General features: G+C 37.4%; 6 protein-coding genes across 13 annotated transcripts in view; 3 read left to right on the top strand and 3 right to left on the bottom strand.

Moving 5' to 3' along the window:
• Nucleotides 1-6,225, bottom strand: part of kif22 (kinesin family member 22) — an 8,758-nt gene extending 2,533 nt beyond the window's left edge. Inside the window, exons 1-8 of one of the 2 annotated variants that reach the window (XM_027031945.2) lie at nucleotides 5,872-6,225; nucleotides 5,414-5,606; nucleotides 4,945-5,072; nucleotides 3,753-3,907; nucleotides 2,003-2,212; nucleotides 1,154-1,674; nucleotides 680-800; nucleotides 317-518 (exon numbers count right to left, since the gene is read on the bottom strand). In XM_027031945.2, coding sequence (XP_026887746.2) covers nucleotides 317-518; nucleotides 680-800; nucleotides 1,154-1,674; nucleotides 2,003-2,212; nucleotides 3,753-3,907; nucleotides 4,945-5,072; nucleotides 5,414-5,604 — 1,528 coding nt within the window. In that variant the 5' untranslated portion in view covers nucleotides 5,605-5,606; nucleotides 5,872-6,225. The remainder of the gene's footprint in view (nucleotides 1-316; nucleotides 519-679; nucleotides 801-1,153; nucleotides 1,675-2,002; nucleotides 2,213-3,752; nucleotides 3,908-4,944; nucleotides 5,073-5,413; nucleotides 5,607-5,871) is intronic. The other variant, XM_027031946.2, reaches the window with a different exon arrangement.
• Nucleotides 6,226-11,149: 4,924 nt separating this feature from the next.
• Nucleotides 11,150-13,941, top strand: lsm5 (LSM5 homolog, U6 small nuclear RNA and mRNA degradation associated). Its single transcript, XM_027031939.2, has 5 exons — nucleotides 11,150-11,234; nucleotides 11,765-11,860; nucleotides 11,987-12,014; nucleotides 12,105-12,177; nucleotides 13,408-13,941. Exons 1-5 carry the CDS (start codon nucleotides 11,189-11,191, stop codon nucleotides 13,438-13,440), a joined length of 276 nt encoding a protein of 91 aa, XP_026887740.1. The 5' UTR covers nucleotides 11,150-11,188; the 3' UTR covers nucleotides 13,441-13,941.
• On the bottom strand, nucleotides 13,887-26,168 carry psme2 (proteasome activator subunit 2). Its single transcript, XM_027031938.2, has 11 exons — nucleotides 26,027-26,168; nucleotides 23,655-23,687; nucleotides 23,471-23,533; nucleotides 19,919-20,005; nucleotides 19,755-19,800; nucleotides 17,828-17,925; nucleotides 16,281-16,349; nucleotides 15,359-15,426; nucleotides 15,175-15,229; nucleotides 14,976-15,062; nucleotides 13,887-14,107 (listed from the first exon to the last, which is right to left on the bottom strand). The coding sequence occupies exons 1-11, from the start codon at nucleotides 26,063-26,065 to the stop codon at nucleotides 14,027-14,029; spliced, it is 726 nt and encodes a 241-aa protein (XP_026887739.2). The 5' UTR covers nucleotides 26,066-26,168; the 3' UTR covers nucleotides 13,887-14,026.
• A 166-nt stretch (nucleotides 26,169-26,334) lies between these two features.
• On the top strand, nucleotides 26,335-51,233 carry LOC113591443 (E3 ubiquitin-protein ligase RNF31). Of its 2 annotated transcripts, none has more exons than XM_027031937.2 (20): nucleotides 26,335-26,558; nucleotides 27,000-27,234; nucleotides 27,405-27,551; nucleotides 31,213-31,368; nucleotides 32,141-32,206; nucleotides 32,326-32,400; nucleotides 32,538-32,768; nucleotides 33,207-33,509; nucleotides 33,661-33,846; nucleotides 33,957-34,163; nucleotides 34,430-34,603; nucleotides 35,673-35,771; nucleotides 35,870-35,959; nucleotides 36,213-36,327; nucleotides 40,294-40,406; nucleotides 46,086-46,199; nucleotides 46,283-46,328; nucleotides 47,611-47,698; nucleotides 49,100-49,265; nucleotides 50,090-51,233. In XM_027031937.2, the coding sequence occupies exons 2-20, from the start codon at nucleotides 27,040-27,042 to the stop codon at nucleotides 50,135-50,137; spliced, it is 2,619 nt and encodes an 872-aa protein (XP_026887738.2). In that variant the 5' UTR covers nucleotides 26,335-26,558; nucleotides 27,000-27,039; the 3' UTR covers nucleotides 50,138-51,233. The 2 variants fall into 2 exon arrangements, with proteins under 2 accessions (XP_026887738.2, XP_026887737.2); XM_027031936.2 differs by having other exon boundaries at nucleotides 47,608-47,698.
• A 2,281-nt stretch (nucleotides 51,234-53,514) lies between these two features.
• On the top strand, nucleotides 53,515-79,940 carry irf9 (interferon regulatory factor 9). 6 transcript variants are annotated; one of them, XR_003412190.2, is made up of 12 exons: nucleotides 53,518-53,655; nucleotides 54,507-54,581; nucleotides 55,151-55,226; nucleotides 56,938-56,994; nucleotides 57,706-57,828; nucleotides 58,055-58,235; nucleotides 61,432-61,574; nucleotides 61,815-61,899; nucleotides 71,493-71,555; nucleotides 71,681-72,056; nucleotides 78,309-78,421; nucleotides 79,046-79,133. XR_003412190.2 is itself a non-coding variant. In XM_027031940.2 (12 exons), the coding sequence occupies exons 2-12, from the start codon at nucleotides 54,577-54,579 to the stop codon at nucleotides 79,196-79,198; spliced, it is 1,380 nt and encodes a 459-aa protein (XP_026887741.2). In that variant the 5' UTR covers nucleotides 53,519-53,655; nucleotides 54,507-54,576; the 3' UTR covers nucleotides 79,199-79,940. The 6 variants fall into 6 exon arrangements, 5 of the variants coding, with proteins under 5 accessions (XP_026887745.2, XP_026887741.2, XP_026887743.2 ...); XM_027031940.2 differs by having other exon boundaries at nucleotides 53,519-53,655; nucleotides 71,681-72,061; nucleotides 79,046-79,940; XM_027031942.2 differs by having other exon boundaries at nucleotides 53,519-53,655; nucleotides 55,116-55,226; nucleotides 71,681-72,061; nucleotides 79,046-79,940.
• Nucleotides 79,941-91,032: 11,092 nt separating this feature from the next.
• Nucleotides 91,033-106,062, bottom strand: emc9 (ER membrane protein complex subunit 9). The gene is made up of 6 exons (XM_027031948.2): nucleotides 105,899-106,062; nucleotides 99,327-99,523; nucleotides 96,619-96,695; nucleotides 95,271-95,340; nucleotides 92,398-92,492; nucleotides 91,033-92,267 (listed from the first exon to the last, which is right to left on the bottom strand). Exons 2-6 carry the CDS (start codon nucleotides 99,519-99,521, stop codon nucleotides 92,087-92,089), a joined length of 618 nt encoding a protein of 205 aa, XP_026887749.1. The 5' UTR covers nucleotides 99,522-99,523; nucleotides 105,899-106,062; the 3' UTR covers nucleotides 91,033-92,086.
• Between the last annotated feature and the right edge of the window lie 1,438 nt (nucleotides 106,063-107,500).

Here is a 107,500-nt window from a genome sequence, read left to right as displayed (position 1 = left end):
GGGTTCTGAGATGACCTTGCCTTGTTCTGACCTCTGTATTTGCTTGCACAACTATCGCCATTCCAATAGTTGTGCTTGTCTACTGTATCACTCATTTACCCACTGCAATGCCTAACTGAACACTAACCAATGTTAGAAATGCTGGTCTTCACACAAGTTACAGGTCCTATGACTTGGTAGAGTATACAATGTATGTGAACATGGTAAACTTAAAACTGGCAGACTGACTAGTCATTATTAACTGAGGTAGCGTTAAGCTTTTATAAATATCTTAAATGGATTTGTGTACATTACTTGATACCATTGCTCATCTTACCCTGTAATGGGTTGACAACTGCCTGTTGTTTCCTGGGCTTGGCTACAGTGGACTGTTTCTTGTGGAGTGCAGGTATATCTGTCTTAAAGAGTGTCGCACTCCTGCTTGGGCCCTCTTTTTCTTCCATCACACCACTATGATCTCCCGTCACTTTGAGCATGTCTGCCTTTTCCTCCAGCTCCTTCTGCTTCTCTTTCAGTTTCTGTACAGACCAAGAATAAGACATTTGGGGGAGGACAAAAAATATTAAATGTGAGGTGCTACTGGAGACCTGAAATTGCTTAAAACGCGGGACCTATGGTCTTCGTAAAGAAGATTGGAACGATCAAAGCGTGTACTCCACAAAATTTTGCATTCGCGCACCTGAATCTCTTGGCGGGACTGGGCGACTGTTTTGAGCAAGTTGAGCCGTTCTCTCTCTGGGGAGCCTAATATCATTTTCTCCAAAGCAAGAAGCCTGTCCAACACCGATGAATCCACTGGGCTAAAAGAGATGCTCATTTAGATTTAAAAGTCAATGACAAGTGCATAATTCTAATGCCTTATGCAATAAAAGAAACCCTGAAAATATAGTTACATCCTGATGGGCATTTCTGCAAATAGTACCTCAAAAGCTGCTTTTTTAGCTCACAGATTCCCAGTACAAAAGATTTCAAACAAAATGTCCTCCCCTTTATTGACCCATGAGATACTTAAAAAACCTCTGGTTTTTGTTATGAGGACCTGTCGTTCTAAGCACCAGCTACCAAATCATGGCCTACCTCACAAGGCCAAGACCTGTTATAGCGCTAGGAAAAGAATACACTGAATGAGCAGTTAGTTCCTCGGGGAACTGACCTTTGTGGGTGTGTGGGTGGTGGCTGCTCCAGCCTCCTGCAGCCCTTTAGCCTTTTATTCCGTGGCTCTCCAGATCCCTCTGCTTCCAGCTCCTCGCTGGTCCTCTTCCTTGCAACTGGATGTTGACTGTTTGTGGAGTCCAACATCGTCTCTCGGACAAATGGACGATTGACAACGTGCTTTGACTTGGCAGCAAAGTTGAGAGCAGTGAACGTGTCAAAGTAATACTTGTACTCAGGGGCAATGTTTGTGATCATGACTGAATGGGCCGAGCCACCCAGCGAATCCTGAAGCAACCGAGTGAGCTTGCTGTCCCTGTAAGGAACTCGGCCCCCAGTCCCAGCATTCAAGCAGTCCACAACCTTGCTGAGTGTGAAGAGGGACAGGTTGATGGCACCACTTTCTTTGAGTCTAATGCCTTGGTTGCCTGTACGTCGGTTGTCCTCTGAACCAGCAAGGTCCACCAAGTAGAGCTTCCCTGTCTGCTGTCGGTTGGGAGGAACACGCTGAGATTTCACAACCTGAGAGGAAGAGCAAAGCAAATGCAGGTTATGTTCATGGGACACTTTAAAAGTGTCACTAAAAACTCTTATAGAAGACAAAAAAAAAAAAAAAAAAAAAGCAAAAAAGCTAATTAGCTACAAACTTGCATTGTTTATTTTCAGGAAATATTTGCCTTTATTGTCTTCTGTCCAATTTTCTGCAGTAGACAAGGAGTCATTTTGTTACAGGAAGATATTTGAGATCAGCACAAGGTGCAGCACAAAAGCGCTTTAATCCGAGACCTTTCAAAGGGTGCTTTAAGTAAAAAGTAGTGACATGGGTAGTGGGGCAGGCAGCCAGTGGTACCTTGATCAGAAGAACTGCATGACTTCGACTAGAACGTTGATTGAGTTTGGTGGAGGCTGTAGTGCGGTTTAGACTGGCTGGAACAAAGTGAGTGTGGAAATCGGAGAAGGATGAGAGGGAGGTGTGAGTCAAGCCTGGGATGATTATGTTTTTGTCTTTATCTTCACGGATTGGCAGATCTTGAGAGTTTGGAGACAAGAGGTCCAGAACCTGCAGTAGGAGAATAGACTTTCAAATAATGTTTTAACTTTGACATGTAACATTGACAGCTCATAATATACACAAGATGTTGAAACGATTAAATGACTGTATATAAGCAAAACAAGACTAGTATGTGTCAAAGACCCAGGGAACATATTCTAAACACTAAAAATGTTTATAATACTGACATATTAAATGTTTAGCAAGGGTTTTAAAAACAAAAACAATGGCAAACATCAAGCTAACTCATTAGTCCTAAATAAGAAACACTGAATGACCTAATGTTCTAGTCAGCACGCCTAATTGACAAGCTCCAGCAGCTGAGCTTTACCTGAGTGGTGTAGCAGGTAGTCACTGACAAGGAGGGAGAATGGAAGTAACATGTATGAACCTACTGGTAAGGATACATATTCAAATAATTCTGAGGTTCTGCAAAAGATAATCCTTGTTCACAGATGCTGATGGTAGGTTGATATTTTCAGTATTACCTAATTCAGTATAACCTAATTATGAATAAAGCACATATTTATCCCCAAATTCTTTAAATTTGAGAGGGTCACCGATTAGCTTTGATGCAACATCTGCAATAAGTTAGTATGACGATAATTTTTTTTAGCATATTCTCTTGCAGCTAAAATACCAGCACTGTGCCATTCCATGTTGAAATAGATCCAAGCCACACCACCTAGGGTGTTCTTAAGATGAAAATAGTACAACTTAAAAGATATGGTTTTAGTATTTGAGGTTTGTCAGGTAACTATAAACAGGTAAGTAGTTTTAAACAGCTACATCAGTTCAATGGTTCAAATAACACATTAAACAGTCAATAAATGTTAACAATCTTCTCCAAAAGTTTTACTTTCTTGAAAGTGACTAACAGTGTGAGAGCAACTTGACCAAAGCGTACTGTGGATATATTGTCGATTTTCCCTTCTGGAGGGGAAGACATTCTGTGCAAGCTATGACATGGATTATAAAGTATGCTGACATTTTTACCATTTCCTTCATCTTACAAGAGTAAAAGTATAAAAAATAATGGAATGGCATGTGAAACAAATATGGTTATTGTTTAAACAAACCTTAAGTAGCCACAGTTTACTTTGATGACAACTTTGCATGTTATTGTTGACCACTGAACAAGCTTCATGGGGCACCTATGATGTTTTAAAGAAATTAAAGCTATTTCTTGAGGGGGTGTTTAAAATTAATTAATTTTTTATTGTTTTGTTCTTTGTTTTATGTAAATATACATTTTAAAACTCAATTCATATATAGGTTATCAACTTTCACCATTAAAATTTGTTTTAAAAATAAATTTAGGCATAAACCACTAGGTTATAGGGCCTTTAAGACCATGAAAACCTAACATTCAGTTAGGTGTGTCCAAACCTCTGACTGGCACAGCATGCAAAATGACTTTTATAAAACATATTTAGCACCATCGTTAACATTATGCCAAATACACCAAAGATTACTGGTCTTTTACTACATTGTACACAATTATTTATCAAAATAATTATCCTACTGTTCTGCATTTCGATGACCTTACCTTTTCGTTGTAGATTTCTAGATAGGACATGCCGACAGAGAACCCCCATTCACCCTGGTCTTTCTCTTGGGTGCGCACCAGATGGAATACCTCGCGAACAGCCCTAGGGATCACTCCTGGCTGCTCTTGGCTACCCAGCATGGTATGGGTCTTTCCTAAAGAGAAGAGATGGGGAAAAAATTTAGCAAAAAAAAAAAAAAAAAAAAAAAGGAGGGTCTTATTTGGTTTCTTAAGTTTAAACTGTGTGTGTTAGAACCACAAGCAATTTCTGCTTATTTTTGAAAAAAAGAATGAATTTAAAGTCCATTAACAACATGATTTTAACTTAACTCTGATGTAGCCTCAAAATCATTTAAGATATGTTCGTATTTCTGGAGGGGAAGACATTCTGTGCAAGATATAGCATGGCTTATAGAATAAAGTATGTTGTCTGCCACTAGAATAGCTTTTTCCAAGACGGACAATATTAGAGCTGGTAGAGAACACAAACAAACAAAGAAAATGAAAACACGATTAAAGGTTGAGGGAGGGAAAAAAAAAAAATCAGAATGCAAGGATACATTTATATGGTTGAAAAAGTAAGCAGACAAAGGCCAACAGAATTCAAATTCACTCACATGGGAAGCATAATGGCAGTGTGTGTGTGTGTGGCAAGTAGAGGGAATTGCCTTGAAATTACTGGACATGATAATAAACCACAGCCAATGTTAGTATGTTCTAATAGAATTGCTTACATACATACACAAAAAGGGACAAATGTACATTGCATAATTAACCTGCAGCATCACAATTTTCACAGCATTGTTCCTTTTTTGGTAGAGAATGGGACATTATACAGAATGGTTAATGCATATACTGTACATGTTACAAAAGAACGCAACAACCCTCCAAAGCACACTGACACTTCAATGGCCAATATTTTAATTAATCTACAGAAGCCAGAAGTAAGCAGTATCTCCATATACTGGGCATACGTTTCTGCAAAAACACACTACGTTTATGTAAAGTGACAATATGCATGTTCCAAAAAGATGTGTTGCTCATTCTGCTTCCAAAACCAAATTAAAACAGGAAGACAGGCTGCTCATCTGAAATTATTAAATGTTGTCCTAATTATCCTAATAAAAAAGCCCCCAAAAACTACAGAAATGTGCAGAACTCCTGCTTTGCAGAAAAAAAGGCTGCATCATACCAGCTCCAGTTGGTCCGTAGGCGAAGACACTGGCATTTTGACCATTAAGGATGTGGGAGACAATGGGCTTCACTGATGACAAAAAAACTTCCTGCTGAGTGGTTTTCTCTCCGTGAAAAGCATCAAACCTACACCAGAAAATAGAAAAGGCATAAGGAATGCGAAATACAAACTATATACTCTTCAGGAAAAATAATCTAGTTTAACTACATGAACACTAACAGATGGTAATGAGCAGTAAAAATAAAACAAAAAAAATATGGTGTATAATAATGAATAACTTAAATTTGTTTTCTCTGTACTTGCCCAAGCAGGCACAATAATGGCCATTTGGTTTTGTTGCAGGGAGAAATTGTATATCAGCACCAGCTACCAAATCATGGTCTACCACGCAAAGACCAAGACCTGTTAAGATGCTTTACGTTTTAGCAGTGGAAATTAGGAAGAAAAAAACCCATGAACGACTAACTGATATTGCAGAGTCTCAGTGGCGTTCCTCCAGTTGACGATCTCTAAAGTCTGCGGTCCCAGTCCTCTGACACATGGACCTTCGCCTTTCTCGTCCTGCTTATCCATGTAGGGTCGGAGCCGCACCGCAACCCGAACCCTTGAAGTCCGTTTAGATCCAGCGGCATCATTCACAGCAACACGATGGGCCATTTCTGACAAGATGGTGAGAAATACAGTTAATATAGCCACCTTGTAACTACTTATAAGAGTGTGTTGGATTATCTTGAAATAAAGCCATCCTAGAATCTGAATCAATAAATTAGATAAAACAGCCAAGTTAGGGTAGAAGATGGCTGTATAGATCATTACCTAGCTAACTGTTAGCTAGCTAAAATAGCTAACCGGCGTGGTCGACACAGGTTAGTTAGCTGGTTCGCAGCTAAAAAGCCATGTTTCGATGTGTTTATAATTAGATACCTTGTGAACTGTACAATTAGACAGACAGCTCTACGTTTCCCACTGTACTCTCAGTTCTTCGCCCTCCTTCACTGCTCTGTTGAGTGGAGATGCTCGTATTCTAGCTAACGTTAGCGAACTTGAGCTGCTCTACTTAGACTTTAACTTACCGACCGAGTACTCTGAAAGAGCTGTCCGACTGTACACTCTCAATCTTATTAGATTTCAACTCTATTATATTTTTGGAGGGTTGTGTCTCTATTGACGTACTATAGAAATATTGTTTAGAACTTCTCAGCTACGGCGCACAAACCTCGCGCGTTAGCTAATAGCTAGGCTTTTTTTTCTTTCCAAAAAGCTATTTTCAAACTAAGTATCCGCCCACTTCTAAAGAAACGCCCAATCAGCTACAGGTACGTCTTATACCTTTTTCATCTTATTATTTTTATGGCGGTTCATAAACCAAATACTGCATTGCGCCACCATCTGGACGGAGCGTTCTCTGACTCATTCTCGATAATTGACAGCGTAGAGCAGCACACTCAACATTTCGCTTAGGTCACACAAGATGGGGAGATCCTGGCATGTTGTAAAAAAGCTCCTAATGAGATGCTGTGCAACATGCAAGAAAAATTGTGTACCATTAACAATCGTACTTTTAGAGTCCAATAGGACCTGCACTGCCTGACAATTCACAAGGACATGGGACTTCATTTATCAACATGTGTACTACTAAATCTGTATCTATATCTAAATCTAAATCTAATAATAACCACCACTACACATAATGTAGGAGTTTTACCAGCAACGAAACAGAGATACTGTTGCATGAAGTAGAGAAAAACCTAGGCCAAACATGTTATTTTGCACTTTAAACTTTTTTAAAAGTTGTTTGTATTATAAAGATAACGATATACAGTGCTCTCCAAAATTATTGTCATGTTCAAATGACACAATTAAGCCTCAGCAAAATCAGAAAATAAAAACACTCTACTGTAATACTATTGACAAAAACTGAAAATACTTGCACATTTTTTAGGATTTTTTAATCACACCTAGGACCAATTCCATTTTTTATTTCTACCACTCCCCTTGTTTTAGTGTCCTATTGCCCCTTAGAACTGATGCTGCATTCACGACAACTGGGAACCTGGATTTTTAAATTTGAAACCACGCAACTTCAAGCGTCTGAAGTTGTAAATATGAACACACAGGAAAGTGGTGCTTGCATCCAGAGTCTGGAGGGAGCTGCTGTGAAAGCTGAACATCACGGTCAGCCTTACATCTGAATACTACCCCCAGGCCAATGGACAGGTGGAAAGAATTAATCAAGAACTGCGTAAGTTCTTATGTTTATATAGTTATCAACACCCAGAGACCTGGAGTACCTTTCTCCCGTGGGCAGAATATCCTCAAAATTCGCTATGCCATTCTGGCACGAGGATGATACCATTTGAGTGTGTTTTACGGTATCAGCCGGCACTTTATCCATGGAATGCGCCCACATCCGACCAGCCGGTTTGAGAGGAGGTACATCAGAACCTACGCAAAGCAATCACTAACTATAAAAGCAAAGCGGATGGGAGGCACGGGGAGACACCGCAATATGAGTCAGGACAACAGGTACGGGTTTCCACGAAAGACGGCTGGGCAGGCCCCTCGGGAAAGCTGGAGGCAAAATATGAGCGCCCATACACCATACTAGAGTGGGTTAATGATGTCACGTATCGTGTGGGTTTACCAGGAAACAGTAAGGCATCTCGGGCTTTCCACATGTCCGCTTTGAAACCGGTGGTGGAAGGTCGCCTCGCAGAGGAGGGTCGCCGCCTGGGTCCTCCACCTCCCCCCATCGACATTGATGGAGGGCTGGCGTACAGGGTGAGGGCACTGCTAGATTTGTGTCGGAGGGGGAAGAGACATTAGAGCGTGGTTGCTCACCCACTAGGCTGTCAGTGTCATTGTATAGCAATGGGTCCAAAATGGGGCTGCCATTGACTGATCAGAAATAACGTTTTTTGGGGGTTTTTTTATGTGTTACAACTCATTCTAGATTGGGGAGTCCGTAACATTGAAACCTGAGGTGATAACGGCGAACAGATGAAGTGAATAACAAGTGGATTACAAAGTGTTGGAATAAACATACAACTATACAGGGAATCGATACAACGTCAGGGGGGACAAAGGCCAACAAAACACTCTAAGAAAAAGAACAAGACAGCTATCTATACTCCACCAAAAGGAAATACACAGCCTACACTCACTCCCTATCACCAAAGAAAACGGAGACAGAACGCATTGCCCTCCCGCAAACAACCTGGCAGCCCCTCCTTACAACACCGTGATTCACTGACACTATGCCTATGTATATTATCAACACCCAGAGAGATATTCATATAACAGACTACACTGGAGAAAATGCATTTTGTGGGTTTCTTTAATTTTTGTTAGGTGATTTGAGAAATTTCCAACAATGCCTTGCAACACACACCATTTGGAGTGTGCCTCTTAAAAATCTCCGTTTGGAGGTCCCTAACATTCATCCTACCTCTTTATCTCAACAAAAATTAACACATCAGACACCTAGGCATGAATACACAAAACACAGGGATAAGGTCAAGGGGTGAAATGGGTTTGAGCCTTACTGGCACTCCTGTATTTAGTAATCTGTGCCTGGCCTTTGTCAAGATGACAGCACTAAAGCATCAATGTCTTCTCTTATAATGTTTATGAAGTGGAAGAACATAGTAGAAGAGATCTGAGACTAGTCCTCTGTAGAGAATCTGTATACATCATGCAAAGTCCTAGGACCTCATCTGTTGACTCTTCAGCTCATTTGATAGGTTTTCAAAAGGGTTTAGGGCAGGGGACTAGATTGGCCTAGTGAGATCTTGATTCTGTGATAATGGAACCACTTTTGAGTGTATTTGGAGATATGCATTGTATCATTGTGCTGCTAAAAGTTGTAACTATGACCCAGTTTTAACTTGGTGGCAGATGCAGTCAGATTAATTTTTTAATGTTCTAGTACTTGAATTAGTCCATGATGCTGTGTATCCTGACATCATTCCCAGGGCTACATGTGTGTCATCTTCCAGGCAGAATTATGACAGCTCCTATGGCAAACGTCTTAATTACTACTCTTACAGTGGTGTTGGGCATTTTCAAGCATGTAGTTATTTTATAGTATACATAATTTATGAATAATATTTCATTTTTCGTGTATGCCTTATTTAATTTCTATCTCTTTTTTCCAAATGATGATTTATGGATATCTTAGGAATTTGGCCTGTGTGCCATATTTATATACCAATGAAAGAGGAAGTCATAGATAACCACTTAACGACTCAGGAGATGCACATATTGTAACGGCCCGAGTACCGTAGGGCGAGGGGCAGGATGCGCAGACGCCTTTGACATGGACAGATATTAACACAGAACAAAAACAACGTTGGTACTCACACATGACATTAAAGGTGAACATTTACAAACATGTAACAAGCGTAAACCTAGACAACCATTTACAAAGACCGACAGCACTGTACTCCACGACATGGGTTTATATACACACAGACGCAATGCTAACCCGATGCAGGTGTGCAGGCATGGTCCCAACTAAACAGAGACCCTCCCACTGCACGTGACGGGCCAAACCATGAGCGTTCTGTGACAAATATATATATGTGTGTGTGTGTGTGTGTGTTTATTTATTTATTTATTTATTTTGCATGATAATAAATTAGAGGGTTTGATATATTAAATATTCAGCATATTTAAAAAATCCAAAACACAGTTATGATAAAACACCCCAAAACATATATACTGGCTCATCAGTCTTAGTTAAGAACAGTATGGGCATGGTAATAATGTTCCAATAAGCTCACTTAATTGACAGTCATAGACTTGCTGTCTGCTATGCATTCAAGCACTGTACTTTTTGACAGTTATTAGTGTGACGGTTATTACTGTTGATGCTGCTCATGTAAATATCTTGTACTGTATATACCTCATATATGTATATAGATACATCTCTGTCTTGTAATTTTATTCAAGGAAACACATTATTGTACCTCCCTGTTTTATTTATTTTTTCTATTTATTTATTTATCCTTGGTTTTGACTACTTTGTCTGTTCTTGTGCAATATGTATGCTACTGTGACACTGCAATTTCCTTTGGGAGCAGTAAAGTGTTATCTTAAGCAGAGATTAATATAATGGTGCAAGCAGAGAGAATTGAGGGTAATACAACCATACATGTACAGACCTCATTATGAACATTATATATTAAATAATATTGAGTAATTCTGAAGTTCAGACACTACATAAACCTCTTTCATGGGTGCTGATGGAGTAGTAGGCTTTTGTTTTCTATCGCTAAGGGAAACTAGGTTTAGGGTCTCCACACCTGAGACCCCATTGCCCTGAACAATTTTAGGCTTTCTCTAGTTCAACACACCTGATGAAGACAAGACCTTCATGAAATCAAGTATGGTGGGAAGGAAAAATCTGACACTGTACAGAGTAGGTGTGGAGAGAAGGGCTCAGTAATGGTGTTGAATACTCCCGCTTTAATATATCATATCCAAATGATACAAAGCTACCTTTTGGAATAAGATTACCTGATATTAATTGAACACAAATGTTGACCCCATTATGGTGAAGAGGCCAAAACAATAAAGGTCTTGCTGACAGTTATTGACTGTCATGAAATTACCCTTATAGTGACCATAAAGACAACCACCATTTTTTTTTTTTTTTGTACAAGATCTTCAAACTATATTTAACATAACTTATGAGGGAATACAATGTGTTGTACATACTGATTCAAGTTGTTGGAGTTGTGCTTAATGTAGTTCCTTTTGAAATGTATAAGCCACAATTTAATTTAATTAAATTTATTACTTTCAGAAATTAGATGTCTCTAATTTTGCTTTTTATCCCTATATTTGGGGGATGCAATTTTCAGTTTGTCAGTCACTCTAATTATATATAATGAATATCACTATATATAGATCTTATTGACACATGTAGTCACATCTTAGAAGATAATTTCCCAAGCCTTATTCATTTATATTATATAGTTTGTTGTTTTTGTAGTAATATTAAATAAAATTGTTAAACTGCGTTGTGTTGTTTGTGTTTTGTATAATATAATAATATAATAGATTAGGAAACAATTCCCCAAGCCTTGTTCCCATATATTCCTCCCCCCCCCCCTCTCTCTCTCTCTCTCTGAAAAAAATATTATTTTCATCCGGAACTTTTATATTGAAATGTTGATAAACTTGACTGCGAGTCAAACCCTCTTTTGAGGATACTTTCGCATAGCTTGTTTGCAAAATGGCGGCAACGCAGGCTTCAAATCCTTCGCAATTGCTACCACTTGGTATAAAATATATTTATAAAATGGTAGTACTGTAGCCAACTTAGCGGCTTTGGTAGCTGGCTAGCTAGATGATGTACTCTCATATTTCGTGTTATCGTTTTAAATTCGGGGTGTTTACATTCTGTTTATAACAGTCGGAGGAAGACGCTGATGCACCGTTGAGCTAGTGAAAGCCAGTGCATTGAGACCTATTTCATATTTCTTTATTCGAGTAGTCCTAGTTACTTAGCTAGGTTAGTTACCTGCTGTTAAACGTAAGGTTGTGTTGCACGTTTTAAAACCCAAAATAGCTAGTTGGCTTGCTAATAACCCTGATCAGCCGTTTCTATCTTATCTAGCTAATCTAATGCTAGCTATCGAGCTCCATTCTTGCGGCAACTCTGTTAGTGTTAAACCTGTGGCTCTCATTAACTTAACTTAAAATCTAGGTTATTGCTCTCATTAACTTAATTTTTACTCTCATTACCTTAAACGGCAGCTCAGTTGTACCTGCAGGTTGTTCATATTTAATACTCTGCTGTTATTTGCAGAACTGGTGGACAAATGCATTGGCTCCCGAATTCACATCGTTATGAAAAATGACAAAGAAATAGTGGGTACCTTATTGGGGTTTGATGATTTTGTCAGTATCCTTTTGAATATTTTTTCTCCTTTTTCATTCTCTCGGATTTGTTATAGTCCTTTCTTGAAAAGCATTAATGTACCAGATAGACTGGAATCCTTACTGTACCTACCTTGACCTATTTAATCAGACATGGTACTTGAAGATGTTACAGAGTTGTAAGTAGTTGTCCATCTCTTTACCATTTTTGTTATTGAACTACAATTGTGTGGCATTGTTTTAAATATCAGATTTTTGTCTTTATCCAGCGAGATTACACCAGAGGGCAGAAGGATAACAAAACTGGATCAAATTTTACTCAATGGCAACAATATCACAATGGTAAGTATTGGAGTAGAAATCATCCATTCCTGGATCCCGGATCATTTTCTAGCTTTTCTCACTAGTCAGATAAATGTGGTACATGCATTCCTGTTTTAATTTGTGTATATATTTTAGTATACTCAGTAATGTGCCATGATGAAATACTTAATTGGTTTAAATTAATTAAAAGTTGTGCAGGAGAATGATATAATGTAATTTGGAAGCGATGACATTCCTTTAAATCTTCAGTTACATTGGCATTTGATGTCTGAGAAGGAGATTAAAAAAGAAATTGTAGTCGAATTTCTAAGTGGCAGCCATGGTAAATAGAAATAAAAAATAAAGGTGGACAGTGCATGACCTTTTTCTTGACTTGAATCCCCATTTTATGTGTTTGTATGTATGTATGTGTGTGTATGTTAGAGTAACTTGAGTGATTGGGGTTCAGTCAGTAGCAGTTAAAGTAAACTCTCGGTAGTTAAAATAAGATTTTGCCCCCCCCAAAAAAAATTCAGATTGGCATTGTTCTCATAAGATTTTTACAGTAGGTTTAGGTGCTTAATTAATGTCTGCAGCAAAAATTAAAGGTGTTAATGGGGGAAAAGCAACTGCAGGACAACTGCAAGATATTAAATTTTCAGCATGCTCGTTGGTGACCATATGCACAAACATAACTTAGACTGAATCCATGAAGTAGTTCAAAAGTCAAAAAAGGTTTCATACATCTTTTTGTAATGGACAATTGTTCACTAATCAAATGTGGTAGATACCTTATTACTCCTTTAAGAGAATCACAATATGGAAGTAAATAAGATTTAAAATTAGCATGTTCTTGTGAAATCAGCTGATTTAATTTCAAAACAATTAACAAATATGTTTAATTGGATACTATTCTATCTTGGAAAAAATGCCTGACATTTTCACATGAATTTTGAATGAATACATTGAATGGAACAAAAAGTGTAATGTGATTCTACATTTCGTCATGTCTTAATGATTGCTGAAACACTGGTAATATCACAGACATATTAAACAATGAAATTCAAAGGTAGAGTTATAGCTTTTTTTCAGATGAACAAAATGTATTTTCCATTTGCTTCCTCATCTGGTGAAATAGCATTTATTTTAATGTACTATTGTAACAATTGTGCTATTAATTTGTTAGTGCTTGCTTAATATTCAGTTGCCTTAAATGGTACATGTATTAAATTTGTGTGTTCATGCAAATTGTTGACTCGTTTAACCTAGTTAATCCCAGGAGGAGAAGGACCGGAAGTATGAGAAGATTTGGCTCATCTTTAATCTTTTCATTTTGACAGCTTTCTTTTTCAATGTACCTACTGATTATAAAAATATTGTAGGAATTGTTTTGAGTTACTGTAGTTTTTAGTTTATAATTAGTTTTTATTATATTTTTCATAACAGTCAAAATCCTCTGAAAAGTGTTAGTGAGGCTGGTAAATAATTATTATTATTTTTTTTGGTTATAAATGACAGGAAATAAATTATGCATGGACCACTCTGTCATGTAACATGCAGATTTAATTTGTAGCTATGGTCAAGAAAGTGTTTTTCTTTATCATAGTCTTAGAATATCTATTATATCGTTCTGAATGAACTCAAGTGCCGCATCAGTGAATGAATGAATTGTTGAATTTCCAGATTTTTGTTTACCTTCACTATAACAGCAACAGTGTAATTTGATAGCAGTAAAGAACAGGCCGATGTATTGTATCAAGTTTGATTTATTGTTTGATACCAAATAAAGTTGCAGTAAATACAGCTATTGGTCAGAATGATTAGTTCAGTACAAATCTGTCCAGTGACTAAACACAACCACAGAAACTTCAACACTTTGTTTTTGTTGTCAATACATAGAGGGCTTTTCCTCTCCCTTAGGATTGGTGACTTTCTCCAGGTTCTTGCTGATGATGTCATACAACTCTGCCTGTATATTGGTACAAAATTAGTATTTGCTGTGAACAGGAATATTTTCTAAAAAAAAAATCTCTTCTGATGGTCGCTTTAAAACTTATGACAAAAAGATTAGTCATAAGTTAATACCACATTCTTTTGCATTTGTATAGATTACCATGGGCAATAATGTTTCCATGTATTTAGAAAATAATTTAAAAACCTGTTGATAAGACACTGACACGTATAACAGAATCCCAAGTACTTTTAAGCAACTTTACAATAATGGATCAAAACATTAAAAAGATATTCTGGTTCCTTTTTTTTTCTTTCTAATAATTAGAACAAATTAATTAGTCCAAATTCTAAAAGTGCTTTCCTGTAACACAGGATTACTACACTACAATACCTGGTTTAACGTAACTAGGCTCACTGAAGATTCTGAGACAGGTACTGAAATATTTTCTCAGTTTCCACAATTTCCAAATTTGAGGACAAAGCTTACATTTATGATCAGGTGGAACACATGTTTATAGTAGGCTCACAATCACAAATGAAAACAAATTCTTAATATAAAAAGTCTATTGAAGATAATCTAAAACTTAATTTACAAATAGCTTTGACTGAAGAGTTTAAGAAATTATTTAAATATACATGTTTAGTTTGTGTTTTTTTCTTCCTCCAATAATTGCCTTTATATTTACAACATTAAGAATGTCAATAAGTTTTCTATAAAGGGAAGTGTCGAAAGCACTTCACATGAATTAGACCATATGCCACATATTGAGTAAATGGAGATTAGGTTAAAAATGCCGGAATATTCCTTTGAATATTATGTTCCTTAAGTGAAGACTAACTCATTATAACTCATGATACTTAAGTTGTTACACATATTTACTCACATAAAAACCACGAATGTCCAGTACAATCACTCTGATCTCACAGTAGGTAGCTTCATCCTTCTCATGAACTAGTGAGCGGTAATCCATCTGTAGTAAAATAAATAGTACAGTTAAGATCTTATAATTCTTTGCCTTAAAATGATAACAAAATTCATGTCCTCGTGTAAAGTTTACAAATTTAGAAAGTTAATTCTCTTACGACATGCATTTCTTTGGAGGCTTTAGCAACTGCATCACCCCTCTCTGTGAAATACCTAGGGACAGACCAAACCGAATGTAAATTAGATGGAAAAGAAATGCACCTTAAGATAAGCAAGCATCTTATTTTTAAGTTAATCATAGATAATGCTGTGTTTATAAAAAGCTTCATATGAGTGTTGTACTTGTTAATGTTGTTTTGAAAGCCCTCCACTTTTGTCTTCACTGCAGCAATTCTCTCAATTATTTTTTCCTGAAACAAAGGTATGTACAAATAAATAAAGCAAAACTTAGTAAGATCATACAGCTATACTTTGCATAAAGGGAAATGGATTAACACTAGACCTACTGATCTTTATGAAAATGTCTTTCAAAATTTGTCTTATCAGTCTAGTGCTTGTATTCTGGAAACAATTAATGGTAACAATTCTTTTCAGAATCTAGTCTTAAAATTCTGCCTTTTATAAGTTTTATATTCAAAACCAACTGAGAATTGCCAATGTATTACAAACACTACACATGTATAAAGGCCATTTTCAATACAGCAGTGACAATTATATGCTTTCAAAATAATGTGTCCATTACCATGGAACTACCATGCAGTTTACCATGCAAACAGTGCATACTTGTGTAGTGTATTTAGGGATTTAGCAAAGTAGCACAAATACTCATAATCACAAGTGTGCGGTATGAACGTTGCCTTTATTTGGATAGCCAGCAGTTTCCTGAATTTGGTCCTCATATAAAATCTCATGTTAAATGCATAACCTCTACTGCTACCCATAAGGAAACATAATTCCTGTTTTTTTGTTGTTGTTGTTGCAGCTGCACAACAGCATATATTTTTTCAGTTAGATGCACCTGTACAAGTGGATCCTACATTAGTATGCTTAGATTTTTAGATTTTGAAGCTAGCAGTCTGGTGGCACTCCATGATGTAACATGTAGTCTTAAAAGATTTTAAAGAAAATTTAGAATACAACTGGTCCAGATCTTTGCTGTGTTGTCATTTTAGCCATTGAGATTTTCTGTGGCCTCTGGGAGATGGTGGCACTTGGACTGGTCTATGTAAACATCAGCAAAGATCAGAATATTTTGGTAGTTTACCTGGATTGCAACTCCAAAGTCATTTCCATCTTCTATTTTGGGAATTAGATGTGAAATCCAGCAGGAAACCTGTACAACAGAAAAGGAAAATAAAGGCTGTATTAATTGCTACAGAATTATTTGTCTGTCATTCTTGAAAAGAAACATTAATAGTTTGTAGGAACTTGTGATTAATTATTTATTGCACCAACACCATAATCAAAGATGCTTTGACTACCTGTCACGATTGGCCCTTGCTAGCGTCCTGTTTCATGTCTTTGTTTTGTTTTGGTTCGGTTCGATTCCTTAGTTTCATCTTCTCTGTTGCTGTTCCAGTCCTTGTTTCATTAGTTATCACCTATTCCTTGTTAGCTCTCATCAGTCTGTGTATAAATACCTTGTGTTTTCTTGTCTGTGTTGGCTGGTTATTGTGATTCCTAGCCTCTGGTTGTAATCAATGCCTTGTTTTTGTTGCCTGTTCATGTTATCCAAGCCTTGTTTGTTATCGCTAGTGTTAGTTGTTGGTTTTTATTGTTGCTTGTCTTATTGTTATAGCCTGTTTCCCCTTTTTGTCATTGTGTGTTTTGTTTATTTTTGTTTATTATGTATTCTTGAACTCTTCTCATTGGTTCTTAGACCCTGTACTGATTAACGACTCTGATTGTGGATTTGCCTTTAATAAATTTCACTCTTTTCAGCATGGGTCTGCCTCCCTTTAGCACACAGGTATCGATAGCCTACATTTTAGATTAATGTAGGATAACAATATTCATCTAAAAGCAAATAGAGGATTACAGCTACATAGAATTCCTTTCAACTTACATACTGAAAGCAATTTCCCCAAGAGCTGACTCCTTTACAAGCTCCCATTATAAGGCCTAAAACCACAGTTCAAAGTGAGACAAACTCGATCATCTGTGTAATTTCCAATCATGTATTTATCTTAATTAAATTAAGATCAAGAGGTCAAGTGAAAATCCCACAGATATAAAGGATCCTTTGTGTTCTTTACCTTCAATAACTGGTTTTGCACTTGGAATGGCAAATAGACAACAATCTATTCCAGCACTGCTGTCTAGTTTCAGATTGCATACAGAAATGGACTATATTTACATCTTCACCTCTGTAAGCAGCTCAGCGTGCTAGATATAATATAAGCAGAATTATGGAAAGAAGCTCTGTGTGCTCAGAGGACACATTTTCACATTTCAGCCATTAGTTCCATAGTGCTAAATAAAGATTGCCTCATATTTTAGGGGCTGGGATGGCAGGCAGGGTGGCAGTTATGGTATTAAGCTTCACTGAGGGTAGCAGCTTCCACTTCATGCAAGCTTGTAGTTCTCCTACAGGTACATGCTAAGGACTTGTGTGAGCTTGCGTGAGTGTTTAAATTTTACCAGAACTTTTCATTTGCATAACTGCATGATGTTGCATCTACACGGATGTTTGTGTAGGGTTGTGCACACCCCTACTATGTTTTCTTAGTGGTAAATCATATAAAAATGTACTGAAGTTGTAACACCTATTATGATAGTGGTTATAGCTCAAACACAAGTTATATCACTTACTGCAATGCAGGTTTCTTTGAGACTTGTAATCTCTGGCTTTACAATATCCAGTAACTTCATAATTTTTCCATTCCCCTTGATAAATCCACATTTGGGAGCTTTGAGGAGAAAAGATGAGGAAAATCGTTAAAAGAAGTTTAATCTGACATCTGCATAGAGGGAATGCAAAAGAATAGCAGCAATACTACAGATTTCCATGGTAGTCCATAGGTATGTAGGCAAAATTCGAAATATTCCCAAAGTGTCAATGGAAATAGGGATTAGCTATACTGTTCTATCATCAGTTTTATGTGTTTTGAGTGCTCGCTGCTTACATAGTGAGACCTTGTTTGTATGTATACGCTATATATGTATTAAATATGCATGTCATGGTGCAGCAGGCACCCAGCCTGAGACACACCCACACACCCACACACTCACTCTGCACCTGCCCTGCTGCCAGTGAACACAAGCACCTATACCTTGTATTTTGTCTCCCCTATTTAAAGCCCACAGATACTCTCCCCTAGTGCTCTGCATTGCAGTACAGAATCTGGAAACTGTCCCAATTTCACTCGCATTGCCACACCATGGACCTTTACTTCCAGTGTGTTTGATTAGCTTATTTCCCATTGTTTATTACCCAGCTCGTTGCTGTGCTAATTTGATCCTTTGTTTCAAGTAGAATGAAGGCTCTCTGTATTCACACTTATATCTCAATCCCTCCCTGTCACCGTCACAGTGTGATTATAATAAAGTAAAATTTAGAATACAATTCTTTACTAGAATTCTTGCTACATTGTTTATGTTTTAAGGGAATATTAAAAAATAAATAATGTGCATCCTACATCTTGAGACATCATGGTCTAAAAAGTCAAAAAGTTATATGTCCTCATAAGAGGTATAATATGTCCTCATAGGTTTGTCTTAAGACATACCAAGACATGGTGATAGGTATGACTTTTAATGTGTGGGTGCTTTCATGGTTTTACCCAACTGGTGTTCCTAAGGTGACAGAGTCATGTACTTTTTGTTTTGGATTTTGTTCTTGTTTCTGTCCTGTGTTGCCTCTGCTCAAGGTGTTTCCTAGTTTTTTGAGTGTCCAGGGTTTTCTTAGTTCCTAGTTTCACCTAGGTATCTATCCACCAGGAACTTTAGCCAGATGTGTATAAAGGTTCTAATAAAACATGTTCCCCAATGCATTTGTGTCCTCCCTCACACTGCGCAGTGTTACAGGTGGTGTTCATGTTAAAACCTACATATTCATCTCTTTTGCAGAAATAGTGACAAAATCCTGACCCTTGCTCAAGACTAAGGCTGGCAAATTGAGAAATAAAGTCTATAGACCAATATTTACATTTTTGCAATACTGTGAATTACCCTATATGTGTATCCAGCAGTAATCATAAGAGTGAACATACTATAGTTCTAATGGTTATAAACCCAACCCACAAGTAAAAAAAAAAATTGCAGTAAAAGAAAAGATATTTGGGCAGTGAACACTGTTGGGATACATGGGGTGGGGGCATGGGGTGGGGTGGGGATGCTGATAAAGTACATGAGGATCAGAAAGAGGAAGGTGCTAGTTAACGCAGGTATGGAGTGGCGACGGTATTCAGGAGCATGAAGATGGTAGTAAGGGACATGAGGATAGGGCTGAGGGACATGGAGATGGTGGTGAGGGACATGGAGATAGTAATGAGGGACATAGAGGTGGTGGTGAGGAACATTAAGATAGGGCTGAGGGACATGGAGATGGTGGTGAGGGACATAGAGATGCTGAGGGACATGGAGATGGTGGTGAGGGACATAGAGGTGGTGGTGAGGAACATGAAGATAGGGCTGAGGGACATGGAGGCGGTGCTGAGGGAAAGGGTGGGGTGTGAACAGAATTATATCCTTGTGTGTCTCTCTAGTCTAGAAAATAATTTGGGAAATGCTGACACACGTTTCTTTTTCTTCTCCTCTTCTTCATTTTTATCTGTTTCCATTTCCTGTGTGGAAAAATGCATACCAACATTAGCCATTTATAACATTAGACATGTTATAAATGTTTTTCATCCAAAGTACAGTAAATTAAATTCTAATAAATAATGATAAGGGTATGCCAACCTCATCCTCAGGTGCAGGAGGATCAGGAATAGGAATGTCTAGTGGAGCATGGAGTGAAGAGAGGTCAGAAATGCAAAACTCCTCCTCCTAATAATAAAAAAGAGAACAAGAATGATAGACAGGTTATATATTAAACCAACAGTACTTTATGCATATTCTAGCACACATTACTTTCTGCTTTCTTATGTCTGTCTCAATAAAACAGAAATTATTGCCTCATCACTGTAGAAAAGAAAGCCATTTGCTGTATTATGTAATGTAATTATAATGTTTTGTCAATATATTACCACATGTAGACTTATATTATATGACAAGCCATTTGTCTGTACCTTTGTGAACTAGTTTGGGCAAACAAAGTGTTAATTAATTTTCCAAAGGGAACAACTTTGTGCTCTCACCTCATTGGAAGTTTGAAGTGTTGTACTCATTTTTAGTGGACATTTTAAACACATTTACCTCAATTGCTGTACATTTAGAAATAAATAAATAGGGGGAATAAGACTTTGGGGCTATGTGCCCACAGAGAAATCTATGTTGAGAACACATTTAAAAAAGGTTTTCGTAATTGCAACTTTATTTCTCACAATTGATCAGGGTTGTTGCTAAGGCTTTTTTATATTTGGCTCTCCAGCTCCAATGGGTTGAGCCTAGCCACAAGATGTTTCTCCACCTAACAACTGCCTGGGAATCGCAATCACTCTGCAATTTCTTCAGGAAATGCACTTTTCTAGTTTATATTTGTTATTTTTGTTAAACTCTACAATGAATATTGACACCTTTTTCCTGGTAAACTTTATGGAAATTGAGCTAAATGTAAAAAAATTCAACTAAAAATGAGTACTAAGCTTTTCACTTTTGGCATCCCATAAGTTCCTGTCTATCTGTAAATACAGATCAATGCTAACCAGTCACTGCACTCTCCTCCAAATGTGTTTACCTGTTCTACAATTATGTCAGTGCAAAAATATATGATTGATAATGTGGTAGGGATTGTTTCTGGGAACCAACTACCACTACCATTAAAATGAAAATCAACACACTAAAGGGTTTGGCCTAAATACACATGGAAAAACATGACTGAATTAATCCTAATGTAAACTCACTGACCACTTTACTAGCAATACCATACTAATCATGGGGTAAGCAAAGCAAAACAAAAACCAGAGGCAGCCAAACTAAACAGACAGAAAAACAACAGAAATAACAAAAACAAACAAAAAAAAAAAAAACAGGGACAGCTAAACATAAACCAAAGCTAACAGAACAAGTGAACAAGTAAATTAACAAGAAGAAATGAGACAGACAAGGAAAAACAGGAAGGATTAGAACAAACCAGATGGACAGGACAAGAAGAACCAGATCAAACAGGAAAAACAAAAAGTGATAACATGCCACACCATACAGAACAGATAGAGCAGAAAGAATGACTAGAACAGACCAAAAGAAAAATCAGGGTTTAAGACAAGAGGCTACTAAGGCCTAAATGAGGGACAAGTCAAAGAAATAAGAAACGGGAAAGGAAACCATGGATACAAAACACGGCAAAACACAGAATTAGACAAGTAACCATGGAGATGTCTAAAAGTGTTCTGAATTCATGTGGCGGCTCATATTAGTTGCTCTTCAGCCAGAGTCTTCTGTTACTTTGGCCACAGGGGAGGCTGTGGCCCTAACAATAAAGGCTTAAACAATAGTTTGGGCTTTAAGAGAACAAAGAGGAATTGCTTTGGGGTAGGTGGTAGAAACACATCAATGTCAACAGGTATACCCCAACATGGGCCTAGAAAGCAGAGCCACATTGCATACCTCTTAAAAGGCTCACCCACCACTGGGATGGGCTTAAGTGTCTGTAGGGTTCTGGTATGACCTGATAAGCATTCAGTAAAGCTGACTTAACCACTTTAAAATCCAAGTGCACACTTCTTAGGCTCTACCTACCTACTTGCATTACAACGGCAAGGCCAAGCCCCCTTGGTGCATTGTAGTGTGTATGCAATGCATTTGAATACTGGAAAATATGTATCTACCTTGTTTTCCCTGAAAATCGTAACCAAGACTGTGTTTTCTACTGTTAAATCCAGGAGGTGCCCCGACACTTACAAATGAAGACTGCTGTGCATATGGGCTGATGACTGGGCAGGCCAGTGAAATACACTGAACTCAATACGTTCATGCAACTAGTTTGAGATGAACAGTGCTTTGTGACATAATGCATTATATTGGTAAAACTGTGTCCATAAACTGATGCACATAGATAGCAACAATAGGATGTGGATTTCAAACTGTTCTTGAATTGTATTGGAGGCCCAATGTATGCCAAAAATCATTACTCACACTATCACACTACAACCACCATCCTGCATTGGACTTGTAAGGTTGGTCCATGGATTTGTGGTGTTATGCTAAATTCTCACAGTACTATTCAGTGCTCATTGTGGTACTCACTGCTATGCAGTATGGGCACCTCTTCGTTTTACTCCTTGGTGTACTGGGACTTTTTCTTAATTGCTGGAACTTCTCACAAGCACCCTATACTCTTTCCTGTTCTATCTATATCAGGATCTGGATGATTCATGATGACCCCATATAAACTGCATTAATGCCCCCAGGGGGCACTATGTGACATCCACCTGTTACCATTCTCTCTACAAGTGTAATAGATGAGAAAAATTAAAATGTTAACAATAATGTCAGTAAAAATGAATGGACTGTTGGTCAAAGGATCAAATGATGTATTTTTGCACACACACACACACACACACACATACACACACACACACACACACACACACACGCACACACACACACACACACACACACACACACACATAAAACAGTACACACATGCATGATATTTACATCATACAGATATAGCATTATGGAATGGTTCTATATTATTATATAATCAAATGATTAAATAGTTGACACTTCAGGTAAATAGGTTTGTTACAAAAATCAGCGATATCTCCAAGAATGTTTTATTCACTGTAAAAATTCAAAATGGAATACTGCTACCAGCCAATACACAGGCCAACATTTGCAGAAGGGGAGTACTGGCATTTTTTTCCAGTTCAAGCATTAGTATCAACTACATGTTGCAGTAGAAGCTGAATTAATTAGACTAGGCAGTGTTTTTCCAGTCTCTTTAGTTTCAGTATGTCAATTTCTGCTACAGCCCATTTCCCCCATTCTAATATTTGAAGTGAACATTAATTAAAGCTTTTGATCCATGTCTGCATGATTTAATGGTCTGCTGCTGTTTTATGATTGGCCGATGAACATGCAAATATGTTCCTAATAAAGTGGCCAATGAGTGTATGTGACTGGGTGTTTGTGTTATGATGACTGAAATTAACTTGGTTGGGATAGTTGATTGGCAACACCAGCTGTCAGTAATGAATATTGATTTTTTTTTAAACTAGTATTTTTAAACACATGGTACTTCTGTAAATTTTTCCATTCCAGTTTAAACCACAGAATGTCAAATTATGTATTGTATGACCTTATACAGTATATTGTACTCTATAATGCTCAATTAATTATGGTGTTTACCTGAAGAAGATTATCCAGCTGAGAGATCTTCATTGGAATGTGATTAGAGAAAAGGTCCTCAGCCTAGATAAACAGCAACCGCTAGTGAAACAGTTTACTTTTTGAAGTGACTGTAACATCAAGTTTAATGTATTATCACAAAAATATACATAGTTAAATTGACCATATTTTCTGAATAGCATACCTTTTGATATAGAGTCTGGTGGAAGTTATCAACCTAGAGAGAAGAAGAACTCAAGTCAAGAGATCTGTTTTGCAATTTCTCATTTTCTTTTGATTTCATAGTTATAATGGACATGGAAATGTAAATACCTAAAATGGCCTCGAAGGAATTACTACTTATATATTTCATAATACTTTGATATTTAAGTACATTTTGCAGTAATATAATTAGCAGATTTTTGGATAAATATTTTTCACTGAGCAGTATTACATAAGACTCTATTTTTTGTGACATAAAGTCTTTGTTCATGAGGCCATTAGGGCATGTCCAAAAACTTCTGCTATTTTTAGGAAAATGTGCAAAAATGCTGACTGATGTTAAATATAACAAAGACAATGTATAAATTATTGAATATCTTCTCTTACTAACAGACACCATTTCATTATCATCAAAAATCCCAAATCTTCCTTTGCTTCAGTTACTCATGAGGTTTCCCAGGACTCTGCTGATGGTAATTAACATTCTTCTTCTTTGTTCATATCATCCAGCATCATGGCCTTGCCTTTCACAGCTTTCACACTTCTACATCAGTATGACTATATACAAAGTATTAGTATTAGTATTATCTTGCAACTGTGATATAAATCACTGGATGAACAATAGCCCACAAAAAGAAGCAATGTCCTTCTAACTGGTCTGAAAATTTTAATATGCAGACATTCAGACATTTAAATTTGACATTGACAGGGTTATTATTAAGACATGCAAAACAGTTTGTAATCTTTGCATTTGATATATAACTTCACATATTACACATAAAAATCACATATTAACTCTTTTACCTCTGGCCCATACTCTAAGCTAAGGATGCAGAAACTCTAGCCCATATTTTATTGCCTACCATTTTCGTTACTGCAATGCACTTTACTGATCTCTGTGCTAAAAGACTCTCCAGTCTGCAACACATTTAAAGCTTGGCTACTGAAGTCCTGCCCATTTCACAGCCACTGTTTAGATGCAGCAGTTCAGCACTCCACCAGTGTTTTCAGCTCATGAACTGGGCTGCTGAGAGGGTTCTGTTCCCAGTCAGAATATAAGTTGTTATAAGTTTATATTTTTTGTTGTGTACTGAGTGGCATGACAAGTCAGTTTTGAAGCAAGTAAAATGAGTTTTTAAATGTTTAAATACATTTTTAAAAATCTGTTGTACAGACTGGGCATCTGGACAGTTGTGAGCACTAAAGTACTGGGGGGTTTGTTTGTTTTTATAGAGAATGGTTCACCTACAATATTTTAGTACCATTGTATCATCAGCATATAGCTGTTAACTCCTGAGATCACTGGAGAATCCACATTTGCAGCACTTTAAAAACTGGTAAAGAACTTTGTATGTAGAATTTTAATATTTTGAATGTATTCAGGATTTGTGGTCAAGTTGTCTAGGACCAAGGACATGTACAAGACAGGGCTAAAGTTACTCAAGCAACAGCACGTTTGTACTATTTTGATTTGATTTTTCTTTCTTTTTTTTTTTGCTGTTGTGGCTGCATAAATACAGTTATTCCACTATTACTAAAGTTGGACTATTTTAAATCGCCATATCATCCAAACTTATATTACTTTTTGAAAATGAAATATGAAAGTAGCGTTAGCTTCTTTCAAGCCTGTGACATGAGCTGCTATCTTCTAGTTTTTAATTAACTATTTTATATTTGTAAATTAGAGTGTGAATTCAGTCGTCTACTGCATAGTTTTGATCAATTTACTTATATTTCTAAACTATAGATGTTTATAAATTAGGTTAAGAATGAACTGTTCAATTTTAAGAATGCTTGTTTTTGTCGCGGTTCAAATCGAAAGTGAAACCAATTACAACAGCGCAAGATCATTAACAATCTGCAAGTCACCGTGGAAAGACAGTTAATAAGACCAAAATCTATCATTCCACAATAGCAATAACAATATTTTTCGTGTGCTTGTTAGTTTATTGTGTTTTGCAACAGTTGTGCTTGTTGCTTTATTTTGTTTTTGTAAAAAGTAATTCAAAGTTAAGGTAACTGTCATTGTGTATTTTGACTATTACTAAATGCTGTCGTATCGTGTTGCGCCCGCTGTAGGCCTAGTCTACATTAGGACATAGCTCCTTTAAATTCGTGTACTAGCTAATATCTTTGTAGTTTAATATTGATCTTTTGGATGTAACAGTATACGTAGTTGTGGCATAGTTTTATTTTACCGACCCGCATTGTTTCAAATCTTTAAAAATGTGCATGGGAACTATTTACTACCCATGACGTTTTCTTTTTTTCTGTCGCGGTTCAGTCGAGTCGTTGAACATGCCTGCACTCTAATGTGTAAAAAATAAGTTGGTAAAGCTTAAATGTAGTGCTTACCTTTACGGCGTTCTCTACGCTTATCTTGAATTTCGACATTTTAGCTGCTTATCGCAAAAATAAATAAATAAAAAATTATAGTAATAATTCCAAAGCAAAGCAAAAGAAGTGCAGGTCACAGAAGCATATGATAGTCTTCCAGTTGTGAGAAACACTTTCGTTCTGTTCAGTAACTGAATAACTAGCTACTCCTCCCATTTTGAAGTCATTTAAGGCTTTTATTAAGGGGATCAAAAACGAACATAACCTTCAGTTAGTTTTTTTTCACTTTCAACTTAATTAAGTATTTGGTGTAAATCTAATATGCTGTTGCCGTTTATTTTGAGAAAAAAAATTGCATTTATTTGGCAATGTAAAATATCAAACGTTCACGTTCAAACTACGCCCACCTTAAATAAAAGCATCGAAAACAAACGTATCGAAACCAACCAACTTCCTCAGACAAGATTGCGATAGCTTTGTAAATCCTGGTCTGCTTCTGTACTGTACAGAATTTGCCTTTTTAATCACTTATCACTGCTGTCAGCGTGAGGTAAAATGTCGAAAATGTGTTTCTAGTCTAAATATTTAGACAGTTGAGGTTTTAGATTAGCTGCAAAACCGATCGAACAGAACGAAACAGAAATGCGACATTAGGAATGTTACTTAGGGTTCAAACTCCGTTTCTTAACTTAGATAAAGTGAAGTAAACTAGTTAAACTGTTTTAATGCAGGGTCTTGATTTGGCCTTAATTCGTCATTTGTCTTTAAGATATTGCTTGTGGAGCTAACATTTTCTAGCCAGTGTACAGCCGTTTAATAGCCTATTGACTTTATCCTTAACATGCATTATTTTTTAAATAATACTGTAATAATAATAATAATTATTATATATATATATATATATATATATATATATATATATATATATATATATATATATATATATATATATATATATATATATATATATGCTTATATCACATATATGCAGATCAATCTAAGAGTGCGAGCAGAATAAGTCTCCACAGCCGATGTCTTCACTTGCTCAGTTTGAGGAGTTGAAGGCAAGAGCGGAGTCATGTCTAGCAACGTCAGGTTCTGTCCAGAAGGTGAGGCCCTTCATCACTGCTATGGCAGAGACAGCCGTTCCAGTGTCTACCAGATACCAGCACATTCCTGCAGAAAACATAATAAAGGAAAACATTGCTGGGAAGAACCAAAAAGAAGTAAGGGATGCTGGATGTCTATAGATAATAGTCACACATGAGAATTGTACATGATTTTGTTTAATATTTTGTGGCATATGTCTTGTGAATCAAACTGTCTATGTTCAATATATATTCACATCTACTCTTTAACTCTTCTAACATTCAGATGTTTCTCTCTTCACTCTGAGGTTGTTGAGTCCCTGACCCAACTAATTAAAGCTCTAAACATTCTGGTGAAATATGGCTGTAATTTAACCAACCCCAACAGGCCCCAATATTGGCGCACAGTCAAATACAACAACCCAGTCTTTAAGACTGTAGTGGATATCATAAAGGTATGTTATTTTTACATTTACTGACTAAATAATATCAGTTGATATTACAATTGTTAGTGGGTAAATGTTATGATAGGCTTCCTTAGTGGCCCCTGTGCCTCCTGTGGTCTTCCCAGTGAATTTTTATTTAAATAATACTTTTTTTTAACAACAGACATTGGGTCCTCCTGTCATCATTTTTGCAATTTTACATTCAATTTCTAATATGTCTGTCATAAATTCAGTTTGTACAACTGTGTCAGATTCAGCAAAAATTCTAATATTCATCATTTCCCTGAGAGGATCAATAAAGTCTTGTCTTATCTTAAAAAGATCATATATGGCAAAGTGGCCTGCCTGATTTGTATAAAAGTGGAATTTATAAATATGCCATTTATGGGTAAAAATAGTAAGTTTCCTGTTTTCTGAGATCAGTAAATGAAAACATCAGTAGTGGAAGTAGGAACTAATAAAGCCAATGAATTTGAAAACAAAAGTTACTCAAGTTGTTCACAGTTAAGATCTAAAACCTTGGGAGGAGCCAGACTCCAAAGGAAATCTATTCTCTTTGAACAACATTGGATGCCAGTATTTATAAATAAACAAGTCATTATAAAAGTCATTATAAATTGTTGCATGTTTATAGATACCATTAGTGCATGTAGGGAGTCCAGCATGTCTAGCTATGGCAGTTTAGATAAAACAAAGAACCATAAGGCAGCAAAGGCATTAGGGCTCACTGAGACATCAGCAAACCAGAAAACCACCATCAAAATACTCGAGTGTTTCTGTATCCTTAAACCTCAAGTTCTGTGACTTTCTCAAACCAAGGGCCTAACCAAATGCATACATTTTAAGATTAGATTTAAGGATTAAGACTATGCATGAGTGTTGCACATTTCTTATCTGGAAGTCTTTGATTTAATTGTTTTTTTTTTTTTACTTATATGGTTGCACAAATATAATATAACCTAACAATATTTCTAATATAATTTTGCTGTAGGATAGTTGATGATTTTAATGAACACATAGAAATAGTGAAATTAATTTGTAGTTTCTGCCTAGTTAAATGTCAGCTAGCTTTTAAAGATAGCAGGCTGAATTACACTCATATTATTTTATTTCTTTGCATTTCACATAATCAAATTTTTATGACAATCAATTTTACAAGACATTTTTACTAAACTCACTATTAGTTCAATTAAAATAGTGATACTTCTTAAGCTAATCCTCTCCCAAGCTAAATCTGTAGTGCTGACATATTACTTACCTCCAATGTTGTGGATAATAAGATACATAGTAACAAATTACATAAATTACTTTCCCCTGTAATGACATAGTGCATTAGAATTTAAATGATTGTAAATAGACTACTGTTTTAATTAGATGTTTAATACATGTTACTTGTGTCTTTCTGAGTAAATAATAACAAATACTTACAATATAAATTCTAATGTGCATGCCTGCACTTGCAGTATGCAATTTGTGAGTACAGGCATATTTGAAAAAAAATTATAGGAAAATGGGAGGGAAATGTAAAATAATAATATTACAGTGAAATGAATGTGCCAATCTAAACAACTTTCCACTCAGTGGAGAAAGCATGAAATCATATCATATGTTACAAACTTTAATATAAGCACAAATCTTATGTGATTTTTTTATTGTTACTTACTAAAATACCTGTAATGAGATGTGATGAGGAAGTGCGATGTTGAGGCCAAAAATAAATAAATAAATAAATAAATGTATTTATTCAAAACAAAAACAAAAACAAAACATGAAGAAAAGGACAAAGCAGACTTGACCAAATCAACATAGCAAATAGCAAAACTGGAAACACTTGCAAAGAATATAACATATGCAACATACAGGGTCAAGAACCAAAAAAATACAACAGCAGTACAGGGCTTTAAATACATCTAATAACAAGGACAACAACTAGTTACAGGTGTGACACATGACCAATCAATAAGATAGGAGACTCACATACATATATAAACACACACACACACACACACACACACACACACACACACACACACACACACACACATATGTAAATCAAACACACGGGGGAGTCTAGGAAAAGGGGGCCATGCCATGACAATACCAAAGGTAATCTCATTACAGAGAAGTGATTCATTGCTTGGATCAAGAATTTTTTGAGTGTGTATCTCAGCACTTTCCACCTCAGTTAAATTCCAAGTTAAGACTGAGTGGATATGATCTGAATGTATATATGATCTGTTTCATGACACAAGCACTGGGGAAGAAAAGAGCAGTATTCAGGCACAAGTGACAAAACGTAGACCATTTAATAATAACAGAAACACAAATTACATTACGACCCTATTACCTGCACCTTTCAACAGCTCAAAATCTAGGTCCAAAAATTGCACAACATTAAAAAAAATCATTAACTTCCCTAAAACAAATCACTCTTCCTTCAACTCCTTATCACAAAAACAGAAATGCAACAACAAAGCAAAAAGAACATGGCACCCACCCCTACAACTCCAAACAATAAGAAAAAAACAATACTCATTTCAGGCAATCAAATAACTATATGTCTCTCAGTGGTCCTTTTGACACTGGCTGTAACAAATCAATGCTACTAATGGAGAAGCATTTCATGCAACTACTTGAGGTCCTGTGCCTCTAAAGCCTCTAAGGATTGAATACACTTCAGAGGCTCTAACTAAGAACCTAGCTGAACAGCAAGTACTAACTCATAAGGCCCTATTCAAAGAACCTGGGACAGAAAAAGAGGACAGTAAACATCAATATACCAATCTCAAAAAGTCTACCACAGGCAGTAATTGTACCAAAACAGAGCCTTACAGAGCAGAGTCTACCGTGGCACATGTTGGGTTTACTGAGCATGACACCAAGGGAGCCTACAGATTTGCGACACAGATATTTAACAGGAAGTTAATTATCCCTCTAGCCAATCAGGGTGTCCATTGTGGTGACGATATCATCTCACCAGCTCACTGGTTCTTGGTGCGCCCTCATGTGGGTAACCTGAAAAACAAATTCTAACACCACCACACAAAGAAACTCATAAAAAAAACCTAAAAAAAAAAACCTAAAAAAAAAAAAAATCCCAAGGACGTAACAACACACACAAAAAAACGAGTAATATTTACACACAGAACAACCAGGGAAGATACAGCGAATGAGCCGGCACAAGCAAAGTTTAACAGTGAGGTGTGGCCACAAAGGAGGGTAACAAACACAAACACGTGGTGGTATGGCAAACACATCCCAGGCCAGTGGGGCACAGCAGGGCCCAGAGGCCAAGGGAGTTGAGGCAAGTCAGGAGCCACAGGAGAAGGAGATTTCCAATGTCTTGCAGCATTGCTTTCTAACATCAAATCCAGTGCATTTAGTATTATACATATAGCCCCATTCCCCCAAAAATTACGATTATTAATCAAATCATGTAAGTACACTTGTCATCAATAAATATTTTTAACAAGAAGCTATGATAAATTGGTGCAACAGATGTTGTATTATGTAGTTTTATTCATTTCAAGAGGAACAATAGATTACAAGATAGATAACACAGTCCAAATGTACATGAAACCAAGACATAAAAATGACCATCAAGTTTTGGTCTCCAGAGAACATAATTCAGTACAGCCTCACCATTATTAATTTATTTCTTTTACCACAGGGTGGCAGAAATGTGTTGTGTCTCTATGGTTACACAAATAAGATGCCAGATGGCTTGAACTTTCCTGATGATGTCACCAGTCCTGATGTCCAAAAAGTCGCAGAAGTAGCCACAGAGGTCATGACACTGTCTGCTGAGCTTGATTTATTCACCAAGGTGAACAATTACCATGTGCTTAGTTAATTTATGTTAACTGCTTCTTGTTCATGAATGGGTGAAGAATGATTCCTGTTTCACTTTTTTGGTTTCAAAAGATCACCCAAATGAAAGAACATATGAAAAGCATTATCAGAGTAAACAAATATGGTTATTGTATTCCTATTTCAAAAATATGTGCGTTTTTATTCACCCATCATTAGAATAATGACTATCATGTCACAGGTATGATCTATTTTGAATCATATTCATTTCATTTCATTGCGTGGGGTTTACAAAATATTTTATGGTTTTATATATTCCACCAAAAATAATGTCAAACTATGTGCTTATTTAACTATAGTAGAAAAAATCTGATTATAGTAACAACAATAATCATTATCATCATAAAAAGTCATTATCCTCATGTAAATAGTAAAAATAGCAATTGCATAGTCATACAATAAATACATTCAGAATGCTCTTAAGCATTATATTAGCATTTCCTTTGCATATGTACCAATGTACATATGGTGCTGAATAAAATGATATGGTGATCACAGATTGTTTACTACAGTCTGTGATTAATTCAGTGAATCTGTCTTTACATGTCCAAACTATGACTGAAGTCTTGTACATTTGTAACACCAAGTGATCAGACTAAACCAACCTTAATCGGCCTCAAGGTTGCATTTCATCTCTGCATGCTGTATAAATGCCTTCTCCTGACAAATGTTTTTTACACCATCTGCTCTGTGAAACAATGTCTAAATAATATGATTTATTAATGTAGGGCAAACATTCCCATCCAGAGTTTTTTGAGAAGAATATACCATTGCATCGACAAGCTCAAGAAAAGGTTTCTGTTTTATTATAATTTTCCATTAAGAACCATTAAGAACTGTACATATTTTTAACCTGCTAAAATTATGACATGTAAATACATTTGCCATTATATTATTTCCTGTTGCTTCTTAGGATGATCAAGAGGTTATATCCGATGCTAAAGTTATCCAAGTTCCTGTCCCTAAACCTAGGGCATGTAATACACATGTGAGTGCAGCAAAACCACACTTGTCTGGCTCTGTTGCCCCCAGACCCTCTTGTACTCTTTCTGCATGACTGTTTAGTTGGATCCTTGCTCATCACTGTGTTTCTCTTTTTTCCTCATTTTGTTTTTGCTCTTGTAGTGGCAATGCCAGAAATGTACCTTTATTAATTTGAAACATGGTTCAATATGTGAGATGTGTGATATGCATCAAGAAGATCCAGTTACCAAGAATATTAATCTTTGCAATCCCCTTCCAAGCAAAGATGATGTTATGTCTATTACTAAGTCTCAGGCTTCATTCAAAATCTTGGACATAAAAAAACAGGACACTTTCCGGAAAGAGGGGCTAAAACTTCTCCATCATCTCAAAGTAGGTAGAGACATCTTGATCTGTATTTGATTGAGTCACAGAACCTTTTAAGTTGTGCTCCCTTTCCTGGCCTATGGCACACTGGTTCAACCTTGATTGATCTGTAAACTGATATTACTTTTTACTTTTCTACTATTTACTTTCCTTTTCATGTTCTTCAATCCTTCATTGTTTAACAAGACACAAGATACTGTTTCAAGCCAGGACTGCTTAATTGGCCATGTCACTGGACATCCTAATTAAAATTCAATATCATGTAAATCTATGAAAGCTATGATTTGATGTCACATGTACTTCAGATCCTCTTCTGTCAGTTCAGTTTGCTGGAGCATTACACATTTTCATAGGGATTTCTTAAAAATAAAATAAAAACATGCACACAACCAACCAACCCCCCCAGGCGCATTACTATTTCCATTTGCTTTTCCCTGAATTCAGGAAGGAGAAAAAAAAGGTTTTGGCCCAGAGGAAGTGTATGCTGCCCTACAGGCTTCTGGAGGCAGCGGAGTGTGGGATTGGCTACATTCTGAACTGCCACACGTTTTAGAAGAGATCTGTGCCATGGCAGCCTCAGTCCAACTGCACCGCAAAACCCAATGTTCCAGGATACAGGCTGGGTCAGGGGAGCATCATAATACAGAGATTCTATTGTCAAAAGCTGAGGCCAAACAGGCTTGGATTACCTCAGAGGGCAATACTCAGAAAGCTGTTCTGCAGCTGCTTAGTGATAGAGCAGCCAAGGTAAGCAAATAAAGACAAATTAAATGTTTCACCTTCCTTTTTTATATATATTTAGATATCATCCCATGTCAGTGATGTAATGTCAGGGATAATAACAACTGCTAAATTTAAATGTAATAATCTCTGTGTTGTGTGTGTTTTGTGTGTGTAGCTTCATGTGCTTATGTCAATGGGCTTTGTGGACAGACTGGCATGTGAAAAGGCCTTATTTATAAGTGCAGGTGATTTGGGTGGTGCTCTGTCCCATCTACAACGCCCTCTACTACAGCCTTTACATAATAATATCTGGAAAGAACAAACGAATATCCACTTTGACATCAATCACGATGACAAAGAGGTGTGTGGCAGGGGTATAAGATCTTGGTGCGCATGAAGTAAACCCATATTAATGTCTCTGGCATTGTAATTCTTTCTTTCTTCATTAACCCATCTCTCTCTCTTTCCTAGTGGCTATGCTGTAGACTCTTAGGGCTGTATAATTTGCCCAGCTGGGGTCGGTGTCTGCTTGCCCTATCCTTGCTACAGCAACCTGATGTTGAGTATTCACTAGAAGATGTGGTCCAGTGTGTGAGAGAACACCATGATAAAGACTTCATCAACCGTATTCTCAAGAAGGAGTGTAAAATATGCTTTGGCAGCTTTCCCCAGAGAAAGGTGGGAGTTGACATTCCTTAGGATTCTGTTAGAAAGCAAATGTAAAATAATTAACACTTAACACCTTTAACACAGTTAATATTTAATCTAAGGTTGTTTTTTTTTCTTCTATTCATATTTCATTATCTGCTATAAAATAGTTTTAAACCCTAACCCGGCTATAAATGTTTTAACCCTTCTGCACCTATAATTTTATCTATATCCCTATATCCTATAGTAACAATATATAACGGTTTTCTTTTTATCTCTTATAAAAATATACACAGATGCACTCTTTGACCGCATGCCAGTGCTCCATGTGTACTGAATGCTTTAAACAGCACTTTACAGTAGTACTGAGAGACAAGCACATCAGAGACATGGTCTGTCCTGTGTGTGAAGAGCCAGACATCAATGACCCTGAAACCTTTCTAACTTATGTCTCTACATTGGATGTGCAGGTAAGCAATAGTAAAATATAGTAAACACTATAGTTTCACTTACCATGGCAGTGATATCTGTTGGAATTGCTTAAAACCTTGAGACAATTCAAAATTTTCAGTCATCTTACATGTATGTTCTTTCTATTATAGAAATTGTAAAATAGTTTATGGTTTAAGACAGAAAACACTTTGAAAGTATACATTCACATTGTGGATGCCAACAGCTAGGCTACAGACTTTAAATTTATAGTGATAAATATACCATTAATATAGGCGTTCCTGATAAAGTATAAAGTATATGCAGGTGAAAGGTAGATGATTCTAATAAAGTTGTACAAAATGTTGTTTATGTACCTTATAGTTCACTTCACATTTCTCTTTGCAGTTATTGCAAGTAACATAATTTATCAAATAAAGCTCAGGAAAAGCAGAGGAACTGAGTGCAACATTCATAAATGAAAATATTTACTTCCAGTTCTTACAGAAATTTGCTCATATCATATTTCCACATTTAGACAAGGTGGCCTCACATATAGCCATAGTCAGTCTCCAGCACCAAGGCAATCAGACACCTCCAGCCTGTCAGTCACCAGCCCTTCTACCAATTAGCTCAATCATTCACTTCCATGTTCCCAATCACCCACTTACTGATCATTACATACACGTGCACCTTGTTTAATTTCCTTTATTTAAGCCTACAGGGTTGTCTCGTTTATGCTTTGCATAGGCAATCTCAATGCTGAGACCATGTCTGGACATGTATGAAATGCATTTGTTAACATGATGGCTCTGTTAATTGGGCATAGCTTACCCTCAAGTGGTAGCTGATGAAGTCACAATTTAGTTAGATTATTAAGTTTATTTTGCAACTGCCAAAATCAAGTTTAAAAACAGGCTGAAATTGTACAGTGCAAGCCTTGCTTTAATTTCGCTCAATATTTAGAATCAGGCACACATTTAAATAACGAGGTGAGAACTGTAAATAAAGATCACCATTAAATGAGAGTTTAAATTCTAAAATGGATTTAGTATAAAGGTTCTACAAAAGTGCTATTTTGGGTTACTATGTCATTGTGTGCTTTTCTAGTTAAGGGTGTATCTGGAGCCTGAAACATATGAGCTGTTTGGTAAAAAGCTCATGGAACATGCTGTAATGAAGGATCCAAAGTTCCTGTGGTGTTGTCATGTGAGTTTCCTTTAACTCAAATTACGTAGTATTCAATCAAAACATTATTTTAAGTACTAACACCAGTACTTCACTATATCCTGCCCTCCACTCTGCAGTGTACCAATGGCTTCATCAATGACAAAGACCAGCTCAAAGTTACTTGCCAAAATTGTCAGCAAAGCTTTTGTTCCAAATGCAAAAAGCCTGTGAGTAAATACCTTATCTAGTTTATTTATATATATATATATATATATATATATATATATATATATATATATATATATATATATATATATATATATATATAATATTAGTTCTAGTTCTTCATTTAAAACAAACTATTGTACAGCTTTTTCTGTGTACTTATTTTCTTTATTTGCCATCTGTCTGTGAACCATGCAAATTACTTCATACTTTTTTATACATTTTAATTTTAAACTTTAATTTTTTTATTTACAGTGGGAAGATCAACATGAAGGTATATCATGTAATGATTTTCAGGCCTGGAAAAGAGAAAATGATTCAGACTATCAAAAACAAGGCCTAGCTGGATTTCTGCATGACAATGGCATTAGTGAGTAAATCATACTATAAATACAAATCCCATTTTAAACTTTAACTATTTTTATGAGAGATAGAGGATCTGCTGTGGGAGCAGAAATTAATTACAGGCCATAGCACAATAATGCTCAGACTGGGAAGAACTAATGTAATGTTTTATATTGATTTTTATTTATAGATAATTGCATAATTCATTTTCATGACAATTGAAAAATGACAATTGTTTCCACTTAAGTGGTGGAAAGGCTAATGTTAGCTAGAAAGAGCACATCTCTAATGAACCAAACTAATTAGCTTCCAAGTTTTGTCTTGTTGATTGCACTATAAATTGGAAATTCACCTGATATAGGAATTAACAAAGATGCATCTTATATTGTTGATTTATGACAACACAGGCTGTTTTTGTAATTGTTATATAGGCAGGAAAGTAAAATTAATTTCATTATTCCTGTACTATGTTCAAGATCTCCACTTGCAGAGGCAGCAAAGCAGTGTCACAACATTATGAATGCACCATGTTTCACAGTAGCATGCCTTTTTACATTTACATTTATGGCATTTTCTTTTTCTTTGTGGGTTTCATTTCATAATTTATGAATATAACACGACAGCTCTATTTTTATTTCGTCTGTCCATTGTGGTTTTTCTATGCAAGTTTTGGAAAGGTTGTCCCCTATAATGCCTTTGTTTAAGCAGTGGGGTCCTCCTTGGCCCATAGAGACCTTCTTCGTTCAGTGTGTGGGGTATAGTACAGGTTGAAACATTCATTCCAGACATCTCCAGCTCAATCTGAAGTTGTTTGGAACTTGTATATGCGTTCTTTTCCACACTTTGAACCAACTTCACCAGGTTCTGCCATCAATTTTCCTATTTGCATCACATCTTGGAATGTTCTTGTCTGTCCCATGAGTAGCAACCTTCTTGATAACAGCTGAACTAGGGATGAAGTAGGGATGCCAAGGTCTGGTACCCTTTAGACCATTTGTGCATTTGTGATATTAGTATATCTGGCCTACTCAGACAGCTATCTTGGCTTTGCCATTGTGAACAAGGAACAGGAAATAAAATGCACCTTTCTAAGCATCAAAGCCACCATTCATAGGTTAATTAAAATTATGTGAGCACTGACAAAGCAGAGGACAGGTTAGTCTAATTTCTGATTAATCACAGGTTGATGTAATTTTGTCCATTGTTTTAAAATGAAAGTTGCCACTCATGTCCTGGCATTGTTTTCATTTATGATCCTTTTTGTCAGTTTTGTGATGAGTTTATCAGGGATGATTCTGAGCTGTAGTGTATGGACAGCATTCACATATGTGTTTTTCCTGTCCAAGTGAGTGAGGGCAGTATGTGTTGTTAGGGCATTGGCATCGTCTGGAAATCTGTTTGGGTGGTATGCAAATTGGGAGGAATGAGGGTCCATGGTGTCTGGTCAAAGCTCACATCTGTTCCACATTTCTAGTCATTCAAAGCACTTCATGGCTGTTGAGGTCAGTGCAACAGGGAGATAATCATTTAGGCAGGTGACAGGTGTTTTCTTTGGAACTGGAATGATTGTGGCTCTCCTAGAGCATGTGGGGATCACTGACAGTTTTAGGGAAATGGTAAAGATGTCAGTGAAAACTTCAGCCAGCTGGTTGGCATGTGCTCCAAGTACCTGACTGCGGATGCTATCCGCACCAGGTGCCTTATGTGTGTTGAGTATCTGACCACCTCAGACCCATGAATGGTTAGGATGCATCTCAGCTGTGTTGGTGCCAGCTGTGTCACAAAATATCCACCAGTCTGTGGTTTCAAAACAGTCCTGAAGTGTGAAGTTGATCTCCTTGCTCCATTAATAGACTGATCGGAGAACTGTTTTTCCTGTTTGAGTCTTTGTCTGTATGCAGGCAGGAGAAGAATGTAGGTGTGATCAGATTTTCCATAAGCAGTGCAAGGGGTGGGGTTTATAGCAACAAAATTTCACTGTAACACATACCCCGCCACCTCTGCTCTTTCCGGAGTCCAGTGTTCTGCCCTGGACAGTGGATAGAGAAGCCAGCGTATGTGTATGGTCACGACCCCAAGATACAAGTCTATTCTCACTTTATCTGAGATGGCACCACCTTGTCTAAAGTTATACAAAATTAATTCTGAATATGCTCTGTTACACAGTCAAGTCCTTCTGGACCTACAGGTAAATAAGTTATCAATAAACACAGCTTTAGGTTTAGGCCCCACCACATTGAGTGATTCCCAAAGAAACAAGAATTGTTTCAAAATTCATTTTAAGAAAATCTTGAGTATTGAAAATACCAACAATTATTGCCTTGTAAAAATCACCAACAATAATTACCTACATTGATATTGCTATGTGATGGTACACCTGATTAAAATTGCTTTTGTCAAGCATTTAAAGTACCTTTAGGAAAAGTCTGTTTGTATATATTATGCCAATCCCATCACTAAAAAAAAAAAGTGAAATCTTGCATTACATTGAGAACAGAAGCTCCTCAGGATTAATAAACTCCAAATGTAACTCCAAAGAAATGCCATGGTTGTAAAAATAAATAAATAAATAAAAAAGTAAAGATCTTTAATTGGTATGTCAAAAGTTTTTTTGACATCATCCCCTTGCCATATCCCAACCACCTGTCTTGCACACAGCTCTTGCCTCTTTCTGGACCAGTTGTCGCCAGTCCTTACCCTTGGCCTCATCATAGTGGATGAGGTTGGAATGCTACCCAGACCTGCTTGGTCAGAAACCAGTGTTCCAACTAGTGCCCTGAGGCATGCTTGGTTCACTGTGTTGTACTCTCCATCTTCTTGATATGATTTCAATTTCAACCTGTGAACTCTTGGGGTCCCCAGACTCTCTATAGTAAAACACCTCTCTCATATATGATCATGGGTGACCATGAACTCTTTTGTCAGTATGCAGATGGGAAGTTGCAGCTTGTTCTTGTTTCTAAATAGAGGCTTTGTGGCAAACTTAGCCACCTGTGCAGGTGAAGACTTACCCTCCTCTGGAGGTCCTCCACTGTGCACCAAGGCAATTTCAAATGCCATGCAAGTTAAATCCACACTAGTGCTACATTTAGCAAACTTGGCATCTTGCATTGCCTTCCAAATAGGTTCTTTGATGTTGAAGTAGTTAGTGGAAATTGTCATTTGCCTAGATTGCAGTCTACACAGCACTCCTGGAGCTGAGAGGGTTAAGGACCTTGTTCAGGGAACCAACAGTGGCTGCAGACAGGATTCAAACCCACAACCTTCCAATAGAGAGCAAAAACTCCTACTCACTAGGCTACCACTGCCAAGTGATAAGATCACTAGTAAAGATGAATATTTCTTAAAGATCCTCCACCCAAATCCTTAGGTTTGAACAGTGAGAATCTTGTTTTCATTGCTCAATGTTGCCAACGTCAATAATGTAAGTCAGGATGTTATAAATATCCATTTTCACAAGTTATTGCTCCATAAGATGTATTGCCATCACTAAAACAGAAGACTTACATCAACTTTGTTTAGAACATCTACATTAACTACTCATTATTTATAAGGCCTTAAAGTTGCCATTATCTTAATGATATTTTAAAAATTCATTGATTTATTCAAACATGCAATCATTTAGTTTAACTTGAAATGATTTTACTTGCCTTTAAAAATATTTTTGTGAAAGCATAAGAATTTTATGAATCAAACATCTGAAATATTTAATGGTCAAGGTTTTGCTGGATGATTAGTTCTTGTAGTAATTGTTTTTTTATACAATGTCAATTTTAGCTTGTATTCATATTTTTATTTTTATTTTTCATCATGATCACAACTCTATAGTGAGCAAAGCTCTTGTCTTAATTGCTACAGTAATTGTTAAATTAAATGGAGCAAATAAAATGGAGCAAAACTATATATTAAATCATGAAATTGAACCCAAAAAGAATTTCCAACTGACTTTTAGAACCTTTTCTACCCGCCCCCCGCCTTCTATTTTTTTCAGATTGTCCTAACTGTAAGTTTCAGTATGCCCTGGCAAAAGGAGGTTGTATGCACTTCACTTGCAGCCAATGTAGATATGAGTTCTGCTGTGGCTGCAACAACCCTTTCCACAAGGTAGGAATGTGAATTATTTCAAACTATACAAGAAGTGTATTTTTCTGTATATGGTGAAAAAGTGCATTAAAAATACTACTACAAAACTTTCCTGAAGTACAGTGCCCTCCAAAAATATTGAAACCCCTGGTAAACAAGATCAAAACAGGATGTAAAAAGCATGCTTTATAACTTATTCCTTATTACTTATTTTTAATATATTAACCAGAATATAGTGACCATAAATATAACTAAATCTAAAAATCTTGTAACACGGGGAGGCTTGGCAGGATGCAAAAGAGGAGCTGTGATACATACAACAACATTTATTTAGAGACACGGAAGACAACATAGCACTAAGGCTATCATGGGATCAAACACTGACAACGTTCATGTTTACACAAAGGATTTATATACACATACATTAACAACACAACGAGGAGCATTAGCATGGCACTGCCTATCAACAAATTCTATGACATGGAGAAAGCCATGTCAAAACAAAGAAGTATTTATCTCAGTAAGAGAGAATGATGCCTAACACTATCTTCTGATGTTCAGTGCTTACCATTCAGCAAATAAGGTAGACTATGTAATTAGCTAAGTTTTATATAATTAATGCCAAGAAATGTAGCATTTGTTTTTCTAAAATCCATTAAATCTCTCATTTTTGAGAAATCCAATCGAGTGTCAGTGATGACACAGTACTAGGTTTGTTTTATTTTGTTTACAGGTTCCTGACTTAAGCTCATCATAGAGGTGAATGTTTAATTTTTGATGTCCCATGTTTATGAATCCCCTGTAATAGAAAGACATGATTTGTTTTCTTTTGTTAAGCTGACTGAGCAAGGGGAGATGGCTTGTTGTGCCGTGGTCAGTGCCCACGAAGACCGCACCTTAGAAGATGCTGTGCTACTTGTGTCAGACCAAGGGAAGCAGCTCCTGTGAGCTGATGTTAGCGGTAAAAGAGTTGGCCCTTCGGCAACCAGCTGTGAGCAAGCCAACTGACAGTAAACTACAAGCCCAACTCCATTTCACTGATGATGGTAGACCTATATGGTTGAAGTGTCAGAAGGAGGGGCACAAAGCGAAAAACTGTCCCTCAGTATGTAAAATAAAAGGATGGGATAGCTCTGGTGCTCAGGAAAGTGAGATGCCCCAGGTGGCTGTGAACCGGGCCATTCAAAGGCAAAACATAGATTCCCATGACACTAACCCTAGTCACAGTAAGATATTAGAGTGAGCAGTGGGGACTTGTCCCATAGTGGAAGTCAAAATCGGGGGTGTTACTGCCTCATGTTTACTGGATACTGGCAGTCAAGTAAGCACCCTGAGGGAGGAGTTTTTTCATCAGCAATTGGGTGGGGAAACAGGAGATATGTTGTCAACTGCAGGATGGCTCAGGTTAACAGCCGCTAATGGATTAGATATCCCCTACTTAGGATATTTAGAGTTGGAAGTAGAGGCAATGGGAATGAAGATCCCTGATTGTGGGTTTCTAGTGGTAAAGAATCCCCAGAATCAGCAGACAGCTGTACCCTGCATTTTAAGCATAAACTTCATAGGTCGTTGCTGTCAGTTAGTTCAGGCTGAGTTCGATCGCACTTTAGATATGACGGTAGATTCTGACTGGAGAAACATGTTTCAATAGATACACACATAGAGTTGACAGGACAGTCATAGCTCGAATAGCAGGCAAAGAGTTAATACACATCCCTGCAGCCTCAGTGGCTACAGTTATGATCACCTAGGTCACCAAGAGAAGGACTGTGGATGCTAGAGCCAGGTAGTTACCGGGCAGGATAGTGGTCATGCAATCACTAGTGAGGGCTCAAAGACAGGCAGTACCAGTGCAGGTAGTTAATCTCTTGTTTGAGGCAGTGTGGTTGAGGCCCTGAACTCGGATAGGAGTCCCTGTTACAGAGAGTGAACCCAGAACAGCATTATGAAGTAAAGTTTCAGCAGATCACTTCAAACACAGAACAAGTATCTGTGGACCTGAAGGAGGCACAGACGCAGTGTAATTTGTCATGTGTAATGAGTAAACTAGATGTAGGGGGTACAGTGGAACAACAAGCTGAGTTAAGAGCATTACTGGACAAATATGCTGACATTTTTGTCATGGGAGATGACAATCTAGGGTATACAGAGACAGTGAAACATGAGATTAAGATGGTGGATGACGTGCCGGTGAACCTCCCGTACCATAGAATTCCACCTACCCAGTATAAAGAGATCAAGGATCATATCTCTGTTATTGAGAAAAGGGGTTATTAAAGACAGCTCTAGCTCCTATGTCTTGCCTGTAGTGGTGGTACGGAAGGCGTATGGCAGTTTTCGCTTGTGTGTCGATTACTGCAAGTTGAATCAGAAAACCAAAAGAGATGCGTTTCCTCTGCCACGAATAGATGACAGTTTTGATGCTTTGTGTGGAGCGAGATTTTTCTCCACTATTGATCTTGCTAGTGGTTATCATCAGGTGGCCGTTGAAGAAAGGGATCGGCATAAAAATGCATTCACCACTCCTTTTGGTTTATATGAACATGTACGTATGCCTGTGAGTTTGCAATGGGCCAGCAACATTTCAGTGGTTGATGCAGGTGACCATGACTGACTTAATTTTCCAAATAATGCTCGTGTATTTGGATGATATTTTGGTATTTTCCAGGACATTTCCAGAGTATTTGGAGAGGTTAGACAGTGTTTAGATGGCTGTAGGAAACAGGGCTTAAAGTGAAAATGAAGAAATGTCATTTTCTCCAGGATAAGGTGATCTTTTTAGGACCTCAGATTTCAGCTGAAGGCATAGCAACAGACCCAGGAAATGTGTCTGCTGTTGAGCAATGGCCAGTGACCTAGATGCTGAAAGCACTGCAATCATTTTTGGGGCTCTGCAGCTATTACAGGAAATTTGTCAAACGGTTTTCACAGATTGCAGGTCCCCTACATTATTTAGTAGGTTGTCTGAAAATGGTCACACAGTAGTATAAAATGGGGTTGTCTGAAAATGGGCCCCTCATCCAGAGTGAATGAGCTGATGGTAAGCCTGAGTGTCAGGTTTCATTTGATCATTTGCACCTGTGCTCGGATTTGCTGATTTTACGAGTCCGTTTATAGTCAAGACTGATACGAGTAGTCAGGGCTTTGGAGCTGTCTTGTATCCACAGCAAGATGGAGTGAGAAAGGTGGTAGCTTATGCGAGTCGGAGGTTAAGAAATGCTGAGAAAAAGATAAGTACTACAGCAGTATGCAGTTGGAACTCCTTGATTTGAAATGGGCCATAACAGAGAAATGTAGGAGTTATCTGCTGGGCACTACATCCTTGGTGGTTACGAACAATAACCCGCTATGTCATCTAAACCCGCTTTGTCATCAGTACCGTTCAGGCAGGGGAGACCGAGATTGATCCAGAGGATAGTGAATATGACAACTGCATGGCTATTTGCAATTTAATGAGTAGAGGGACTACTCTCGACCCAGAATTGGATATGGTTGGGATAGAGAGGTGTGAAGTTAAACAGATGCTGGTGAGGGTAGCGAGCTGCCGAGATGTAAGTACAGCTCAGGGCAACACGCCCACCTTACCTGGGTATGCCAAGAATGAGTTTTCTAACAACAGGATCCAGTGCTGAGTGTGTTCAGAACCTGGTGGAAAAGGGGAAGGAAGCTTATGGGCCGAAAGAGGCAAGGACTGTCTAAACCGGTATGGTCGTGGCTGAAGCATTGGGACAAATTAGGGAGCGTGAGGGTTTACTGTACCAAGTAGTGGAGGATGTGAGGCATGGGGAGTGTCTATAGTTCATAGTGCCTGACTGTTTGAAGACACAACTCTTTGAGAGTGTGCATGACTATATGGGTCATCAGGGTATAGAGAGAACACTGAAACTACTACACTGTAGGTGTTTTTGGGTAGGGATGTATGAAGAGGTTGAGCGGTGGGTAAAGAAATGCCAACATTGTGTTTTAACCAAAATGCCTCATCCCAAAATACATCCACCCATGCAGTCTTTTCTAGCTACCAGACCACTGGAGGTAGTAGCTGTAGATTTTACCCAACTCAAACCAGCATCTGAGGTGAGAAAGAGTGTCTTAGTGATTACGGGTGTTTTCACTAAGTTCACATGGGCTTTTGCGACCCGAGATCAAAAGCTGACATGACTGCAAAAATTATACTAAAAGAGTGGTTCATGTGGTATGGAGTACCCGAGAGATTATACTCTGACCAAGGCCGGAATTTTGAAAGCGAGGTCAAGGGCTAAGAGAAGTCTCATGATGCTGTATCACCCAACTGAGAATGCCCAATGTGAGCGATTTAACAGGACGTTACATGAGCTTTTGTATACTCTTCCTCCAGAGAAGAAACGTAGATGGCCAGGGTATTTACCAGAATTGGCCTTTGCATATAATGTGATTCCACATGCGACTACAGGGTATTCTCCGTATTTCTTGCTGTTCGGAATGGATCCTCATCTTCCGACTGATGCATTGTTAGGAAGAGATGCAGTTGTGGTGCCTAATCATGAGCGAGCCAAAGCTTATTCTGAACAGAAAGCAGCTGAACGCACAGCCGTTCAGAGGAACAAAGTGTACTGCCCCTCCATTGATGTAGGCCAGTGTGTATATATGAGGAATCGTCTTCCAGGCAGGAACAAAATCCAGGATGCCTGGCAGGCTATTCCTTATCATGTAGTGGACGTGCAGGGGATGATGTACACAGTGGAACCAGTGGAGGGAGGACCGATAAAGAGAATTAATCAGGTGGATATACGTCCTTGCACTCATTTCTCTACTTCTGCCCCTCAGAGGGGAAAGCGAGAGCAAGTGGTGAAAACTGTTGCTGTACATGAATTGCAGGTTGAATTGGAGAACCTTGAGGAAGGGGTGATGTTGGTAGGCACAATTTCGCCAGCCATGAGTCGTCATATGGATCAGATTGGCTCACAGGATCCTAATCTGGATGTGCCAGTGAGGATGTTTTCTGTAGCGGATAAAGCAGATACAGGAGAAGTGACTGCTGACTTTAGTCTAGAGCAGTGTCTTACTCAAAATTTAGTCTTACTCAAAATCCCAGTCAGTGGGATCTGTCGGAATAAAGACCTGAAAATGTTCGTAAGCCATCAGTGTGGTTTCTTTCCCCAGTGACTGCATATCACCCCATATTTGTATCCAAGTTAAACAAAGTCAATTTACGTCAGTTAGACTGCACTCATTTCAAGGGTTGCCACAAATTGTGCCATACACAGATTTGAGAAAAGACTCAGTTTTTTCCTTCAATTATTCAAATAAAGGTTATATTTTTGTTAATATTTGAATGAACCCTCAAAAGCATAATTATTTTTACAGCCCATTTTGCTTATGTTTACCAGGGGTGCCAATATTTGTGGAGGACATTGTATACACGTGTGTACACACACACACACACACGATACATAAGAGATATTCTTGAGGGTATTTGAGAGCTGTTGAGGCCTATACTGGAAATTTGGCCTACAGATTGAACCTATTATGGACCCCTTCATGTTTCATTAGGTGTAGTTTCTGAGGCTCAAATGCATTTGTTTCAAGAGTCCAATGAGCAGGATGAAGGCCATTACCCTTATTGATTCAACTCACTGAAAATAAATGCTCTAAATAAAAATAATATAATATTATCAGTGGAAAAGCCTTTTACTAATAATTGTCATTTCCTTTGCTTTTTAGAGAGGATGTATGTATGCTCAATGCACAGTGACAGGACTACATGCCCACCATCCTCGTGACTGCCTTTTCTACCTACGAGACTGGACCCCAGCTAGGTTACAGGCTTTGCTACAGGTACAAAAGAGAAGGCAGATGTTGTGTCAAAGCGAAAATGCAATTCATGTTGCTATACCATTCACAAATGTTCTTCTTTGTAGATGGGTGGGGTGAAGTTCAACATAGACCCTGATGGGACAACGATGGGTATGGTCAAACCTGGCATGATATTCTGTCCTATTTTCTCACCATTTACATTTGTTACATAGTATGTTTAAGTCTTATATGTTCCACATAAGCATTTGAAGAATAATACATAAGCATAATAAGCGTTTGATATCACTCTGTGGCTGCTGGTAATTTTTCATTAAGATATTAGTATGATTCTGTATATAGTAGATGAAGGTATAAGTTGTTGACATACCCAGATATGTATATCTGTAAAAGGTACGTTTATGGACAACAGAGTATCTTGGTGAGCAGATGCCTAATGAGCAAGTCAAGGCAAGGCTCTATGAGTTCTCCATGACAAAACTTTAACCTTATGAAATACATGAAATGGGCAACATAAAACACAAATCACATAAAAAGGACTTTGAATTCACTGAATTACTCTTGTAGTTCTATATTACAATCTCATTTGCAAAAATGAGGAGACCAATCAATGTCACAACCATACTTTTTTTTACTTAAAGGTGTAGTGAATAAAATTCAGAAGCGAGGACTTAGCTTGAAAATTCAAATGATTACAACTAGCAGGCCCCTCTCACTCCCTTTCTACTGCACTCCTTCCCTGCTTGCAAAGTCCCTCTCCACAAAGAAGGCTGCTGTGCACATTGTGAAATGTCAACAAACTGGCCAATAGACAAGCAGAAATTAATCTGTACATGAATGTCTTGGTGGTTAGCATGTTTGCCTCTTAGCACTAGGGACTTGGGTTTGAGTCCCTTTGTGGGTGGACTTTCCATGTTCTCTCTGTGTGGGTTTCCTCAGAGGTCTCTGGTTTTCTCCCAAAGTCTAAAAACATGGAGGTTAGGTTGATTGGATACTCTAAATTCTCCTTTATGAATGTGACCTGTGTGTGTGCATGTATGTCCAGTGATGGTTGGTGCTCTGTCCTTGTCTTGACCTCCTCCCCTTCCCCAGCACCTGGTGTAATCCCCCATGGGACTGTGGTTTCTGATTGAGAAATGTGCTACACTGTGTTATTATCTTTGTGGGGTTTTTTTAATCAGATAAAAAAAACATCAAGCATGCTAGCATGCTTGTTTAATCTCGGGCTGGATTGATTGTTTTGACTCAGATGTGCTGGATTCATGTAAATGCTATGAGGAGGACAAGGTGGAACTAGAAAGGCCTGATTTTTTTTCACAGATTATCTGTCTCATATACTATTGTGTGGACATAGTAACATAGTAAATATGGCAAAAAGTAATTTTTATAGGAGTTACGTACTGCTGTTTTAATTCACGTGTTTGTCACACAGAAGGATGTGGAGTGATGGAGCAGAAAGATGGAGCACAGTTTGATGCACCATGTGGAATTCAAACACAGGAAGGCCATGCTGGACTTTGCGAGTGAGTGACCTTGTATTTAGTCATACTTCTTATATTTACTCATACTCCCATTCGCCATTTAGCTGTACTGAAACCAAAGATAGCCAATTCATTAAATTGCTAAAGAGTTGGCAGTTTTGGGGGGGGCTTTCTGCAGACACACACATTGGTATTAAATAGAAAATACTACTATATTTCTAACTTTGCATAACAGAACCGATTTTGACACCATTATACAAAGCAATGAATAACATGAATGGCCATTGCATTATTTTATATCCAAAAGCTGGAGTAAAAATGCCCTGGTACTCATTATGCATGCTATAGTTTTATTAGTGACATCTAAACCCATAGTCATGGGTCAAACTGCAGTTCTTTTCTTAATAAATTTAGTAGCTTTGGCACCATGGACTTGGATATAAGGTAACCTTGCCTTGGCAACTCATTAGCGGTACAAAACAACCTTACATGTAAGCCAAACCTTACATTTGGCTGCCTTGCAAGTTTGTAGGTTATTGTGCCAGAAGGACCATATAAAACAGCAAGTAAAACAATATGAAATTTATGAAGCACTTAAATTAGACTTCAAATGACTTAAGTAAAATTAATAAAACAATGATGATAAGAAGATTGCATGAAGTGAAATATGATAAAGAAGCATAAAACTAAAAACACCCAGAAGTGAAATATGATAAGTAGTATAAAACTAAACATCCTCAGGCTGTTATATCAAGAATGGGACAGATTGAAACTGCATTGACTTTATATTTTCATTTTATGTCTCAACAATTTAATAAATAAATAAAGGTGCAAACCAATTAAAGAGAGACATGACAATCAAAAAATAAAGTTTTTAAACAGGAAAAGAAAGCAATGCACACTGTTGTTGTTCCCAGAGGACTTAATGACATTATACTTAGAGAAGTTCTAACAGATTGTTTTAGACTCAACAAAGACTGTACTGGGTAAAGAACTGAGCTGGAATTCTCTTTTCCATTGCCTTGCCTCAAGCCTTGTCCCAAATGTTCAGTGCCATTTACGATTTGGATTAGGTGTGAGGGGATCTGGGAGAGAGCACAAATATGGACTATCTGGTTGGTATCTGATAAATTTAGGAGAGGTCTATGTTTTACAAGAGAGATTAAGTCTGTCCTAACTTTAGAGGCTCTGTGGTGTCAATCAACTCAATTGTCTATTGATGTTATATGATAAAATTGCACAACCAATCACATTGGCTTTGGTGCTGACTCAAATTCTATTAGCCAGTTAAGCCCCACCATTCTTTTCATGATGGAATGTGCGAACACCCGATCACACCAGTACAGAATTGTGTATTCCATTAAAAACATTAGCTATATTTAAAAAGATGGACACTAGGTTATAACAACAATGCTCAACATAAACATGCTTTGTACTTTACAGCAAACATTACAGAGAATATCTTGTAAGCCTCATCAATGCCCACTTGCTTGACCCTGCTGACTTCTTTGAAGAGGGTGAATTAATTAGTGCCTGCAAAAGACACAAAGTATACCATGATCGAGGGGAAGAAGAAAATGATGAGACATATCACACCAGACTACGGCAGGTGAGTGAACAACTCTTATCTACATATTAACTTATCTATATAAGTGAATTGTCATATTTCGTTGTTTAGATAACAGCTGATGAGACCCTGTCATTTAAAGACAAATGTAGATATAGGTGCATGTCAGTGTAGAGCACTTTTGGATTTGCTACTGACCTTTTTATACTGTTCATTGATGGCTCTGCTTGAATGAGGGATGATTATTCATGAATGCAAGAAAAGAGCAGCATACAGTGACATTCATTTATAAGCCATGTTTGCAGCAAAGACTAAAAACATGAGGGGATCACACAAGTTTTGGGTACATAAAGAAAACAGGAAGCATCCAAATCTAAGGAGCAAGACAAATGATAACAGTAGAATTTAAACAATGACCATTGACAGTCTAGAAAACACAGGATCTATATATACAAGTTGATAGGTAAAAGGAAAAAGGGTTCAACAGATCAAGGCCAGGGAAAAACTGAAACAGGAGCCAGAACTAGGAATAAAACCAAAACAAGTAAGCACATGGTAAGGTGTTGCCATGGGAACCACATCGCCAGAGGAGGGACAACCGCGATATCATGGCTAATACACATTTACTTTAATGTAAATGAGAGTTTTGAGAATTTTTTTAGGCAGTGATGTGATCTGTAAAATTTGAAAAATGGCTAGCAGAGTTTTGAGATATTCAAAAATATTCACTATTAATAAAGTGATAGACACTATGGTTCACATCATAGCTAAATGCTTGTAATTTTGGTCTATTTCTAGTGTTATAGGTGTAACTATGTCTGATATGTTTTTCTTTAATAATCTGTTTTCATGTTATACTTTTGCAGAAACTGAAGGAGATACCCCTTGGTGATAAGGTCCCACGAAAGATTTAATAGAAAGGAGAAGTTGTGAGCGTTTAGTTATATTTAAAGATGAACATATACATACATAATGTTTTAGCCACCTATTGAGCTTATGTAGCTGGTTTAGCTTGCCAAAGGTTACCAAAGAATATGTGAAGATGCGGTACAGCCAGAAACAACTAGGCAATTTATATAAAATGTATAGAAAATTATACTACTTTATTCTTTTTCTCCACTAGTAACTTAGTTCATTCATACAATGACACTCTTCACTTGATTGCACCTGAAATTTTTAAATGATTACCATCCCAGTAATCCTTCTGTCTATTATGCATCCCTTTTGCATTAATAGCAAACGTACAAGTATTGTCCTTAAAATGAAATCATCTACTTGTGAATTAGATGCAGTCTTTATTACTTTTTTAAAGAAGATTTTACTTTAAGTTTTCAATGAGGTTTTAGCCACTGTGATCAGTCTTCTTTCTGAAGGTATCTATGATTAGAACTCCAATTAAGAAAGCAGATTCAGATCCAGCTGTTTATCATTTTAGGCCCATATCCAGCCTACCGTTTTTAAGTAACATCTTGGTAGAAACTTGTTATTCAACTAAATTTTTGATTTCAGATAATGTCTTTGGAAAATCTGGTGCTCATTTTAATCACAACACTGAGCTTGCCCTGTTCAGAGATTTTAAATTTTCTGCTGCTGAGTGCTAGTTCTGATAATACTTATATTCTTGTTCTTCTTGACCTGAGTGCAGCTTTTGATACTGTAGATCATGACCTTATTCTGCATTGACTTAAACACTAAGTCTCTCAGCACCAGCATGAAGCTGCTTCAGGTCATACCTCAGATAGCTTTATGGAAAGATATCAAAACATTGACATTAAATATGGAACTCCAAGAGGATCCATTTTAGCATTTTTTGCTCTTCTTTCTCTGTGACACCTCGTTACATAATTCAAAAGCATTAAATCTATTTTCATAGTTATGCTGTTGACACACAATTTTATATACTAGTGTTACTGTGTATTCAGGAGCCACTTAACAAACTGAACATATACTTGAATGAAATATCTGACTGGACGTAACAGACCTTTTTACATCTAGGCAAAGATGAATGAAATAAACAGAATGCTTATTGAACATGTTGAATTCTCTATCTTTATTGTATCAGTGTATCATCAATTCTGATGTTTTTGTTACTCATATTAACGTCTGCAGAGTTGCATTTTATCATATGAGGAACATTGCAAAGGCTTCCACATTTCTAAAATAAATGAAAACTGCCTGTGAGGTAGTCCTATGTGAGTAAGTCATAAAATGCATATCCTTCAACACCAGAGGTCCAGTTCAGATTTGACGGCATTTTGCAGTTCACAGTTTGGATATCACAGTTTGATATGAAGTTGGCACAACTGGAAAAAAAAAAAACCATCAACTCCCCAAATGCATAAGTCTAAGGTTCTTTTAATTTATTTTGAACAGACAGTGGTGCAAGTTACAATTTGTTCCACCTCATATCATATAATTCCCCCTGAAGCAGTTGGTACAGCTTTTAGCGTATTAAGCAGTAAAATGTAAACAGTGATGTATATTCTCACATAAGTCATGTTTATGTGTAAGACTGATTAAAAGAAAAGGTAATAAGTTACAATCAGCTATAAAATGAAAAGCATCTATTATGTTATTAAATACAAATTAAATAGATAATAATTAATTTGTTCTCTTTAGGGTATATCTCTGCATTTAAAGCTTCAGATCAAGCTGATGAAATGGAAATGCTTTGGTAATGCTTTTGACCCTGTCTTCTTTTGTATCTAAATGCTGCTGAAAAGCAGTAGGGGAACTTATGGGACTTCTAGGGAGTATTCCACAAAGCAGGATTGCTCATCTTCGCCAGATAAATTTAGCTCAAAACCAAGACTGTCCAATTTCTATTGCATATTTAACTATCTTAATATTTACTAGTTAAACATTGACCTTAACTGGCTAAATAGAAATCCTATTTTATGAAATCCCCCATTTGGTTTGTTTGGGGTGGGGTTGGTCTTGATTTGTTGGTTACTATATCCTAGTATACTGGGTAACAATGCGGCCTCTCTCATGTGAGACTGTCCAGTCAAATGCATCATGCTTTACCAATATGAATTCTTGGGCAAGACCCCTATCATACATTTGCCTACCACTGTGTAACTGAAACTGGAAGTTGCTCTGGATAAGAGTGCCTGCCAAATGTGTAAATGTAAATGATTTGCATATCTGAGTGATGCTATTGAATATGTGTTAGCATGTTTGTGTTTCTGCACACATACCCAACAAAGCTGACATACTGTCCTCATCCACCACTCTGTTCACTGGGAACCTGAAATTTTCCAACACAGCTGATTTGAAAGAAGTTGGTGGTTCTTCTAGCTCCTGTGTGTAATTTGCATTCACTATAGTGTTACTTATTCAGTAAGATGCCGATGTACTTGAGTTAAGCTTGGCATAGCAAGTGCTATGATAATGGATTATAGTTTAAGGTTTCAGGTTGAACTCGCACTTGTGAAATTTGATCCTGAAATTAGCAGGCATGTTGCTGTTCTAAAGGACATAGTTACCATTCTTGGTGATACAACTTCAGGTACTTATTCAGATTAATTGATGTATGTGCTTTAACTCACTTTGACATCACTGGATGTGGCCAGAGGTGCAACAAGCCTGTAAGTTTTAATATTGACAGCAGTGTGGCTTTGTACTCTAAAAAAAGACTAAGCATTATGTTTAATGTAGTGAAAAAGGTTTGCACAATTTGTATACACAGTAATACTGTTTCAATTCAAAAGTACACATAAAAATAAATAAATAAACCTTTAAATGGCAAAATAAAAATGTAAAAGTGTTAGCATGGACATAACCTTTATATAATGAGGTATATATTTAATTACATAAATATGTATGACATTTAAGAAAGCAGAAAAATGCTGTATAAATTATACAGTAATTGTGATGTACAAAAAAAGAAATAAATGTAATTTGACATTATTGGCATAATATTTAAAATAATAGTTGATTTATACAGATAATGTCTATAATTATGGGTATTTTCAAATACAATTTAAAAAACAGAAAACTACTGTAAAATTTAGAGATATTTTCAGTAAAATCAGGATTTGTTTTACAGTGAAGAAGAGAAATGTAGTACTGCAGATTCATTTTCTCCAGTGATATACATTTTCATTTGCATAAATAATTCCAAAAAAAAACAATTGATAGAAAAGAGCATATAGGAAGTTTGAATTTTTTCTGTCCTTTCCTGTGTCTTAATGTTTAATGGCATTCTATGGTTCTTCTATGCAGGCAACACAAGTCTTTGTTGCCACCTAGTGGTCACCTAGTGGTTTGACAGACGTGCCTGAAGTGTCACATGATTTCTGGGAAAAGGAGCGAGTTTCTGTCTTCGTTGATGACGGGGCAGAAGGTTTCAGTGGAGCAGCAACATAACATTTTTTGTAGAAAAGTGAGAATTATTTTGCGCTAAGAAGAACAACAGCAACAACAGAAGGTAAGCCTTTTTTTATTTTTTTTTAGAAATGTTTGTCAGTGACTTTTAACACGTTATAGATTATCTGAAAGTGGTTGGTTTCAGTTAATTTCTTAATAGCACTAAACAGTTCAGAGTGTAGCAAGGATCATGTTATCTGTTCTATATTAGAAAAGACAGGTAAACAAAAGACAGGTAGCTAGCAGTCTTAATGTTCGATTTTCTTCTGCATGATCGTATAACATTAATATTAGGAAGTAGTCCTTTTACCGATCATCAGTGCATAAAAGCTGACACTACTAGCTAGCTAGCTAGTATGATGATAATGTTTAGCGTTTGCCAACTAGCTTTGATTTGTTTATGAATTTTCGGCCTTTCACACAAGATTAATGTTCTCGATTTTAACGATTGGTATTACGCCACATCTTTTACCATTTTAACCTGGTGCCTGTAGAGAGCGCTGTTGTTGTTTTAAAGCGTTTGTGTGAAATGCCTGAGCTGACAGTGAGTTGGAGTTGTTATCTGGATAACCGCGATAAGAAAAAACTGAAATGGCATATTTTACGAGGGTTTTGTATGTCACACTAACCAGTCTGTTTAACTAAGAAATAGGGAGCCTCATATAGCTCCGTTAACTCCGTAGGCCCATCAATCACTGATTTAATTAGTAGTATTAATATTAGTATTAATTTATTTAGTATTTCAGTTGTGCTCACGTCATAGAGATTTTGCATTAATTCAAGCAAATACCATGCCAGCCTGTTCACCCTGATCATAATATGATTATTTCAATTAGTTTAAACTGACTAATTGTGTTGAAACATTGAGACATTGCCAGTTAATGCTTTAAATTCTGCTTTCTTTTATATCAGTTTTTAAACTCTTAGATTTGGATCTTGTATATCTTAATATTTGCATCAAAGGCTTACCACCTGAAAAGGAATGAGGTTTGTGATTTTTTTAATTGCAAGTATAAAATATAGTTTCTTTATGAGTAAACTGTTGATCATGAATCTTGTAAACATATAGATCTGTGTATGGGAAACTGGTGTGACATCTGAAATAACACTGCCACTTTAGAAGCAGTTCTGCAAATCTGACAAGAACTTTGAAACTGTAATAAGTTTTATATTTGGCCGAAAAACAAGAAAGTTATTTCTTATTGGAGTTATTGGAGAAAGTTATTTCTTAAGTCTTCAGAAATCAAAAATTCCTAAATCAAGCATCATTTTTTTTTACCAGTCATTTTTTTGACTGACAACAGGTACTGTTTTAGTTAGACATTCAGTCCATTTTAGAATCCAAAGTACAGTATGAATCTCCTCTTATAATGATATCCCTCTATGTGGCAAGAATGAACAAAATATATATATATTTAAAAAATGAATCCCTGTTGGGACTATAAATATTAACCATTTAAAGAAGTTATTAAAACAAACCCCCCTGCTGCTTGATTCTCATTTAATTGTAATTATACACAGGATAAGAAGTCAAATATCCTTTGTCATACCATTAGAGCTTCACATAGGGCCCAACCCATTCACTTCATACAAGCAACCACAACATCACAAGCACTTCACACGGGTTATGAGGTAGGCACCTCTCTTTGTGTCTTGATGAATTAAGCCCACGACACCTCCATAACTCAACAGTGAGGTCTGGCATTCCAGACCCACCCCCACCAAGCTCGCAATTAACCAAGCTACACCTATTTAAACATAAACCTCGCTGGTAAGTGCATGCTCAATGTCCATATGGGCTTTAGGCACTCCATGTAGCCAGTCACTTCCTAATTTGTAAAATCCATATTGGCCTCCTCAGCGCCTGAGGCTGTGCTCAGCCCTGCTAGCACCGTTAATGTGTACTCAGTGCTGCCAGTTGCACATTGATTTTACCTACTACACCACCAAGCAGTCCCCGCACCACTGATCCATATTGGCCTCCCTGGTGACTAAGACCACACCCAGCCCCACTGGCACCATTAATGCATGCTTAGTGCCTCCAGTTCCATCTGGATCTACCACATTATACAATGACAAGGCACAGCAGCCCACTGACCTACCCATTTACCTAAAACACTAAACACATAAACACTTCAGCCATTCCGCCTTCATAGTGCATTTTCCCAGATAATATATGTCTTCTTATCCATAACCACTGATTAACTCTTTCAGCTACTTCTGATGACTCCTTCACAGCTACCCTTAGTTTATGGACTCTAAAACTAAACTGCACAAGTAAAGATGTGGCAGACCTAGCTAGAAATCCCCTAAAACCTATCTATACCGGAAGTGATTGGCTGTGTGGAGGCAGCGCAGTTGTTTGTTATTGGCATAGCAATTTCCAGTCTCATGCTTCACCCCATCTACCGATACTTATAGTTTGTACTTTCTGTCCAGTATGTTGCCCCTCATACACAAACCTAACAGCTTTATTAATGTCACTGCTAGACAAACTGGTGACAAACCGATAACCATTTATTATCTTATTATTATTGAATAAACATGCTAATACATAGAGCACTTGATTGTCTCCAATCCAAACTTAACATACCAATATTAAAATATACTTCAACACATAATTTACAGCTCGGATCTTCACATACCCACTGTCCAAGGTTAAGTCACTCCAAGCAAAAATGTAATGTGACTCACATCCATTGCCCACAACTTTATTACTCTGAAAAGGGATTTATTTGTCAATTAAGATGGCTGCTTCTCTAGCATGAGTAAAATGTGCTGTAAAGATCTGGCCTTGCTAGTCCTCACTAGATTTTAATGTTCTAAAAGCCTCTTACATTCTATAATGATAGCTTAAACCTGAAAATGAAAACTATTTTAAAAAAGATCATTACTAACAGTAAAGACCAATTTCAAATTTACAAAAAAAAAACAGCACACAAATCAGCCAAAACACAATGAAAAAGAGACATTGAAATATTGTTTATATTTTAAATAATCAAAAAGTCAATTAAAATCTGTGCTGCAATTTTAGCAATCTTATTTTGACACATTTTAAATAAAAAGTAGTGTTAAATATCTTTATTTGATAGTAGTAGAGTGAAAAGGTCCCCCAAATGTACATAATTTAATCAATTATGTTGGAAAAAGTATTTAAATGCCATAAATCCTGTCCATCATTAAGCATGATAAGCATGAGAAAGTTCTCTTGGTAGTGTTAGTGCTAATATAACACTTTTTTCTTTTTTTTCTAATTCTCAAAACCATAGCCCACAATATCTACATCTGAATAGGTCTGCACAGGCTGTCAAATGAAAATGATTCTTCATTTGGTTTTTTTCAGATGGCATCAGTTAAAATTCGGTCTACACGCCGATTGCGGTCATGGTTGGTTGAGCAGGTGAGTATGACTGAATGTTTGTGTGAGAGAGAGCTATTTATCCATTATTTGTGTCCTGTTAGAAGACCATTAAATATATCATTATTCATTCTTTTTCAGATGTGTTTATTAAGAGTAGATTATAAAAAATATAATTTAATAGTCATAGATTGTTGTTTTAATTTATACTCTCTATTTCATTGCTTGTCAAAACTCCACCCTTAGCATCGTTAACCAAAAAATTACTTTAGATTTAATAAGGGAATATGCTGTCACTACCTTACCAGTGGCTTTTCTAATAAAGGTAACAGAGTTATGTACTATTAGCCAAGTAATAGCTCCAAGAAATCTATTTGACTAACCAATAGACCAAAGTCTTTTTTTATGCATTTTTCTGGTGTGGACTTATATTCATAAAATGTTTGTTCAAAATTTTTCTTTTGAGATAAGGTGAACACACAGCTTTGTCATAATTTGACCTTAAGTATCTATTGAGCCTATCTCCAGTGTTGTTATAATTATTTACATGACTGGGTAGTATATCTAACTAGTTTCTTGAATCCTGTAAATGTGATCACCAGCACTGATATAACCGAACATAAAATATCTCACAAGCCGATCCAATATGTTTTCTTCATACAGGTTTGTGATACCTTAACATACTAGTAAATGTAGGTTTATAATATGAGTAACACTGCTAACATTTCATTTTTTCTTACTGTGCTTGTGTAGGTAAGCAGTGGAAAATATCCTGGACTTGTATGGGACAACCCTGAGAAGACCATGTTTCGAATACCTTGGAAGCATGCTGGAAAACAAGACTTCCGAAGTGAGGAGGATGCTGCTATTTTTAAGGTCTCAGGTTGTTTTCACTTTGTGCTGTTTCCAACCTTGCACTAGATACATCACCGCTTTAACAGCAATAGATGTCATGAAATTTTTTTGTTACTTGGAATTCCTCCATAAATACTTAATTATTCTTAAAAGCACAAAGTAGATCTTATCGAATTCTAACGAACACATAGAGATGGTACTGTATTAAGATTTGTTATACTGGAATTTGAACCCTTCTCACTAACAGGCCTGGGCGGAGTTTAAGGGGAAGCTGTCAGAAAAGGGGCAGTCTGACCCTGCTTCCTGGAAGACTCGTCTCCGCTGTGCCTTAAATAAAAGTCCTGAGTTCAGTGAAGTCACAGAAAGGTCGCAGCTAGACATCTCAGAACCTTATAAGGTGTATCGTCTTGTACCACTTGATGAGCAAGGTAAGAGGTTACACCGATGGCCTTTGAAAACATATAAGGTTTGAGTGCTATGCATAACAGTTTGCAGTGACTAATAGTAACCATGCCATGGCCACAACACATTTACTAAAGCAGCACACTTGGATAAAGCAAAAGAAAAGTAGGAAGCTGTGGTAATTGTTATTCCCTCTGTACTTATTCTGTATGCACATTACCTGATCAATAGGATATGGCAATAGATTTTAACATATACACATTTAGAAACAGTGGCTATACATTTAGTTCTCACTGCTGAAGGAACCAATGTAACAGCAATATGCATAGTACCATCAGTGAAATGGGTGGAAGCATTAGTAATATTTTTTCATATTTATATCATTCCCCCTTTCTGAGGTAAAACAGCAATGTTAAAAGTTGGAATTCAAATGAACAGTTACTACTACTATTATTATTATTATTATAAGTTGTACTGACTGCTTGCAACAGTCGTCGCTGAACCATCTATGTTGTCCGCCAACATGGGCAATAGTGTCCATTCAAACCATACTCAAAACCAGCCCAATTGTGAGAATGTATCATGGATTTTTGAGTGTACTCAAATTTAACAATTTTAACTATAATACATACTACATACTATATATACCACATACTATATATTCAAAAACTAGTTTATATTAGTAAATAGTATGCAGTCGGGATGCACCCTCAGTCTTTGTGAAGTGTAAATGCAATTCGTAACAATCACCCAAAAGGTAGACCTTCTTCTACACTACCAACAAAATTGCTGGGCAATTTTATGATGATTTTTTTTCAATTCAAATTCATGTTAACATTAATGTTATTCAAATTAACATGGTTTTCAAAGTGTGATTACTTAGATTTTTTTTACTATCATGAAAACATAGCAATTCATAGAAAAAAAATATCATAGTAAAGAAATGTGGAAATGTCACTTTAGTAATATAGTAGCAGATGTGCAGAGTGACTTTTTTTTAGAGCAAATCCAGTCCCATTAACCTTAATATAGTCTGTAGTCAGATAAAAAGTAGACAAAGACAAGTAGCCATAAAACACAGTAAAAGAAAGTAAAATGCAGAGATACAAAGCAAAATACAGAGATAATTACAAGAATGACTGACAACACAAGACAGGAAGATGGGATGTAAGTAGATAGATTAGGGGGAAAGAGATACAAATGGCGAAGGTCAGAGATGGATACTAAAATAAAGCAAAAACAAAGCCGCATGGGAACTGCAGTGCTAAAGGGGGAAACTGTGACAAGTATGGACTTAAAAGTCAGATATGGAATAAGTTCATGTAAAGATTAAGGTATGTCAAATCTCTTGCAACCAAAAGTAGTAGCACAATACATTTGTTCCAGCTCATAGGCTACAACATAAACAAAAATACCAGCTGCCCTCCCAACACCCCACACTTTTGCTAAAAGAGCTATTAGTTGCTTCACTTTTAGGTCTGTCCTATGTGACATTTTAAAGAAATTACTAATATACTGGCATATTGTGACAATGGAACTGATGGCATTAGAAACTAGTGCAGTTATGGAGACTGTTCTCCATATATACAAGAACAGCAATGTACAATAAACATAGGAAAGAGAAATGCAAAACTAAACAGCTGGCAGTAATAGCTCTTAGTGTGGCAACATGAAACGGACATCTACATCTTAGGTGAAGTGAAGGAGAGCAGAGCGCAGAACTGGAGTTGGGCACCTGTGGGCTTTATAAAGGGGCGAGAACACAAGAGAACAAATAAGGCACAGATGCAGGGGATCAATAATTGGGTGATTTGGAGCAGAGCAGTATGTGTGTGTCAGTGTAAGTCAGTGGGTGTGTCTATATGGGTGCTGAGCGCACTGTGACACATTTCTTATCAGAAAAAATACTGACAAATGTATTCTTGAATTTATATAGCTAAATTTCAAATGTTTTATATTACTTTTATACTACAACAATTTAGTTGTACTTGATATTTTTTCAGTATCATTCAGTATTGCTCAATTCATAGGCAAAGTTACAGGGGGAATATTGACCTAATGCTAATATAACAGGTGAATTTTAGCCTGATCTCTTGCTGGTCAAACAAGCTCTGTTGTGCATGTGTCTCCTGAAACAGTAGCAGAACCACCAACTATTTGACGTTTTTTTTCTGCCCACAAAAAGATTTGTACTACATTTTCATTTTCATACTACGTTTGTCCTTTGCTGAATATGATGTTTGGATTCGGCTCCACCCCTAAAATCTAAGCATGTGTGCACATGCATGTCAGTATTTTTTCTTGAGTACAACTGCCACAAAAGATCTGAAACAAACAACTTCAGAACTCAGCTGACAACAAACTAGTGCAGAATTGCTGTACAAGATGGTTTTCCATTCATGACATGTTTGTGCAAGTATTTAAGGAAAGATGGGTGTTATCTGCAGTCCTGTCTGAAAGAACTTACACCCAGTTCTTTTATGTACTATAACAACAGTATTATAATTAATGGGAATTTAGTTTATTGGCTCACCAATATCAAAGTAAAATAGACATTTCATTATGGAATAAATGTTGGATGAGCAGATATGAGTCACGTATATTGAGCTAACATAACAAAAGCAAAACAACAAATCAGACAAAATGAAACTATCCCAACTAATTAGAAGCACTAAACAGAATTCAGGAATTGCAAACTGGGATTTTTGTAAAGAAAGAGGATCCTAGATACCTAACCACTGAACAGGACAGGGTTTCCCTAGCCAAATTCTGTGAGTATATTATTGTAGCGGTATGAACGTCAATAAATTTGAAATCAAAATTTTTCAGTTTAATTGGGGCACTACCGTGGAAAATGAATAACATTAAATAACAATCATTAATTTAATTAAAATTAATTTTAATTTTAATAGATTTTCCTTGTTGGAAAATAAATGGAAAGCAAACTTCAATAAAATTGATGTTTTTCTTAACACTGATGTTTTCTTAACAATCAAACATAAGGCCAGTTTCATAGTTTAGGATTAAACCTAGGCTTGGACTAAATTGCAATGCTAGTGGTGGATCTCCAGTAGAAATTCTTTTAATTCTGGTTTAGGCTTAAACTGGTTTTAGGAAGAATTAATAACTAAAATTATCCTTGTATATTGTTATATAAATCACTTTGAATTACCTCTGTACCTGAAAAGTGCTATATAAATAGACTTGCCTTGCATTGCACAGGATTGGCCGAAGTTAAGAAAGAAGATGGAGACAAAGCAGTGAGGAGAAATAAAAAGAGGAGGAGGAGTGAAGCGGAAGGAAATGAAGAGATACAGCCAAAAGTGATCAAAGATGAGGTTGCCTCTGTTCAACAAATCACTATGGTAAGTTTTTCTGGTGAAAACAACAGCAAAATATATCATGTAACAGTCTGTGATTTTGGAAAGTCAGCATTAAGAAAGCCATTAGCAGAAACACATGCAAACAATAAACAAAGATTTGTGACTGCCAGGCTTATATTGTAACTGCGTCTGTCTGCATGTGATAATTGTAAATGAGAAATTTGTTTACAAATGTATTTGTAATTTTATAATTGATTTGAATTTTGTTTGATCAATCTACAGGAGGTTGAAACCAGTACCGGAAAGGAAGCCACACTTCATAAAAGGGAAGCAGCAGAGGCTACGCTCATCTTAAAGAGTAACAGCAGTGAGTGTATTATTTGCAATATTGCTATTATTGACAAATAATTTAAACAGTTGATCTTAATCAACTATGGTCTAAACTGGCAGAAGCATAACCTGATTTTTCATCAATATTTGGTTTATTGTGAATCATATTTTTTCAGTAATTTGATTCCAAAAGACTTGCAATTTTTGCCTTATGCGTCTGACCTAGTAATAGTTGTTTCACCAGATAAACACAGAACTGCACGTGAGGTGCACCTGGTATAGTATTAGACATGTGTACTTTGGAAGTGTAATACAGTACCTTCTGCTTTTAGACCTTCCTGCAAATAAAAGGCCTTATGTTGAAGTGATCAAATTATTCAGAGTGATCACATTATTGTTTGAAGGTAAACATAGTGACCATCAACATATCAGTATTCAGAATAGTGTATATATTAACATATATATGTGTGCAATATGGATCTCAAGATAGCATGTTACTCCTACCTCAATACTTAATCCCACTCTAGATTGTTTCTCTGATGGCTAATTTAGAGTCCAGCATTCATGTGTTGCTGAACAAAAATTACATCTACGTTCTCAAACCTGAAAGGGCATAGCCATTTATACTTTATCTTTTATGCTGGCTATGGTGCCATCTGTCAGTAACACTGGAGGTATAAGTATGCAACCAAATTAGGGGAAATGAGACACAAGTGCAAACAATGAAGGGCCGTATCTTTATGTGAATGTCTTGATGGAACTACCCCTCCCCTGAGTGGCCCCAAGGTCCAACAAGGCCTCCACACCAAGGGACATGCGGGACTTGGGAAGGGGACAGAAACAAGACACAGGACATGTGCAGGATCCAGAACAAGAACAAAAGCAAGGTCAGGAGTGGGGACAGAGACAGGAGCTGGAACAGGAGCCAGGTCTGGAGTCACAAAAGTCAGGACAGGAATGGGGGTTCTGTGAAGGAGTTTCAGGAGACTGCAGGGCAGTGGGTCATCGAAGGAGGCCAAGGCATTCGTGAAAGTGGCAGGCAGGTCCAGAAAGTAGAGCGGTGAGTAACTGAAAGCGAATGGAGCGTCTGCAAAGGTGGCAGTTGGGTCTCGGAACCTACATGGCAGCGCGTGGATGTTTGCTGCACATCCATGTGCTAAGACTGCAAACATGCAGAACACCAGGGTTGTGTCTTCATGGAAAAGATTGTGGAGGTGCTTCAATGCCCTCTCAGGAACAGGGCATGGCACCACTGGAGACAAGAGGTCAGGTCTTCCACTCTGGAGACAAGAGGCAAGGCGATGTCTTCCAGCCCATTTCTGCCCACTCCCTAGCTTTTCTGATCAGTGGATTTTTAATTAATATATTAATCTCGTGTGCTATGGGGTGCTCCATGCACTGGCAGTGAGGGACACACTCTGTTGCTCAGTTGCTGCGTACTTAGAATATCAGTTATTCTGCATGAGGAGCAAGTTGAGGCAGGATGCTAACATGATGGAGAGTGACGTTTATTTTTCCATTATTTATCCATTATCAGAATCAGAAACAGTCCAGCCATTATGCTAAGAGAACGAGAAACAAAAGTAGAATACATGACGAAACCAAAACAGATCCAGAAACAAGAGAAGGACAGAGAAAGAGAATATGAGATAGTTACAACATTGACAAAGACAGGAGGTTGAAGTACACACACGTGTACTTTGCAACCTGCAGTGATGCTTATTTATGGTTTATTTCTGGGGGTTTTAGAAATGTGTGGTATTTGTTTTAAGGTGTCTGAAAAGCAGAAATACTATTTAGTTTAATAGATTTGACTATTTAACTTTAAAGCTGAAATCAACTATTTACATTTTATATAAATACTTTATTTTAGCTTTAAAGGGGGTATGACACAAAATCTGCCAGAGCAATGAAAGTTTTGAACCTATTTTTGCTGAAAATAGTGCTTGTGATACTGCGTCTTTGGACCTGCGTTTAGTGCAAGTGTAACATAGTATTTTCCTCATTTCAAGCAGGTGCGTAAAGACTTCTCCAGTTTCTCACAACAGGATTTTGACCATGAACATCATATTACTAACTAAATTACTCCCAATTACTAAATAAATACAACTTATTTAATTGTTTTTTGTAAGGAAAAACAATTTTTTTGTTACTACTAAATGTGAACTAGACAGTTGGCATAACATTGTGCACAAAAAAGATAGATTAAATGATTTAAATAATTAGTAATATCAAGTACATTTACATTTACATTTATGGCATTTAGCAGACGCTCTTATCCAGAGCGACTTACAAAAGTGCTTTGTCATTTACTCATAGAATATATTCAAGTACAGTACAGTAGGTTAGAATTAAACATATCAATGAACTAGAATACTGTAGAATACAGGGATGAATGCTGATACCTAGAAGTGCAAAATACATAAGGTCTATCTTAAACAATGATAAGTGCTATAAACAATAAACAGTAAGTGCTAGAGTTTGTTAAACAGCATAAACAATGCCCTACATTAAGTACTAAATTAGTCAGTCAGTGGGAGCAGTGTCAGTTGTCCTTTAAATATTCTGAAAATAGATGTGTCTTCAATCTGCGTTTGAAGACTGCAAGGGACTCTGCTGTCTGGACAGCAAGTAGGAGTTCATTCCACCATCTTGGAGCCAGGACAGAAAATAGTCTCGATGCTTGTCGTCCATGAGACCTGAAGCAAGGTATTTCAAGCCGAGCCATACTTGAGGTTCGAAGCACTCGAGGTACGGATCGGGCTTTGACCATTGACTTCATGTATGAAGGAGCTGGTCCATTTTTGGCTTTGTAGGCAAGCATCAAGGTTTTGAATCTGATGCGTGCAGCTACACGGAGCCAATAGAGGGAGCGCAGCAGTGGAGTAGCGTGTGAACTTCGGAAGATTGAAGACTAGTCGTGCTGCTGCATTCTGGACAAGTTGTAGAGGTTTGATGGCTCGTTTGACCAGCAAGTAGCCAGTTGCAGTAGTCTAGCTTTGAGATCACAAGAGACTGCACAAGCACCTGGGTAGCTTCCTGCAAAAGAAAGGGTTGAATCCTTTGTATGTTACAAAGGAGGAATCTGCAAGACTGGGTTAGATTAGAAACATGAGTTGAGAATGACAACTGGTTGTCCAAAGTTACGCCCAGGCTACGGGCAGCTTCGGATGGTGATACCAGGGAGTTCTCAAAGGAAACAGTGAGGTCATGGTAAAGGTTGGGAGTACCTAGGATGAACAGAAGTTTGGTTTTACTGGGGTTGAGCTTCAAGTGGTGGGCTGTCATCCATGACATGATGTCAGTCAAGCATGCTGAGATATGTCTGGAGACCTGCGTGTCAGAGGGTGAAAAAGAAATAAATAATTGAGTGTCATTGGCACAGCAGTGGTACCAAGAGAACGAGTATACAAAGAGAAGAGAAGGAGGCCCAATACTGAACCTTGTGGAACACCAGTGGAGAGTCTACATGGTTTGGATGTGGATCCTCTCCATGTCACCTGATAGGACTGTCCATCCAGATAGAACTGAAGCCATCTCCAAGCAGAGCCAGTCACACCAAGCCTGGAAAGAACAGAGAGAAGAATGTTGTGGTTCACTGTGTCAAAAGGCTGCTGAAAGGTCTAGAAGAATCAAAACAAATGACTGTTTGGCAGCTTTAGCGGCATGAAGTTTCTCAGTCACTGCTATGAGGGCCGTTTCTGTAGAATGTGCCGGTTTGTAGCCAGACTGATTGGGATCATGCAGCTGGTTCAAGGTGAGAAAAAGAGACAATTGATTTTAAACTGCTCATTCAAGGGCTTTTGAGAGGAAAGAGAGAAGTGATACCGGTCTGTAGTTGGCAATACTGGAGCTGTCAAGTGTGGTCTTCTTGAGGATTGGTACCACCCTGGCGGTTTTGAATGCAGTAGGCACGTATCCAGAAGATAAGGAGTTGTTGATGATGACAGAGATGAAAGGAAGCAGATCTCTTGCGATTGTCTGGAACAGAGCAGAAGGAATTGGATCAAGCAGACATGCAGTCGGATTGCTGGAAGTCAGGATTTGAAGAATTTCATCTGTGGAGAGAGGAGAAAAAGAAGTCAGAGAGTTGGATGTTGGGGAATGCACATTAATTGGAGGGGTGGGAACAGAGGAAAAGGACTGGCGGCTTGCTGCAACCTTCTCCTCAAAGAAGGTGATAAAATCCTCCGGAGTAAGAGATGAGGAAGGAGGGGGTGGATTAAGGAGAAAAGAAAAAATAGTGAAGAGCTTGCGTGGATCAGATGATGATGATTCGAACTTCTCTCTGTAGTAGGATGACTTTGCAGATGTTACTTCCAGTGAGAACTTGGAAAGGAGAGACTTGTATGAGCTAAGGTCTGAATCTATGTGAGATTTCCTCCACTGCCTCTCTGCAGTCCTTAGTTCTCTCCTGTGGCAGCGAAGTGTTTCTGTTAGCCAGGAGGCAGGTGGAGAAGACTTAGCAGGTCTAGAGGAGAGAGGGCACAGAAGATTCATTGATGAGGAGAGTGTAGAAATGAAAGTATTTGTAACTGTATCCAAAGAGAGAGAGGATAGAGAGTCAGGGTGAGGAAGGGTGGACAAAATAGTAGAAGTAAGGGAAGAGGGAGTTATGGAGTCCAGATTGCGATGGAGGGAGGAGAAACATGTTGGAGAGGACTGGATGGAAAGAGAAGGAAGGGAGAGAGAGAAGGATGGAAAGTGATGGTTAGAGAGGTGGAGGGGGGTGACTGTGATGTCCAATGTGGTGATGGCACAGGTGAAGATCAGGTCCAGAACATTGCCCACTTTGTGAGTCGGAGGAGAGTGGTTGAGGGTGAGGCCAAATGCTGTCAACAGCAGAAGGATGCAAGAGGAATGCAGCTTGTCTGATGGAAGGTTGAAGTCACCAAGGAGAATGAGTGGATTTCCTTCAATGGGGAATTGACTCAGAAGGATGTCGAGCTCATCAATGAAGTGATCTAGGGAATGATAAGAAGTTGGGTGGGGAAAGACACTGAAATGGCATGAAATTCAAAAGAGGAGATGGAAGGTATAGAGAATGAAATTGGAGTGAAACGCCACTCTCGAGACATTAGTAAACCTGTGCCACCTCCCTTGCCAAGACGCCTCGGAGAATGGGTAAATGAAAAGGCAGAGGACAGGACAGCCGGAGTCGCAGAGTGATCCATGTTTTTGTTAGAGCCAGGAAGTGTAGGAAGTGGAGGGATGCTAATGCTGAGATGAAGTCAGCCTTCTGGACAGCAGATTGGCAGTTCCAGAGCCCTCTTGCCACCACGATATGTGATGTTGTGAAACGTTGTGAGTCAGTGAGGTTGCTGAGATTGCGATGTCTATGATACCGCCGAGGAGATCTGTGGAATATGTGGACAGGAATTGTGAAGCACATTTCAGATGCTTGATTTGTGGATGTATGAGATAAAGGATTGAGATAATATGAGAAGATACTTAGCTAAGTTTGTGAAGTCCTGTAGGTGAGATGTAGATGAACTGATTGAGAACACCACCAAACCTTCTTCAGATGTTGTGTCTGTAGCGGTAATCATGTGTCACATGAGTCATCCTAATTTAACTCAGTTCAATAAGTGCTGAGCCCGCCCCGCAATTCACACCTAAGGTCAGGGCGAAACTACACCTGTAGTGAGTAATTACCGCTACCAGTATGTAAATGTTAATTTTATTCTCATCGCAATGAATAAGAATAATAATGCTTCTAGTGCCATATATTTTGGCATTATTTCCACTCTTTCAGAGACCAAGCTTTTACAAATGAAAGGACTGATTGGGGATGTAATTGCTCTCCAACTAGTGCATCTCACGAAGATGTTTTATAAGGTTCCGTTTTGGTTAAAATGCTGCCTACTTAGGCAGAGGGGAGGAAGGAAGCTCACTATGGATATGTAATCTTAGAAGGCATCTTGGAGAAATTGACATCAACAGTTATGGCAATTCAAAGCTTAGTATTCTTCCAATCAAAGCTTGCTATTCTTCCAAATTTGACATAAACCAAAAGGTAGAATGTGTACTTTTTACTAAAAATAAGGTAGGAAAAAATAAATATTAATAGGGATCTTTACATTACACAGTTTGAGGTTAATTAACTCTAGAAAAGTGTTAAAATAGAATTTGAAATAGTATATAGAATATTAATATGGTGTTCACATTAAAATTATTGTGTGTCCCTGCCATCCTTAACCTTTTGCTGTTGTATAAATATGAAACATACTCATCTGAACCTACACCTGTCCCTGAAGATTTTTGAGCTTTAATAAAATTGTCATTTGTTGTATAGGCAGCCTTACTCAGACTTTCACAGACTATTTTATACATTGTTAATTTATAAGCCTAACTGCAATTAAAGAAGCCATAAAAAGTGTTTTCTGGTAATTTGTTGTAATCAGATAAAGTTGAACGTTTGCAGTGGGATATTCTGTAGTCAAGGCTTTTTAGTATGCCTAGTTGATAGGCTAAGCAACATATTGTTTTTTATGATAGAACATTTACTTATTTTTTTATATTTGTAATATTTTCACTATATTAATCTTGTCTTGTCACTATTTTATAAAGCTATACAAAAAGTTATATAAATGACATATTGTTAAAAAACAATCAGAGAATCAGATAAAACATTCATCTTGATGTACCCATTTATCCTGTTAAATCTGCTGAATGTTGTGATCCCTGAAGATCAAAAATTTTAAGTACAGGCGTGTTTTTAATGCAGGTCCACAGTCACTTAGGGGACACATTAGGTGTGTTTTCACAAGGAATTATTTTTAAATGATCTTCGCGCTTTTCTTTTAAATTGAAGCAGAAAGGAAACTAATTGCAACTGTCCTCAATTCATCTTATGTTCGCAAAGTGAAGACTCAATTCTCTTTCTGATCTCTTAAGCACTGATGAGATCTCAGAACATATGTTATTTACACCACAACTCCTTTAAAACTCTGACTACAGCTGTGTAACAATTGATGGTGTATTCAAGATGGCCACTGGATAGTGTGTTCAAATGGCCACTTTCATGCTGTTATTTGGGTCTGCTATATTTTCATGAAGCAGATGAGAAAAGAGACCAAAAATTGACATAACTGGCAGAAAATACCGAAATGGTTAAAAAATCAAACAAATTAAATGGAAATAAGCATGTAGGAGAGAATTTGCTTCAGCACCACATATTTTTACATGCAGCCATTTTTCTCAAGTTTGTAATGTGAAGTGATCATGAGGTGTACTACAAGCAGTGCCAGACCAAGGCCAGGAGGATTGTGAAGGACCCCACCCATCCCAACAATAGGCTCTTCTCTCTGTTGAGGTCAGGGAAGCGCTTTTGCTCCCTGAAGACCAAAACAGAGAGACTGAAGAGGAGCTTCTTCCCACAGGCCATTCGGGCCCTGAATCAGGGAAACTGATAAACTGTGGGGACCACCACCACCATGTAACATAACTATATATATATTCAATAACTGTATATATATTCAATTACCACCATGTAACATAAAAACTGTAAATATGTCTTTTTACAAAATGGATTTGTACATTCTGTACATTGTGTACATACATATATACACAACCATATACATTGTACATTGTGTATATAAACATAATATACATATATTGTACATACATTGTTAATATATTTTTGTACATATATAGAATATATATTCCTCTATGCACCCCTGTTTTCTTTTTCCTCAGTTTGGACAGAGCACTCTCAACCATTTCACTACGAGTTATACTGTGTATGACTGTGTATGTGACAAATAAACCAAACTCGAAACTTGGGGTGGACACAAATGTTGAGAGGAGAAAGATTTATTAAGGGTCCAGGGTCAAAGAGCCCACACTAAGAGCTCTGAGATACGTGGTAAACACAAGAAACAAAAGACATGGAAACAGAAAAGGGAAGCAGGCTACCCCGAATAACAAGACTTGCATGAGCAGGGGTATGCACAATCAATAGATGCTAGGATAACAATGATCAGCGACAAGACTGAACAAACACAAGGTTTAAATACATGCGTTAATGAGGACTAAGCAAGACACAGGTGAAACTAATGAAACAGCCAGAACCAAAACAAGGACTAGACAGGAACAGAGAAAATTAAACGACACAAGACAGAAAAACTGTCACAGTTGGTCCCTCCTTGCTTCCATGTTCCATGGTTACCTTGTCATGTTTCTTTCTTCATTCCAGTCCCAGTCCTTGTTTTGGTTTTCACCGTTCATGATTTGCACCTTTGCCTTGTTTAGTGTTCATTAGTTAATGTATTTAGACCCTGTCTTGTTCCCTTTGTCTTCATGCATATATATGCATGAATGTTTGGGTGTTTTTGAAAGCCTGTATCTGTATGTATGTAAGTAGAACTGTTGTTTTGTGGATCCAAGTCTGTTTATGTAATTCCTAGCCTCTGAGTTCTTCCTAGCGTCTTTGTTATAGTCTGCTTCCCCCATTTGCCTTCGTGTGCTTTTGTATATCATATATTCTCGGACTCTCTATGTTGGCTCTATGACCCTGGACTGTCATAACTACTCTGAATCTGGATTTGCTCTAATAAATCTCACTCTTCTCTGCACACGCATCTGCCTCCTTACCGCTCACCATTACAAAAACCATGGAGACAGAGTCACTAGGAGGGGCCAATTGTGACAGTCGCTATATATGGTGAGCCTCAAGGTTTGACATGAATAAAAATGCAAAACAGACTGGAATGCTTTGTTTTCAGTTTGTTTGCACAAACCATGTGGACTACAGTACAAATGACAAATGAGCCATACTGAAACTACCTTGGGAGGGGGTCTGAGTTCAGCTCATTTTTGGGTCCGTCTAGGGATGTCTGAGTTTGTTTGGCATGTGTCACGGAACGCTCGCCTCCCACGAGACACGTGGTTTGGCCTGCCACATGCAGTGGGAGGGTTGTTTTGTTTGTAACCACACCTGCACACACCTGCATCTTGTTCATCTTTGTGTATATAAACCATTGTCATTGTGTGCAGTGTGTTGGTCACTGTTGATGTAGCATGTTGTTTGTAACTATATGTATCAGTCGTGACTGTTTAAAATCGTGTTAAATGTTAGAAGTTGTTAGTGTTTAGTATGCTTATGTTCATTGTTTGTGTTCACACGAGTGCCACTTTCGTCCTTTGTGTTTTACGGAAATAAATGTTCATCCGTGTTGAGAGAGTCTCAGTGTCCTGCTGCACACCCTTCGGCACTCGGGCCGACACATTACAGCGTGTTCACATATGGAAAAGAAATGAAGAGTCTGAGACCACTGGAAAGGGTGAAATGGCCCAAGTGTGAATGCCCTAATGCTATAAGAAACTTTTGCCTCTCTTTGCTCTGGACAATAGGTCTTTCTACTTTTTTTGAATATCTTTGTCAGTATCTTCACACTTTTCATTCTCAGAATTATTTGACATGCTGTTTTTAGCAGTTATTGAATTTTAAGTGCAGCCTACATTTTAAAAAAATATATTTTAGCATTTGATATTCTATCATAACATGCCAATATAACTTCTATTACATGAGATACATACTTATTACTGCATGTTTTGTGCAATGTTTGAAATTTGAAATTTTGTGCAATGTTTGAAAATTTATTTATTAATTGTATTCTTTCTCTTTAGAGAACAATGAAATTCAGCTAAACTTCTTGATAGAAAATGTCCCTCCCTCTGGTGATGGTAAAGGTAATTTTGTTAATAATTACTATTTTTTCTGTGTGCCTACTTTCTGTTTAGAAAGGCTTAGTTTTAAATAATCTATTTTGGAACTACTTATGGTAACTGGTGTCTTTCTTTCTGTGTTTTTTCAGCTTCGCACTCCTTCAACATCACTGTATACTATATTGGCCAGGAGGTTCTGAGGCGAGAGGTTCTGGGTAGTGATGTTCGAATTGCATACATCCCCCTCTCACCATCCCCTCCCACTTCAAATGGATCCAGCTTTCCTCGCATCTCTCTGCCACCTCCTCCCACAGATGCAGGCTGTAGTGAGAGTTTGGCCATAATTTCTAAACTTTTGCCTTATATGGAGAAAGGAGTGGTACTAACCTCCAACGGAATGGGCATCTATGCCAAACGGTTTTGCCAAGGACGAGTATTCTGGAGGGGGCCACACTGTGGAGCAGGACCACACAAGATGGAGAGAGCCACGGAGCCCACCATGCTCTTCAACAAGGAAATCTTTAGGCAAGGTATTTGTAGTGACCTGCTCAAACTATTTAAAAAGTAAACCGTCAAAATGGGCATTAAATTAGATTTTTGAATGATTTCATATGCTGACCAGTGCAACTTGTTTAGATGAATAGGTTTGACCTTTTCCTATTGCCAAGCTTAAGCCTCATGTACAGTGTACATATTATGACATTCTCAGACTATAGCTTCAGTTCTCAGATTTCATACAAAACAGCATCATTTCGTAGAATATATGACTTGGGGTGTGAGGGAAAACATGACCAAAGGCATCAGGAAAATGGGTTTAGATAAAGAGTATCAGGTGAAACTTTTAAAATTTTTTACAAAAAGGCATCATGTAATGTTAAATCAACACAAAATATTTATGTTCAACTAGATAAAGCAAAATTAGAAATGTATAAACAAATGGAGTTGGTTTGCCGAAGCATAAAAAAACCTGAATTTTAATCTGTATCGCTATTGGTATGAAGTACATATGTACATTGTGTCACAAATTGAATATGTACAGTCTGATGAGTGATCTTTAATAATGCAAGACGTACCACAGTTAACTGGTTTATTAAGAGGATAGAGGAATTAAAACATCATGGAAGGGTCAGATGACAAGATGAATAGCACTTTGGCAGTTGGGGTTAACTGATGAATTTTTATGACAAACTGAATGGCTTTAGATTGAAATTTCAAAGATTTCTAAAATATACAGAAGTACAGATGTGTGGAGAAAAAAAGATAGAAGGGGTACCTACATGAGTGTCATCAGTGTGAAATGGAGTTTTGTGCTTGGGATCAGCTGTTGAATCTCTATACCAAGTTTGATGATTGTAGTATAAAGTTTTAATCAGTCAGTTTTTATGGAGAGCAGAACAATGAATGAAAGGTTGGCAGGGTTGGATAAGTAAAGTGAAGCACAGTTTGGTGTTGGGCCTAGTATGCTGAATGCTGTAATTGTAGTAGTTGAATCTCTATAGCGATTTTTCTGGCTCTAAATTGAAAACTAAAGAAGTATTAAAATCAGTGGGTTCCTATGGGAAGATGGAGGGGATGGTAGTAATAACTTGGCATTTAACATGAGCAGGCTTAACATGAGTTATTATAAGCAGTTTTATTAAATATCAGTGTGTTGCATAGGTGTGTTTATGGTTACAGACAAGTTAGTGAGGAATTAAGGCCAAATCCCAGTCTCCTGGTTCATAATAGCCATAGCTATTTAATAGCTAATAGCATAGTTTAATATTTCATGCGGAAATACTGTTTTGTGGATCTGACCATTGATTGCTACATGTTTTTTGTGTAATGTGTAAGTTGAATAGCCACTCCTGTCTCTGCATTTATACCAAGATATCCCAAGTGAATCAGCTATAACTATTACAGACACATTGTGTTAAAATGACATTACCCCACTTCCCCTTGTAAAACTAATCATGTTTGAAATGGGCTTAAAAGAGGTGTATAGGTTTATTTTTACTTTTCCAAAAGCTTCTCCATACCAGTGAAACAGGGAGCGGCTTGAGTTGAGATTAAACATTAAAAGCTACTAACTGCCCTCTCGATCCTCTACCTACCTATTTTATTCTTAATGGTTATTATTAATTAAGCCAGTTTGACAGTGGTCTATACTGTTATACGTATTTATGTAGTAAACTCACTTTATCAAGTCAAATTTATTTATAATTTATTTTTATAGCACTTTACAACAGGCATTGTCACAAAGCAACTTTACAGACGTCCAGGTCCAAGTCCCAACGAGGAAGCTAAAGATGACAGTGGCAAAACTCCCTAAGAGCATATGGAGGAAATCCTGAGACACAATGGAAGACACAGTGGAGGAACCTATCCTCCTCTGATTGACACTGGATAATGCAACAAGAAAAAAATAAGCAATAGAAGCTAAATAAGCAATGGAGGTCTATACTAGTTTCATAAAATTCCTAGTGTGGATATGGTAACTGTCACACCTAGCATTAACATGTGTTTCATATCTGGACTTACTTTGGCTGGATTCTGTTTACGCTTTTCACAAAAATGCATCCCCAGTGCAACCAGATAAGAGTAGGTCTTTTCCCATTTAAAAAGCACACTAACCCACACATTGTTCCTGTTTTAATTCCTGTGAACATTCCTCACACTCTTTTGCAAGTGTATTATATACCATGAAATATGGGTGGAAACCATCTACAACAGGCAATAAAGAAGAGGTGACCAGCTGCAGCCCTGCAGATATTTAACTGACGCTTTTATCCAAAGCAACTTACAATTATGACCGAATACAGCTTGTGCAATTGAGGGTTAAGGGTCTTGCTCAGGAACCCAACAGTGGCAACTTGGCAGCAGTAGGCCTTGAATTGGTAACCTTTTGATTGGTAACATTTTTGTTCCTAATAACAATTATTACAAAAAGGTAGTAAATTTTATGAATGCTTTTTTTTTGCAATGCTAACCACATAAATGGGCTTAACCTTATGTGAAGTCAGCAAACTACCTAACTAGCTACTGATATTACATTTAACTAAAGTATGATGTGATTAATGTTTACCATTGGGTGGGCTGGCTTTAGCTAGCTACTTGGCAAATTGTTGGTTAAAAGTAATTGTCAGCCCCATCTACTTTGATGCAGGAGAAGGCAGCTGTAATTTCTGTAGTCAGCCAGCAGATGCCTTCCCTCTTTGGTAATTGTATGCAGAAACAGAAGACACATTTCATTTACACTTTTTAAATGTGGTCAAGATCCATCTCTGATCACCTCCGAATGTGGTTTGAGAGATCCAATCACAGTGTGTATTGGATGTGTTTGCACCCTAGCTTTTCATGCAGTCAGCTGAAATCTGAATGTAATCTGATCACCAAAAATGCATGTTAATACATGATGTAAACAGGCTCTAAGTCTATCTGATGCAAGAACAGCTGCCCAATATTCCCTCTAGCAGATTCCAGTCAATCTGCAACCTCTCAATGTACTGGAAAAGGGAGGGAACCAAGGAAAAGGGAGAAGTGGGTGGAAAGGGGAGAAGTGGGTGGGGGAGAGCACAGCAAGGGAAGGTATCTGAGGGTGAGGGAAGCCACAGCAGGAAAGACTTAGTCATTTAGAATAGTTCAGCAATATAAATAGCACATGTAAATATCATTACCCTCTCTGATCAAGTCATAAAACCTGATGGTGTTTCAGAGTTCGTCCTGTTAATGGTGTGAATACCAGACAGGACAGCACCAGCGTTATCCTGTATATTGTAAACTGTCTCTATGGAGGGGAAAGGGAGATATTAAGTTTAAGTGGGAAGCAGTTTCAATCCAACAGAAGAGAAGTCGGCTAACTGCTACAATGTTTATTTTCATATTGTGGGATGTTTGGAACAGTGTTAATACTGATGAAGATTAGTTACTTTCATTATTATTAATCCAGTGTTCCACATTGCCCAGCGAAAGAAATAATTAGTATTTGCCAATTATATAAAGATGCAAGATTTGTTTCCCATTATGTTTATTGATTTTCAAAGATTTATGTTTACAATAACTTGAGTTGCTCAAGGCATTATACAAAACATAAAATACATTCAAACCTAAAATTGCAAAATAAATAAATAAAAATAAATAATTTGAAAAACATTTGCAATAAATGTTAAACACATATTAAGAGATGGAACATCTGAAGAAAGAATTAATAATCAATTGAATTTTATTCTTGGTTATCACTTATTGAGCAATTTACCTGATGCTTTTATCCAAAGCAACTTACAATTATGAGTGAGTACAACTTGCTCAGGGACCCAACAGTGGAGAGACTTGAACAGCAACCTTCCAATTACAAGTCAAGAACCTTAACCACTGAGCTTAACACTGATTTACCTAATCATTTATAAACAAGTTGGTGAACACAACATTTTTTTAATTTAGTATACTGCCAGAACATACATAAATGTGTCTTCAGCAAATTTATACTTGGGGCATAATGGTTACAGCAGGGACCATTTTATGCAGACATACAGGAGTAAGTAGGTCCCGGCGGTACCTCTAACATTTTGATGATGCAATTGCACATCTGCTCCACACCATTCTGACCCACCTGTTCAAAGGGAGGGGTAATTATGTTAAAATGCTGTTTGTCGACTACAGTTCAGCATTTAACACTATTATCCCCTCCCTACTCACTACTAAGTTGGAGGATCTAGGACTGCATACATCCCTGTGCGACTGGATCTCCAACTTCCTAACAGACAGACCACAATCAGTACGGGTGGGCAACTGTGTCTCATTCACCCTCACCCTCAGCACTGGAGCTCCTCAGGGTTGTGTGCTAAACCCCCTGCTCTACTCACTGTACACCGACGACTGTGCAGCCACTTCCAGCTCCACCATCATTGTCAAGTTTGCTGACGATACCGTCGTCATGGGCCTAATCTCGGACCACGATGAGAGGGCCTACCTGGAGGAGATTAAACACCTGCAAAACTGGTGCCAGGGAAATAATCTCCTCCTAAAGGTCAGCAAGACAAAGGAGCTGATTGTGGACTGCAGCAAGAAGCAGGAGCGGCATTACCAACCTGTGAGGATCAATGGAACCACAGTAGAGAGAGTAAATAGTTTCAGGTATAACATCTCACAGGACCTGTCCTGGTCCCGCCACACCAACTCCCTGGCAAAGAAGGCTCGTCAGTGTCTTTACCACCTCAAACGCCTAAAAAACTTCTGACTGCCCTCCAAGGTACTGCGGAACTTCTACACCTGCACTATCTAGAGCATCCTCATGGGGAACATCACAGTCTGGTTTGGGAGCAGCACCAAGCAGGACAGACAAGCACTCCAGAGGGTGGTGCGTTCAGCAGAGCGCATCACTCATACAGAACTTCCTGACCTGCAGGCCATTTATTACAAGCGGTGCCAGACCAAGGCCAGGAGGATTGTGAAGGACCCCACCCATCCCAACAATAGGCTCTTCTCTCTGTTGAGGTCAGGGAAGCACATTTGCTCCCTGAAGACCAATACAGAGGAGCTTCTTCCCACAGGCCATTCGGGCCCTGAATCAGGGAAACTGATAAACTGTGGGGACGACTGTAAATTTGTAAGCTGGAATTGTACATTGTGTACATACACATATATCCATATATACATTGTATATTGTGTATATACATTGTTATATATATATATATATATATATATATATATATATATATATATATATATATATATATATATATATATATATATATATATATATATATAAAAATAATATTTCCTTATGCACCCCTGTTTTTTTTCTTCAGTTTGGACAGAGCACTCTCAAACCATTTCACTGCGAGTTATACCATGTATGACTATGTACGTGACAAATAAACCATACTTGAAACTTGAAGTAAAAATTCTGTTACTTGACATTAATGTAGGTACATAATGTACATGCACTGTCAACAAATCTACATATAATTTCAGATGTTATGCTGTTGAATCTGCGATAAGTAGCAGTTCGGTAAAACAAGGCTTGCTTAGTTCTTTTTTTCTCATATGATTTGTACTTTAATGATGGTGATCTTGATGAAACAAGCATGCTTGAAGTAGCTTAATCATTGATGGTTATTCTCTAAAATGGTCAGTCATTTCACAGAATAACTATATATATATCTTCTGTGTGAGAAACTTATGTGAACCTTTAAGACTATATATTACTAACCTGAATGAGACACATGCTCAACCTGCATGATGCTGAGTAACTAGTACATGCTATTATAGCTAAATTAGACTTCTGCAACATATTGCTGGCTACGTTCCCAGTCATCTTTATAAGTAAGCTTCAAATAATTGAGCAGTAACTGCAGAGTCTTGCTCTTTAATTCAGTAAACACAATAGCAAACTAGCCACAACATTTGTTGCTGTTCTCTTGAAACCTTGCAGGCTGTCCTAACCACTCATCTGAGACATGCCTACTGTTAATCTTTAGGATCACTTGCATAAATAAACTCATAAACTCTGGAATATTGCTGGACTATTACTTTCACTTTAATGTGCAAGTCAATGCAGCTTGTCTTCTGTATTTTTGATACAGTGCAGCCCCCAAGATAAAAGAAACTGTAATTTAACTAATATCCTACTTATTTACTTATTTTACTTATTTAGTATAAGTATATATACTTATTTAGTGCAAGACATTTTGTTTGACCACCATTAAGTGAATTATAAAAATTCATATTTGCTTTATTTATTTATTTATCTGCTCCTTGTTTTTCTTCTTCTTATTATTATTATTATTTTATTTGTAGAGCTGGAGGAGTTCCAGAATGGAGGGGATCCGCCTCAGAGTGAGATCATGCTCTGTTTTGGAGAGGAACTTTTCGATGGGGATAATCTTGTGGACAAACACATCATCATTAAGGTAAAGACATGTTAAGGCCCAGGACACTGAGATCAGGTTTCTTCCGTTGTAACTTATTACAGCATATATGTGAGTAAAACATCTGTTGTCCTTCTGAGTAAAGGTTAAAAATGTAATATTGAAAACTCTGGTTTGACATTTAGTTTTGACCTTTAACAAACATTAAAACAATACTCAGATAATCAGTTGCACAATTAAAATAGAACTTCATGTGCTGCATTTTATACATTCACCAGTCACTGTGCTTCTGTCTAAACCCATCCTAAATTGGTTTTAGATATACCGAAAAAGTTAAATCTTGACATGGCATGGTATTTAGGCTCCAGATTTCTATACTTGGACCCCTGCAGATCTTTTTGTAATTGCTGCCTTTGGGTAGAAGTGTATGAGCGTAGGATCCACATGCAAAGATATTTAAATCACACATTGACAGTGTCATGAAGGCTAGATTTATCTTTTAGATAATAAAAGTGCTGGCTTCTCTCTCTCTCTCTCTCTCTCTCTCTCTCTCTCTCTCTCTCTCTCTCTCTCTCTCTCTCTCTCTATATATATATATATATATATATATATATATAAAATATTATCAATAAATGCTTAATAATGCCTCACTTTCTGTTTCTTCAGATTTCTCTTCCCTGGGCTAAGAAACTAATAGAGGAGGTCCAGTCCTTCCGGGAATCTCTTGCCATCCTTCAAAGTTTGGCTAATGAATCTCCATCAGGAGAGGTTACATTAAATCTTGTGGAGTTGCCCCATCAACCAGTTAAAGCCCTCTAATTTTATTCCTGTATTCTGTCTAATATTGGCATGCGTTTGATGTTTTTATCTAGAAAAATGCAAAGGAATGACCGATCCGATGAGCAAGCACTACTAAGTAGCAGTTCTGTTTCCTTCACCTGAATGAAGAGATCATTATTACAGATTTCATTGTATAGATATTACAGAAAGTCGTTTTCTGTAATGATTCATCTTTTGAAAACACTAAATAAAACAGTTACTGTTCAAGGGATTGAACTGGTGACTGACATAAATGTTTAATTATTTTTCTGGCCTTAATGGATGTGGCAACTTGTAGAGGTAGCGGTAAAAACAACAATAACAACAAATCTTTTTCTCAGTATAAAAAAAAGGAAATAAACTTGATTTATTTCTGTTCAAAATTTTAAAGTAAATACAGTTGATACATTAACAAAAGTTGTATAATTTCCTGTTGCTAAAAAGCTTTAAAGTTCAAATACAACTTTATTACCAGCCTCAATTTTTAGTGTAACCTCTAATTTTAAATCAAGAGGTTAAAAAACAGCAAATACAGATTTACATGATTAGGTGTTGACTTATAAAACCTAATTTGTTTAAACAAGCTTCCAATAATAATTTCATTTATATTTATTTCATTGGTTACATTTCTGTTGTTCCAGACCTTCTATTATGCATTAATTATGCTATGTAAGAACTTTTTTTCTTTTTCTGAGTACTGTATTTTCTTAATTCCTTGGCCATAAAATATTTAGAAAATGGCTATTGGTCCCATGTGCTTTGTTTTTGTGATCAGGACAATGATGTTTTGAAAGGTTGTCTATTTTCCAGAACATTTGTGATGCATTCCGCACTGAGTAGACAAGTACATTCTGGGACTGTGAGAACTCTCAAAACGTTTTTGTCCAGAATTTTCTAGAATTTGCAAGAATTTAAATAAACTTTCTAGAACTGTCCAGTAGTATACATAGAAGTATAAATACAGTATATTACAGTATAAATACAGATGAGTTAAAACCTGGCCTTAACCTGTCTTACTGTATGTACATGTATAGTATATGTTACAGCTTAGTAAGTGGATACATATGGAATTATTTTCCTGCTAATAGTGGAGTTTATTTTTAAAAAATGCAAGAGCATGATTCATGCAGCACTCACAGATTTCCTTTGCCTGCATGCAAAATATATATGTACTTAATCATGTTTACTCTGCTTTCAATTAGATTCACTTTGCTCTGCTACAAAACTGTAGCTTAGATACATTCTCCTTTCGCACGAACTTGTTCTTCTTCACACTTTTGTCAGCTATCAACTATAGCCTATGTATTGGCAAAACTGTTTCATCAGCATACCAATAGCTACAGTGAAATGCTTCTATTTTACACATTCGCAATCTGTAGCTTGCTTCACCATGGACCAACAGTCAGTGGCCCCAATATATATATAATATTACATAGAACGAATGTTTTATCTTTTGCAATATGTTAAACTCAGTAAACAGTAATAAAATAATAAAAATAAGTAATAAAATGTTTTGTGCTCTAAAAATAAAAAATGCCATATTTGTTTGTTCTCTGTAGAGGATGTGTTAAGTATTTTGTATTAAAAAATTTGTGTTCAGACATTTTCATATGACTTTATATTTAATATAAATATAAGCCTGGAAATGATCAGTGAAATCACAACACTGTGATAACGCTCTTATATTCATGCATTAAACAATTCAAACAAGTCTTAATTTCACTCTAACACTGTTATTTCTGTATAAACTGATACTTGTGAGAGGCAAGTCAAGCCTCATAAAAACATGCAATCATCCATCTATCAAATAATTATACTTGAAATATAAGCTTTCTAACCCTACAATTAACTGAATATAAAATAAGACCAGCACTATCAAATATGACATCTTTTCCTAAATATAAGTAATCTGACCATTTCTTGCTGCACTATTGTCTTCTGCTGTGTTGTCTGCTGCTGACTGCCTGTATGTGACTACTTATTAGTAAGCAGTTGACTTGTTGCTTCGTCACTGGTAAACTATAAAGTATATTTTAAACTAACCATTGACTAGGAACAACCCAAAATAACAGTGGCTTTAGGTTACCGAATTTTGTTAAGTTACTCCTTACAGTCACAACTCCAACCACAACTCAAAACGCGCAAAGAAAATACACCAATATCAATATTTCTCTTACCCTCAGAGGCCTCAGTTGTACATTTATCAATTGAATAAACACTGAAATTAGAAAATGAAACACTCAATAATAAATGGTCAACACAGTAAATGCAAACATTAACTAGAGCTTGGCTATGTCCATCTTAGCGCTTGGGTGTTCAGAAGCATTTGTATTATTACTAGTTGGGGCCCAAAATGTTGGTGCACATTTTGTAGAACGCTGAATGGTTTCACAAGAAACACAGAGCAGGTTGGTCCAATACTCACGAGTCCGTGACATTTACGGAGATGAGCTGTAGCGTCCGAGTCAAGCAACTACTCATGTCTCCTCTCGCTTCGCGCACAAGTGCGATGATTATTGTTGAGACTCCAGTCCTCCCCCCCACCCACACGGGCGGTTGTCGAGGAGTAGCCCGCTCAGTGTTGGAGCAGGGAGTCATAGGTAGCTAAGATAGCTCTTCATCTGAATAAGGCTAACTCTTGTCACGGCACACAATCAAAACAAACAAAGCATATAGTGAATAGAAGGCTGTACCTTCACACTAACAATATTAGACTTGAAAGACAACTAACAAAAATGCTGATTAGTCAGAGTATTTAATATTCAGTACAATAAGAAGAAAATGTACACAATAAACGATATGGAGTTCCCCCTCTTTTTTCATGGTCTCCACAGTAATATAATAACATAATAAATAATTGACTGGTTACCATTTGGGCTTACCAATGGGTGATCAGTTTCCTCTTATTTCTTGAGGTTTCTTCCTTAGTTATGCCAAGGGAGTTTTTGGCACTTTGGGCTTGCTCAATAGGGATCTGGACCCATACATTTGTAAAGAGGCTTTGTGACAATGTGTGTTGTAAAAAGCGTTATATAAATAAATTTTACTTGACAATAAGCCTTCAAATGAAGGAAAAATACATCTGAAATTATACTTTAAATCTACTTTTAATATATTTCAAGCTTACTCCTTAACTCGAAACTTGATTAATATCAAAGATTAGCTAATCCCTGTTTTTTAAATGTAGACTTCACTTCTCGAAACTAACCAGGAAAGCTAATGATATGTAATGGCTAATGGTACCTAGAAGCATTGGGTGGTAACTAGCTACAACTGCAGAGTAAATCCATATTAATAGTTATGTTAGCTTGCTAAAAAATTGAACACAATCACCATAAGTGCTTGACGGAGGATTGTGAGCTCAGGTTTTCTCACTCATGTCACTCCTCATCTCTGCCTGGAAGTAGACAGAGGACACATTCACCGCCCTCATCTAATTGGCCATGGAGGCTGCATTGCAGTTTTTTATACTGACACATTAGGCATAAACCAGAAAGATTGTTATGATTTCGAGTCCGTTGAAATTAGTTTTTACTAGCATAAATGATGTAGCTAGCAGTAAGAAGCCCACCCAGCCTCTTCCACTAATTGGCATCTACAGGCAGCCAGGACTCAGAATTTATTAAGGGATTTGCAGATTTCTGTATAATCTAGTCACTCGAATAGAAAGAGCCATTATTGTTGGTGATTTCAATATTCACTTTGATAATGCCCAAGACCCTCTGAGATTGGCCTTTAGTTCTATATTAGAGTCAATTAGTTTGAGAACCCACACACTCTGGTGGACACATGCTTGACTTAGTACTGACATACAGTGTAGACATAGAGAACGTAGTTATACTACACCAGTCAGATGCAATCTCAGACTATTCCCTAATTTCATTTGAACTACATAGGAGCCACAATATAGTTACCTTGCCTCACTCTCATACCATACACACAATCAAGTCAGCCACTGCACCTACATTTATTGTGAATCTCCCAGACTTATCATTTGCAACTAGGATACCCTCAAACCCCATGGAACTTGATCAAATAACTGAATGCTTAGAATCAGTATTCCACTGCACACTCAATGATGTTGATCCACTTAAGAGTAAAATAATTTGTGACAAAAATTAGTACCCTGGTATAATAACCACATTCACAATTTAAAACAAAACACTTGAAAAATAGACTAAACTTGTAGTCTTCCAGCTTGCAGGGAAGGAGAGCCTTCTCAAGTATAGAAAAGCATTTATTACCACTTGAACATCTTATCTCTCAATGCTTATAGAAAATAACATAAATAATCCAAGATTTCTTTTTAGTAAAATCTTAATAGGAAAAAAACTGACACCTATGCTCAGATTACATCACACAGTAGTAAGGAGTTCATGAATTTCTTTAATGAGAAAATTAAGCACATTAGAGATAACATTCAGAGTATTTACATGACATTAACAAGATGCTGGTTTGTGTTTACTATATGGCTAAGAAACACTAAGGGATTATGGCCAGTATATACCGTAATTGGCTGAGAACTGCTGCCAATACAGACTGCAAAATGCTGCAATGCTAATAAGACAGCAAGAGTGCCTCTTTTTCTATGGTGCTGTATTCTAATTGATGTTTTACAAATTTCTTTGAAAAATAAACAGAGTGTTCTAAGCCTTGGGTATCCTCCTGTATGAGGACAGCACCAGCACCTACACCACTAGCATCAAGCTCCAATATAAAGGGACATGAGAAGTGAGGTGTATGGCATAACAATGCTTTAATAGTATCAAAAGCATCCTTGCACATGGGGGACCATTCAAAGGGAACTTTCTCATGGAGTAGGTTTGTTAAGGGTGTCAATTACAGAAACATTTCTACAGAAACATCTGTAAAAACCAGCCATACCCAGAAAACGTCTGAGACTCTGTTTGTTGTCTGGGACAGGAAAGGACAGAATGGCTTGGACTTTGGCATCCAAAGGATGAATCATCCCATGGTCAACTAGTTTGCCAAAGTATGCTACCTCACCCTTACCAAAATCACATTTGTCTAGATTCAAAACAAGCAAAGCGTCCTGCAACTTTCCAAAAAACATTTCTAATGTTTGTAGGTGTTGCTCCCACATCCAAGTATAAACTAGATCATTCAGGTAGGCTTCACAATTTGGGACATCCCCTAGCACAATATTCATAAGTCGCTGAAAGGTTGAAGGTGCATTTTTGAGAGCAAAAGGCATGACCGTGTACTGCAGGAATTTATCAGTGGTGGCAAAAGCTGAAATGTCAGAGGCGAGTGGAGTAAGCAACATCTGCCAATAACCCTTTAGAAGGTCAAGCTTACTCACGAAATTAGCAGATCCTATCCTGTCGATGCAGTCCTCCATGCAAGGCATGGGGAATGAATCCAGCTCTGTAATATTATTCACTTTATGATAATCTTTGCAAAAGCGAAAGGTTCCATCAAGTTTCAGAACCAGAAGACACGGGGAACACCAAGGGCTGTTACTGTGGATGGCTAAACCAAGACATGTTGTTTCCTATTCCAACAAACACGTTTACGGGGGTTTACTCGATAGGTATGTTGTTTTATCGGAGGGTGTGAGCCTACATCTATATCATGCTGAACAACAGTAGTACATGAAGGAGTATCAGAAAATAGTGATGGGTATTTCTCAATCAGAGCAAGGAGGTCATCCCTAGCTGAGGGTGACAAGTCTGACAGCTTCTCTAGGAGACATTGTAGGGCTTCTAAGTTGGGTAGACGTGCATATGGTAGACAGTTGTGAGCCAGGTGTAACCCATCTTGCTCAGGGGAATGCTCAACAGCAACCGTAAGTGTAGCAAGGGTAGGAGGGATTGATGATGATGAGGAAACCACATCACGATCCACATATGTCTTTAGCAAATTGATGACACATACTTTCGTCTACGATCGGTGTAGCCGAAACATAATTGGTAGGGGACAATCTTTTCTCTATCATAGAGGGACCTGCAAAGTATGCACTTAAGGATGATCCTGACATAGGCAAAAGGGCTAATATCTTGTCACCAACCTCAAATGAATGACCAACAGCTTTTCAGTCATAAATTGCCTTCATAGCGGCCTGAGAGTCATTAAGATTGTGTTTGGCTTGTTGTTTAACAAAATGCAATCAATTATGTAATTTGGCAGTGAAATCACAATGGGGGACACTATTCATGGGACTGGATGACAACCATTGGTTATACAAAACCTTCAGTGGACCACACACTGTGCGTCCAAAAAGCAATTAGGGCAATTAGGGCTGAACCCCGAAGACTCTTGAACTGTGTCAGGAATAGCAAAAAGGAGCAGAGGAACACCCTCATCCAAATCTTTATCATACTCAGCACAGTAAGACCTCAGCATATTTTTGAAAAGTCTGATGGAACCTTTCCAATGCACCCTGAGACTCGGAGTGATATGCACTGGAGAAGTGGTGTTGGATATTTAACTCACGTGTTACTTGGGTGAATAGGTTTGAGGTGAAATTAGTCCCTCTGTCAGACTGGATAAATTTAGGTAGGCCAAAGGTAGAACAGAAATTAATCAATGCTTTAATCACAGCTTTAGATTTAAGTGCACTCCTTTTGCACTCTTGCACATTATTCATACTTCCTGCTAGAGTACTGTACTAAATCAGCACTGTACTCTGAACTGTTCTGGCTGCTACCGGTGACTGCTATGTTCAGTATAGCATGTCACTGACTCCTATGCACAACCCACTTTACATATTCCCAGTACTGCGTACTGGTAAAAATAAATGCACTGTCTCTTCTTTGTGTATTGGTCCTGTCCTGTATTTATTTATTGTATGACATTATTGCACTGCTGAACTGTCAGGAGTGGTTACAATGCCAAACCAACAAACAAAACAAACACTACCACATAAATCCCAGACCTATCTAGCCTCAAACAATATAGTTTCAAGTTTCAAGTTTGGTTTATTTGTCACATACATAGCCATACACAGTATAACTCACAGTGAAATGGTTGAGAGTGCTCTGTCCAAACTGAGGAAAAAGAAAAACAGGGGTGCATAGAGAATTATATATTCTATATATATACAAAATATATGAATGTATGTACAATATGTATATTATGTTTATATACACAATATACAATGTATATATGGATATGTATATATGTATGTACACAATGTACAGAATGTTTTATCTTGTAATTTTATCTTGTAACAGTTTTATCTTGTAATTGACATATTTACAGTTATATGTTACATGGTGGTAATTGAACATATTTAGAGTTATGTTACATGGTGGTGGTGGTCCCCACAGTTTATCAGTTTCCCTGATTCAGGGCCCGAATGGCCTGTGGGAAGAAGCTCCTCTTCAGTCTCTCTGTCTTGGTCTTCAGGGAGCGAAAGCACTTCCCTGACCTCAACAGAGAGAAGAGCCTATTGTTGGGATGGGTGGGGTCCTTCACAATCCTCCTGGCCTTGGTCTGGCACCGCTTGTAGTAGATGGTCTGCAGGTCAGGAAGTTCTGTATGAGTGATGCACTCTGCTGAACGCACCACCCTCTGGAGTGCTTGTCTGTCCTGCTTGGTGCTGTTCCCAAACCAGACTGTGATGTTCCCCATGAGGATACTCTCAATAGTGCAGGTGTAGAAGTTCCGCAGTACCTTGGAGGACAGTCTGAAGTCTCCCTTGGCGTCTGAGGTGGTAAAGATGCTGACAAGCCTTCTTTGCCAGGGAGTTGGTATGGCGGGACCAGAACAGGTCCTGCGAGATGTGAACACCAAGGTACCTGAAACTATCTACTCTCTCCACCGTGGTTCCACTAATCCTCACAGGTTGGTAGTGCCGCTCCTGCTTCTTGCTGCAGTCCACGATCAGCTCCTTTGTCTTACTGACGTTTAGGAGGAGATTCTTTTCCTAGAACCAGTTTTTCAGGTGTTTAATCTCCTCCAAGTAGGCCCTCTCATCGTTGTCCGAGATTAGGCCCATGACAACGCTGTCGTCAGCAAACTTGACAATGATGGTGGAGCTGGAAGTGGCTGTGCAGTCGTAGGTGTACAGTGAGTAGAGCAGGGGGCTTAGGACACAACCCTGAGGAGCTCCAGTGCTGAGGGTGAGGGTGAATGAGACACAGTTGCCCACCCATACTGATTGTGGTCTGTCTGTTAGGAAGTTGGAGATCCAGTCGCACAGGGCTGTATGCAGTCCTAGATCCTCCAACTTAGTAGTGAGTAGGGAGGGAATGATAGTGTTAAATGCTGAAGTGTAGTCGACAAACAGCATTTTAACATAATTACCCCTCCCTTTGTCCAGGTGGGTCAGTGTGGTGTGGAGCAGATGTGCAATTGCATCATCAGTGGAACGGTTGTGGCGGTATGCAAACTGCAGTGGGTCCATGGAGGCTGGCAGTGAAGATGTGCTGAAATCTCTGACTAGCTTTTCAAAGCACTTCATCATGACTGATGTGAGGGCAACAGCACGGTAGTCATTGAGGCCGGAGGGTCAAGGTTTCTTTGGGACGGGGACGATGGTGGATCGCTTGAAGCTGGACAGGACAATACCGAGCGTCAGGGAGAGATTGAAGATGTCGGTGAATACCGGTGCTAGCTGGTCTGTGCAGGCTTTGAGGACTCTCCTACAGATACCATCTGGTCCCACCACCTTCCTGGTATTCACCCTTTCACACACTCTCCTCACGTCACTCTCCGTGATGATGAGAGGGCGCTGTTCTCTGGTGGGCTCTGCGCATGCGCCGTTGGCTGCGCCGATAGCACCATTAGCGCTGCTAGCATTAGCGCTATTAACATTAGCGCTGCTAGATGTAGCAGAGATTCATCTGCACTCATCAGTCCAGAGGGTGGGCTCCTGTAGTCCGTGATCGTCCGTAGTCCCTGCCACAGGGATCTAGAGCCACTCTGCTGGAACTGTGTCTCTAGTTTCCTCCCGTAGCGCCGCTTTGCCTCCCTCACCGCCCTGCGCACTCCGTATGCTCCAGACTTGTACTTATCCATGTTTCCGCTGATGATCCCCATGTTGTAGGCAGCAGTGCAAGAGTTTAGAGCCTCGCAAATGGTTTTGTCCACCCAGGGCTTCTGGTTGGGAAACTTCTTGATGGTGATTCTTGGAATCGTGTCGTCCACCAGTTTCCCAATAAACCCTACTACTGCCTCCGTAAACTCGCTGACATCATCAGTACTGTGCCGGAACATGTCCCAGTCTGCGTCATCCAAAGCATCCTGCAGAGCGGCCACCAATTGGTCTGTCCAGCGCACGACCTCCCTCTGAACCGGAGCTTCCCATTTCAGCCTTTGTTTATATTTTGGTAAGAGGAAGATGGCAGCGTGGTCCGACTTACCAAACGGTGGATGAGCTAGTGCCTTATAGCTGTCCTTGTATGGGGTATAGCAGTGCTCGAGTGTCCTATTTCCCCTGGTGGGGAAGGTTACGTGCTGGTAAAGGTTGGGCACTGCACGCTTGAGGTTAGCACTGTTGAAATCCCCGACCACGATAAGTGCAGCGTCCCGGTGCTGTGCCTGAAAGTGTGTGAGAGCCTCATGAAGTTCACACAGTGCAGTGTCCATGTTGGCCTGAGGTGGGATGTACACAGTGTCGATGATGACTGAACTGAACTCCCGAGGAAGGTAGAAAGGACGAAACTCGAGGGCGAGCAGCTCTAGATTGGGTGAGCAGGAGCGGGCGAGAGTAACAACATTGGCATTGTTGCACCAGCTGTTGTTTACCATCACACACACTCCACCGCCTCTCGACTTCCTCGAATCTGCCGTCCTGTCCATAGGGTGAACCGAGAAGAACTCGGCTGTCTGGATGGCGTGGTTTGGTACCGCTGGGTTCAGCCACGACTCGGTGAAGCAGAGGAGGTTGCAGTCCTGAATGTCCCTCTGGAACTTTATCCTGGCCTGGAGCTCGTGGAGCTTGTTGTCCAGAGACTGGACATTGGCTAGCAGGATGCTGGGTAAGGGAGCTCGGTGTGCCCGAGCCCTCAGCCTGTTCCTGACGCTGGCTCGCTTCCCTCGAGCCCTTTTGCTTGCGTCACGTCCTTTGTTCTCCCTCAGGATCTCTGTCGGCCATCTCGGGTGCGGGGTTAGAGACGGCTTGAGGTGAGTGCTATGTAGATTAAGAGAAATAAGAGCGTCTCTGCTGTATGAGATACGCGTCATGGTGTAGAGAGAAGGGCTGCGGAGAAATCAGGGGTAGCGGGAAGAGCGAAAAGAGCGAAAAAGATAACGAAAAGAGCGAAAAAAGTGACAGGTGTGGACGGAGCAGTCGTGATGGCAGCCGACCTAACCGGTGCCATCTTACAGAAAGTCCTACTCTAACTCCCTAACCAGAAAAACAGACACAAACCTTAATTCCAAACAAATAGGCACCACTCCCTACCACCAGTAACTATTTACAAGTATTTACAGGTCTACAGTCCCAAGAAGCTACAGAAGAACAAGTGCTAAGCAGAGTCAGCAATTACAAAGCTGAGCCACAAGAAGCTGTCTTTAGTCTTACAACTTGGTCCATATATATACCATCTTGATTGCTAGGGAGGCGCCAGTAACAAGACAGCAATAGTCCAGAACTGGAGCACATCAGGAAGGGAGCACAGCAGTCCTAGCAGCCTATCTGTTTAGAGGCATATCACACTCAAGAACTGTAGTGAATTTTTTTAACATCACAAAATTGTTACCACCTTGACATGTCATCTACTTATTGTATCCAGGCTATATAAAAATAAAGGATTGCGATTTTGTAAGAAATAACATCCAAAGTAGAGTAGATACCATTTACTTTGTGATATGGTGTTCTATGCCTCTGCCTTGTCCATCATGTTCTAATACCAGGATCATTGCTTTCACTTTTACCAAGACTACTGCCAAGTTTGTTTGTTTTTTTTAATGGTCTGGTTTGTCTGTTTTGCTGAGTGAATTAAAATAGTGAAACTCATGCTATTATATTTTATTTTCAGTTTCTAGTCTTCTCCCACCCCAACATATCCATGCCTTACCATTATTATTGCCATGACCACTAGTGTTATATTATCTTGTGTGTCTTAATGATGATTTGACCCCACGACCTGTTAATTTGTGAACGTGCCTCAGTACAATTACATTAGCCAGGGTGTAGGTTCATATAATGAGGACTAAATGATGAGGACATACAGAATGTGATTCCACTTTTTAGAAGCTAAGATTTTAGTGAGGTTGTTTCTAAAGAGGAAGTGTAATTTTTTGTTATATACTGTAATATGCCTTTAGTCGCAAAGCCTAAAATCACTTGAGAATTATTGATATCCTTAGTAAAGACCAGCAAAAAGATCAAGTAATAATTACTTGAAAATCCTACATTAAATTAAGAAAATCTTAGGCAAGATTTTTTTTTCACCTAGATGTAACCACTGTTTCTACTCTTAGTAATTATTTTTTAAATCTAAGTATCATACATTTTCTATTTTGTAGCACTTCTAAAGTTAAAAATGCAATTACCTACCCCTTTAGTCAAGCCCACTTTTAAACAATTTAGAATAGAACAGTCTAAACTAGGTGAAGTCAGTGGACGTGTTCTGTCTTTTCTACTTCTCTGAGTCCAGCAGCTCTCATTGTATGCAGTCATTGTTTTGGATGCCCTTCTTTGTGTTCACCAGTCTTGGAGGGTCACCATGTGATTCTGCATCACTTTGTTTTCATTGTGTCTCTTGTTCTGTAATGCTGTATTTTTGTTTGTTATTTGGATTTTGAGATTGGCTTGCCTCTTTTGATACCTCTGCCAAGTTTGTGTAAATTTTTAATAGCTCTGTGTCTACCCAGTCTTTATATATATAAACTCTATTGTACAAAACACACCAGGTGCATGGTTGGTTGCCAATGTTTGTATAGGTTTATTGTATAATTAGAGAGTTAGGGAAGTGACTGTCTTTTTTTGTTTACATTTTTATTTTGGGTAGGTATGTCACCCTACTCAAGAATATAACAAATAAATATACTGGATAATTATTCATTTTGTGTTGCTGTTCTGTTTCTTTCACACTCCACACCTGTTACCATAACTTTTAGCCATTGTTACTGTCAATCGGTTACTATTAAATCGTCCACCACACCACCTTCCATTCTGTAATGGATCAAAGCCTAGACAGAGTACAAGCAAGGGAAAATGATTCTGAGGAATATAGTTATTTTCATTAAATGTTCACATTCCATGCTGTGTTCACACCTCTTCAACAAACAAATAAGAGAAGATGGACTCATGCTACTAGTCAAAGAAGCCCAGTGTATTTAAGATGGCAATAAATATTTCAAAGCTTTTCTAGGAAAATTATTACACAACTGTTTCCACTATGAAATGCCATTACATAAGGTTATATAACAATCATGAGCATACAAAATAAGTATGACAGTGGACAACCTACATTATTTTAAAAATATTTTTGCATCATAAACAGCAACTCTTGCTCATTTGCTCTGAAGGGGCTCTGAAGGGCAGTGCAATTTCTATAATCAAGGACAGAATTTTAATTACATAATTTTTAACTTTACAAAAGGACCCCAAATTTCTCTAGTTATTATAACATTGTAAATATTCTATAAACAAAACATGGTTCTTGCTGTTCATAAATATTAACAATAGCCCCCAATTATAATATAGTGATACATAACTCTGATAGTTAGTCAATGCATAGTATGGTTTGTAAAGGAAGATTGAACATTTCTGTACTAAACATCTGCAATATGTGAAAAGGCTTTAGTAAAGTGGAACCTTTCATGTACATTTTCTGTTCTAAATAAATACCTTTTAATTAAGTGACTTGGACTAAGTGTAGTTGTGACATGAATATTACAAATACACAAATGTTAGAAGTTGTTAAAATCATTTTTTAAAGGTTACATAGAGTTTGATATTGCCACACCAATTTACATGTTTCCATTAGCTGGTGAGGCAAGCTCCATTATCTTGGCATTGAGCTTCTGATTGGTCCAGTCCTTTGTTATATCATCCAAATGGCTGTCAAAATCCACCAGTATTGTGTGATCATTTGACTTCAATAACTGATCGGCAATTGAACGAGTCTCTTCCCACTGCCGAAGCATTATTCTATGAGGGAGGTGGTAGATATTATAAATCATTGTTGAAGACTGCAATTTTTTATTTACTTTAATAAATCTTGACAATTAATTGGTGCTTAATCTAGAATTCAACAGAACAGGCAGAAGGATTTGCTTACTTGTGCTTGTCTTTTAGGGTCCAACGGGAGTCTTTATGCTCATACACAACTATTGGAGGAACCCGGTATCCTGATGACATCTTTCTTCCTTCAATCTTCCATTAAAACATACACAAGAATAAAATTCATTAAATGATTAAATATATGAAAGACTATAAATATGTCACTTAAAAGCTTGTTCACATTACACTACTTAAAATCAAAGTGTGTATGGATTATTTTTAATGCTAATATTAAAATATAAAAAACTAAATTATAACTAGACAATTATATTTATAAAAGCTCAGCGATAATCGTGGCTAAGGCACAATATATTGTAATGCATGAGGGTGGATGATATTCACTGGATATTTTAGTCAACTTACTGTTCCTTTTCTTCTACTAATTTTTCTTCCTATTCTTTGTGCAAATTTTTAGATGACTGTTCAAATGATGTTGAGCTAGAACCATCAAATGTTATAGAAACATGATTGGTGGAGCTTGAACTTTTTAGTGCTATTCACCAACTGCATCTTTTTATTTCTCCATCTGACCACGTTTTCATACTACTCCTATGTGGAGTAAGTTTATGCAAAAACTATCACACTTGCTGTGGATGACATGAGGCATTTTATATTCTCTATCACTTTCAACCCTTCTTTTTCTTTCACTTTTCAACATATAATTTTTCACTCCCATGTTTTACATGCTATAACCACCAAAGTTAGTATACTTAGTTCTAATGTAACAACACATTTTCTTTACCTCCACTCCTTTAATTTCTTGTTTTTTCCATCCCTCTATCTTCCCAGTGATTTTAGTCTGCTTTAAATTTTCAAATTAAACCCATCACACTTGCAATACAGATTCAATTTCTGTACCAAAGTTCATTTCAGATAAATGGCACTTATCTACCACTTCTGTCCTTTCTTTCATCCCTCCATCCTCCCTCAGTAACCCACTGATTTTATAAATCTCTGAATTTAAGCTATAGTCATCAAACAGTAAAAAGATTTAACAATTGACCCCAAGCCCCAAACTGCATTTCATTCTGATGGCATTTTTTAACTCACCCCCTTTGTCCTTGCCTTCATCCCTTCAAATAAAAATGAGTTGGTTTGATCTACCTTGAAGGTACATTTACAAACTTAATGTAAATGTTTGATTTATGACACAAAGTATATATCTGCACATGGTATCTCACAAAGCTTCTTTCTCGTGCTTCAGGGAGGTTTTCCTTGCCACTGTCGCTCTTGGCTTGTTCACTGGTGGCTTGGACTTAGACATTTGTAAAGCTGCTTTGTGATGACATCTGTTGTAAAAAGCACTATAGAAATAAATTGATTTGACATATATAGTCATAGTTTTCAATCTGTTACAGTGGTCTTTAGTTCCAAGTTTATGTTGCCACTGTGAAAAGTTTATCAATTATTTTTATCCTTTTAACCCATTTTCATTTCCTTCATACTCTATAATCGGTATATTTTCTAAAGCTAGCGAAGGGGAACAGTCATTTTGCAAAAAAAAAAATAATAATTATTCAGTGTTACCAATGTAAACAAAATAATTGAGCGTTTTAATGTGAAACACACCTTTCTAGAGAAATTTACCAAGTCAGAATTGGCCACAATTGTAATAGCCTACTAGGAATGTTCAAAACATTTAATGGCTCTAAAAGCTAAATTCTGTTATGCCATCCATTTCTGTTTATTCATTTTCCCTTCATTGCTCTATCTTCTCAAAAAAATAAAAATGCTGATTTTGATAGTTCTTGAACTGCCAAGCAACAGGCATTCAACTTGGTATTATGCATTTATCAATGTATACTCATCAAAGAATGAAATACATACCAATTTGCTTACAAATAAACATAAGAACAATGTTGTTTTATGTTTTTAAGAAATAATGGGAGTACTCATTCTGTGCCTTTTTTCTCCATGTGTAAAGACTTAATCTACTAAGAAGTACTAAAAAATGAACAGGACCAGTAATGGATGGGTCTTTGACCGTGCTGTAATGGCATAGACCAAGCTTATTATGGAAAAGGCTACATGCAAGTCCTGAGGAAAGTATCACGATAGAACTGATTGGGTTAATTATACAGAGGAAAGCCCCAGTACATTCTCATGAAGAAGTGATCTTATCATTGTATCTTTATACTCAAATAAACATGATATCTGCTTTAATCCTACTCATACATTCGATCAGTAAATGACAAAGCAGTCTTGTAAGTCACTCTAAATAAGAGCATCTTCCATGTACTGAAAACTACAGATGTAACAAAGAAAGCTAAGAGAACACATGAATACAGTTGTACTCACTAATCATGTACAACGGTGTAAGCAAGGAACTATATAAACCACTCTTGCTGCTTGCATGGGGTGTGCACTGAGAAGAAGTGGGTAGTAACATGCTACATTTATTTAAGTATCTTTTTGGAATAAATTGTAAATTTTAAGAGTATTTTTACTGTTATATTCATCAAGATGTTCCTCCACTGAGTGTCATCGCTTTACTTCAGCAAGTTTGTACTGTTAATATTTTAACAGCCTTATTTATGAATAAATATATAGATTTGATTTCAGCCCAAAATGACTAAGAAAATGGACAAAATGTTACAATTATTACCCAGTGTTATTAAATGAGATCTGTTGAATTAACCTACCACTTGTAGTCTTTGCTAGGTACTTTATTAATTTTACTTAGGTTATAATTTAAATCCATATATGATGTTTATTACATTATAAATTGATTGTGCATGCAATGTCATGTCTCAGAATCCCTATGCTATGTATGTTATGAATCAGTAATGAAGCCCAGTGTTGTTAAATTTCACAGTGTTTGCCAAAATTCACTAAATATTACAAGTAAAAAACTTTAATATTAAAAGTTACCATTAGTAAAACTGCATTACTGTAGTGCTCCACAATCTTCTCTGCCATTTTGAAAGCAACTGGAGTAGGGCTGTTCAGTAAAAACAGGGGAAAGAGAGATGAAAGAGAGATAAAGTGCAAGTGTTTTATTGGAAAAATGAATAAAAGCACTTTGTCTAAAGTACATACTTTGCACAGTGTGATACAGATAGAGAATAATAATAATAATTGAAGTTTTTAAATGTATTATTAATATTATTTTGAAATGCCTTTTACAACATTGTCACAAAGCAGTTTTATAGAAATTTCTGTTGACTCCTAATGAACAAGACTAGCAAGAAAAAAAACTCACTGAAATGGCGTAAGGAAGAAACCTAGACCCAGATAATAATAAAAAACAATTAAAAAAAAAAACAATTTAAAAAAATTAAGAAAGAATGTCTTATTTGTAAGACATTGTAAACTTCAAAATGAACCAGTGTCCACCTAACACACACACACACATACATTATATATATATATATATATATATATATATATATAAATAATTTTTTTTTATTTTTATTTTTTTCTATTACATTTGACTTGTTCATCCCTTTACATGCAATATTCCCTGTGTCAATATTTTTTGGTGAAATACAACCACACAGGTATTTTAACTGTGCTTAAAGGCACTAGCTAAAAGGTAGCTGTCTGCTGCCATAACAGCAAGTGTGATGTTAACTATAGATGGCAATGTGACATTTTTGAGGAGAGATTTCTCTCTTCTCCAGATTAGGTTCAGGACAAGTAAAGACAGCACAAGTTTTTTTTTGTTGTTGTTTTTTTTTTAAAAAGAAAAATCAAATTTGTCATTTTTCTCTTACCCCAGAGGCAGCAGATCCAATAAAACATGTCTGAAGTCCATATTTTGCTTCTTTAGTTTAGAATAACAGATGCTAACTGCTAACATTGTTAACAAATACTGAAGTCAACAGCAACCCAAATAGCCTTTATAAATACATATCCATAAACATCTCTCCACCTCCTCAAGCCACATCCAGGTCTTAATAAAGTTCTCAATGACTAGTGGATGCGTTTTAGGATGCTGTATGACCCACTGTGAACTAAAAAAGTGAGTAAAAACATCACCTCTATAGGCAGTGACCTGAATGAGTGTTAAGCAGGCCGAGAAAATGTGGACATGTAACTTCTGATATGTGCACTTGTGACTTCATGTCAGGGACATACCTTAATGAACTAAAATGAATTTAATTTTGAAATAAGTAAAATAACTGGGTTTTGACAGCATAAAGGAACAGGATAAAAACTCCTTGTGGAGGCTAAAATGAAACAATAAACAAACAATGAGAGAATGACAATGAAGCACCTGCTATTTGATAAACAGGCATTGGCTTGATAGTATCCCACAATCCTTTGCTGTGTTTGTGAACACCATACATCCACCTACAGAAGAAAAAGATTCATCATCAGCATCAATTTTGATGGTAGAGTTTAAAGAATTTATATACATTTTGGTACACCATTTCAAAGGTGCTTCATCAACCTTTTATATCATATACATACATACATACATACATACATATATTCATATGTAGAAATGTATATTCTTATTGTAATAGTCATGGGTACGGATTAACATTACACAAAGATATTTTTCATTCAGGTATACACAACTATTTCATAAGCTATGTCATCAGTTTTAAATAAGTATATCATGCCATCTCTGCACTGAAAATGATTCATATTTACCAACAGTAGCTCCTTGTATTTTAAATGTCAAAAATGTTGCACATCTGGATAAACTGACATAAAACCAGATTCAGTTCAATGGCTGTTGTACAACCATGAACAACTATGCAGAGAAGCCTCCAGAAAGCAGAATGTGTAAAACCATAATGTGATTTTTCAATTTACAGTCATTTTTATTTTGACTTTTGCTTGTTAAAAACAACTACAAACTTGCTCCTTTCAAGTTTTCCACTGCTATGCTCAGGGTAAATGGGCATGTTTCCATGGAATCATGCAGCACCTTTTCAAGAATCACTCAGAACATGTCTCATGCACTGAACATGTCCAACTACTGCTTGTTATTGCATTACACATATTTTTGGTTGAACAGCAAAATGAAATAACCACATTAAATGTTCATGTACCCCATTGTTGCCCTCTACAAAATTCCAACATTTTTTACTGTGTGATTGCTCACATATTTACTCCCCCCCCCAATCCTACATGACTTCACTCAATTTTTGAGCAAAGATCGTTCCAGTGTGCCTCATCTTCTGTGTATAAAAGAAATGACTTCAGTTTCCAGTCATCTATTATAAAATGGGCAGTCACTGTCATACACATGTGAGTTGGTTGTGTTATCTGATGTCTTCTAGTTAGAATCCAAGGTAAGAGAGGAGCTATTTGTCTACCCATGTTGCTGTACATAGCGGATTCAAAAATAAGTGGACAGTGCTTTATTTATTTTTATACACTGTATGTACATTTATTTCTATTCATGCTGAGCCATATTCATGCAGGTGATCCAAAGATTTGCTGAAACAAGATCTAAGTTGGCTCACAAAACTTTTACAGAATAAACAAGCAGTAATGGAGGAAACATAGCAGCTGACATTATAACATTATTAAATTTCACATCAACTATTGATTAAAGATGTACATTTTACCTGTTACAAAAAGTTCCATACAAATACATTTGAAAAAAATGTTGAGTATCTCCTATGCATTTTAAGCAAACTTGAGGGAGTGAAAAAGGTGACAGTTCAGAAAACAAAATGTGATCTGAATCCTCTCCAATAAGACATTTTATGATTTTAACAGTGTGGAAAAAATGGGTACAGAGAAGTTAAAAAAAACCTATTAACTAGAAATGCATGTGCATGATGTTTATGAACACTGCCCAGTAAGTCATATACACTAAGGCAAATACAGTGAAAAGCCTGCCATTACAGACTGAAAAATAAAATAAGAATTCCGGTCAGATTTATTTGAAAACAATCAATCAATTTAGGCTTTAATTAGGTATTTATATCTATGGGAACATTTTCAAACATTTGACAGCTTTTCCAAAGTTGAACAAAGCACAAGGTTGTCACTGCTTCTTGCACATTTTTTGTGTGCCACCTTAAATGGTGCAGCAGTTGTCTTTTTATTCAAATTTTTAGTTCCTTCATAAAAAAAAAATCACACTTTTCCCCCCCATTCTTATTAGAATAATCAACCAAATTCAGCTTTTTAAAATGCTACACTATGTTTATTTTAAACAGCAAAAAACAAATATGATCTTGCTTCAGAAGGCAGACCATTTCAGCCTAGGTAAATGCATGTGCTTTGTTGTGTAGAAGTGTTTACTTGGTTAAATGGTGCCGTTGCTGCAGACACCTGTACTTATTTCAGAATGTTTGTCTCATTGCTTTGGCCTGGAGGAGTTTCTGGAAACATAAAATAAGCTTGTGTATCATATATAAACAGTTACCTAAACTTCAGATTTGCACATAGCAACAAATGAAAATTACACATCTTCAATTCTGTTGCAATTCATTATTATAAGGGGAGTTTTGGTCATTTATATCAGAAGATTTTTTACGATGACAAACAGCAAAGCAGGCTAGCTAATGAAAGTAAGAAAGACTCATCAGATAATAGCCATATTAGAGTTAAAGTTATGTTAGCTATAATAGCTAACCCTAACCCTATAATAATTACATTCGATTATCTTTAGTTAAACTACCTGTCAGTTTCCCCTTCAGATTTATTTTACATCTATGCATCTCACATGAAACCCCGTGGTTTATGACAAACAGCTTCATATATCTTCTGGAAAACATGTTCTTACTTCTGATTGGTTGATGTATATAAAATAACAAATATGTACTGTCTGGAAAAAAATGACAAATGCTGCTGTGTTGTGTTTGAATAAAGGTAAAAGCTGGCAGAACACTTTTGTAAGTCGCTCTGGATAAAAGTGTCTACTGAATGCCGTAAATGTAAATACAAAACAACCACTTTGAATCTACATAATTTTATGTTCAAAATGGTGAGTGTTCATGCATGAGACCTGCATACCTGTGTAAGAGCTAGCTGACTGATCATAGCCAACGGGAGATGGGAATGCAGCAGAGGCACACAGTCAGTAACACACACAGATCCTTCTTCCAGACTTGAAGATAACAGTAGCCCATTCACACTGGAGCGCGGAAACAGGCTGGCATGCAGGTACATCTTCACATAAGCTAGGCAGGACAATTCCACCTCACTCATCTCTTATTTTAAAGAAAGAGGGGGGGAAAAAAAGTGAGACAAAAAGGGAAAAATGTTGCAGTGATTAAAAAAGTTTGAATAAGCAAGAAAATATTGCAAAGTGTTTCGATATGCAATACTACAAAGTAGGATATGCATTATGTGCAATACATATTTTTAAGAACTGTCTACTGAAATAAGTCTACTGGATTGAAAAAGTAAATATTCAATGGATTTAAAAATACTGAAGAAATTGCATTTAAGCAAATTCTAGAGGCAGACCAGGGTTTTCCTGCCATTATAACTAAGGCAGATTATGATGGTTTTTTATTTATTTATTTTTTGTTTATTTTATTGTAATCCACCCAAATTGAACTATTACTGTTTTTGGCCTACAGCATCTAATATTTCAAATCATCAGTTGGCACCTTTTTGAAACCACGATGCTCCAAAAACACCCCCCCCACACACACTTTTTATGACCTCCTCTGTACATCAGTAATCAGTACATTAGAATTCATTGTCATGCAATTTAAGATGTGCTAGGCACAGTGTAATCAATATAAAAAAAGAAGCTTGCAAATGAATCTTTGACCCATAAACTATATCAGTACGTCATCTGTGTAATGTGATAAACCTTTTGCTTTGACTAACTTTTATAATGATAAATGTTTTGCTCTAGCTCATTACCTCACCTTGACTGCACCTTCAGTGCTAATACCTTATGGATTAAATCAACTGGCTGATCACCATCAGAATTATTGAGAGAAAAACAGAGCAGGGAAAATACTGACCAAAGACCAGAAAGTATGTAGCTAATATGTAGGGAAAAAACATGTCCCAAATAGGACGTGAGCGCTTCCTCCTTCCTTTAGCCTCCTCAAACATGACAAAGAGTGTGTGTTAAACATGATAATGTTGTAATTTATAAGTATTTGACCATAAAGTGACTTGTGTACACTCTATTACTGGCAGGATATTTTTAGCAAGATGGCTACCATTAATTCAAAACCCACAATTGAAAAATGTGGTCAACTGATCGAGTAGCTAAACAAAGTGAGAAAATCAGAGTTTTGTTTGTTTTGTATAGACATGCTGCAATGTAATTGCAATGTAATCTTCAACACTAACTTGGGAGGTATCAATCGTCCAGTGGGAAATGGAAGACGCAGAGATGTCTAATAATAATGGCTCAATTAAGGAAGGTACGAATGAAATTATGTGCACAAATGTGATCTCTAAATGTAATGCACAACCAAAGCTTATATACAAGGTAAATGACTCTGAAGGAAATGCATTAATGGAGATTGTTTTATACAAAACTAAGCAGGAACCACACAAATATTAAGCAAAAATATGAACCATTGCAACAACAACAAAAAAAAAACAAACAAAAAAACAAAAAAAAAAAACACTTTCTGGCGATAGCCACACAGAGTTAAGGAGAGAAACATGAAGGAAAAGAAGTCACAGCTGTGGGTACATATAATTAATTAAATTTAGTTCAACAAAATGTGGCTGGACAGTCAAGTAAATTGCAGCTAACTATTTCTAGATAACATTTGAGTTAATCATTGTCCAACTGCATCTCTACCAAAAACCCGGCTAGACTGGTTCAAGATTAACCTGACAAAGCACTATATAGAGACACACCTTGCCAGGCTGTGGGAAGACTCAAAGAATCTTTATATTATGGCAATTTGGAGTCATATAGAACAGGGAATATACCATCAGACCTTTCCTTAAGTGCACCCATCCTTTTTCCCCATTGGTTGATGTACCTCTATATCAGAATCCATTGCAGCAAAAGTTGAAATGATTTGAACCTTTTTGACACACCATGTAGTGTTTTGTCTGCATACCAGCACATTTTTAGTCCATCGGATCAAATGCACACATGGGAATCTGCACATACCCTCTGCATTTTTTTCCAGTCTCACAAAGGAAGGTTAGCTGAGTCAATGCAGCAATGGAGGGAAAACTAAACTGCCACTTCCCTGGTTGAGTTAGAAAGTCCCAATCACAATCCAAAAGACCATCCCACCTGTATCTGATCACCACATTCTGTATGATAAACTGTCTAAATCCAACAACAACAAAAAAGACCCTCGACTGCACACACAGCTAATGATCTTAAATGCACTTATTAACATTGAACGCACAGGTAAAAACCTTCAGATAGGGTCAGTAAAACACTGCTTTCAGTCAAAACCTGAAATCCAGCTCAACTATGTCACTTCTATTCAAAAATCAACAGCTCTCTATTCAACAGCACCCTCTACATTTAAAACTCATATGTGCTCACAAGCTACGTTTGCTCTCCACTCCACAAATCTCTCAAATTTCATGCAGAACACTGGAATGTTTGTGGCAAAGCTCCCATCTTTACACCAATCAAAAATGGTTTCTTAAGTGCCTTTATTACAATTAGTACAATTGTTGACATTATATTGAGTTTAGCATGCTTGTAATTTTTCTGACAGTAGCTAGCTAGCTGGCTACCTAGTGTACTTTCTACAATGGAAAAAAAGTAAAATATTTATCAGTAAGACATTGTCACATTTTTGGTGTAACCATCATGGCTATTTATTAAATTTAAGGTTAATCAGAGAAATAACATTAGCTAGCCAATTTCAAATTATTAGTTTAAAATGAGCTTTAGCCAGCTAAGATAGATTTAGTTTATTTCCTTTGCAAAAGTGCTATGTTAAGAAGTCCCATTTAGCTGAGAGGTCTTACTGTAGCACGAATAGGCTTCTCTCATTAATGCAGTTAATGTTATACCGAGCAGCCACAAAATTAAAACCACCAGAGATGAAACAAACAACATTAATTTTCTCATAAGAGACAGGTAGTGTGCTATGATTATCTCTGTCCATGCTATGCAATTTTAAATTGTTTATTTAAAGCTTACAAGCCAATTTGAGCAATCATCACTGGAAAGTGCTTGTTATATAAACTTAGTGATGAGTAGTCAATTTTATATATAGTGTTTGACCCATTTGAATTAAATTAATAATTGTCCTAAGAACATGCATTTAAACAAAACTATAAAATACAGAACTTTATCTAGTTCAGGTACAGGTTCTAATCTTAGAATTGTAAAATTCAGATACAAACCCTACAAAACTAAATAAAGATAGTAGCATACATCTTCAAATATGCTATAAATTAAAGAGAACATGAAACATGTTATTTTGTAATAAAAGGTTGTCAATTATGTAAAAACATCATTATTTCATAAGTCATGACAAGGAGATTAAAACATGCCTTTTATTTGCAGAAACTAAATGCATTTGAAAAATGTCCATTTTCAGTAAAAGAAAGCATTTACTGGCTTTTTGAAACATGCATGTAAGAAAATGATAATAGTTTGAACATTTAGTGATAAGTAACTAGGTTAGCAAGGTAGAAGGAATGTTCATCTGCATCATTGTGCAGTACAGCAGGATGTCTGTAATACCAAATAGGTCAAAATAAAGTCTCATGACTTGTCCAGGGTGAGTCACTCAGTCACTGGAAACTGGCCTGGTCTATGTTCCTATCTGGATCTGGGCTATAGTCTTGCAGTGGACCAGACTGTAGCAGGGTCAGGATAAGATTTCATAAAAGACAGAAGACAGGGGTAACCTCAGTCTGCAAGAAAGAAACTATGTGTCTAAATCACATGGGAGGGAACCTGGGATTATATAATATACACTATATTGCCAAAAGAATTCGCTCAACTGCTTTCGCACCAATATGAACTTGAGTGACATCCCAATTTTAATACACAGGTGATGTATGATGTCGGCCCACCCTTTGCAGCTATAAGAGTTTCGCCTCTTCTGGGGAGGCTTTCCACGTGGTTTAGGAGTGTGTTTATGGGAATTTTTGACCATTCTTCCAGCAGCACATTGACATCAGACACTGATGTTGGATGAGAAGGCCTGGCTCGCAGTCTCCATTCTAACTCATCCCAAAGGTGTTCTATCAGGTTGAGATCATGACTCTGTGCAGAGCAGTCAAGTTCTTCCACACCATTAAGACATGGATAAGTGATTTTGGACTTTGCTTTGTGTGCTGCTGTGCAGTCATGTTGGAACAGGAAGGGGCCATCCCCAAACTGTTCCACAAAGTTGGGAGCATGAAATTGTCCAAAATCTCTTGATTTACAGTTCCTTTACAGCATTTACAGTTCCTTTCACTGGAACTAAGGGACCAAGCCCAACCTCTGAAAAACAATCCCGCACCATATTCCCCCCTCCAATAAACTGTACACTTGGCACAAAGTACCATTTCCCTGGCAACTGCCAAACCCAGACTTGTCTATCGGATTGCCAGATGGAGAAGCGTGATTCGTCACACCAGAGAACATGTCTCCACTGCTCTAGAGTCCAGTGGCAGCGTGCTTTACACCATTGTGCTTGGTGATGTAAGGCTTGAATGCAGCTGCTTTGTCATGGAAACCCATTCCATGAAGCTCTCTAGGCACTGTTCTTGAGCTAATCTGAAGGCCACATGAAGTTTGGTGGTCTGTAGCAATTGACTGCAGAAAGTTGGCGACCTCTGTGCACTATGCGCCTCAGCATCCACTGACCCTGCTCTGTCGTTTTACATGGCCTACCACTTCGTGGCTGAGTTGCTGTCATTCCCAATCGCTTCCACCTTGTTATAATGCCACTGACAGTTGACTGTGGAATATTTAGTAGCAAGGAAATTTCATGACAGGATGCCATCTGTGCAACATGTCCAATCCTGGTACCATGCTGGAATTCACTGAGCTCCTGAGAGCAACCCATTCTTTCACAAATGTTTGTAGAAGCAGTCTGTATGCCTAGGTGCTTGGTTTTATACACCTGTGGCCATTAAAGTAATTGAATTGAACACCTGAACAATTGAATTGAACAATTGAACACCTGAATTCAGTTATTTGGATGGGTTAGCAAATACTTTTGGCAATATAGTGTATAAGCCACTGCAAGGTCCTCCAGAGAGTAGTGAGGACTATAGAATCCATCATAGGCAATAAACTCCCAGCCTTACAGGATATCCATCAGTCCTATTGCTTGAGAAAAATAAAAGAGATCCAGCTAGACAGTAGCCATCCAGCACATGGACAGCTCACAGTACTGCCATCTGGCAAGAGGTCCCACAGCATACAGGCCAGAACAGTTTCTACCTTTTGGCTATAAGGCTTTTAAACAGTATGTGAAACAGTTTGTCTTTCCCAGTATCAGTTCACTGTGGCATTATCACCATTGCTATCAAGATAGTAGTACACCACTACTTGAACATTTCCACATAGTCATTATTAATATACAGTGTAGTTTATTTATAGATTACCCTTGGCTAATATATTCAAACAGCAGGAGGCTCCTCCTTAGGACCCTCCTGAAGTCACATTGTTATTTTGTTACTCTGCTGTTGTATATTCTGTATATTTAATATATTGTTGTTATCTCATCATTAGTTGCATACATCAGTGCCGGTGTTGATGTAGGGGAGTTACCCGAGCCTCACCACAAACATTTCAAATGTATGAATGTCCTGTATGTTTATACAAATGACAAAACTTGACCTGACCTGAAAATTGCAAAAGTGACACATCCTCTGCAACTTTAGTGTAGCCTACAACGCAGCATCACTTGACCCATTATCTTGACAGTGAAGAATAGCAAGTATATGAAAATAAAGCCTTGACTTGGAAAATAAATGTTGCTATGCCATTAATTTGGTTGAATGTGTTCTAGTCATAGGCATTTACTACTGAAGGGGCAGTTCATAGGGATGTGGGTCAATGCAGGCTATACAAAAATATTTGTGTTAAGATTTGTGGGATTAAACTGCCAGAGTCACAAATATTTTAACTTTAATACCCCTGTTAAATAGCTAAAGTCATATGGTGATCTTGTTTCACATATTTTTGTCCAGGAAACAGAACAGAAATGTGCATAAAACGTTTGAGTGCTGGCTAGGTAAACTGATCTGCCTATTGAATAGCTCAACATATGAATATGTGCCCTATGTTATGTTAATTGCTATCTGTTAAACTGAAAGACCGAAGCAGAAAATAACAAATGGTAACGCATAATATTTGTAAACCACGATCCTGTAGCCTGTCCTCAAATGTGAAATAGTGAAGTATGTTCAAAAGAATGAATCAGCTGAAACGGTAGCAAGCTACGTTCGTGGAGAGCATCAAAACGTTAAAATATCGTCTAATAACTCTTCGTTATTTGATATACTCCTTGCAATCAATAATATAAGACGCAACATCGATTTTACTATGTGACGTTTTAAGAATGTTCGAGCAGCAGATTTGAGATTAACTCTGGTTTATGTCTAGGCAGTGTTTGTAAATCCTCATTCAATATGATAGCTACATAGACCGTAAAAATACATAACGATGAACGTACCTGTCTATGAAGTTTGCAGAATAAAATAAGATATAACTAAAAGCACAAATGAAACATGAACTAAAACAACAATCTCCACCGAAACATGGACAAAAACGTTGCTTCTAGCGGATTACTTTATTAGTAACAGTCTTCTTCTGTGTTAGTAGTATACTACAATACTGTGCGTATACTGCCACCTACACAGCGTCGTTGGCGACCCGATCTGCACACGGGCCCATGTGAACTGCGAAAACAAGAGATTAGGAAAAAAAACAAAAACTCACGGGACTAAATATTAACATTAGCACAATAAAACAACACAACAGCAAACGAAAAACATTTTTCCAAAACGCTGACAATGAACTGCTCCTAGCCACTAGGGACACTTCTATGATTTAGCGTCTATGTTAAATGTCCTGTTCTCCGTCAGTGTTTTCCTAGAGTGTTATTGATGTACTCTTTCAAAGTTTGTAGATAAAGATGACGACGTCATGCTAGCAGCAGTTCTATTGTTCCACAGTTTTGGTCCCCTTTCTTTAACAGATTTTGATATTAATATATCAAGATATTGTATGTATGTGTGTCAAAACATTATTCTACTTTTATCGTTAAAGAATGATGACGCATATACGCCGCTATTTATGTCCTGGAAAAGTACGCCTTGCAATAATGGCGGAAGTCCCTCTCATATAAAACGTCTATGGTCCTTATGTAAATAAGCTTAACCATGTTGCAGCTTCTACATAGTTTCTAGCTAGCTATTGGTCAGGCTATGATGACATTACCGACCTGAAGTGATTCAAATCCTTTTTACGTTAATGTGAATGAAATTATATTTTTCAAGGATCCGTGGACACACATCTGGTCTGTTCAAATGCGATTTGAGAAACTTTCGTATGTCGTCCTAGATTGGATATGTATACGATTGTAACTTAAATGCCACAGGCTGATTGAGTTTTGTGTGACATTTTTCCTGTGCGCATGCACTTCGCGCTATCGTTGTCATAACAACAGTGTAGAGCAACATTAGTGGCAACAGTAAAACTTCCTCCTCAGCCTTTTGATCCCTCGCCCCTACGGTTAGGGTTAGGGTTAGGGTTAGTAGGGTTAGTAGGGTTAGGGTTAGGGTTAGGGTTAGGGTTAGTGTAGAGTGTAGAGCAACAGCAACAGAGTGTAGAGCAACAGTAGTGGCAACAGTAAAACTTCCTCCTCAGCCTTTTGATCCCTCGCCCCTAGGGTTAGGGTTAGGGTTAGTAGGGTTAGGGTTAGGTTAGGGATAGGGTTAGGGTTAGGGTTAGGTTAGGGTTAGGGTTAGGGTTAGGGTTAGGTTAAGGTTAGGGTTAGGGTTAGGTTAGGGTTAGGGTTAGGTTAGGGTTAGGGTTAGGGTTTAGGGTTAGGGTTAGGGTTTAGGGTTAGGGTTTATGTTAGGGTTAGGGTTAGGTTAGGGTTAGGTTAGGGTTAGGGTTAGGGTTGGGTTAGGGTTAGGGTTAGGGTTAGGTAAGGGTTAGGGTTAGGGTTAGGGTTAGGGTTAAGGGTTAGGGGTTAGGATTAGGGGATAGGGTTAGGGTTAGGGTAAGGGTTAGAGTTAGTTAGGGTTAGGGTTAGGATTAGGGGATAGAG

Source organism: Electrophorus electricus, chromosome 14 (assembly GCF_013358815.1).
Source record: "Electrophorus electricus isolate fEleEle1 chromosome 14, fEleEle1.pri, whole genome shotgun sequence".
Lineage (NCBI taxonomy): Eukaryota > Metazoa > Chordata > Actinopteri > Gymnotiformes > Gymnotidae > Electrophorus > Electrophorus electricus.
Note: the sequence above shows the minus strand (reverse complement) of the source record. Positions and strands in the feature narration are given on the sequence as shown.

Bases quoted from the DNA above. Each gene is read 5' to 3' on its own strand.
- lsm5 (XM_027031939.2), top strand. From the start codon at position 11,189: ATGGCGGCAACGCAGGCTTCAAATCCTTCGCAATTGCTACCACTTG. The intron at 11,235-11,764 runs GTATAAAATATA...TGTTATTTGCAG, and splicing joins TTCGCAATTGCTACCACTTG to AACTGGTGGACAAATGCATT. The intron at 11,861-11,986 runs GTATCCTTTTGA...CTATTTAATCAG, and splicing joins GGGGTTTGATGATTTTGTCA to ACATGGTACTTGAAGATGTT.
- psme2 (XM_027031938.2), bottom strand. From the start codon at position 26,065: ATGTCGAAATTCAAGATAAGCGTAGAGAACGCCGTAAAG. The intron at 16,350-17,827 runs GTAAGTGATATA...TCTGTTGTACAG, and splicing joins TCAAAGAAACCTGCATTGCA to GTTTCCTGCTGGATTTCACA. The intron at 15,230-15,358 runs GTACAACACTCA...GTCTGTCCCTAG, and splicing joins TTTCAAAACAACATTAACAA to GTATTTCACAGAGAGGGGTG.
- LOC113591443 (XM_027031936.2), top strand. From the start codon at position 27,040: ATGTCTTCACTTGCTCAGTTTGAGGAGTTGAAGGCAAGAGCGGAGTCA. The intron at 27,552-31,212 runs GTATGTTATTTT...CTTTTACCACAG, and splicing joins CTGTAGTGGATATCATAAAG to GGTGGCAGAAATGTGTTGTG. The intron at 47,699-49,099 runs GTGAGTGACCTT...TGTACTTTACAG, and splicing joins GGCCATGCTGGACTTTGCGA to CAAACATTACAGAGAATATC.
- irf9 (XM_027031940.2), top strand. The intron at 55,227-56,937 runs GTAGGCACCTCT...GGTTTTTTTCAG, and splicing joins CACTTCACACGGGTTATGAG to ATGGCATCAGTTAAAATTCG. The intron at 61,575-61,814 runs GTAAGTTTTTCT...ATCAATCTACAG, and splicing joins CTGTTCAACAAATCACTATG to GAGGTTGAAACCAGTACCGG.
- emc9 (XM_027031948.2), bottom strand. From the start codon at position 99,521: ATGAGTGAGGTGGAATTGTCCTGCCTAGCTTATGTGAAGATGTACCTG. The intron at 96,696-99,326 runs GTATGCAGGTCT...TTTCTTCTGTAG, and splicing joins GTCAGCTAGCTCTTACACAG to GTGGATGTATGGTGTTCACA. The intron at 92,268-92,397 runs GTAAGCAAATCC...CCTCCCTCATAG, and splicing joins ACCCTAAAAGACAAGCACAA to AATAATGCTTCGGCAGTGGG.